General features: G+C 46.4%; 2 protein-coding genes and 2 pseudogenes across 9 annotated transcripts; 1 reads left to right on the forward strand and 3 right to left on the reverse strand.

Moving 5' to 3' along the window:
• Window positions 1-13,557: 13,557 nt before the first annotated feature.
• Window positions 13,558-18,309, reverse strand: Nxnl2 (nucleoredoxin-like 2). Its single transcript, NM_001170429.1, has 2 exons — window positions 18,008-18,309; window positions 13,558-14,146 (listed from the first exon to the last, which is right to left on the reverse strand). The coding sequence occupies exons 1-2, from the start codon at window positions 18,307-18,309 to the stop codon at window positions 13,978-13,980; spliced, it is 471 nt and encodes a 156-aa protein (NP_001163900.1). The 3' UTR covers window positions 13,558-13,977.
• Window positions 18,310-38,174: 19,865 nt separating this feature from the next.
• Spin1 (spindlin 1) lies at window positions 38,175-87,819 on the reverse strand. 7 transcript variants are annotated; one of them, NM_001419143.1, is given in 6 exon segments: window positions 38,175-41,845; window positions 46,503-46,736; window positions 50,871-51,124; window positions 61,771-61,819; window positions 66,158-66,363; window positions 87,686-87,819. In NM_001419143.1, coding segments are annotated over 5 exon segments (789 nt in total). In that variant the 5' UTR covers window positions 66,210-66,363; window positions 87,686-87,819; the 3' UTR covers window positions 38,175-41,645.
• Window positions 87,820-97,360: 9,541 nt separating this feature from the next.
• Window positions 97,361-105,094, reverse strand: LOC102556474 (uncharacterized; annotated as a pseudogene).
• A 3,731-nt stretch (window positions 105,095-108,825) lies between these two features.
• Window positions 108,826-118,562, forward strand: LOC120097800 (thymosin beta-10-like; annotated as a pseudogene). The gene is made up of 2 exons (XR_015641493.1): window positions 108,826-108,902; window positions 118,092-118,562. The product of XR_015641493.1 is annotated as a thymosin beta-10-like, transcript variant X2 (transcript).
• The last annotated feature ends 25,617 nt before the right edge of the window (window positions 118,563-144,179 follow it).

The following is a 144,179-nucleotide window of genomic DNA, read 5'->3' on the forward strand; positions in this document are numbered from 1 at the left end:
CTGTGTTAACTGCTGTCTTCATTGAGTCACCCCACTCAGTTATGCTGAGCAGGACCCAGAAAGGTAATCCATCTCAGGGCAGATTAACATGCAGTTTCAAATCTCCTTGTCCCAGCTCAGATCTAAAGATAGAATGTGTGGATAAGTGGATGTTCCGTAAGGTTCACGGAATGATCTGTGAGAGCTACGCTTTCCATTTTGAATGAGTGAGTTTATGTATATAAGAAGTCAATGTGAAAGAATAAATACCAAGTGATGGATAGAAAGAAACTAAAGAAGGAAAGCAAGAAAAGAGGGAAGGAAGTACCAAATCAGGCACTTAAAACATCCAGCAGACCCAGTGAACTAGTCTATGGGGGGAGGGCGGCAATGGGGGGAGGGTTGGGAGGGGAACACCCATAAGGAAGGGGAGGGGGGAGGGGGATGTTTGCCCGGAAAGCGGGAAAGGGAATAACACTCAAAATGTATATAAGAAATACTCAAGTTAATAAAAAAATAAATAAATAAATAAAAAAAACATCCAGCAGAGATAGATTGAAGAAGTTACTTTAGCAGTCAGCTGGAGTTCTCGGTAGAGTTCCCAGGCAGAACAGAGAGCCCTTGGGTGAGGCTTCTAGGGAAAGGGATAAATGACAGCAACTAGAGATAATATGAAACAGGCTTTTATGACATCCAGCAGGACTCAACAGGGAGGTTGAGGCAGTCCTCTCCCAGGGAGCTTCCTCTCCACAGCTGAGGTTCCCAGAGCCGAGTTTCCAGCTTCCCTTCCCCACTTCAGGCACTTCTCTATCACGGGATCAACGTAGTAATGAGTCACTTTTCAGCTGCTCTCAAGGACGGTGTTGGGCAGTTTTGCTATTCTTTCCTTCCTGGCATGGAATTGGGGGTAGGGGGAGAAGGCCATCCCTAGACAAGGGACCTTAGAGGTTACTTTGAGACAAACATGCTTGGGTCTGAAATAGAATCAAGGGCCAACCCTACTTGAAGAGCCAGGTTCTCAGTGAGCTCAAACAGCGCACAGAAATTTACCAATAGATTCTACACTACAGGGCATTGGGTACAAGCAAAAGAAACTTACTTATCTAAGTACTACCATTCTGTTTTCAGACTCCATTTAATCATTGGGAGAAACTAAATTTAAGGTCCCAGGCCCTAGGGGGCACTGGGGACCTTTCTATAGCTGAACAGCTCCTGTCGTATATAGTGGTCTGAGTCCAGACATCTCAAGGACAACTTCTCCATCTTGCTGGCAGGGTCAAACAAGTTTATTCCCAGGCCTGGGAACCAACACCTTTCCCACTGCTCCAAACATTTTTTTAATTGTCTGTTAATCGGTAAAGAAGATAGAAATTGCTGTTATCTAAACCAAGGTGCATATGTCGTAAAAATATGTAACAATATAACTGGCCCTCTCCTTTGTCCCCTTGCCACTCGGAGCTCCAGAACTAATATCTAGGAGAACCTGGCATAAGGACCTCGAAGCCAGGTGCCCTCGCTTTGCGTTCCCACCCTTTAAAAATGTTGTCCAGGGGCCGCAGAGATGGCTCGGTGGTTAAGAGCATTGACTGCTCTTCCAGAGGTCCTGAGTTCAATTCCCAGCAACCACATGGTGGCTCACAACCATCTGTAATGGGATCCAATGTCCTCTTCTGGTGTTTCGGAAGACAGTGTACTCATATACATAATTTTAAAAAAGAAAGAAAGCATCCAGTCTCCCTTTGAAGACACAGTTCAGACCCTAAGCCTGCTGCCTTGCTGAGCACTTGAGAGAAAGTAGAGCTCTCATTTTAAGCCTCCAAGTCTGGTGAACGTTCTAGGCTTCCACCCTGAACCCAACTTGGGGAATGAAGGGGATTTTCTCTGGCGCTTTGGTAGTTGCTCCAAGAAAATGATATGCCAGGCGTTCAGGCAGTTACTCCAAAACAAGGAACCCAATTGAAACGATCCAATTTCGCCACTGACAGCGATCCTAATCTTTCCATCTGATTATTTCCCCTCCCCTCCTAATTGGTGCCAGAGAAATGAGGCGAATCAAAAAGTAAGACAGCCACGCTGAAGAAACACTGGCTTCCCTGATTGGCAGGTGGGTTATTTGGGAAAGGAAAGCACCCTAGGGCACAAAAGCTGGTGTCCCCTCTGCCGTGGAGCCTGGTGGGCGTCCCAGATGCCGGAGCACAGAGCAGTTGCCGGGCATCTTCACGGCCACAGACAACCGTGCAAGCTCAGCTTCCTTAAAGGTCAGGGAGGGACGGCCCAACATTCACAGGAGTCCTGGCAGCTACAAGCTCTTCCTAGAAGGCTAACGCAAGCCTGAAGGTCCCCAGAGCCAAGGGAACATTGCCACTGTTAATACCAAAGGTGGTTATCATCTCCTGAGGGTCACTGTGAGCCAGGCGCTCTCTGGGGTATTTACAACTACTGCAGACTACGGCAGGACTGTAGGGAGACAGTATTTGTGCGTTCCTAGATTCATATGTTGACACTCCAGAGTGAGATCGAGGCACCGAAGAGTTGCCTGTTGGGCTGAGTACACGGCCCCGTAGGGAGAGTGCTTACCTAGCACACAAAAAGCTCAGGGAGAGTGCTTACCCGGCACACAAAAAAAAGCCAGTTTTGATCTCAGCCCTGCACAAACAGATCACAGAGGCACATGCTTGTAACCCCAGTATTTGGTAGGTGGAAGCAGAAGAAGCAGAGGGTCAAAGTCATCCTTGGATATTCAGCAAGGCTGGAATTAGCCTGGGATATGTAAAACCCTGTCTCAAAAAGTTATTTAAAAAAAAATCAGGGGGCTGATTTTGGTTAAGAGCACTGACTGCTCTTCCGGTGGTCCCAAGTTCAAATCCCAGCAACCACATGGTGGCTCACAACTTCTGTAATGGGATCTGATGCCCTCTTCTAGTGTGTCTGAAGACAACTACAGTGTACTCATATAGAATAAATAAATAAATAAATAAATATTTATATATATAAATCCTATCAGGTTGAGACATACGGCTAGGTGGATAAAACATTTGTACAAGGATGAGGATCAGAGTCCAGGTCCTCCTAACCTACAGAAAAATTGGGTAGATGTGGCAGCCTAGTGCTGTGATCCCAGCACTAGGGAGACACAGGAACCCTGTGTAAGCTGGCTAGCTAGTACCCTAATTGTTGAGCTCTGGATTAAACTTTAAGGCCCTGCCTCAATAGATTAAGTAGAAAACAATCAAGGAAGACACCTGACACCCACTTCCAGCATCACAAGCACGCACACTCACACACACGCACACACACACACACACAAATATGCACACACACATATATACACATACACACCTGTGTGCCCATATGCGATATGTGCCTATACACACAACAATCGGTATTTCCCCTGGTTCTCCATCCATAATACAAGTGATCAACCCAAAAGCAAGCCGAGAAAAGGTCAGGTTAGTCACCTGTCCCTCGAGCTCCACTTCCAAAAAGGACTGACTGGCCAGGTCAGCTATGGAATGTGAGCCAAAGTGGCACAGAGGGGGAGGCAAGACAAGGCTCCATCTGCTTGGGATTCTGAAGCAACCATGAGAATTAACCCAATCAAGCCTGCCAGACACAGAGGAGGGACCAAGATTCCCACCTGCCTGCCTGCCCACTGGCCATAGACACATGGATCCATCTAGCAGACACCATCCAGATAGCCCAACCTGGAAGAAACGCCCATCCCAGCCACATCCAGAAGGGAAGTCTGCAAGCAGTGATGGAAGACTGCAGTGTGAGTCACAGCTCCGTGTCCTCAGTATTTTAGTAGGAGATTAGTGTCTCACTGTGTGAGTGTCAGACTGTATTAGTGGAAGGAGGATTACCCCATAAGTAGACAGACACAGCTGATCCGCCACCCAGAAAGGCAAACACGGGAAGCGCAGGTCCCTGTTAATACCTGTGTGTGTGTGTGTGTGTGTGTGTGTGTGTGTGTGTGTGTTCACATGCGTGCAGAAGCACATGTACATGGATTATTGTGGAGGTTCTGCTCTGACCTGCATAGCAGAAGTTGCCACATCAACTGTTTTTGCCATCACAGGTGGAATTTCCCCTCCTGAGTTGGGAGCGCCGCTTTTGGCCTGATAAGAGAAGCCTGTGATGGGAAATGGAAACCCATGCCATTGGCTACCAGCATGAGGTGATTTATAACATCCCTCGTGTCCAGGGGTTGGGCTTATGGTTTTTTTTCCCTTTATAAGCCTGCTGCTTTACAATAAAGTTGAGCCTTGATCAGAACTTCGTCTTGGCTCCATTCTTCTCTCACCCCTGTCCTTTAATTCCCAGACTCCCATTAATACCTATGTTGACTGGGGGTTGTGGGTCAAACAAATTATAATTCGGAGACTGGAGAACAACTCCAGCTGTTCTTTTGCAAGTACCATCCACCTTGCTATTTATAAAACAGAGTTTCTCACTTTGGCTAAGTTGGCTGGCCATTAAATATTGGGGACTGCCATCTTGGTGTCTCTAGTGCTGAGATTAAAAGCACGCGTCACCACGCCCAGTTCTTTTTTTATTTTTAATTGGTTCCGAGAGATCAAACTCGGGTCTCGATGCTTGCAAAATGCACTTTACAGACAGAGCTATCATCCTAAGTCCTGTTGTAATTCGTGAATCAAATTATCTGTATTCCAACAGACGCATGTCTACACGGACATTTGATGCACTCATAAAGATGGGCATCAGAGCGACTGACACGGGACTTAGTCACATGGATCGAAATGTCCATAGACTAACAGGTTGTACAGACTTGGAAAAGAGTTCAGTCAAGTCAGCGACATTAGAGTTTCTACCATGCATGAGTCGTACGAACCAGGCAGATGCAATTTCTTTTTTTTTTTTTTTTGAGGTTTATTTATTTTATGTATACACTGTAGCTGTCTTCATGCACACCAGAAGAGGGTGTACAATCCTATGACAGATGGTTGTGAGCCACCATGTGGTTGCTGGGAATTGAACTCAGGACCTCTAGAAGAGCAGTCAGTGCTCTTAACCACTGAGCCATCTCTCCAGCCCCAGATGCAATTTCTGATCTAGAAGAGAGTTCGCTCTGATGAATCAAAGGGGGAGATAAAACACAGGAAGATATAAAGGTTGACTGGAGTGGGGAGATGACCCAGGAATCAAGAGCACTTACTGCTCTTGCAGAGGACCCCTGTTTGGCACCCAGTCATTTGTAGCTCACCCTATAATTGCCTACAGTGCTAATTCCAGAAGATCTGATGTCCTCTTCAGACCCCTGCAGGCACAGCACACACGTGGTTCATATAAAACTCATGCAGGGACACACATACCCATAAACAAGAAATGATTGACAGTATAGCACTTACAATGGCATCGAAAGTTAACAAAGAAATGGAAGACTCGCGAGGAAGAAACAAGGCATGTCCTGTGCATCCATGGCAAATGCTCACCTACAAGTCATGAAGCCTTAATTCCCAGAATTTATACTTAGAGTAATAAAGGATCTATGTGTTTGTATCCATGCGGTGTGTGGGTGTGTGTACATGACCTCATGCGTCTTCCTCAACCACTATCCTTCTTGGTTTTTTGAGACAAGGTTTCTCATTGAACCTGGAGCTCACCAGTTGAACTTGGCTGGCTATCCAGTGAGCTCTAGGGTTTCTCCCATCTCCATGTTCTCAGCACTGGGACTATAGGGAAAAAAACAGGCTTTTCACAAGCATTCTGGTGATCCGACTCTGGTTCTCATGTGTTCTGGCTGGTTTTCTGTGTGGACTAGACACAAGCTAGAGTCATCAGAAAGCAAGGAGCCTTGGTTGAGAAAATATGCCTCCATGAAATCCAGCTGTAAGGCGTTTTCTCAATGTGGGCCATCCCTGGGCTGGTGGTCCTGGGTTCTATAAGAAAGTAGGCTGAGCAAGCCAGGGGAAGCAAGCCAGTAAGTAACATCCCTCCATGGCCTCTGCTTCATTTCCTGCCTCCAGGGTCCAGTCCTGCTTGAGTTTCTGTCTTGACTTCCTTCAGTAATAAATAGCAATATGGAAATGTAAGCCAAATAAACCCTTTTCTCCCCAACTTGCTTTTTTGGACATAGTGATTCATCACAGCAACAGAAACCCTAAGACATCGTGCCTCCATGGCAAGCCCGGTATAAACAAAGCCATCTCCCCAGCACACCGAGAGGGTCTTTGTTACACAGCCTTGGGTTTCTCTCCCCGATACCTTACAGCACATGAGAATGAATTCCAACAAGACTTAGGCACTCAATGAAGACGGGAAGTATGCGAGAGTCTCTGGATAATTCTAACAGGCCAAGTTGACCAAAGGGAATAAGACATAGCGTTTACCTGATTATAGAGTGCCTGGAAGCTTCCTCGAGGAAGTAGAACACGTAAGCCACCTGAGACATGCACATGTCTCAGGAGGAGGTGGAAACGGGAGAAGCCTCGGATGACCTGTACAGGATTCAGGTAGGATTGTTTGTAGGTACAGTCTTAGACCACTGTCTTAGTCAGGGTTTCTGTTCCTGCACAAACATCATGACCAAGGAGCAAGTTGGGGAGGAAAGGGTTTATTCAGCTTACACTTCCACATTGCTGTTCATCACTAAAGGAACTCAACCAGGTCAGGAAGCAGGAGCTGATGCAGAGGCCACGGAGGGATGCTGCTTACTGACTTGCTTGCTCTGGCTTGCTCAGCTTGCTTTCTTATAGAACCCAAGACCACCAGCCCAGGGATGGCACCACCCACAATGGGCTGGGTCCTCCCCCCTTGATCACTAATTGAGAAAATGCCTTTCAGCTGGATCTCATGGAGGCATTTCCTCAAGGGAGGCTCCTTTCTCTGTGATAACTCCAGCTTGTGTCAAGTTGACACACAGAACCAACCAGCACAACCACCCAGAGTGCTATAACAAAATACCGAAGCCTGAGTGGTTAAAAACAGGAATTTATTGCTCCTAGTTTTGGAGACAGAAATCTAAGACTCAGACAGTAGCACATGCATACAGGGCTGGGCATAGTATGGGCTCGTGAAACTTCAAAGCCCACCCCCAATGACCTACCTCCTCTAACAAGGCCACACCTCCTAATCCTTCCTAAGCAGTTCAACAACTGGGGACGAAGCATTCAGATATACAAACCTACGGGGTGCATTCTCTCTCAAACAACAATCCCCATGTGCCTACAGGATAGAAGGGACTCCTGAGGTCATAGTCTCTTATATAAGGGCACTCTAATTCTATTATTCACAGTGTTTCATCTTCAGGCCCTCATTAACCGCCTTGGGTGTAGGAGTCAATATATAAATTATGGGGAGATGCAAACATTTGGACCGTAGCAGGAATTAAGGAAGCATGTGAGTGGTTGGGGAAGTGGTTAGTCAATAAACTGTTTGCTACAGGACTCTAAAAGCCTGAGTTCAATCCCCAGCATCCACCTAAGGTTCGGTGGCACCTGCCCCCTCTGGGCTAGAGAGGCAGAGACAAGAGACAAGAGGCCAGCGAAGAGCAAGCCACAACACTGACCAGTCAGTCCAGCCTTCTTGGTAAGCTCTGTATTTAGAGTTCTGTCTCAAAGCAGAAACAAAACCCATAAAGTATATGACGCACAAGGAGCTATTCCCGAAGCTGGCCTCTGACCCCAACAAGCATGCTCATATGTGCACATACACATTAATGATGATGATGATGATGATGTTGATGATGATGATGATAAATTATTAGCCAATTAAGCTTACTGATTAGCAGATCAAAGGTAGTTTAACACTGATAGTCTTTCAACTAAAATTGACAAAGGGCATTACCTTAGAAGGATGAAGGCTTAAAACTGTAAGTGCATGCAGGATGTCGAGTGAGTGATGGGCACCTACTTGGCAAGCCTCTGTGCTTTTAAATTCAGCCCAAGTGTGTGCAGCCCAGAGGAGCCGCCTTCCTCCTGACTGGCAAGCCTGTGTCTTCCATCCTCTTCCTCCCGCCGGAGACATGTGTTTGTGTTTGTGTGAGTATGTGGTTTGCGGGCAGGCGTTATGGTGTGTTGTGTAGTGTGTGTCCATGCAACACGGTGTGAGATGGGGGGAGGGTGTGACTGTTGTATAGCAACTTCCTACAAGTTAAAATCTCCCAATCTATGGGGAAGTTTTGTTCAGATGCAATAAATTCTACAGACTCAGAAGTTCCGAGGGAAGGCTGTTAAGGACCCGGGAAATTCTAAACAGAGCTCTGTTAAGATTCAGGAACCAAACAACTGAAAGAGCTCAGAAAGTCCCTGAAACTTGGCAGAGGCACAAGGCACCCCCTTCCCTAAAGTCATATGGGCAATGAAGGATTGCAGGATATTTGATCATCCTGTTAACCCTGAGATTGTGTTATTTACGAGAAAAACCTGGTTCTAGCTTTGGTGTGGCTCAGCCTTAGCACACATTTTAATCCGAGAGCTTTCTGCTCGAATATTGTAAACAGGATTAAATAAAGTCAACCACAGGTGACTCCAACCAGAGGTGGAGCAAGCAACCAGTTGGCAGGAAGTGAGCATAGGAGTATTTAAAAAAAAAAAAAAAAAAGAGTAAGAGGAAGTCAGGAGGATGGAGAGAGACACACAGGAAGTAGAAGGGAGGGACATTCAGTCTAAAGGATGTTTTGTGAGATGGTGTGACAGAGAGGCATTCCTTGTGAGACACTGGCTGAGGATGAAGGTCAGCTGGGTGATTTCTCTGCCTCTTTGAGCTATCAGCCTTTCACCCCAGCATCTGGCTCCTGAGTTTCCGTTAGTAAAATTGAATGACTGAGATTTTGTTTTAAAAAAAAAAAAAACAATAATAGAGAGACTACTGAGTGATAAGACACTCCTGTGAAGAACTTCCTGAGAACATAGCTTCCAGGAACTTGTAGGGGTTTAGAGGTAATCTGAAGGAAGAAATCCCTGGTAGAGGGAAAGAAACCCAATCCACCCCAGTGACCAGAGCAGCCTCACTTGTCATTAAACATGAGACACTGATGGTCCCATGGGTTGACTTCCAAAAACGTAGTTAGGCATGTCACTTGATGGGACCATAACGCCCAGATTCAAACGTGCATGACTCACCAGGAACTCTGCCTAGGTGAGGGTCTGTGTTTGTCTCAGCTTGTCCCCTGCCCCATACTCCCACATGATGCTGCTAGTCTTGGACACACTGAGGGGAGCAAGGCGATGAATGTGGAAAGTGATGTTCAGAGGAAAGAGAGGCATGGCTGTCATGAGACGAAATTGTTGTAGAACATGTCCCTCTTAGGGAGCACCTATTGCTTTTGTAATAGAAGTCAGGATGCAGATGTAATAGTTCTCTACAAGGAAGTGGACATTCAGACAACTAGTTGTTAGAGACACTATAATATTAAAGAATGTGTCTCAGCGAACTAGGATTCTACTTCTTGGAAATGCTTGAAATGGAACCCAGGCTATGCTAGGCTACGGCTCTACACTAAAAGCTACCCCAAGCCCATCAACATGGTAAATGATCCATTACTCTACCAGTCCAAGCCACTCCTGGGGGTGAAGGGAGGTCACCTTCTCTGCCCTGGAACCTTCTTTGTATGCACAGTCATGTGTAAGTGTGTCTCTGTGTGTGTGTGTTTCTGTCTGTCTGTCTATGTTTCTCTCTCTCTCTCTCTCTCTCTCTCTCTCTCTCTCTCTCTCTCTGTGTGTGTGTGTGTGTGTGTGTGTGTGTGTGTGTGTGTGTTAACCTCAGACATTCCCCAGGAGCTGTCCACATTACCCTTTTGAGTTTACGCATTGCTGAAGGACCCACTGAGCTAAAGCTCGTTCAATCTTCTTTTTAAGAGTGTCTCTCATTGGCCTGAAACTCACCAGGTAGGTTTCCAACAGAGCCAGTGAGCTCCAGAGATTCAGCTGTCTCTACTTCCCCAGTGCTGGAATCATAAGTTTGTGTCACCATAACCCTGTTGCTTACATGGGTGCTAGGACTGAACTTAGGTGCATGCACGGGAAACACTCATCCACTGAGCCCTCTCTACCCTTTAGGAGAAATCTATGGTATGGCTCACATATAAATGGACATCTTGAAAACCTATGAGGAATGCTTACCTTTCAGGAATACGTGTTCAAAAATGTTGGGAGCACAGCATGACAATCCTTGCACCCCTGCATCAATGAAAGACTGTTAGAGGGAGCTCCCCTTATCACTATATTTGCCTCAAAATAAATCACATAGGAACACAGTTTTCTCCCAAAACCCAAGAGACAGCATAACATAATGACAGTATTTTTGCACCTCGCTCCAAATTTTCAGCTGAGGGACCCAGCAGGCTGACAAGATCCAAAAACGAAAGCCAGGCTTATGATGGATCATGCTTGTATCAGATTATACAAGAATGGCATTGCAGGTGCATGAGAATCACAGTCCTGAGGGCAGCCAGTAAGTGTCCATGGCAGAAGGCTGGATGCTTGAACTGTAGGCAGCCTTCTCCTACTGTTGGCAAAGAGAATGTGCTGGCACTCAGCCCGCCTTCTCCTTCTCTGTTTTAAACTTCATGTATACATCTGTTTGTATATGTGCACGTTCATGTGAGTGCATGAAGAAGTCAGAGAACAACCCTGGGTTCTGGTTCTCACCTTCTACCTGGACAGAGGACTTGTTTGACTGCCACTACCCTATGTTAATTGGCTGCAAGCTTCTAGGGACTCCCCTGTCTCTGCCATCCATCTCATTACAGGAACGCCGGGATTAAAGATGCTCACTACCGCACCCAGCTTTTTTTTTTTTTCGGAGCTGGGGACCGAACCCAGGGCCTTGCACTTCCTAGGCAAGCGCTCTACCACTGAGCTAAATCCCCAGCCCCCGAACCCAGCTTTCTGTGAGTCCCGGGGCTCTGAACTCAGGTCATTCCGGAGGACTCCTTACAATGAACTTGTGATGTCCGAGTTGAACCTCTTCCAGGACCTCTTGAATGAGACTCATGGAGGCAGTGATCGATGCAAAAGCAAGAGGAGTTTAATTCCAACATGCCAGGGTCCTCCCACTTCAAGGGGAGACGACCCTGAGCAGAGTCTAACAGGGAGTTATATACCTTGCAAACAATTGGGACAGAATCCAAACAATTAGGGCAGAACTTGCACAATGGTAACTAGGCAGGGTACTATGCACATTTGGTGGAGCGAAACAACTTTCAGATTGGACTCAGTGTACCATTCAGGACTTTCCCAAGGTGGGGGGTTTGTCGGTTGGAAGTCACGGGTAGCTTTGTGTTACAGTTTGGCTTGTAGCTGTTCCAGGAACTAAACCAGTTTTTTTCTTCCTGGAAGGGAGAGGTCCTTGTGCTCAGAGGTTTGTGATAGGAATTTTCCCACTGGCCCCAGATTGACCCCAACTCTGGTTCTTTCAATCTGACTCCCCAGTTCTCATTTTTCCCCTCCTGATTCAGTCTGAGATCCTGTGGTAGCTTGAATAAGAATGACCCCTATCTTAGTTTGGGTCACTATTGCTGTGATGAAACACAATGACCAAAAAGCGAGTTGGGGAGGAAAGGGTTTATTGGGTGAACACTGCCACATTGCAGCCCATCAATAAAGGAAGTCAGGACAGAAACCGGGACAGGGCAAGGAACCTGGAGGCAGGAGCTGATGCAGAGGCCATGGAGGGGTTCTGCTTACTGGCTTGCTCCTCAAGACTTGCTCAGCCTGCTTTCATATAGAACCCAGGACCACCAGTCCAAGGGATAGCACCACGCACAGTGGGCTGGGCCCTCTCCATCAACCACTAATTAAGAAAATGTCCTACAGGTTTGCCTACAGCCTGACCTTATGGAGGTATTTTCTTAATCGAGTTTCCTTCTCAAATGACTTTACCTTACGTCAGATTAACATAAAACTATCCATCCCAGCTCCTATAGGCTCATATATTTGAATGCTTAGTTACTGGGGAGTGACACTATTTGAAAGGATTAAAAGGATTAGAAGGTGTGATGTTATTGGAGGAAAAGCATCACCAGAGGTGATTTCTTAGGTTTCCAAAGCCTATTGATAGCCCAGAGCCCCTCTCTCTGCCTATAGATAAAGATGTATCTCTCAGCTCCAGCATCCGCCTGTGTGCCAGCATGCTACCTGCCGTGACAATAATGGGCTGAACCTCTGAAGCCAGCCTCCAGTTAATTGGCTTCTTTCATAAGGGTTGCCTTGGCCATGACATCTCTTCACAACAACAGAACAGCAGAACGGTGACTAAGGCAGACCCCATCCCACAGAACAGTGACACCCGACATTCAGGGTGAGTCTTCATGCCTCAATTTATCTAACCTAGGAACTGCCACACAGACATGCCCAGAGGTTTGTCATTCGTGTGCTTCTGGGTCCTGCCCTCCTGCCAGCATTAACCACATTGGAAAGCATTATGTAAGTTTAGAATAGTGCAAATATCATAGAACTAACCAAGCAACAGAATTGTTTGGTGCCACTATAATCTTATGGGGCCACTGTTGGAAACATAGACTGTCACCAAGGGACATGCCAGAATGCACAGCGTGACTTTATACCTTTGAAATACTAATTAATTTCTTTCTGGGCTATTGTTATACTATCAAAAATAAAAGGGGCTAGTTGGGTAAAGGGCTGGGGGGGTGGGGACTCCGACAGTCTTGTGCCTGCCACACAAGGGTGAGGACTTGTGTTCAGATCCCTGGGACCATGTAAAAGCCAGGCATGACATGTCCTCTGAAGCTCTGTCCCTGGGAGGTAGAGTCAAGGGGACATCTGGAGCTTATTGGCAGGTCACCCTGGCTGAACGAATCAATGAGCTCTAAGTGAGGGGGCCTCTCAAAATACAAAACAAAATTATAAAAGGATTTGGGGTATAGCTCAGAAATACTGTGCGTGTCCTGCATGAACAGAGCCATGGATTCAATCCTCAGCATTATGCAAACGTAAAAAGCCAAGGAGGATAGAGAAATGGCTCAGTGGTGAGGAGTGCTTGGTGCTCTTTCCGAAGACAAGAGTTCCGTTCTGAGCACACATCTGTCAGCTCGCAGTTGCCACTAACTCCAGCTCCAGAGGACCTGATGCCCTCTCTTAGCCTCCACAGGCACCTGCACACACAGACACACACACACACTGAAAAAGAAAAATCATAAAAATGGCAAAGAACCATCAGGGAAGACACTGGATATCAACCTTTGCACACACGCCCGCATGTGCACATGTATGTGTCCCCCATACAACCGTGTACACCTATAAAATGCATGCATACACAGAGGGGCAGATAGAGGGCTTGCCTAACAAGCAAGGCTATGGACTCAATCCCCAATTCCAAAAGAAAAGAGGGGAGGAGGGAGGAGGGAAGGTAATGGGAGAAAGAGAAAAAAAATGGTATTCGAAGAAGCAAAAAGGAAAAATGAGGAAAAGAAGGAGAAGGAGGGAAGGAAGGAGAGAAGAAAGAAAAGCACGAGAAAAGACAAAGGTTAGAAAAGTCTTCCAAGATGAGGCGCACAGGTATGGAACCTCCTCAGGTAAAAGAACAGCTCAAGCACGGTATTTACTGATTTGTCCTTCTGTTGGTACTTGGTTTGAAAGGAGGAAGAAAAACATCAGATCTGCTCAAACTGTGAATGTTGGTTTATTAAATTACACAGTGGACAAACTTGAGTAACAGAGATGTTTACCAAAGCATCACTAAAGTGTGATAGGTCGTCAGAAAACACATCACCTCATAGGTCAATTTTCCAGAGAAACCTGCAGGAAAGAGTATCTCGCATAGGTCTCTGGTAGCTCACTGCCCATGTGTCCTGGAGCCTAGGCACGGGTGGAGAAAGCTATAAGTAATAAAAGTTCACCCCGAAGGAGCTCTAGGACCCACAGAGGGTGGGTGTAGTTCTTCCCTGAGCTGTTTCCGCTCTCTGCCACAGCTTGGTGACTCGGCTATGACATCCCCAAACAGAGAAGAGAACCAGTTAAGCCCTCCTTGAAGGCAGGTCGCCCTGCACTTCCAGCACCTACTCTGATCCCTGCAGATTCACCCTGAGAAGTTTTGGAAAACATCAGCTGCTTCCACCCAGTTCTGAAAGCAAGCTAGTCCGCGCTCCCGGATCTGTTTCCGCCCTTTGTTGGTGATGACGGCTCCATTCTGCTTGATGACCACGACCTTGGGGATGACGGTGATGTCATACCTCTTCTTCAGCTCACTGAGGACAGAAGGGCAGAGGTTAGCATTGAGCAGGTCTGAAAGGAAAGGGAGCTGTTGGTAGGTTCTGTGCAAACGCTGCCATTTTATATAGGGATGTGAATGCAACCGCAGGGAATCCAGGATCCAGATACCAAGAGACAGCCATACTATAGAAATCTCAAGCTGAAGATACAATCAAACTCCCACGGAACTAAAAATACAGTTATCCAAAACTCAAGTAGCCTGTGGTTCCAGCCTCTCAAGAGGCTGAGGCAGAGGGATTAGTTTAACTCATATGTTTGAGACCAGCTTGAATAGCATAGGGAGACTGTAAGACATCATCTAGAAAAGACTTGGAACAAGGCAGGGCCAAAACACATCAGCTAAAAGGAGAGGTGCTCCAACACCAAGCAATGTTCCAGAAGGCAGATCAGAGGCTGGGCTGGCCTGAGGAGGGGAAAATGCCTGCTTGGCACCATGGACTCTGCCCACATCCCAGCCTATGAGGACTGGCATTGCAGTGAGGTCACTGTAAGTTCTTCAAGGGTTCTCATGGGAGTGGCAACCTGTAGCATGAACATGTATCTGCAGCTGCTTGGAGATCTGGTTCCGCCACGTATGGTAACACACGTCTATAAAGTTAGTGCTCAGGAAGGCTGAGGCAGGAGGCTTTCTTTCTAGACAGATAAATTCAGTCACAGAGAAGGGGATAAAATGGAACCCTCAACCTGAGAAAACACCTACAGAGAGCATTGGCACCCGTTCTGCAGTCATCCTCAGGCTAAGGCAGAGCCTTCTTCAAGGCCACCGCAATGGGACACCTGGGCAGAGGGGACAATACCAGCCAGACACCTGAGCCTTGTTTCAGAGACATTGGTAATAAACAACTGCCTCTCTGGGCTATGTGACACAGTATCTGTTGCTGGGTGGGAGGACAGGGCTTCACTGTAATGCACCTGCATAATTCTGAGGGCAAGGCGAGAACTCTGGGCATTCCTTCCTACAGGTGCAGACATGCCACAGCCATCTAAGGGAGCCACAAGTGATTTTCTTGGTAGTAGGAAATTTCTTCCTCTTCCTTCCTTGGAACTGAGGAACAGTAGTAAGTAGTAGAGGCCTCTGAGGGAAAGTTACATACACAACGGTCCCTTCCTGGTTCACTTCCCAGTCAGGGCCTATACGACCTTCCTGTCCTGCCTTACCCACTACAGCAGACAGCAACTTCCGGAGCACCCCCTGGATGGTTTCTGCAGTTTTTACCTGTCCCCAGTTGTGGCTCTTTTTCCTTTGGCCCATGGTCTGATTCTACAAATTTGAGCTGAGACAATGGAATCGAGGGCACAGCTCCAGCAATCCCCTCAGAATATTCTACTTCCTGGTTCGCAGGAAGGAAGTACTGGGAAGGGACAAAGATGAATAGCTAAGTTTACAACCGGAAACTCCCTTTGGGAAATGCAGAACAGACGAGTTGGGCTATCCTGTGCTCAAAGGCCCAGCTGGGCCATCCTGTGCTCAGAGGACCATTCATTCACACCTGGAGCAGAAAGGTTCTGGAATAGAAGTGAGGAGAAGGAAGGGGGAAAGATCTACATGGTCCCCAAAGTAACACCCTTCTCAAGGGAGTCAATGTACATTTGCGGTCGGTTGCTAATCACCCTGGGAAAAGACATCAGCCAGGGTACACAGGCAGACCCCAGGAGAACGGACTGTGTGCCTACACCAGCAATACACCAACAAGCTGACCTCTCACGGCCGACATCACTAGGAGCCTGGCGTGGTTAATGTTGATTGTCTGTTCGGCAGGGTCTACAATCATCTAGGAGGCAAACCCTGGAAAAGGCTGAGGAGTAGAAAGTTCGGTACCAGCTTTCCTTCATCCAGGAATGCTCCAGCTCCAGGCTGTAGACACAGAGACCCGCCTCCTCATGCTTCTGCCCTAAGGGCCAGCCTTCGAACTGTAACCAAAATAAACCCTCCCCACTTTAAGTTTCTTAAATTTTGTGCGTGCGAGAGGTGGTGTGCCCATGCGTTTCATTCGGAGACCAGAGGGATGGGACAGATGTCATAGTTATTCTCTTGAGACAGGTTCTCTTACTGAAACTAAAGCTGTCCTGTTTCAGCTAGACTGGCTGCCTGGCCGGTGAGCTCCCAGGATCGAGCTGACCCCGCCCCTTCTGGCTGACTCCGCCCCTCCATTGCTAGGGTTACATGCAGCCCTGTCTGGTTTGGGTTTTGTTTTTGTTAACTGAAGGCTGGGGATTTGAACTTAGGTCGCCATACCTGCATGCTTACTCGCTGAGCCAGCTCCCCATTCTCTCTTACGTTGCTTTTGTCAAATATTTTGTCACAGCAATAAGAAAAGCAATACATAACAGAGCCCTTTCACGGACTAGGTCTACTGCATTCTCTGTGCATCTTTTTACTTAGCCATTAACCTTCTTTCCTACCATCCTCTTGGGCAACCCAGAGCCCTAGTCTCCAGAGGGGCAGAATTCTCTGCCTAATTAGCGCCGACTGCAAAAACAAGTGTGTCTTTTAAAGCTACGTGTAATTGAGTGTGCCACGAGTCGTCACATTTTAAAGCACAGCCCTTGGAGCTGTTCTCCAGGGAGTCCTTAGGCAAAGGCTATCAGCTGTCACTTAGACTTACTATCAGTGGGATTTTCACGGTACCAGCATAAGTGAGGCCTCATACCTGCCCCAAGGCTAAGCAGCTTCCCCACCAAAGAGAATGAGTTTAGGAAAATGGGGGGAGGTGGCTCGGTCAGTAAAGACCCAAAGCACGGGGTGGGGGGGGACGGGGGACACATAAATTCAGTCCTGAAAACCACATAAAAAGCACTTGTAATCCCAGAGCTGAGGGGGCAGAGACTGATGCCCTAGGGCTCACTGGCCAGCCAGGTTAGTGAATTTACAGGACAGTGTGAGGCTCTGCCTCGAAAATACATGGTGGATGACAGCTGAGAAATAACAGCAGAGACTGTGCTCAGGTTGTCCTCTGATCTCTATTGGCATGTGCCCGCAAGTGCACACTTGTGAACATGCACATATGGACAGAGAGAGAGAGAGAGAGAGAGAGAGAGAGAGAGAGAGAGAGAGAGAGAAAGAAACTAAGTGGGCTTCTAGTGATTATGAGTCTATGGGACGTCTCAAAGTTGGCTTTGCTTCGTTTTCCAGAAAGGATTCACAGGTAGCATCGCAAATGGGTAACAAACCCAGGACCCAGAGTCAGAGGATACCCAGAAACTGGCATCTGTTGTAGAAGCGGGCAGGGCTGGGGGTGTGTGCAATGAGACCTCCATCTGGACTCTTCCATACCCTCCTCCCCCTCTTTCTAGGTTCTTCTCCTGAAACTCTTCAGCCCTGCCTGCTCTAACATCTGCCTACTCCTGTTTCCTTTACATGTATTGTGAAAGCGTCCATGTTAATGAAACGTTATAGTTAGGGAACTCCTTCGCTGTAGGTAAAAATGAAATCTCAGAGATGGCTAGCACCTGGCTCCTCCCGCTATGAGGCCCTCCCCACTTCTCTCGGGGTACCCCCAACACAGCTCTGTGGACAAGGGAGATATCCGTAGCCCCCACTTCGAATCAAGGAGCCTACAAGCTAAGGGATACCAGCCAGCACCAGGATCAGTTCCGGGGCTCCTGAGATATACGGATCCCTAATCATAAAAGGCAGAAAATGCTGGCCGACCGGAGCACCACGGGTGCTGAAACCCAGAGTCAGTGGAATTGACCTGCGTTGAGACCTGAACAGCAAAAAAGGCGGGATAGGAAGTGAAGGATCCGCGCATGAAACAGCAGCTCGGTGCAGGAGAGGTGTCCCGGAGGAGCCAGAGCGCCAACCCCGTGCTGATGACCCCCGGGTCCCCACTCACTGCCGGTAGGGGTCGTGGAAGGGCAATGCCAGCCAGGAGCCGTGCAGCTCGCGCATGAAGTCCAGCATCTCTTCGGCGCTGCGGTCCGCCGACACGAAAACCACCTCGAAGGGTGCGGGCCGCCGCGCCTCGCTCACCAGCTCCGTGTAGAAGTCGCAGAGCAGCGGCGTGAAGTCGCGGCTGGGCGCGCACCGGCCTGCGGCAAAGTACAGAGCTACCACCTTGTTCTGCAGCGCCGCCTCGGCCTCCACCAGCGTGCCCTCGCGGGTCATCAGGCGCCGCCCGCCCAGCACGTCCACCATAGCCCCGGAGCCCGGCGTGAGCAGGACGCAGTGGAGAGACGAGCCCCGGGCCGCACGGCCACCTGTCAGCAGGAAGGGAATGCGGAGCCTGGCGCTGCCCTCGGCGCCTCTCAGCCCCGCCTTCCTCTAGAGCAGCGCGCCGTGAGCCCTAGGGAGGAGGGAGCGCAGTGGCCACTCCAGCCGCAGCGATGACAGCTGGGTGCCCAACTCCAAAAGCAGAGCCACACCATCAACCTCTCCCAGCCTCTATTTTATCCTGCCTTGCCTACTCGAGACCCACTCTACCCTCCGGAGCCCCACATCTTCCACCAGAACCCTGCTCCGTTCCACCTGCGTCCCGCCCACCCGCGCCCCGGCCACCAGCATCCTGTCTCCCTCACCCGCGACCACACCCAAGATTTGTTCGGATCCACCCCCCATCACACCCCACGCGCCCAGTTCCACCCCACTTAATCCACCCCTGCCCTGTTCAGCTGACCCGAGTTCTGTTCCGCCCACCAGCCCGCTCCCCAACCCACCCAAAAGAGCCTGGTCTTGCCAAGGCTCTGCCTAGCCCACTGACCCCACTCCTCCAACCACGCCGCGCCCCTCATCCTTCCCAGGAGAATTTTCCTGCCCCAGATAAGCCTTTAAATAGCTTTCCTGGCTCCAGGTGGCCATCTCCAGCCCTCCCTCCCAACCCCAAGAAAATCACTACTTCATTGAGCCTTTACGGTGGATTCCCCTCGGAAGCTGTTGTATCCCCTTAGAGCCTCTGAAAAGGGGCGAGGAAAGTAAAGGGCAGTTCTGCCTTTAGTCAGAATAGGCCGGCCGGCTGTGGGGAGCCAGGGCTCTTGTGTTCCGGATGTATACCTCCACCGCCCAGATCCTGGAATTCTGGAAGAAAATTGAGGGCAGGTCTCAAGGTTGCATGAGGAGAGCCAGAGTGTTAAAGATGCGCAGGCGCTGTGAAGGTCCAGAAGTTTTTACAGTAAAAAAGGTTCAGCTCCCTGCCACGTTGGAGCTTGTGGGTCAGCGTGTACCGGCACACCCCAAACCTTAAAGATCTAGATAAATAACTCTCAAGAGCAGCGTTTTAAAAATTAAAGAGTGGGAGCTGGAAAGATGGCTCAGGGTCATTAAGAGCGCTGGCTGGTGGCTTTTGCCGAGGACCTGTGTTTTGTCAGCATCCTCAGGGTGGCTTACAAAACTTGCACAACTCCAGTTTTAAGGGATCACACGGGCACCAGGCATACATGTAGTGCAACGTGGGCAGAGTATTCATACACACAAGGTAAAAATAAATAAAAATATTGCAAAGAGGTTTTAGGAAATTATTAAAAAATTAGAGGCGGTGGAGAAAACCAGCATGTGGGATCCCAGATCCTGCCACTTTGGTGCGCTGGTTGTTTGGAATTGAAAGCACTTGGCCATCAGCAAAAGGGGGAGAGGTTTTTCTCTGTGCTTCCTCGTTGTGGCCTCAGGGTAGGTTTGCGGAGAGAACTAAACTACCGTCAATAAAGATTCTAGAGTTTCGTCCACCAGGGGAAATGGACTTTCAGGAGTCCCAGACAAACTGCTGGAGCCTTCATCTCGTGTATCCCTCCAAGGACCTGTTCATCTCCAGTAATCGGGCTACACCCGCCTTTCCCCTGTGGGGGTGGACTAAGCCCTCGGCTCTGTCACATTCACCATAGTTAGTCATTCTTCTATCCCCGCATCAAGTTAGAGTGTGTTTTCCCCCTATGCACCTGCCAAATGTTAGCTTATTCAACAGACACTATGGAATGTCGGTCCGGTCTAATTTTAGAAGCCTTCAGCTGCCATCCGGTCCTGCAGAGTCAACCTATCATCTGCAGGGGTGTTGGGATTCCACATTGCCTGGGTGCCCCAACTTGACTGGTTCCCCTCTCAGAGCTTCAGTGGACTCTGTAGAGACATGGGGGGATCATGGCTTTCAATGTAGAACTTCAGGGGCCAGCAGGCTGACTCTGTGGTTTAAGACATTGGTGGTTAAGTTCTAAGCCTGACCACCCGAGTTCCGTCCCCTGATCTCAGTGGAAGGTGCAATCTAAAGGCTACCCTCCTGCCTCGATATGTGAACCACAGCACTTAAAACGGTCAGAGCTTCAAGCAAAGCTTCAATTTTATTGATGAAGAAGGACAAACACACTTGAACAAAGCCAAGTGCAGGCACGAGAACAGGAGCCAACAGTTGTTGATGTGATGTAACATTCGGTGTTACAATGTGACAATGTTCTCCACTTACCAAGGCTGGGGGAACGTGTGAAAAGCGTTGTTGGCCTTATTTCCTTGTTGTAAGATGTTGGGTTTTTTCAACAACAGGATTATTCTGAAAGGATTATTTCAGAATTATTTGTTGTACAGGTGCCGTAGAAGCTAGAAGAGGAGCACTGGCTTCCCTGAAGCTGGAGTTAGAGGCAGTTGTGAGCCTCGTGATGTGTGACGTGGGCTCTTCGAAAGGAACTCAAATCCATTGCAAGAGCAGGAAGGCCTCTTCACACAGGCTGAGCCCACACGCTTTGGTTTTTTGTTTTTTGTTTTGTTTGTTTGTTTGTTTTGTTGTTGTTGTTCCGCTTGTTTTTGTTTTTTTTCCTATAGGTAAAATTATAAGGTGATTCACAGACAGGCTCATATCTGAGGAGAAGGTTCGGTTAACTATAAACCTTGAACCAAAACAACTTTTAAAAATCAAAGTAACTTTGCTCTTCAAGGTCGCAGAAAGACCCAGGCATGTTTTGATGGTGAGCATGGTTCACTGGATGGATTAATGCTGTGATATTTTCAGTGAGGGAGTGTCCTTTCTGTGTGGGTGAGTCTCCAGAGAGCTGGGTCAAAACTCTTGACTCAGCCAGACACAGGTGGTGAGGGTATGGGATTTGTCCTTTTCCACACCGGCTTAGCTGTTTCCTGTCTTTCTATCTGGACTAATCTCCAGATTGCTTTCTGATCCAGAGCAGGACAATGGAGTGGGGCTAGGAACATTGCTCAGTTGATTGAGTGCCTGCCTAATATGCACAAGGTCCCGGTTCATCCCAGCTCCTTACAAACCAGGTGCAGTGGCATGTACCTTGTGTTCCCAGCACTTGGGAGGGAGAATCAGTTCAAAGCCATTCTCCACTTTGTATGAGGCCAGCCTGGGCTACTTAAGATCACTTTTTCTTTTTCTTTTTTTTCTTTTTTTTAGATTGATTTATTTATTATATATAAGTACAATGTAGCTATCTTCAGATACCAGAAGAGGGCATCAGATCCCATTACAGATGGTTGTGAGCCACCATGTGGTTGCTGGGAATTGAACTCAGGACCTCTGGAAGAGCAGTCAGTGCTCTTAACTACTGAGCCATCTCTCCAGCCCTTAAGATCACTTTTTAAAAAATGAAGGACAGGGTGGGGGAGGTATTTTGAACATTGTGTGAAAGAGTCAGAGGGAGGAGGAAAGCAACTTAATATTCAGTGGCCAGAGGGGTCCAGTTGTGAGGTGAGAGACTCCTTGGTAATGGAGTCTTCACATCTCAGCACCGAATAAGACGGAAAGAGCTGGAGGCTTTCTCCTGCTGGCTCAGCCTGTCTGGTGTGTTGGTCAAGTGGGTTTAGCCAGGGAAGACAATGGGATGGAGGCACCGTACTGTGATGGCTCACGACCATTTTGGGAAGAGGAAAGGCATAGACAACTGGAAGGGGCTGAGAGGAGTCACAAGCAGCTTATATTGCGTGTGCAGAGGCCTGACTTGAGATAAAGCTCCAGCATGAGAGGGTGGGCCGGAGAGCGGAGTAGACATGAACCAAAGCAGAAGCTTCCCTTGTTTTACAGTTCAGATTTTTTTTTTTTTTTTTTTTTTGGTTCTTTTTTTTCGGAGCTGGGGACTGAACCCAGGGCCTTGCGCTTCCTAGGTAAGCGCTCTACCACTGAGCTAAATCCCCAGCCCCAGAAGCTTCCCTCATGTGCAGTGGAGAGGCAGGTACTGCAAGCAAAGGAGTCCTCTGGAGTATTGGGGTCCTAAAGAGACAGACTCACCCCATTCCCCCACTCCAGGACATCTGCCTTGGCCTGGGCCAGTGTGAGTTTGTGTGTGGGGAGCTATAAGCAGCGCCTTCGAGTGTGCCCAGAGAGCTGGACAGTTGAGATAGAGTCCCAACTTCTCAAGGTCATTGCTGACCACCCCAAGGCAGCCAGTCTTCAAAGGAACCTCCCCGGGTGCCTCCCAACCTCCACCCCCGCCCCGACTACACACTGGTAGCACCTGCCCCCTATCCTACCCTCGCAACTAAGGTGGGAGCAAGAATGAGGACAAATCAGTTCACTCTAGACTTCAGCTAATCTTAGCGTGCCCTGCAGGATCACAGGCATGGGCTTTAATGATGGCCCGAGCAGCCTCCCTCTCTAGGATCCTCTCCGCTCATCCTGCCACCTACCATGGCCATGGGAGGCTCAGTTCCACAAGCAGCTGGTGACAGCGTAGCCAGCAATCGAGGAGCTCCCCCCCCCATCCCACCCCGGCGGCGGCAGGTTTGGAGGAGAAGAGATTAACTCAAGTTCCACTTGCTCGTGGGCAGATACAAGTTACCGGGGAGTCTTGGTTTTGGTCTTCCCAGGTAGACGCCATTCTCGCAGCAACAAGGACTCTGTTTGGATGCAGCTGGAAGGTCGCTGGGTGTTCGGCAAAAACGTCTCAGATTTCTGACCGGAAACCACAGGGCTCGTGGGGCGCTCTGCTCTTCCCCCATCATTTTCATCTTCATCCGGCGCGTTTGGGGAGTGAGGTGAAACAGAAGCAGTGAAAACAGACCGGAGTTTAAGGAGTGACTTAGTGTATCCACTGTGTTTATAAACCGATCCCACTGAGACTCGGCGACGCGCGCAGCTAGAGTGTTTGCTTAGCTCGGGCAGTGCTCCGGGTTCCATCCCCAGAACTGTGATAAATATTGCTCTGAGCTTTAGAAGCCCTTTCTAATTTTCTTTTCAAGTTGTATACAGGGCCTGCCTAAACCGGACTCAGAGAAGAATCCTGCTAAGCGTCACCCATCTCCCATTGCTATCTGATTCCTTTGACCTGCCTTCAGCAAAAATGCCATTAAGTGGGCTCAGCAAGAAACCCCTCCCCCCAGAAAATGTGTGTGCACACAGTAGTGACCCACTTATCTCTGGAGGGCTACTTATGAATATACAAATATAATTATTGAATTTTTATCTGATTAGCAAACAAATTAGACACCAGGGTACAGACAGCACACTGGATTTCCTGGCTTTAAATATTCACTTTTGAGTTATTTCCCTGTATGGATAGGGTGTGTGTGCCCAGGAGTTGACAACGTGAGGCCTTCGTGACTGGGATACACACACGAATAATCACATACTGTGCTGAGAAGCTAATGCCGATGGTGAGCCATTAAGAGGGCAGAAACTTAATCAGATCAGGGCTGGGGAGGGGACAGAGGGGTGACTTAAGATGGAGAATGCCATTAGAATGTAGCCTCGTGATGAATCCAAGTGGCTGCTTAAGAAAGGGAGAGAGGGTGGATATGGCCAAAGACCAGAAGGCACATAAAATGAAAAAGGTCACGAGAGCCATTATTGTGGACAAGAAACATTCCATCACAGATTTACCCAGAGGCTTGTCCCAGAGAAGAATCCTGGTACAATGTGCGCACGCGCACGCACACACACACACACACACACACACACACACACACACACACACACATGAGCACACACACACACACATACGAGCACACACACACACACACACACACACACACACACACACACACCCATAGCCCTTGGTGCCCCTAGCTAGCAGCCTTGGTCAGAAGTCCCGTCTGTCCTTGTATTCTGACTTAGCCCTTCTCCTTCACTGCTGCTGGTCATTGAAGAGTTTGTCAGTGCCACCTTCAGATTCCAGCTCTATTCCTCTTTATCACTTATCAAAGGCCATGGCACCTTGGCGTCTCTCTAGCTGCCACACAGACTCTTTTCTTTGAGGGCTGGGGTGTAGCTCAGTTAGCTGACTAGTGGGGTGCTTGCCAAGTAGTACCCATGAGGCCCTGGGTTCAACCTCCAGCACCATGCAAACCAGGAGTACTAGTACAATTCTGTATTCCTAGCATGTGGGAGGTGGGGGAGAGGATCAGAACTTCAAGACTTTTGGCTACATAGAGAGTTCGAAGTCAGCCCATGACACATGGAACTCTGTCTTAAAACCATGAGGAAGGAGTTTCATTAAAAACGTGTGTAAGGTCTTCATGGCTATCAAGTCAGTTCCTCATTTGTCATTAGAGCCTACTTTTTTAGGATTCCAGCATACAGTGAAGACCAGCTGAGACGTCCAGGCTGTATACTGAGCCTCTATTGGATTCTTGGATCTTTTGTTCACAGCCAGGCATTATTTGATTAACTGGACTGTAAATAATTCTAGTAAATACTTTTATATAGATAGAAAAATTCATTCTGAGTTCTGTTACTCTAGAAAACCATGACTAATACAGACATGCTACCATATATTGTTTTTTTCTTTATTATTATATATGAGTACACTGTAGCCGTCTTCAGACACCAGAAGAGGACATCAGATCTCATTACAGATGGTTGTGAGCCACCATGTGGTTGCTGGGATTTGAACTCAGGACCTCTGGAAGAGCAGTCAGTGCTCCTAACCACTGAGCCATCTCTCCAGCCCGTTTCTCCATGTTCTTAAAGACAACCTGTATAATTTAAGTGCGTCTTGGATTACTCAGATCTGGGCTCTAGCTACTTTACATTGAGCTACATTTTGCTATAGATTACAAAGCTCCCGCTGTCTGACTTCTTCAGACTCACCAAAAAGAAATCTCTCTAGATATAATAGAGTAGCACACACATGCACACACACACCCCTCTACATAATTAAAGATGCATCTTTAAAAAAAAAAGTCACAGGAGAACATTGAAACCGCAAAGCACTTTACTGGATAAGGGCTTGTGTTTTCCACTAATACTGTGATCCAAGTCAGCCATGTGCATGGGCAGAACAGCACACACAGGCCTTTCTGTGGCTCCCTCAGGTGTGGTCAGCAGGGTATCCATTCTTTCAGAATGGTGCCTCAGTCCCCCATATAAGAGTAACAATGCCCTGGGGACTGTCGGGAAGGAAAGGAGTGGGGAGTGGACAAGAAAACTGCAAGAGGAAGACTAGGGTTGAAATGTTCTGTGTACAGGTATGGAAATGCCATAATAAACCCATTATTATGTATAACTGATGTATGCTAATAAAGACATTAGGGGTTGGGGATTTAGCTCAGTGGTAGAGCGCTTGCCTAGGAAGCACAAGGCCCTGGGTTCAGTCCCCAGCTCCGAAAAAAAGAACCAAAAAAAAAAAAAAAAGGACATTAAAAAGGAGGACCCTTTACCTGGTGCAGTCCTCTTGACTTTCTTTTTATTCTGATTTTCTGTTTATTTATTTGGGAGGAGGTGAACGTCAAAGGACAATTGGCCGGAGTCAGTTGCCTCCTACTATGTGGGTCCCAGGATTAACTCGGGTCATAGGCTTGGCAACAGGGCCCCCACTCGCTGAACCACCTTCTCCTTCCTGACTTTAACTGCTGCTGCCATCATTAGTATAGGAAAAAGTCAAAAAAAGCTTTTCAGAGACAGCTGCCTGAATCTGACATTTCTAAGCCTCAAAATCCAAGTAAGTCGTGACCTATCCTCTAATGATCACCTCAGACAGTTTTCCAATGTGTGTGTGATTAAGTCCTTGTAGAAGGAATCTCTTATGTCTGTTCAGAAGCTTCACCTGTCAAATAAAGCTGATTGGCCAATGACAGGAAATAGAAGGCGGGACAGCTGGTAGGGAGACTGGAGTCTAGGAGAGCCAAGCAAGGAGAAGGAACCAGGGAGAACAGAAGATGGGAGCTGAGCCGAGGTAACCAGCCACGTGGTAGAAAATAGATTAGAATAAATGGGATATTAAGTTATGATCTAATCGGGGAACCAAACAAAGCTTATAGCCAAGGTGTTTGTATTTATTTTGAGTCGTTATTACGGGAGCCTGGGGCCGGGAGGAAAAACTGGATTTTTATAAGTCTTTGCTGATAGACTATGACCCCATAGAGGTGGCAGACAGATTTTGTAAATACTACTAACATATTTTCCTCCTTTCTCCTGCTTAGGCTCACCTTGCTAAAATAGAAGCCATGCTGGAGAAAGAGCTGGTAGGACCTAAATCAAGTCAGTGGCACCGAACTCCTGTTAACTAATCACTGGATGACTCTCGGACAAACGCCACAGCACAGGCAGATGCACTGTGCCATGACGTTACCGTGGCCACGATACCACAAACACGTCACTGACACATGAATACTTTGTGCGCTGCAGTATGACTGAGTAGCCAGTGACTGTCCAACACGCAACTGAGTTGCCAGCTAAACTAGCCACTGTTTTGAAGTGAGTCTTTTCTTGAATTGCAACTGGTATGTGAAGTACGCAGTTAGTTAGCCTTAGGTATTTAGTAGACATTATCTCAGGGATGAATACACTGGGCCCATCAATCCAAGAAAAACAAATGATGTTACTTGTTGTCTGTGATCCCATGGCACCCCTCAAACAAAACGCAGTCTGGATACATTTTCACACAGATCCAAGATCTCAACATCTTCCCAGTGGGTCCTGCTTAACCCAGGGGACATATCCTCCCTGAACAACCCCTTTTCTTCTGGTCCCAACTGTACTGATATCTTCCAGGCTCATCAGAGTCACTGTTTTTATTCCCCAACCCAGGGTGACAGATTGCCACTCTGGAAGTGGCCAAATAAATACGAGAACACGTACGGGGTGTGGGGTGTGTGTGTGGGGTGCACGCCCTCAGTCACCAGCCAGTCAACCACTGAGCTCTGCCTGGGGACTTCTCTCTAGCCACATCACACATGAAGCTTGCAGGTCTGAAAACAGTCTCTAAGCATAGATGGCAGTCTTTTGGGAGAGACTCAGCCAACAGCTATGGAGCAGCCTAAGGAGGCAAGCACAGTGTGAAAGCAGGACCACCAGCCTGATACCATAAACTACACTGTCATCTCCCTCTACACCAGAAACCATGACAGGAAGCTTTTGCCTCGCTCCACTGCCCTCTTTTCCCCCTTTCCCACCTGCTATCCCCACACCCACACCCACTAACACAAACACATGAAATAGTTCTGCTCTGCGGAACACACCAGCTTGCCAGTAATTGACTCTCTAAGGAGATGCTTTTCCCTAGTGGGGAGAAAGTAAAAATATCATCAAGCAATCAGATGGGAATGCTATGGAAGGGGAGCTGGGTCCCTTCGTGACCTGAGAAGCTGGAGACATGTTGCTTTTGTTTTTGTGGTGTTGGGGGGCTCAGGTTGTTTGGAGTCCTTCTGGGGCTCTGAGGTCATTGGGACATTCAGGCTGAAAATATCTCCCTAACTGCCTCACAAGCTTATAGGCCTTGACCTGAAGGGTATTCTCTGGGTTTCTGGGAACTTCTAAGGTCCCAACCCCTGCCCTTCGGTGCCTCCCAGGCATGCCAGAGACCAGGGATCAGGATAGAATTAGGAAGTCAAGGTTAGCTTCAACAGCCAAGTTCCTGAAAAAGAGGGAATACCACTCCACTCTCTTAAGACTCTCTTGATATATACACACAAATTTTATAAAAAACATGGGCTACGGAATGGATGTGCATCTGTTGGTGGAGTTCTTACTCAGCACTCTGTAAACCTGGTGTGGTGACAGTGAAGGCAAGAGGACCAGAAATTTAAGATATCCTTGGTTACACATTGAGTCTGAGGCTATCCTGGGTTACATCCAGTCTTTTTTTTTAAGTGCTGCTTACTGCCACTGAGCTATCATTATTTCTAAGCAATCTTATAGCCAAGGCTTAAAGGTAATACAAAGAGAAAAACAATTCTTTTCATTTATTCTGATACTTGTAACTTCAAAACCTAAAGTATCTAAAATTCCTTCAGATCTAAAATGTCAGGGTCATCAAAGTTTTAAAAGGTTGGTCTTCTGTGTGACTTCTGAACCTTTTGTGTTCTTCCCTGTGGAAAAGTCTGCCTTGCTTTTTCCAAGGTACGCTCCCGGAGTCTCAGTACTAAAACTACTAATGTAATGAAGTGCGAACTGAGATCTGTGGCTTTGTTTTTGTTATTAGTCTCCATCTTGCTGGGGCTCCAAACACTGTTTATGAGAGGAGCTCCGTAGTCCACACCTCTCCTGGCCCTTTGAGTTCTTTCTCTATGGACAGGTTTTCTTCTGTTGTTTTGTTTTTCCTGATTTAATTTAACAGCTACAGGCCTGTGTGAGGGTTTTTAAAATTATATTTTAACTGTGAGTTTTCATTACCACATTTTCTAGAGAGCTGCCTATTTTGTTCAAAAGCATAAAACTGTTGATAACGTTCTCATAACTGTTAGAATACGTTATCCACAATTGGACCTTCCTGAAATGGTTTCTATATTTCTTTTTAGAATTATGTACGTGTGAGGGCATGACTGCAGGTGCCAGGGAAGGCCGTGCTCTCAGGGCCCCCCTTGGAACTGGATTACAGGTACTGTAGACACCTGATGCAGGGGGCTGGGGGCTGAGCAGTTACTCTGCTATAGTATGAAGGCCTCCTTATCAGACACTTCAGTCCCTCCCTCATTCCCCACTGCAGGAGCTAGGCACCCATCTGCTGCCTTCTTGTGGAGGTCAGAGGACGACTTGTAGTGGACAGACCTGCTATCAGGATTACATGACAAGAGCCTCAGCTATTGGCCTGCTTTTTAAGCCTGTGGCTAGCGAGAGAAAACTCCTTCTAACTTGGCTTTTTCCAGGGCTTAGCGCAGATGCTAGACATCACCAAATGTGCTTTCTCCCTCTCCAGATGAGCTGGGCCTTCTATTCCCTGATATATTTAGTATGCAGTACCTGATTTTCTAAACATTTTTAAAAGATTTATTTATTATATGTAAGTACACTGTAGGTGTGTCTGAAGAGGGCATCGGGTCTCATTACAGATGCTTGTGAGCCACCATGTGGTTGCTGGGAATTGAACTCAGGACCTCAGGAAGAACAGTCAGTGTTCTTAACCTCTGAGCCATCTCTCCAGCCCATCTGCAGATCAATGTTCATGACTGTACCTCCACTATTCCTGGGGATTATTGACCTGTGGTTTTCTTGTAATATTTTGTCTGGATATGGCATAACTGGGTTAACACTGGCTTCATACTGTTTCCTTATTAATGAAATATCTGAGGTAATTAACTTGTAACCCTTTGTTCTGCCTGTCAGTCCGAAGGCTCCAGGACCAAGAGTCCCTATTTACTTGTCTCCCCTGAGGCAGAAGCGCACCTTCCTTTTCTGTTTTCTCCAAGTATCTACAACTCATCAGAAACGCTATCACAAACTACGTCCACATTCTATTACAGGAATCCCCCTCCCCCCCACTTTTAAATTGTGTGCATGGGTGTTCTGTCTGCATGTACAGTGTGTGCAGTGCCTACAGAGGCCAGAAGCTCTCTCCCAGTCTGAGTTACAGATGGTTTTGAGTCACCATGTGAAGGCTGGGAATCGAACCAGAGTCCTCTAAGAGCCAGAGCTCTATAGTCACTAAGTCTTCTCTGCAGGCTCATAGTTACAGGAATCATAAGACCTAAGCGGGACCAGGAGGTAGCTGGTAGTGTTCGCCTAGGGAACACAGGGCCCTGGAAGCCTATGGGCCAGCATGGGGGCTCACACCTGCCACCCTAGTACCCTGTGGTAGCAGCAGCAGGGTGCTCAAGATTATCTTCTGCCCCACAGTGAGCCTGAGGGCAGCGTGAGGGAGTCATGTGAGATCCTAACATGTAAGTTAGAGCCCAGATGAAGCTCCGTGCCTCAGGCTGTTTAGAACGAGTAAGCTGGTATGTACCTCAGAAACACACTCCAGATGCCTGAAAAGTGGTTCAGCAGATAAAACTGTGTGCAAGAACCCAAGATGTCCTCAGAATCGCAAGAAGAGTGTTCGTAACACAGGGCTGAGACAGGCTAACTCCATGACAGGCTTCAGAGAGCCTCAAAGGCTGTCCCACCGTCTGGCCTGAGGCAAGGACAATGGGTCAGCAACAGTTCCACACTTCCCAGGCAATAGTTTCCAGCACCCCTCGCCCCAGCAATGGTCTTGGGATGTCCCTAGAGATAGAGCCAACAGATTAAGACAGAGGTTACTTACTCCTTTCCTGGAATTCCCGTAATGTGCTTTAAATCAGAGCTGTGAGCTCACTGTGGTGCCTCCACCTTGGAAGATGGTAGACTCCAGCATGCTGGACTTCTGTAGAATAAACACTCTTAGCTTTTACATACTATTTGAGTCAAGGTCCAAATTATGGACCCTCACTGTATTGCCTTTAAAGACCATTAAAGGGGCTTCTGATAGCTCAGCCTTTATGAATGCCTGCTGCTCTTGTAGAGGACCTGAGTTCTGCTGCAAGCACTCATATCAGGCAGTTCACAACCCCTACGACTCTACCTCCAAGGAAGCTGATGACCCACTGGCTTCCTTGAATACTTGTGAGCACACAAGTGCACTCTCTCTTGCACACTCACTCACAAACACCCCTTTAAAAAAGGCACAAAATTACACATAAATGACTCTTAACTAAGAATTCTTAGTGTTATGGTTCACTGAAGTCCCACCTTAACAATTTCCTTCCTCAAGATATATTAACCTTTTCACGATGAGCTGGATGAGATCTCACAGTATTCCCCATCAAAAAACATCAAGCTAGCTTTTCCTCACAGTTGGGAGATAGAGGAACAAGGATTAGGCTGAGCACAGTAGTAATCCCAGTACACAGAGGCTGAGGCAGAGGGACAGAGTTTCAGATCAGATTGGGATACAGTGAGAACGTGTATCCAAAAAGGGTAGTTTGTCCGGTCACCTTGAATATGGCACCCAGGGGTGGGTTTGGGGGGGGGGGGACCCAACACCTCATTCTTTGGCCCGACTTGGACATTATAAAACCAGAGTGGTTTAAAGGATAAGGAACTGTGGGCCAGCCAGCTGATGTGGTTGCTCCCCACACAAGCATGGACATGAGCTTAGACTTCTAGAACCAATGAATGAATGAAGAATGAACAAATGCATGCCTGGGTACGGGGCACTGTAACTCCTGTGCTGGGGGATGCAGACAGGTACGTCCCAGAAGCCTGCTGCCAACCAGTGTAAGCAAGAGTAAAATCCCATCCAGCAAGTTAACGTATCAAAACACAGAGGGACAGGAAGGTGTGCCAAGATTCCCCCGTGGACTCTAGCATCTGCATGCGTGCTCTCTAGTTAGTGGCACTGTGGGTATGTGGGTAGGTTTAGGAGGTGTGGCCTTGCTGGAAGTATGTCACTGATGATAGGCTAAGCTGGGAACCACACCCTATTCCCAGTTACCTTTCGATTGTGTTTTGAGACAAGAGCTCTTAGCTGGCTGCACCAACTACCGCACTGCGACCCTGCCATGGTGTGCTGGGCTCTTGACCCCCTGGAACCCAAACCCCAAATAAACCCCTTCCTCCTAGAATCTGCCTTGACAAAGGTGCTTTGTCACAGCAACAGTTAAGTAACTAAGGCAGAAACAGACACCAGGATCAGAGGTCTCGTGGGAAAAGCCTCACTGTGCCAGCTTCTGGGTGAATGTGGAAGACTGCACTGTGAGGTGGGCGGTGAGCAGAGAATAATGGGGCATCCTAACAAGAACTTAGAAAGACATCAGGACTGAGGATCCTGAGCTTTGGGGGGTTGGGGGTGGGGTATAAGCAATGAGGCTGACACTGTTCTTGTGTGGTTGGTATTTTGACAAATATGGCTTCTCTCTACCCATGTCCTAAGAGCTTGCATGAGGCGAAACGTAGTGATGGAGTAATTTCTTTGGTGGAGGAAGTGTTCAGGACAGTCTAATATCCTGTCACACTCATGGATTTTAGTAGTCATTCTTATGCAGGCCTACAGTGACTTTCAAATGGGGCAGAAAAACATACAACATGAAGTTTGAGGAGAAAAAGATGACTGGAGACCTAATGCTGCAGCCATTAGATCAGATGAGGGAACCCGGAATAAAAGGCAGAACCCCCCTACACTCCCTACTACAGCAGGACTCCCCATGGCAGGACCTCACTAGCCAAGCATCTAACTTGTGAAGGATTAAGGCCTAAAGATTCTTTGTTCCCATGAAGGTCAGCAGCTAAATTTGGTGTTGGCTTTAGTCATGAAGGGCACACAAGTAAAGGGGTTGTGACTCTTCCTCCCTGGTATCACAGAGCCAGAGGCCAATAATATGGGTACCTGCCAGCACACACACATACTTGAAAAAAGAAACTGAAGAAACTTCCACATCATACAGACATGAGAATTTGGGGATTTTTCTGTACGTCATGGGAAGGACTGGAAGCTTCCGTGCTCCATGCATGACGAAAGTGAAGGCTAGTGCCGATGGGGACCAGAGGAGTCACGGCTGGTACTGCCTAGTCAGCAAACTGTTCCCAGGAACTGGTGGAACGCTGCGACCCCTAGTCAGCCCCTAAGCTTTCTCGGTGTCTGCAGAGCCAGCTGCTGCAAACCATTTGTTTTACTTTGCCCTTCTCAAGTCACACTCCAGAGCTGCTCTCTCACAAACACAGGGACGCCTGCTGGGCTAACTTTGGTACTGGCTCCTCAGTGCAACATGGGGAAGAACCCTGAAGTCACAAGTGTCTGTTCAGCTACTACACATCACCATCCACTCCAGCAGGGACAGTCCCCGCAGAGCAGCCTGGCGACAGCAAGTCTGCTCACGCAGCAGGCACCATGACGTACTGACAGGAGTTTCCTAGGCCTCTGATCACCTAACTCCCGTTTCTGATTCTGAAATTGAGCAAAAATAAATTATTCTCTCCAAAACAGACACTATTCTTCTTACACATAAAGGAACTAAGTGTTCAGAGATGATCAAGAAAAGCCTCTAAGAGACTGAGAAACAAACATTTTAAAGATCGGAGCCCAGAGTGCCAAATCCCTGCCAAAGGCCAGTCCTTATAAAACCCTGTTCACTGCATTTCTGAAGTCCAGCAGCTGCCCCATCACGGCTTCCAAATTGCTCAGCATAACCTCAGAGAACTCCACTGACAACTTCTAAACATGTCGCCGAGGCCGTGGCTCAGTGCGAACAGTGCTTGCCTAGCAAGCATAACATCCTGGGTATGAGTCTTAACATGACGTAACCCTGGCATGTTGGTGCACATTTGCAACCTTAGCATTCAGGAGGCAGAATCAGGAGGGATCAAGGTTGTCTTTACCCACACAGTGTGCTCAAGGCCAGCTTGGAACACACCACACAGTCTCAAAAGACAAACTCATAAAGTCCTCCCAAAACATGTAACAGGAACAAATCTTAGAAGCCATTTCTGCTGTCTCTGAGGTTAGCCGGTGTCATACTTGATCAAGTCACATTATCTGGGGGGGTGGGGATGGGAATCTTCAACATGACAAGTTAATAATTCACAATTAATGGAGAAATAGCAAGAATAGCCATATACCCATTTATTTTATACCATTAAGGTATTTTAAGTGAAAACAATTATGTGTATATTTGCGACTGTGGAAAATAACACAAGTGAGGTACAGTGTAGCTCGGTTAGGAGAGTCCTTGAATGTGGTGGTGCACACTGTAATTGGACCATGGGGAGGCAGAGGCAGAACAACAAGTTGGAGGTCATCAGAGACTTAGAGGTGAGGGATGGGGATGTGCAACAGGAAAAGGAAGAAGACCTAGTAAGTCAGAGGAAGCACACAGTTGTGTCAGTATCTGAAGAGCAGTAAAGCCACACCAGGAAGGCCATCAAGATGGCTCAGTGTGTGAAGGTGACTGCTAACAAATCTGAAGACTCAAGTTTAACACCTGGGCAGGAGGAGAGAACGGACTCCTTCCCACAAGCTGTCCTCTGACACCACATGGTTGCTGCTGAACAAATGCAATTAAAAAGACTTCTAAAGTCGACCTAGATTAGAAACGACTTAGAATGAAATCTTGGAGGACATTAACATCTGAAACGCTACCCTAAACAAGTTTGAACACTTGCAGCTGTGTTTTCTAAAGCGCAGAACTGCTGCTAATCCTTTCGAAAGGCAACCTTCTCACTGTCCTCTCTTGCAAGAACCAACCATTGACAACTGCTGGTACCCATACAGCGCACAGCACCAAGAACATGGCAGTTCTACAATTTCAAGATTTAAAAAAAAAAAAAAAAAAAAAAAAGCACCCCAAGCACCCGTAAAGAGAATGAGACTCGGGGACAAAGCAGCTAGCTTTCTTCAGTCGGGGGATGAGGGACAATCACATGAGAGCCACGCCATGAATGTTTTAGCAGTCAGCATCCAAATCTGAGTTTTGACTCAGGGATTCTTCTGGAAGCACGAACCCATCAAACCTCTACAAAGATGAGCCACTCATTTGGAATCTACTGGGGGTGGGGGGCTGCTTCCCACACACACCCAGCGGCACCTTGCTCTAGGACGTGGCTTTCCTTTGGAGCCAGGATTCCATGTGGAATGCCTTTGCCATCTAGATGGTCAGCTTCACTACACATTACGTGGAGGTGGCACCTTCTTCCACAAAGCTAGGATCCCAGGTCTCCTTGGCCTCACTGAGCAGACAATGAGTTTACTGTCCTTGCAAGCTTGCTTACTTACTGCAGCTCTCTCACGTATGTCATGAACACGGATAGCCTGGTCAGGCACTGTCAAGACGACACTCTCTCCTATACCCCAGGCTGCTCGGACTAAGGACCGCAGTACCGCAGTCCTGGTGTGGTGCCGACTGGACGTCTCAGACACTTTTGAGCAATTCATGTATAGTTACAGTCCTCCTTTACAGGTGGAGGCTCACTGTGGAAAATCTTGTCCTTCCTAGTGTGAAGAGTCAAATTTAGAGACAGGGTTAGAGAGCCGGCTCGGTGGTTAAGCACATCCGGGGCTCTTCCAGAGGACTCAGGTTCAGTTTCCAGCACACACACCAGCTTGCTTACAAGCCCCTGTAATTCCAGGAGAAGCAGCACTCTTCCAGCCTTTGAGGGCAGCCACTTCCACACGCACATACTCCAACCCAGATACACCCACACTCGTTACTACAAATAAAATGTCCTTAAACACTAGACTGAGAAATAAGAATGGTGGAAACCACTTCTTCACAGAAATCAGAGAAACTCTGAACAACATTTCGCTAAAATCAGGTCTCCAGAGATGGCAAGATAGACCAGAGGGCAAAGGTGCTCGCTACCAAGCCCAACAACTTGAGTTTAATTCTTGGAACCCAAAAATCAGGAACGAACCCTCAAACATTCAGACTACCTGTGGCACATACATACGCCCATTAAAGAACAAAAAACAGGTAAAGTAAATAAACAACTTAGTAAGAAAAAAACAGACACCCCAAAATAACAACAAACCAACCAGCCCCCAGGTCCCCAGTAAATAGCACATATCCAGAGTTTACAGAGCACCGAGACACAGGGCAACTTTATCAACAAGCTACGGGTACTGTCCCTCTTCCTGGCTGTCCTATGTCAAATCTTTGAAGTCCAAGGAGACAAGTTCAGGACAATAAGTCTCAAAACTATTTTGGGTACTTCAACCTGTACATAAGAACAATCAGGAGGTGCGCCCCAGTCCTGGGTCACCAGCAACAGCCGTCTATGTGAGCGTCAAGGTTTGAGAAGAGCCTCCAACCCTTTCTCTTCAGTCAGCTTCCAGCTCCAATACAGAAACAGGACTTGGAAGTCATGCATCATTGGCCACTCTGATCATGGACTTGGGGTGGTTCAGACACACCTAAAACCTAGTTCTCTGAAGAGAACAAAGTGAATGGAACCATGACACTTCAAGAACCAGGATGAGCCTATTCAAGCACTGTGACAGCAAATGCAAGGGAGGCCATGCAGGGAGAGGGGACCCTCCGTGCTGGGCAGGCAGGAAGCACACACAAAGAACGTCATTCTTAGGTTATCTTATGTGCCAAGGTCAGACCCACCTGCTGTGCCTTACTGTCTGCAGTCTTCACCAGTCTAAAGGCAGCTGTCGATCCGGAATGGCTGGTTCTCTTGAGACACTGTAGGCAGGAAACTGGTGTGGGAACAGGACAAACCACTCAGCATAAACATTAGTGGAAGGTGGCATTTGCTAGGCCCAAGAAGTTCCCTTCCCAGCGTAATTTTAAAAATAACACAGGACTAGGCACGCCTGTAATTGTAGCACTCAAGAAGTAGAGGCAGGAGGATTAGGAGTTTGAAATCAGCCTGGGCTATGAGCTCCTGTGTCCAAAATCCAAAATGTGACAGGGAGGGAATGTCTAGAAAGTGTCTTCTACAAGAGAGGGGCCCGACTCTGGATTTCCAGAAGTTATGTAAAAAGCCAGAGGCACACATCTGTCATCCCAATAGTGAGGGGGATGACGAAGGCAGGCGGGGATCCCCGATGTTCACCGGCCGGCCTAGCTGAACTGGGGACTTTGGGCTTCAGTATGAGACCCACTGCCTTCTACTCCCAGACATTACTGGAGTTACCGCACCGACAGTACATACAACACACACAAAGCCACCGAAGGAGTAAATGAATCAAAAGCAGCTCTAGACCAGTTCTTCAGTTACGGAGAAACAGAGGCCTGAATTCTAGAGACCGTGGCATTCAGGAAGATCAGGGATTTGAGGCCAGTCTTGGCTAATGTGAATCTTTACTTCAAAGTACAGGCATGTAAACAAACATAGATGATCTTGCTTGCTATTAACTCCCAAGTCTAACAACAACAACAACAACAATTCACAAGGTATTAAAGGACTGACTATTGAAGTGATTAATGATTAAGCCCAAGGCCTCAAGAGACCTAGACAACACAGGGTAAAGTCCACACTCCCCTAAAATCCTGGACAGTCTCCATGCCTTGCCCTGCCCTTCTCTTCTGAGGAGGGAGAAAAGGATTAATTGTAACAAAATGACAAAACAAAACACTCCAAGCCAGCTGTCAGCAAGGCCCTTACTAAGTAAACATCTACTCAAGCCCCATTAAGTATTAAATGTTTTTATCATCAGAGTTTGGCTTCCGAGTCTCCCAGAGAGCCACAGCTTATTTAAATACATACTCCATTCACTGGCTAGGAGCGTCCAACCCTCCGACTAAACTTTCTTACTTTTTCCAGAAAATAGTTACTGAGCTGTACCTTCAGTACATAGCACAGTGACTCATGTGCCAGACTGAGTCGTGGGTCCACTCCCTCCACCACCCCAGATTCTGACAGGCCTGGCTGCAGACACTCACTGTGACCCCAGCAGCACCAAGCCCTGAAGCCACCAAACACACCATTCTAACAGCAGAGGAATGCAGGAATTTCCCTATCTGACCCTTAAACACAGTAACAATAGTCAGGATAAATACAGAGACACTAAAAAGGAGTCTATTTAGAACATTATTAATTTTCTACTTACCGTGTGGACTCAGGTTCCCACGGGACAGAGCACAGGAGCTAGCGGCATCCTACACTACCAAGTTCACTGACTGGTATGTAAGTAAGAGCAAAACCACTGTGGGCAGCATTCAAAGGATGGGGAGGTGTGAGAACACTGCACACCCGTTACTGAGTCCTTTGTACAATGATCGTTTTGAGATTAAAAGTCACGGTTAACTAATACTTCTCATTAATGTCAAATCAAAACATCAACAGTTAGATCCATGGAATGACAGCTACACCTGCCCAGATCTGATGGCACTACTGTCACCAAACCTTCATTTCCTTCTTGTTCCATCAACCCTGACACTTCCATGGGGTGGAAACATTGCCTGACTTCAGAACCCCTTTCAGAAGCAGATTCAACACAGCAGCACAAAGTTCACAGCCAGAAGTTGCACATAAAGGGTTTATTTTGAATGTTTTAAGGAAGGATAGAGTTACATCATAATTATAAAAATTACTTACAGAATTAACAGAGTTGTACTGTGTATACTTCTAAATGCAGAGAACAGGGAACTGTCTACACGTTGTATAAAATAAAATTAAAATCAAAAATGAATTCAAGCTCAAAAAATGAGGTCGTTTTTCTAGTTTTAAATGTGAACACGAAGACCTCTGAACTCTACTCGTTCGTTCGTTCGTTCGAACTGCACCAATGGTGGAGAATACAGAGAGCGCAGCATTCCCAAGGAACACAGACATTTCGGCCATGATTATTTTGAGTATTTTCCCTGTGTCATCTTTGGAGGACCTCCATCTCTCAGACAATCAGTGTTAAGTGTTTTCAGGCACTACAGTTTGTGTTGCTCAGAACAGTCTTCTTTCTAATGGGTCTACAGAGTTCAGAGATTCAGGCCCAATGCACTTTGGGGTTTGGCACATAAAACAAGAATAGAAATGAAATCTGGCTTAGAAGCAACTGTGATTTTTAGAGCGTGCACAGTCCCTTCGAATGCTGCGTGACATATACAACTGGAATCACCTTCTGTCGGCGCTACGACTGCTTCACCAGTGCGTCTTTACCCTACAACCACTAGAACAGCACAGTAAGCAAATATACAGGAAACCAAAAGCAAATTGAAAGAAAGAAAGCAAGAAAGAAAGAACCTAGGTCTCTTTAACATGCAGGTTTAGTTAGTTACATTGAACATTCTACTTAGAAGAGAGCATGCAAAAATGGATGGTCTGCTTTAAGGTTCTTCTCTGAAGTTTACGTGGCAGCCTGACGTCACACACGCACGCACACACGATACGATACTAGAGCAGGTAAGTGAGGAAGGCCAGTAAATTTTATACACAGATTCACTGCTTGTGTTGCCACAAGCCCCATGAAAATTTTGGAAATTCATGTTCAACTCCTAAATGAGGAGTCAACATTCAGATACCAGGACAATGCAAGCAAGGCATGCAGATCTGAACTGTGAGCCTAAGGGGAGCCCAAGGCGGCAGGCTCAGGAGTCCGTCACCATTCAGGGTGGTGGAAGCCACCAAAAGAAAAGAGTGGGAGGAGGGGTGAAACAATTAAAATACAAACAAACAAATAAAAACCTTCCCCTTCCCTCTGCCTTACATAAAGGCAGTATTTGGAATAGTGAGCAAAGTCATCCCCGTCTTCTGTTGCAACCCCAGACCGGGAGGTCACGGGTAACCAAAGCCAACCTAGGTTGCTTGCAGAAAACCACAATGCAAGGCATCAGATAATGGCAGACATGTTGGAACTGATCCAGTCCTCGGGACATTTCGAAAGGAGTTTGACTTTCCAGTCACCGTGCATGTTCTGCACCATTGGTGCATGCAGGACACTCTCATCCACTTGTGCCACAGATTACCAGTATGGGCTGGAAGAGACAGACTCTGCTCGGAGATTTACATGCAGGACAACACCTGGTCACGTATACTAGAGGCACCCAAGACTAGGGTAGATCACACGGCTTTGAGAAGCTTGTCCCTGGTGCCTAGGAGAAAACACTGAGCACACGGTGACTGCAGCCAGGGACGGAACTGAGGTACTGTGTTCACATGGTGAGCAGTTGTGACCACCCTGCCTGCAGCACAGGGCGGTCAGCCTCTGTGAAGACTAAATGGATATCCAATAGCCATGCGCCTTGAACCGTGACTGACTTCTTGCATCAGGAAGAACCCCAACTAGTTAAGCATACCTACACTTGGTCATCAAGAAGAACCCCGACTAGTTAAGCATACCTACACTTGGTCATCAGGAAGAACCCCAACTAGTTAAGCATGCCTACACTTGGCCACGCCTCTGCTGTTTGCTTGACAGCATCAATACTGTGCAGCCACAGATAGATTTCCAACCACCACGAGACTGATTCTACAAACCGTCTTTCTCCAGCTGACAAGCTACCAGGCTTCCTACAAGACAAAGTGAGAGCGAGCAGAGGTTTGGCTAGTCAACCAACTGCATGTCAGTTCTATTTCAGCTTCAAACCACCTCACAGGAGCAAATCATGAATGCACTTGATGGTGAAGAGCTGCGATCCACCCATAACCAGCAAGGATGACCGTCCAGTGACACATCATAGACATGCAGAGCCCGGAGGCCACGGAGGGGATAAACCTGCATGAATAACACACTTGGAGCAAGAACAAACACTGCCACAACAGGGTCAAGGCAAAAAGCCATATTGGTCTAGCATTCTCTGTGGGGGAAAGCCAGGAAGAGTGGGAGAGAGTAAGGAAGGGGAGAAGAGGCCTTCTGACCATAATCATATATCAACAATAGTAGTAATAAAAATTAAAAAGTCCCAGAGAACTTGAGAGAAGGCAACAATGCCATACTTAAAACTTACATCTCTAATACAAATGCACTGTTCTTGCGGGGATCTACGGCACATACAAACCCTGGATTTATTGTTGCCTTTTAAGTCCATGTAGTAAAACCCCGCTGACAGGTGTGAACAAATGGACTAATGCGCCGTCTAGAAGCACATCTATATTATTCCATGTGAACCAAGGACCCGGGCTCTATTGTCAAAGAAGTTATGATTAAAGAGTAAACAACAACGATAACAGAAACAAACAATAACAACAAAAACCACAAAAAAAAAAAAATAAAGCTTAGAATTGAAGGCAGCCTTTTACCCAGATTTCTCAACAGTTTACCAGAATTCTACTGTGGGTCATTGACTGTTTATGGCTAATTTATACCTGGACTCAGCCAAAAGCCTCCGGATTGAAATGGTACTCAGAAATTGACTTTTGAAACAACCTAAATGTCTCTGTGTGCTTCCTGTGCCCAAATTTAATTTCAAACAAAGAGCAGGCATATTATAAATATGACTGACTTGGATCGAGCACTCCTGTTGAACTGGAGAAAACATTTTCACCCCCACCCCAATCCGCAAGGAAAGGCGTGTCAGTGGTGAGTGCCTCTGTGTGTGTATAATATATACATAGGCACACAGATGCAGATCTAGACAGGTAGCTATATAGATACATAATCTCTCAAAAAAGGCAGTAACAAAAATAACAAACTATGCTTGCATTGTGGCAGCAGAATAAGACAGTGTCAGAGTGAAGGGGAAATGGGTACAACCTATCCAGGTTTAAATGACTATGATGCTAGCTTAACTTTACCACCTTGCTTGTAACCCCCAACAGACAGCCTTCCTGTGAGGGAGGACCCCTCACACAGACACTCTGAAGAGGGAGGACCCCTCACAGATGCCTTGTGTTTGAATCAGTCTGCACTATTCAGAACAACACCAGCTCTGCTGGTGGAGATTGTGGGTTCGCAGGGACATCTAAGCTTTCATTAAACTGGAAAGCAATCGAGTCTTTATGTCTACAAATTATACATTTAATAGTTCCACAAATTTGGCAGAGTTTGTGATGACATCTAGGATGTTTTCACCAAATCGTAGACGTAAATATGGAAGTCGTCATCAAACTTGATGAAATAGACAGAGGGCTTGGCCTCTACTTGATGGATGACCATGCCAGTCCTTTTCGAGCCGTCTTCTTTGGCATATTCCACTTGCTTGCCTACCAGGCTGTCCACAACTTCTCCTGGCTCCCTTTCTGCTGGAGGCGAATCATCTGTATTTAAAAGAAAAAGAAAAAAAAAAATCACGTCAATATTCAGATATATCACTACCACATTTTGCAGCAAATATAAACACTTTTAAGACAGCCTGAGTTCATCATGATCTGGTCAGGTTAACACTTTCTTAAAGGGCTATCCTGTAAATATTTCAGATACATGGTCCATGTCCCCAAACTCTCATCTATGAAAATGCAGCACCAAAGTGATCAAGGGCAATCCGGATATTAACTGCCAAGATGTGCTTTAGCAAAATACTTCTCACGTGTTTGCTGAGCTCTATCCAGACAGATATGAGTGATTTAAATATTATACCCCAAACTCCTTGGGATCACATTAAATTATAACTGCAATCATCTTATATTAATTTTAAATGGCTCTGAAACTGACTTTCCTACAGGGCTTTCTGAGAATGTGCCGCTCATTCCCGGTGTGGGAGCATCACTAGGGTCTACCTGTATGTCTTAAAGCTTCCCTTCCTCAGGTTCAATGCAGCCAACCATCTTCCACCCAGTTTAAGAATAAAGGAGATAAATTCTCCATGCTTTACAAGTAAGCACTAGGTGAACTCCATCCAGGCAGGAAAATGGAAAAATCAGATCCCGGGAGGATGGCCTAGTTATCAGCACCATCCCCAAGAGTCCAGGCTGTAGTTATAGTTAGCCCTGGGAAAACACAAAATGACAACAAGCCACTACTGCCCACAACAAGACAAAGTGGGATGGGGGCAAGACTATATTAAAGCTCTTATAGGCAGACGGGCTTGAGGGTGGCCAGATGTCTCAGGCACACAAAGCTACTTGCATATTTGGAAACACAGGAGTTTACCACAAAGCTTCCTGTTATAGCTCATGTAATGTGTCTACACTAACAATCTTTGCTTCTAATCTCTCACTAAATGACAATGACAACCCACTACAACAGTGATCACTGGTACAAACACACACGCTACAAACTGCACAGGATCACATACACGGTCAGTTCTTTTAAACCGGAAAGTGAAAATAGAAATACCTTTTCTCAAACACTCTCTTCTCTCTGGTGGCATTATCCTATTACCACACACTTGCACAGAAAGCTTCTGAGTTTACCAAGGAACTGCAAATGCATGGTCCCAACTGACTGACAGAAACTCTAAAATTAAAGAGTCTAGACCTCCTACTACTGGGGCTTACTTAGACAGCAAAAGGACTGGATTCAACCACAACTACCAGAATGCCAGCACAATTCTAATGGGAGACAAACTTCCACACAACTGACAGGAAATCCGGAAGCTTAGAAAGGCACAAGAAGTAGTTGGAGGGGTTGGGGATTTAGCTCAGTGGTAGAGCGCTTGCCTAGGAAGCGCAAGGCCCTGGGTTCGGTCCCCAGCTCCGAAAAAAAGAACCAAAAAAAAAAAAAAAAAAAAGAAGTAGTTGGAGAAGAGGCAGCAGCGTTAGTGTGATGTGCACATCTATTCTTAAGAGCACTAGCACTTGTTGTGATGGACATCTATCTCTCTCTCTATAGGCTGCAGAATGCTTTTAAAGAACACAGTTCTGAATATAAATCCTAGTACATAAATATTTCCTTTGTAAACATGAACAAAAACTTTTTAAAAAACAAAGCAGTCATTCCAGACCAGACATGTTCATTAGTAAGTCCTCTTAACTGGCTTCCTCATAGGAAGAACTTTTTAAAAAGGTTTTTAAAGAAAAATAGAAATGACTGTCACACTGCTAAGAGTGTGTGCCTGCCAGCCACAAGGTCTCAGGTCAAGAGTCCATGTGCCTAAGGAGATGATCCTTATAGAACAGGTTTAGCCTGATGTGCCTCAGTTCCAGCCCTCAGGAGGCTGGGCTAGGGAATTCTGAGTTTGAGGTCCTGATAACATAGCAAGACACTCTTTCAAAACAAAACAAATCAAATACTAATTATTGAATAAACAGGCTTATCTAAAAATCACATAAGAAAACAATTCGATTTCTAATAAGTTTAAAAAATTTCTTAGGGGCAAAAGAAAGGAATGTTTACTCTAAAAACTATAAAACATTGCTGAAAAACATCACAGATCTCAAAGCTTTAAAAGGCATTCCGTCATAGACTGAAGACTTGCTTGTACTTGCTAACAGAGGGCAGCACATTCTGCCCACAGACATGACCAACACGGTCAGAATCCCAGCAGACTTCATACACATTGCAAGAGACCCAGACTAAACAGCCAAGGCAGCCCTGGGATGAACGAGGGCAGAAATATCACACTTCTGATTTCAATATTTACTACACGACAATGTCAATGTCGTGTGGGAGCTGCAACGAGAGACACAGAAACAGTGAACAGAACTGGGGGTCCAGACACATTCACATATCCACAGCCAATGATTTCCAACAAGATGTCAAAACCATTCTATGGAGGAAAGAACAGTCCTCTCAATACATGGTGCTTAGGCACCCGGGGAGCTACATGAAAAAGAATGAGCTGGCCTCTTCTATCCTGACCTCACACTATGCTAGTTAAAAAACACGTCTAACCACAAGCCATTTAAAAGAAAACAAAAGGCCTAAAGTTACAATCGTAGATTGGGCGATTCTGAAAACAGCAAAAGCACAAGTAACAAAAGACAAAGGAACTGGACTAGGTGTCCTTCCCCAACCATCAAAGTCATCATAAGAAAAGACAGATGAAAAAGCAGTGTACCTGCTCTCCCAGCACAGGGACATGACACAGTTCAGGAGGATGGAGACTCTGAGGCCAGCCTAAGCAACGCAGCAAGGATCTGCTGCAGCCTACCCCACCAAGAGAAAAGACAGCCCCAGAAGGAGACTATCGGTCAACCTGTTTCTAATGAAGGACATGGATCTAGAATACCAACTCTAAGCAGTCACTTTCAGAGACACACAAATGCCCACTAAGCACACAAAAAGATCCCTGTGACATCACTGGTCACCAGGGAAACACAAAGTAAACCACAATGAGAAACCCCTTCACCCCAGTAGAAGAACCATTAGAATGAAAACCAGCACATGCCGGTGAGGCCGGCGCTCAGAGCAGACCCTCACCCACAGCAGAAGGCTATGTACAGAGGCACAGATGAACACTGCAACCTGGAGATGCCACCAAGACCAAGGAATTCCATTTCAAAGTACATACTAAGGAAAAAATGCGAACACAGACCCACAGAGGACCTCACATTCAGTGTTTATAGAACACAAATACTCATAGTAACCAAAACCCAGGAACAACCCAAATATGAATCAACAGCTAGACAAATGAAATATGGTATAATCCATATAATAAATTATACTTGATCATCATCTACAGAGAATAAATCCTAAAGCATGTTCCAACAGGGGAGCCCTGAAAGCATGCTAAATAAAAACAAGTTACAAAAGACCACACAAGACCCATTCACACGAGTAAAGGACAGAAAGATCAGAAATAAAAACACTGGGCACGGTGGAGGCAGGGGGATGTGGAATTCAAAGTCAGCTTCAACTAAGTAGAAAGGTCAAGATCATCCAAACTACCATCTCAAAACAGGTGGTAGGCAGCATGGCCTTTCTGAGGCAGCGGTGCACAGAAGCTAACTGCTCCCATAGCACACACTGCTGTGAGCGAACTGAAATGCACTGGGTTGACTTTACAGTACAAAAACCAAACCAACCAACCAACCAACCAACCAACCAACCAACCAACCAACCAACCAACCAACCAGCAAAATGAAGCTGCCCTGTGTTTGAAGCAAAACACAGGGTAGACTCATGTTAACCCCAGCACTCTGGAGCCTGAGGCGGCAACCTCTCTCTGCTACCGTCTCAGAGGACAAAGCCTGAGCTCATAAAACCATGCCACCACTCACTTCCACTCTTCTCTAAGTCAGCGTGACTCAAAATTCTCTCCAGTGCAGTTGTGTTTTTGTGGTGCTGGAGATGTAACACAGGGCCTCATGGAAAGCCCCCTCTCTAGCCCTGAGGTTTATCTCAAGGTCCCAATTAAGCATTCTTCTGAAACCAGTATTCTTGCAAGTTCAATGTTCACAATCAAATTACCCATGCCGATGACCTGCTTCAAAATAAATCATCGGGGGGAAGGAGGTAAGACTGGGCTTACAATGAGAGTAGCTACTAAAAACAACAGAATGGATTTACTGGGGTTGGGGATTTAGCTCAGTGGTAGAGCGCTTGCCTAGCAAGCGCAAGGCCCTGGGTTCGGTCCTCAGCTCCGGAAAAAAAAAAAAAAAAAAAAAAAAAGACAAAATAACAAAAAGACCAAAAAAAAAAAAAAAAAACAAGGTAACAGAATGGATTTACTTTATTCCCTACATACTTTCCATTAATAAAAAAAAATTCACAAAAATGTTTCTAATAATTTAAAGTAACTTTTCCAAGTGATTACTTTATCATTTAAGATTCACAAGGAAAAAATTTTACTATGTACACACAAAAAAAGCCCAAAAACCCCAAAACACACCTGCAAACCTGTTACTCAAATATTTTAGTTAAAATACAAATTCCTGGGGCTGGGGATTTAGCTCAGTGGTAGAGCGCTTACCTAGGAAGCGCAAGGTCCTGGGTTCGGTCCCCAGCTCCGAAAAAAAGAACCAAAAAAAAAAAAAAAAAAAAATACAAATTCCTTTCAAACCACCAAAGCCAAGTCGCCAATGTGTCACTTACTGGAATCGGGCATAATGCGGAGGTCGCCTTCTTTGTAATCATCTAGGAGCTGGTACATGTACAAGACAGGGTCTTTCTCATAGGTGATGTAAAACCATGTGTTCATGACAGGTGCCCGTGCCAAGACCATCCCCCTCCACTCATCTTTAGAGCCATCCTCTGTTTCAAACATGTGCTCCACCGCTTTGCCAATCATTGTGTCCGCTAAGTGTGCATCGCTAATCCGAGATGTTGCTGGAATTAAAAGAGCAAACAAAGTACTTCAGCAAGTGTTACCAACAAGAGTCAGTTTACCAAAGGACACCGAGCTGTGCCCGTGCAATGCATTAATGAACAAGTGGCCAACGGACCTCAGATGAGCAACCAACTACCAAACCAAACGCCAGGGTCTAGTCCAGCACAGACATGGGCTAAACAGGAAGAAATCTGCCCCAAGGGGGGAAACGATCTGTTTTCTTCCCTTCTGAACTCAGTTGCTCAGTATGAAATATCCAAACCACAGGTTGTAAGTGGTTTCGTGGTTTCATTATTGGTTGGTTAGCAGTTACTTTGAGCTAAGAGTTAGCATGAGACTCACTGGTAGGCAAGAAGAGCAGTCCTTATACCCAGCACACATGTTGCCTCTTCCTAGTGCCCGTGCCCACCCAGCCTTACATATATAATACAAAGAATAAACCTAACATGCATTTATTATTGTTTTTAAAGAAACAGGTTCACTTCTCATCACCGCTCTGGGAAGTTATTCTTATGCCTACAATCTATTCTCTATAGCAACTAGAGTGATCACTATGGTCCCTGAAGAAAACTGTAATTTAAAATGCCCCCGTCCTTCAGCCCCTCAGTCTTTCTCCTCAACTTGAGGTATTCTCAGCCTACCCAGACCAAGTTCTTTCTCTCTTCAGGGGACAGGCTATTTCCACAGCAAGGTCCTTAGAGCTCTCCAGGACAACTAGAGACCAGTGGTACTACCACAGCCGCCATGTGCTGCTCTGTTCCTGGTTAGCAGCTCCATTACCTAAAGCTGTTGTTTTATGGAGCTGCTGACCTGAGCAGTGTCTAGATATACCCATGGAGCAGGGCCATCTCTGTTCCTAGCACTTAGAGCAGTTTCAGGCTCTCTGTGAGGTACTAGGAGACAGCCCAGGAACAGCCCCAGGTCTACTCTGCCATTCATACAAAAAGCAGGTGAAGAATTACCAGTCTGTTTGCATGTTGCTTTTAATACAGGACAGGTTATAAGGGGTGTCTCTCTAGTCCTCACATTCTGGACAACTGTCTTTCAAAACTAGTCAGTTCCCCTTTCTAGTCACTCACCCAGTTTCTCTATTAAAAATCAAGAAGAAAGGAAATTCAGACTTTCTTGGCAGGTATACTGCTACTCAATGTACTCAGGACATACAACTTGTTCATGGTGTTACATATGCAACTGCAATCACAAATAACATGAAATCTGCTCTACAGAATATTAAAACATACATGGGAAGAAGCCTGCACACACGCACTCACAGACACACACAGATACACACACACACACACCCAATGGCTTCTTCAAACCAGCAATCACTAAAAATTAAGTAAAAGTAAAACAATTTCACATTTTTTTGCAAATCTTAAAGCCTGATTAAAAATGTTTAAGATATTGCTAGTGTGCATATATGTTTATACAGTCGTGTAAAGGCCAGAGAAGTACCCTCGGATCCCTTGGAGCGGCTGTGATAGGTATTTCCTGTTCAGTGGGTGCTGAATGGCTGAGATCTTGCTGAATGCTCAGCAAATATTAAGTGCTAAGCCATCTCTCTGGCTCCCTTAAGGTGTAGTTTTCATTCAACTACCATGTTCATGTTGAACTTTAAACTATCATGTTTTCAGTTATATGAGATCCAGCCCCACAGTGATCTGACGTTGAAATATTCTTCTGATTAAAAATCAGAATTTGAAGGAACACTTCTGCAAAGATGATACACAGCTGGCAATTAAGCATCAGGTACACTCAACCTTGTTATCTACACACCTCACACCTACAGATGGTCACTATCAAAACAGAGCACAGTAATGTTGGCAGAGACGGAGAACTGAACCCCTGTGCGCTGCTGGTGGGGCTGTAAAATGGTCAGCAACGTAGGAAACACTGTGGTGGTTCCCTTGAGAAAATACAAACTAGAAGATGCCATGATCAAGCAAAACCACTTCTGGGCAGGTGGTTTGCTCTTCACCCAGAAGAACAGGAAGGTTTCAGAGCAGCCAGACATTCACAGCAGCTTCCAACACGGAAGGGCTCACAGATAAACAAAATGGGGTACAAATGTATATACACTAGAGTGTGACTTTCAGTCCTGAAAGGGAAGGCACTCCTGCCACCTGCTACTCTGTGAATGAGCCCTGAATACATGACACTAGATGAGATAAATCAGTCAGAGAAAACCCAATTCTCCTGACACCATTCACAGGGTGTGTATACAGAGTAGCCAAATTCCTAAGGACAAGAATGGTGGGCACTGGGGGCTGGGGGCTGGGCAGGGAGAAAGGGAAAAGGATGCTTAACAATTACAGAGCTTCACACCTGCAAGATGAAGCGGCTCTGGAGATGCTCCACGACTTAACATGCTAGCGTTAAACGCTACACACGTAAAAACAGTTCTAAAAAATAAACTCTGCACTGCTTTTGATGTTACACTGCACACTGGCCATCTTTATCTTGATATGCTTGGAGTGTGTGTGCGTGGGGAGGTCTGACTTATGCTGACCTTTCCAACAGACAGAGGGAACTCACACTGTGCAACTCATTTGAGGGTGAAGGGACAAATGCTTATCTTAACGTTAGGAAAGTAACAGGCTTGGGCACCTTATGGGCCTCGCCTGAACTACTGTGTCTTCACACGCTTGCAGCTAGCTCTTTCCCCGGCCCTAGCATCACTACACAGCTCAATATACACACTCGAGTGAGCTAGAAGACTGTTTCCTCAAGAAAGCAAGTAACTTTCTACATCCTACTCTCAGAGTGAGCATTAAAGTTAAAACTTTTAAGTATCTAGCCAAGTATGGTTGTTCCTACCTATAATCCTAGCCAGCCCTCCATAGGTCAAGGCAGGAAGATGGCAGTGAGCTGGAGGCCAGCCAGCCAGGAGAGCCCTGAACTCCTTACTGACTGCATCAGACACAGAGTAACTTGCTGACATGAACCATCCTTTTGACTTCTCTCTTCAAATTGCTTTAGTTTACAACCATGATCCACGCCATCTGACCAGCACCAGACAAGAGAAAACCATAGAGACCACGTGCTGCCCTTGGTAACACACAGCCAGGTGAGAAGTCTTTCCCTAGAAAGCAGACACAGACTGAAATCCTGGGTCAGAAGATTCATCTTCACACCTCTTAGGCACCACTTAACACATCCAAAACACGGGGGTTAAGGAAGTTACAGCTTTCTAAGGTGCCAATAAGCAATTTAACGTCCACGTTTACAGTGGGAGGCCTGACCTCAGGGGCACTCGAGCTGCCACACTAGAGGAGTCACCGCCAGCTGTGTGGCACATGGCCATCACCCCAGCTAGTCAGTCAGGAGGCTGAGACAGGAGGAGGCTTGAGACCATCCTGAGTAAGAGTCAAGTGAGCTATAGATCTGCCCTAGATGGGGCTAAACCATTTGTAGATCTTTCCTCAAAAAAAAAAAAAAAAAAAAAAAAAAAAAGTTGAAAATGTAAACATAAAACTCTGAAAATGGAATTGTGTTTTACTGGAATGAGAAGACGTTCTAGCTCTGTGGGGCTTAATTTTCAAAAGTTACAAAGCCTTAAAGACAATTCTGAAAGAAAATAAATCAGTATTTTAAGTAGCAGTTAACAGCAGTAAATGCTCTGAAACATATACTTTTAAGTGACATTCGTTGTGCATATCCTACTTAAACTGCCATCAATAAGCAGTAGTTTTAGCTCAGACGTTTTATAAGGCAGGCCTGAGGCCACCTGACATCACCTCAAGCTTTCCACTTTCACCCCTTCCTGAAGGAAGGACAGAGCTTACGTCCTAGACGCTTCTGCTGCAGTTTCAGGTACAGGCATGAAAGGTGCCGGGTGAAACAAGCTGAGACCAAGCTGAGACCGACTGAGTCCTCATGAGCCAATGCTAACCCGACCACACCCAATGGCTGCAGACTGGAAACTGCCAGGTCAAGGATGTATCCTTATACCCTTCCCCTGCATCAGACCTGAACTACGGCTTCAGAACAGCAGCTCTGGGTCAGTTCTGCTTTAAGTGATGTTTATCAGAGGTGCTTGAGGTCTAATACACATTAAAACATTGATAATGAGAATCAAAAGCATTCAATTATCACGTTTAGAAACATTGTTTTTAAATAACTTTAAAACTTACCAACTCTGTCAGGGAGGACTTCAAGTGCAGAGACTCTGTCATCCTTGTTCAGCTCTAGTCCATAGACACAGTCAAATCCATCGTACTTTATGAGATACAGGGAAGGGTTCACAGGCACCTGGTCCAGGACAGTCCCCTTCCACTGGGTGACAGGGCCGTTGCCCTCTCTCCACCCATGCTGGATCCTGCAGCCTACGATGTTCCGCCGGGGCTGGGACACAGGTTTGCTTGGTCCCACACTGGTCCGATGTTTTCTGTATTCACACATACAATGTATTATTCTCACAAGAATGCATATCTAGACCCAATATAGCCACCAGCTTGCATGTTCATTATACATGATCCTAAGGCACAGACGAAATCCTACTGACGAGCCAGGACTGCCAAGTGTGAGGCCAGCCCAGGCTGCATAGCAAAATGTGCTTCAAAAACAACAGACTAAAGAAATGCCTCGGTAGGTGACAACACTTGCTGACCCTGCAAATGACCCAAATTCGTTTTCCAATAGCCGTATGGTATTCTCTAACTGCCTGTCCTCAGCTCCAATGCCCTTTTCTGGTCTCCTCAGACACCAGGTACATATGTAGTGTACATATATGTATGATGGAAACACTCACAAGCACATTAAAAAAACAGTATTTCACTCCTCCCTTAAACTCTAAGTAACCTTAAAACTGATTATAAATGATTGGACTGTGCGTGCATGCAATACAGTTCCTTCAGAAGCACAGTTTATCTCCTCATGTACTAGAATGTCTCACAAGCACATTTTAATAGTTTATGACAAATACTAACATACGAAAAATATTGCAGTAACATCAAACTATATGGTGTTTCTCTACTACTAGTGGTTGAAATATTTATATAAAATGCTATTGGTGTGTGTGCCCACATGCACATGCGAGAATGTGTGTGTCAGAGGTCAGAGGTGCTATCAGGTGTCCTCCTCTACTGCTCTCCACCTCATTTTTCAAAGCAGGGTCTCTCACATAACCTGCAACTTCCTATTTAGGCTAGACTGGCTAACAACGAGTTCCCAGGATCCACCCATCTCTGCAATGCCCACAAATAACTGAAGTTAGAAACAAATGGCCCATCTGGGGACCCAAACTCCTGTCCTTATGCTAATTCAGAAAGCACTTTACCCACTCACTTTGAAATAAAAGGACAAAGGACAAGACTTGGCTTGGATGCAATCGAGGCCCAATAGAGGACAAAACAACTTGACAGACACTGCTATATGACAAGAGCAAAGCACGGCTGAAGAGGCTTCCTTTCCATTTTACAAACATGTATGACAATCACAATTTCTTAAAATAACAACAACACACAGTTACAATAGCTAAAGATATATAAAAAATATATTGTTTACATGCTCTTAGCCTTGTAGAGGCCCTGGAAACAATAGTCTCTTGAAAATATGAGGAAGAACTTCAGAGCCAAAAGGCATTGAGAGGGAGGGAGAGAGGGAGGGAGAGAGGGAGGGAGAGAGGGAGGAAAAAGCTGGGGCACAGTGGGGCTGGAAAAAGGAGTGAGGAAAGTGCAGCTCCTAGAAGCCAGACACCTCTACACCTCCTCCCCCCATCTCCTGCCCTCAAAACCTCTTGGAAAAGCAGCACACCTTCTTCCTAGGGAGAGCCATGTCCCCAGGCCACCCCACTGGAGTGTAAAACCCTGACTAAGCAGGGTGTGAATAGAGCCAGGAATTAAGTAAAGTCCAGAGGCAGATCCAGAAAAACAAACAAAAAAACCAAACAAACAAAGCAGTAGACTCAGGTGGCTGAGGAAGAGCCGGTTTGAAATAAGCCAGCTCTAGCTAAGCTTGGGAAGTCTGAGGCCAAGGGGGCAACTACTTATCTCCTCCCTTCCCTTCCAGCCTTGGAATCCTGCTGGACAATATGCGAAAGTACCTTAACGAGGAAAGAAACGTTCTTGATTGAGTTGTGATTGGCAGCAGAGGCTGGCCAGGAAAATATATTCATGTCATAGATAAAACTGTTACTGGCACTAAGCAAAGGAAAGAGAAGCTGTCCAGTTGACTGTGCCAAGAGGTGCCCAGATTAAATATTTGTTTCTGGGTGTTGTCTGAGAATGTACTGGAAAGAGGTCTGGGCTGAGGAAAAAGAATGTGACCTCAGCAGTGCAAATGGGCTTCACTCAGCTGAGGGCCTAGACCCAAGGGCAGGACAATGGTTTTCTCACTCCTGGTTCTCCAGCTTTGCACTAGGACTGAACTCCACCATCAGCTCGCCTGGGTCTCGAGCTCACACACTGGTGACTGAGAGGATTTCCTTGCCTCCATATTGCATGACTCAACTCCTCATAATCTCCTAATTCTCTTCCATCTCCTATTGACTGTCTTGCTCCAGAGAACTCTTACATACAAGCATGTACCACAGAACAGAGAAGCTCAGAATGAGATAGTTAGGTAAGACACAGCAGGAAAAAGATAAGCAAGGGCACAAACAGACAACTGAGAGAATTCGCCCATGTAGACAGCCTAGAGGGACCAGAGGAAAGTGCATAGGTTTCTGTTTATGCAGACATGAGTGGTGAAGGAAGGCTTGGAGCAAACCTGAGGTGGCGGCCTGCTGTCAAAGGCCAACATAAACAGCGTATAAGCACACAAGCATGTGAACACTACAGTGCACTTGAGGAGGTGAGAGTTGAGGCTCTTCTTACACATTACATGTGTTTAGGGAATTGAACTCAAGTCACCAGGCTTGTGAGGCAAGCACTTTTTCTCTCTGAGCTATCTCACTAGTTCCCACAAGATTGCTTATTACTGAGATTGCTAATTCAGTGGAGACAACTGCTCCCTCAGGGGTGAGCAGCAATGGATGGTGGTGATCCTGTAGAACTCACAAGACTCAAGCTCACCTAACAGGAAGAGGAAGCAGCTGAGAGACTGAAGTGGCAGACCAGCCGACAGCTGCTTCTAACAATACTACAATATGGTGTAGTACCTTTACATGATTTTATGTCTCTGAAAACAGTGCTTTTGTGCAGTTCTGACATATTTTGTCCACTTAAAAATAAACTATATTTTATGGCAATAAATGATGAAATAATATTGTCTGCAAACTACTTAATACATGACATACTTTATTTACCCCTCAAATAGTCACAAATCCTCCCGGGTCAATTTCAGGTGTAAGGGACTCGCATGTCAGTCTCATACTATTTGAGAATCAATTAAAATATGTAACATTCGTAAACATAGATTTAACACAATTCTCAATCTCTCTCACACACAATCAGTATAAGGGAAGAAAAGCTTCAATAAACCCATCAAAAGCTTCTAACTACCAAAAAACACTCAGACTCAAAGGAGAACTTCTAGATACATGTCATTTCCAGGAACAACCTTCTGGGGGAGGGAGGGATCTCAGAGGGTCTTAGAACACCCCATCTTCTCAGTGATACTTTTACCTTTGTCTTCAGGCAATTAGTCATCGCCTTTCACTTCTTACACCGTGACCCAGTGAACTCCCCTGTAAGGGAGCAGGCTTACAACAAAGCCTAAGGCAGGTGCCTCACCTGACCAAGGAAAAGACTTGGTCACATATCCCAGTTTCTAACTCCAACATGGCCACTGTAGCACCCCAAATCCTAAACAAGAGACACTGTCATTTCTTCTCAGGATTGCTTTGTCTACTCTAAATCTCCACCACTGCTCTCTGAACCAGGGGCTATTTTCCTAGTTCTGCACAAGAAATATCACTGGGATTGTGATGGAGATTGTACTGAATGATGGCTTTCATCTCCACAGTATGAATTCTGTCTTAAGTAAATCATGAAGTCAGCCATAAGTCAGTATGTAAAGTAGGCTTTTCCTACCTTATCCTACTTTACTTCAAATGTTGATTCTGATGCAAATCCTGCATTTTCTTTTTATTCTTATTTACTTTGTGTGCACGTCTGTGTGTGTATCAGTACCATGGTGTGTATGTGGATCAGAGGACAACTTGCAGGAATCAGTTCTTTCCTGCCATGTGGACCTTGAGATAAAACTCAAATCACCAGGTTTAGCACCAAGTATCTCTCTCTTCTGGCTGTGGCACCTCACCAGCCCTTTTCAGTTTTTGAAGGCAGGGTCACACTCGATGGCCCAGACCGCCCTTGACCTCACAGTGAGTACCCCTGCTTCAGAACCCTGAGTGCTGGAAGCAAGGTGCACATACAAGGTATCTGAATGAGAATGGCCTCAAACTCATAGATCTGAACATCTGCTTCCCAGTGGATTATTTAGAAGGCTCAGAGGAAAGGTGTCATTAGGGAGTGGGTTTTGAGGTTTCAAAAGCCCACACACACCCAGTCTTACTGTTTCTCTGCCCTACATTTGTGGGTAAGATGTAAGCTCTAGGCTACTGCTGTGCATGCCCGCCTGCCTGCCGTAACACTCCACTATGGACTCACGCTCTGAAACTGCATGCAAGTCCTCAGGTAAGTGTTTTCTTTTTAAGTTGCCTTCTTGTGGTGTCTCTTTACAGCAACAGAACAGAACTATGACATATGCCCAATTCAGGGTACCATTTTCTATCTGTTTATAAAATAGAGAGAATCCTTCTCATGAATCAGCAAGGTACCACACATGTCAAAGCCTCTCCATGCAGAACAGCAATATCCTAAGGCAGTGCATGTTTAGGGCTTTACTGAAAGAAAATAATGAATATTCACTGACACAATTAATGAGGAAACAGAGGATGTTAGTAAGACACCTTACTGACCAACTAATTAAACTCTGTCACTACCCCAAAGTAACAATGCAGCTATTACAGTTAAGGGCAAGGAGGGAGCTCATTGGTGGAGTGCTCACCTACCAGATCCAAGCAACGGGTTTGATAGTCAACTCCATGAAAGAAATCTTAAATTATAAATAAGAGCTTAAAGATGTTTTAAAAACATGAATGCAAGCCACATTTTGCTGCTAACTCCGGGGTCTTTCCAATGAAGTTGGGGATGGATGTAGTTTGCTTGAAGGCCTTGTTAAGGGCCACTGGCCTGCTCCAGCAATTCCATGCATCTCTGTGCTGTCAAACACATACTGAATCCCAGGCAGGGTAGAAACAAGGGATCCAAGACAATTCAAAGTCTTGTCTCAAGACCTGAGCAAGACTTTGCCAGACAGTGGCTCACTCAAACGCAAACACCGGAAAAGAGGCTCTCAATTTGCGAGGGGTTGGGAAATGATAGGATGGAAGGAAAGAAAATGAGACAGCTCGAAGAAGAAAAGGAAGGAATGATGGAAGTATATTTTAATTAAAACTACACTGTATAAAATCCTCAAAGAAAAATACTGTTTTAAAAAGGAAAAAACAAAAGAACTCAAAGTTTGATGTGTAGGGAAGTGAGGGTGGAGAGGGAGATCTGGGAGGAGTTCAGGAGGAGTGAATATGATCAAATTACATTGCACAAAATTCTCAAAGAATAAAAATTAATTTTTAAAACAACAAACACTAGAATGACAAGTTACCACTGGGACTTTCAGTTCTACAACTGTTTCAGAATCTTGTGAAATTGAAAATGCTTGAGAGGTTGAGATGACTCAGTGGGCAATGGGCCTCCTGAACAAGCAGGAGGAAAACCTATGTGATGAGTTTGATCTCCAGCACTCACACGACTGCCCTTTGGTAAAAGATGAGATCCCTGGGGCAAGCTGGCTAGATTGAACTGAGCTCTGAGTTCAGGTGAGAAATCTGTCAATCACTGGCCTCTAAATGCACATATATGCTTCCCCACCCCCAGCCTACCAATGTAAACACACACAGGATGCTGAAAGGGCAATCCAAAAAATATTTGCTCTTGTGATTAAAGAAAACTCATTTCTCTCACTATTGGGGGAAAGTGAAAGAGAAACAGAGGAAAAGATCTTTGTGAAGCTCTCAAAGAAATGGGAAAATTTTGGAGTGGAGAGTATATTTCAAGAGTGAAGAAAATGTAGTGATATAAAGAAGAAAAGGGAATAATAGAAAAAGGAAAATTAAATGGGGCAAGGTAGAGGGAAGAACATGGAAGGGATAATTAACATCAGAAGCCTTAAAAACTACTTATGGGTGTGTGTGTGTGTGTGTGTGTGTGTGTGTGTGTATGTGAGAGATGGGGGGCAATCAGAAGAGAGAGGTGGTCAGACTCCCCAGGGACTGGAGTTTTAAGTGGATCCAAGTTGCCATGTGGATGCTGGGAGCTAAGCCCTGTTTTCCTAAAGGGCACTAAGTGCTCTTAATTACTCAGACCTCTCCTTAGCCCCCAAATCAAAACAACAAAGGCCACCTGGGAAAAATAACTTGGCATATGGAAGGCCTCTACAGTGGAAAATTCATAGACCAAAAAAAGAAGATACTAGAAGGTAGAAAGATCTTTGTGCTCATGAACTGACAGAAATCACACTGAAAGCTAAAGCCACCTATAGATTCTGTGCACTCCTCATCACAACCCCAAGGACATTCCTTAGAAAACTAAAAAGAAAAAACAATCACCAAACTGGTGTTGACATCAGCAACAGACAGACGGACAGAGCAATCCCACCTAAGCAAACCAGCAAAGGGTGGAAGACCATGTGCTCTCTCACACATGGTCCCTGGATTTTAAAAGGCTCAAGAAAGAGTTAGGTACAAGAAAGAAAGAAAAAAAGAAGAAGAAAAAGAGGGTGTCAGAATACAGAATGCAGGACATGAAAGCTAAGGTGGTCCACAGGGAGGGGCAGACAGAGATCAACAAACTGGGCATGCATGAACACTCCACAGTGAGATTCATTACTAATTTTAAAAGGAAAAAAAAAAAAAAAGAAGCCCTATTCTGGTAGCCATACTTAATCTATCATATATGTATGTGATGATTTATATATGCTGTGCCCAGGGAGAGGCATTATTAGAAGGTGTAGCCCTGTTGGAGTAGATGTGGCCTTGTTGGAGTGGGTGTGTCACTATGGGGGTGGGCTTTAAGACCTCATCCTAGCTGCTTCCAGTATTCTCCTAGCAGCCTTCAGGTGATGATGTAGACCTCTCAGCTCCTCCTGCACCAGGCCTGACTGGATGCTGCCATGTTCCCACCTTGATGATAATGGACTGAACCTCTGAACCTGTGAGCCAGCCCCAATTAAATGTCCTTATAAAGAGTCGCCTTGGTCATGGTGTCTGTTCACAGCAGTAAAACCCTAACTAAAACAATGTACAATAAACAACCTTGTCAAGTACCACTGGTGAGTCTTTCCACCATAGCTGGTACTGTTAGGTCAAAGCAACTCTTTCTTTGGATTCTATAAAATTTAGAAATAAACAAAAATCTTTGGGTTTTTTTGCAAGATCCAAACAATTAGAAAGAGAAAAACATAGCAGTTGTTATGTTGTAAAATTCCCAGGTGGTGCTGTCATTTTCTGATTTAAAATGACAACACAAAAACAAGATGAGATACAATAGTCTCTTCATTCGAGACACCCTGGTTTCATGTAAACCCTATGAGAATACCAGCAATGCCTGAGGAAACTCCACATTACTTAACTGAGCCAACCAAGACGACGAAAGTGGTCCACGTTCTGACAGACTTAACACCACCTGTTAACACTGTGCTTCACTTGGACGCCTGCACCAAGTGCTGTCTAACCTGAGTGTGACTCAGTCCCCAAGAAGCTCGATGGATGTGATGTGGTATTTAACCCACTTCTAGACCTAGCTCAATTACCGGGTACTAGTCAAGCCTCAGACATGTTCCCTAATCTCTTTGAGCATCAGTTCTTTTTTTTTTTTTTTTTTTGGAGCTGGGGACCGAACCGAGGGCCTTGCGCTTGCTAGGCAAGTGCTCTACCACTGAGCTAAATCCCCAACCCCTGAGCATCAGTTCTTGAATCTGCAGTTAAGAGTTCATGACTCCAACTTGACAAGGGTACCGTGAAAATAAGATCCCACCACAAACCAACAAAGGGGTAGTGATTGACACCCCCATTAGTGGTGTGCTCGCATCTTATTCACAGTGGACACTCCTGTAGTCCGTCTGCCTGTGCATGTACACGCACCTACGTATGAACGTTGGATGCTAACACCTCAGACTCTCCACCTTATTTCCTGAGACAGAATCCCTCGTTAAACACAGAAATCAGAAGACTGGGAAAGGGAGCTCCAGCAGACCGCCTGTCTCCGCACCCCCACCACTACCCTAGCACTGGGCCACAAATGTGCACTACTGCAGCTGCCTTTCATCAAGGGTTGGACGTTAAACTAGGGTCCGATGCTTGCCAGGGAAACTGTAGACTGTCTACCTCCAGCATTTACTCTCTAAAAGCAAATTAGTGGTTTGGGTGTGGTGATGTTTACATGTAATCCTAGCACTTGGGAGGCAGAAGCAGGATCTTTTTGAGTTAGGCTAGCCTGATCTACATGAATTCGGGGCTAGCTAGAGGTACAGACATAGTGGGAATTTATAACTTAAAAAAAACAGTCAAACGAAACTAGTGAAACACGTGGCACCTTGTTTATTCAGGACAGTACCCTAAAATGAAGACCTATCCACCATTCAAATGGAGGAGAGTTAACAGGACATCTAAAAATAACAAGAGTGCCCACTGCACGTGAGTTCATGTGGATGCTTCCCCAAGTGAATTCTCACTCATGGCAACAGCATCCCAAATAACTTCATGGGGAAAAAAAGGCAGAAAGGCTGGTCTTGAAGCTAGTCTCCCAAACCTGGCAGATAGCCAAGATGATCCCCACTGAAAACAAAATTAAAAGCTGGCTATAGCACTTGCCTAGCTCGTTGGGGCCCTCCCTGGATTGGACCCCAACCGAGACAGCAGTCAAATTTTACAACATTTCCACCATTTCTGCTGAGGTGGAGTTGAACCTTGAATCCTCCTAGAACCTCCTAGGGACAACTGGGAGCTCTGACTGCAGCTCTGCTGATTTCCCTCAGCATCTAACTCTAAGGTCTCCCTGAGCCTTCCCACTACTGGAGGAAACAACAAGGCAGCCCTGTCAAGGCTGGAGTGGTGAGAGAAACTGAGGTTCTGTTTTGCATTTACTTTTCATTTTTTAAGAAATGTAGAAAGAAACCTATGCCAAGCTCCAGACACTCAGTGATCTGGTCCAACCATCAAACAGGAAGAACCCGCAAAGCACATTCTCTTTTCTCTCATTCAAGACACAGCCAGCACCCAACAAAGGAACCTTTGCTTTTCCTCAGCCTCGTCCACCTCAACTCTCCAGTGAGAACTACTTTCATTTCACTCCCTGGGGCGCAGCAATGCCTATGAAAGAACAGATGGAGCTCCCCAGACGTGAGATACACGTGAGCTCTTTGGTTGGTATGCCTGTGAACCCTGAAGTGTTTTGTTTTTAATTTATTCTTTGACAATTTTATACATGTATATCATATATCTCAATCAGTTATACTGACAGCGTTGAGACGCAGGTGTTTATTTCTTGTGCCTGAAGGAGTCAAACCCATGAGATAATGAATGTGTAGCATTACTCAGGAAAGGGAACGAGAAATCCCTTGTACCAAATGCATGCACACACTATGGAGTCAAACAAATGTCTGACCGCTTAAGTCAACGACATTTTAACCAATAGTAATTATTTCAAAATAGAGGTTTTAAGAAGGGATGGGGGTGTTTGGGGATTTAGCTCAGTGGTAGAGCGCTTGCCTAGCAAGTGCAAGGCCCTGGGTTCGGTCCCCAGCTAAAAAACAAGAAGGGATGGGGGAGTGGAGGAGCTAAAACACTATACCTTTGTATTCTTCTTTTAGGTGGCAAAATCTAATCTGAGTGAACGGCTCTGATCTTACAAAGGTGGTCTCTCACTTGTCTCCCACCCACTGCACAGTATGTGAGGTTTGTATTTCTGCTGTCTGAGGCAAGAGTCAGCTTAGCATTTACACCATGCCAATGAGGAGAGCCCCACATAAACGATCACATCACTGGATGGATACAGCAAAACCAGGAAGACAGTAAGGTAAGGTAAGGGTTTTTTCATCTCAGGGAAAGGCACACCACTTACCTTACAATTTCTTGCTTTCTAGGTCATTTCTTTAGGTGAGTATTATATTTATACTATGTACTCGACTGAATGTGAGACAAGACTGGTTAAATCATCAGCCATTACTGAAGGCACCCCATGACCAAGAAACCTATTCCCTTCAGCTCCACTGATGCAACTAAAGGACTCAAACACACTCTGTGACTGCCTGGGAGTAACTGTACCGACCACTCACATGGCAGGAGGAGTTAACTTACATTCCCTAAGTTCTCAAGTCACTGTTAAGTGGGATCTCCATGAAGCGGGAATGCAGAGCAACTACAGGACTCGGATACACTTGTCATTTTAAATACACCCCAAATGCCAGGTCTGGTGACATGTAGGCACACATGGGACCCCAGCAGGTTGGAGGTTGAGTCAGAATTACATGTCTTAGGTCACCTCAGATCACATAGTGAGACAATGTTTCAGAAAAAAAGGGTGTTTAATTCTATTTTAAATGGGATTTAAATTATACTTTATATAAACTATATTACATATAAATAAAAATACTAAATTATAAATTACAGGTACAAGACAGAACATAGCAGCTGGCTAGGCGACCCTAGAATCAGATACCTCTGTTCAGCTCCTTGGTCTACAGCAGATCAACACCTAAAGGTTTACCTTTCACATGGGCTTTTCCCCACTGTTGTTTCCCACCATGCAGCTGGCTCCCATTAAGATAGAAGAGGACAGCGACTCAGAGACTTAACAGGTGAAGTGCACACCTAGCACACCATCCAGCCCAGGGAAAGAGAAGGGACAGGGAGGGTGAGCATGAACAGTTCCTGGGCTTTAAGTGGAGAGAGGATAAAAGCCCTGGCTCTGTATGTAAGAGGTGGGTAGTGCGGGTGCTAGGTATGGAGAAACAGCCTTAAGCATTGCTTACTTGTGAGATGTCCTCTTCTTCATCATGTTTGCAGAGACTCCAGCATGGCCTACAAGAGAGTCGAGTTAGAGTCAGCAAATAGTGGGTTAAAAACGAAACCCTACTTCATAAAGCTTGAAATTGATCAATAACCACCAATGTATTAGAACATGTTTATCGACTTCTGAAAAGGAGATACTTCTGAGCAGACAAAATGACCAGTGATTCTTCACTCCCAGATTAGCCATAAAAACAAAGCCAGTTACATGTATAAAATTAATGCTTACTCCATTACAAAAATAAATGGTACAGAACGAAACTTGTCTTCCCCTCCATAATCCAGAAAACATAGGAACCATCTGGTTTGAGACACCAGGCAGAAAAGGCCTACAGGAGTGGACAGCAAACCCTCAAACAAGGCAACCACCAATGACCCTGAATCCATTTCTGAAAGCCTTTTCTGGATAGTGGCATTTGAAGTGAGCAGGACCTTGCCAAGCAGAGTGCCACCCTGGAGTTAAGGAGGACCGTTTGCTATTAGCATGTAGCAGTATAGTATACATAAGGAGAGAAACTCAGAAGAGAGCTCCAAAGCTAAGTGGGCTGGGGTCCAGCAGGGGTCCACACTCTGGCTGAACAGGAATCCGAACAGGAATACATTCTGAGAAATCACAGACCCTAACCACTGTTTAAATCCCATCCAGCCACCTCTTAAGACTAGTGGAGTCATCAGAAACAAAACAAAATAAAAAGCAGGACTCAGCAAGACGTCCTTAACAACCTACAGAAAACAGAGTACCAAGTCCACCCTCAGCACCTGCTTGACAAAATGTCCTACTACCTTTCTTCAAAATCACTTGACAAGAAAGGTCAGGTCTGGGTGTCTAACTTACTGCTAAACCATTTGCAGTAAGACCCTTGGTTTGACCTTCTACACACACACATACACACATACACACACACACACACACACACACACACACACACACACGCACGCACGTGAGAATGAAACCATTCCTACCTAGAGACCCAGAGAGCAACAGGCCCTTGTCTAACACATGGGAAGCTAGGACTCAATGAAGAAAAGAGGAGCAGGGAAAAGCAACGGCCAAAGTAAGCTTTGCTGAAACTCCTGAGCACAGACTGACGAACAAGCAGGGAGGGAGCTGTGCAGAGGACCCCTAAACTAACTTCCAACACCACGGACAGTATCTTCTTCACAAGAGCTAAACAGGAAGCACTTCTGAACACAGCAGATACAGGGAAATGGAAATCTGCTGTCAAACAGCAAATCCATCCTCAATCCACCCACTGACAGCCCAAGTACCTTCCAACCACAACAATGGGCCCTGCACATAAACAGTCCAGCTGCACCAAAAACAAAACAAACAAACAAACAAATAAACAAACCAACAAACAAACCCCACAGATATAAATTCGGGACAAATGTCTCTATGGATTCCAAAAGAACTTCAATACAGTATGATTAATCAAAAAACCACAATAACCTTAAGTACACATAAGCCTAATTAGAGAGTCCTGAAATCCAAAACAAACAAACAACCCCCCCAGGGGGGGCATCTGTATCACATATATTTAGTTATATAAACTGTCCTCTTGGCAACTGGTCTGAACAGGACAGCGGAAAACCAGAAGGGCCACAGATACCTGAGAAGCCCTACAGACAGCTTGAAAGCCATGTCACATGCATTTCCTCTAGAGTCCAGGCTAACACTCCCCCACATATACTAGCTATATGCTGACTCATACCACGAGTCTAGTAATATCCTTAAAACATCCTGAAATCATATAAAATATATTTGCTTGCCTAGGTCAGCATTAAACTGGGAAAAGTTCTCTGAGCATTTAAACCAGGTCCTGAACTCGCAGTATAAGACACAGTCACAACGAAAATGGAAAGAATAAAGTCTCAGCACTTGGACACTGCAAAACAAGCAGCACCGTTTTCCATCAGGTGTGCACATTAGAGTATGAAGAAGGCTTTAACACCGGGCAGAAAATAGCTCCGTGGGAGGTCAGAGGACTGAGGCAGGAAGGCTTCCTCATTCACTATTTGCCAGCTCCTGGGCCTTCGATGGAGTGGCACACACAACTTCAATAGCTGAGGTGCTATGCAGTCACAGACAAAGACCCACTGAGGGAAGAAAGGGTGAGGGGAAAGGGGGGTTAGTGTGTGGCAGCCACAGGTAGAGCAGGAGTGAGAGCAACCATCCCTGAAGTGTCCTCAAACACCACTGACAAGGTTCAGAGAAAGGAATCATTCAAGGCACGCTAGAACTGTAGATACCGTACCAGGTGTGCCCTCCCTCTCTCCCATCCCATGATATCCTAATCCTCACAACCCAGCCCTGCACGCATGATTCTACTGTGGGCACCTCAAATGCCAGGTCACTGTCTCTGTCCCTCAAAGCAAAGCCCTTCACGATGCTCGACAGGTCATGTCCTGTGCTGACTTTCTTACTAAGAACCTAGTTTACTGAGTAAAAAGCAGTAAGTAAGCACTACGCCAAAATCACCTAATCCTAGGTCTGAACGTACAGCTGCCCGCAGTCAGATGACTGAGAACAATGGTGCAGTCCAGGGACTGAGCACACACAGGCCATGCAAGGAGGCCAAAGCTCCGAGAAATAAACCGTAACCAAGACAACCTCCAGCTTCTGGCCCAACTCGTATAGAGTTTAAGATGTTTTTACGATGTTCCTGCTCATCCCGTCCTTATCACAAGGAAAACACCAAAAATCTCCACCATGCTTCTTAGATATCAGAGAATGGAGTCACAGGACCGGCAACTGTTCTAGGTTAGGGAGGACAGGATGGCAACCCGGATAGTCAGACCCTGCACAGGAAGCTGTGCAGGAAGCCCTTCGACTGGTACTGCTGGAGTTAATAGAGCCCAGTCGGCCAGTAGGACTGAGCACACACTTTAGTTTTCTCTGTACAGGCTGACTAAGCTGTCCTGTGCCCTAAGGCTGGGTGGCTGAGACTGGCACACGCCACTCACACCCTAATAACGTACAGGTTTACCAAGAGGTTGAGCTAATCACAGAACCAGAGAATGAGGTAATGGAAAGAGTGAGCAACACACAAAAGCAGGGCCGAGGAGGAGACAAGACGAAATCATTTAGAACAAAGAAAGAAACCAGGCATAGCTGTACAGCTACAATCCCAGAAGTGAGGAGCAGGAGGCCAGCGTGTGGCATATCTGAGGCTCCCCATGGTGTTATACAAAAGTGGACTTCTTTAAATTGGAAATACTCTGCATGCAGGCTGTGGGGCTGATGGGCAAGAGAACAAGGACATGGGCCAGCTTGGGCAACAAGTTCTAAACACTAACAACCTCACTTAAACCCTATCATAGACTTTTTCAGTTTTCAAATGCCACAAAAAGGACTCAAGAGCATTCTTTGTCAGCATAGCATGTGGAACATGCCTGTGATCTCAAGGCAGGAGGATGAACATGTGCAAGATCCTGGGGTGGGAAAGAAAAGAAAAGAGGAGGAAGTGGAGGGGAGGGGAGGGGAGGGGAGGGGAGGGGAGGGAAGGGGTAAAAGGAAAGGAAGGCAGGCTAGCTGGCACATCTGCTAATTTTATAAAACATCCCATATGATCATTTTTTGTTTGTGGAAAGAGGGTTTGAAAAACCTACACTTTTAAACCAGGTGGTGGTGGGCAAACGTGCCTGTAACAATCCCAGACCTGGAGAGGCAGAGTTCAAGCCCACCCTGATTTACAGAGTGAGTTGTAGGACAGCCAGGGAGAGAAATACTATCTCAAAAACCTACCTACCCCTTATTCCTGTTGCTTTTAGTCATGTGCCACAAAGATCAGAGTGGATTCTTGTTGCAGGGGAGGTATACACGCTTGGCTTTTATTTTGTTTGAGACAAGACTTCATGTAGCCCAGGCTGGCCTGGAACTTGCTATGTAATGGAGGATGGCCTAGAACTCCTGGTCTTCCTGACTCCACACTTCAGAGTGCTGGAATTACAGGCTCCTGAGGCCTCGTTCATTTCAGATCCAAAGCAGCAAAGCTGCTTTAAATAAGTGAACAAAAACTGAGTAAAAAAAAAAACCTCCCTCTACCCTAAAGGATCCAGTCTCCTAAGTCTCACCGAATCCAACAAGCGAACGTGAACACCTCACCTTCTCGTAAAAAGAAAGCCTTTGATTCCATTCCATTCTGCTACTTCAAATTCCTTTATCACTTACTAGGTTGTATAGAAAACAATAGTGGTATTAAGGGTTCCCTTACTCAAGAGATCGGAGCTCTTCTTTCACATGCAGCAAGCTATAAAACATGGAGAAGGGCACACCCTGCGCAGGCGCTATGTGAAACCCCTGCTCTAAAGGGTACAGCGCGCTGACACACACAGCACTCAAGTGCTTACCTGCATCAGCTCTGGACCGCTGGCCAGGTGTCTTCCCGAATGGGGTCTTCATTCATCTGCATCTATGTGAGCAGCAGAGCTGCTGGACTAGGGTGAAAAATCCAATGTTCTCAGCTGAGGCTGCCCACAGGTCAGTGTTCTTGTTAATCCACCATCCAGGTGTCGCCTTTACAAGTTCAGCAAAAACACATGGAATCCCAAGCACTCTGTAAAATGAGCGTCGAGACAGCAAAATGCCTAGTGAGCCTCTAGACATAACAGGAAATGTAAGCATAATTCTCAACTGAAGGCACCGATCCCTGGAGCAATGACAGCTCCCAGGTCAGAGCCAGTGTGGAGAAGAGGCTGTGCAGAGACCAGAGAGCACTCACTGTCCTGTTATGGCCTAAATAAAGTTCCTTGCTGCTGGGCACCAGGATTTAATAGGGCTCCCTTTTTCAGGGAGAGATGATGGTGGTGCAGGTCCCTCAGGGAGGTAAGATGAATCTGGCAGACCAGAGCTTGGGAAAAAGACAACATAACTTCATTTTTCCCTCTCTGCTCCCAAACTCTCATAAAGATCCACTAAACCCAGGAGAACTCCTAAAAAAAGTTCTTACACACGCAGATACTAAATTGTTTTAGAAACGCAGTACCATTTACATCAAATTCAGTTCCAGGGAATGAAACATTTCCACACATACATTTCCCAATCAGACATTTTTTTCCAACTGCTGCAGGGTGGGTCCTGGTGCTGCTGCTCCTGTGTTAGGTCTTGTATGTTACTTACAACGGCTAAATGAACAATTTCAGAGCTCTGTGCACCACTCCATGGTTTTACCGTCTTTCCCTATTCAGTCTCTTGCTGAGATTACAGGGAGAGTCCATCACAACCCACATGGTGCTCCTCCAAGTGCTCAGTTTCCCCCAGTCTTCCGGTCCCTGGCCCAGCTCCCCTTCTGCTGTGCTTAGATAAAGCACTAAATATGAAGGGAAAACATGCAGGCTCTTATGTCATGTTCAACTCTCTCGTAATATGAGCAGCATTCAGCACTGCTAGCCACAACCCAGCACAATGGCTTGACCACTGCACTATAAAGGACTTCCCACCACCCCAACTGACAGCCACCCAGGGCCCCTTGCTACTCTAAAACTGAGACCCTGTCCTGAGCCCTCCAGGCTCAGTCCTGTCATTGGTTCAGCCAATTGCAACTCTCCTCTACATGAATTTCCCCACTAGAGCATCCACAGCATATAATAAACACAACACAGTGTATCACAATTTTAAAAGCCAACTCCTAGGGCTGAAAAGATGGCAGAAGAGCCAGGCTTAGCTCCCAGAACCAACTCAAGGACAATGCAGAAGCCACAATTCCAGGGAATCTGACTCTCTTCTGACCTCGGGACCAGGTAGACAGATGGCACACACAGGAAGGTAAAGCATTCTCTACATATAAAAATAAAAGCAAATCTTTTTTGTTTGATAGGGCCTTACTGCACAACCAGCCCTTGCTGTCCTAAACTCAGAAACATACCAGCCTCTGCCTCGCAAGGGATGGAATTAAAGATGTGTACCACTATACATGGCTAAAAGTACACCTTAAATTTGCTTAAAAAAACAAATAAATAATAAAGTAGCCATAATTCCACTTCTCTTTTCTGCATTTATAAAACTAATGCAAAAAATTAAGAAAAACTTTAACTTGTATAAATAATAATGCACTGAAGTTTCAGTCACGAATGTTCTGAAGACTGTGTGTCCTTCTCGTTAGGTTTCAACTATCATGGCAACATTTTCTGTTGCTATTTGAAGCTGAATTTAACAAACCTTTAAGAGAAACTAAGGACTTGCAAACATGAGTCTCCTGTGCTCTGTTGTCATGTGTACATACATCGGAGCATGTGGAACAGGGGTGCAGAAATCTGAGGGCAGCCAGGGTGTCCATCAATCTTCACCCTGCCCTGTCTGGGTCCCCCCACCCCCAGCTGTGCCTGACCCGATGAGCTGCCAGGGATTCTCCTGTCCCTGTCTTTCCACAGCTGGCATTAGTACTTTTACCACCGAGCCATCTCCCCAGCTCTACAAGGGAACTCTTGGATAATAATGTGCAGTAAAGTTCCTAGAAAAAAGCCCACCTACTGCTGACTAATTAGAACTTCATGATTGTGGAGTGAGCCAAACAGTTCCTTTACAGAGCACTCATTGTCCACCTCAGTGTGTGACCTAGCGTCCTCATGACTATCGGGAATGAACAAAATGTCTTCATATAGTATCTGAACTTATAACACATTACCCATTTTTGCTGTAGCTTGCCTACCTGATATTTCCACCAATATACTTGAAAATGCCTTTCCTTATGACTTTTTTTTGTTCCCAAACCATAAAAAGTCCATGAAACGGCTTCACAATGATGGCATTCAGAGCTGCTGGGCCCTGTCACGTCTCAATAGATGCCACAGGGTGCTTTGAAAAGTCAGATAAAGAGCAGCATTCTGAAAATAGAATTGCTCTTTTGACTGAACTAATTTAATTCATTCAGTTTTCTAGAGACACAGATCATCTTCAAGTTATTTTATTATGTGGCTGGTTTAGTAAGGAAAGAATTAAACAAATGTAGTGGTTTCTAGGATAGCAGATGTTATACCTATTTCCTCTCCTACCCCAGTGCTATAAGAAAGTCACCAAGTGGACCTTACTGGCAAGTTGCTAAAAAGGATCAGGGGACTGGAGAGATGATCAGTGATCAAGAGCATGACCTGCTCTTCCTGGGTTAAATTCACAGGACCCACATCACATAGAGCTCACAGTTGTCTGTAACTCCAGTTCCAAGGTCTATCTGACATGCTCTTATTGCTTCTCCATCTATGGTGAAAATACATAGAGGAAAGCAAAACAACCATACATATATTTAAGAAAAAAAAAACAGGTAAAAAAGGGGGAACAGACAATGGAAAGGTTCTTAGGTTACCTACTAAATCTCTTTCCCCTTATGCATGCAACCAGGGCCCTCGCTCTGGTGAGAACAGACTGAGGAAGCCATGGTAAGTACTCACAGCTGACCCTTGACTCTACAAGCTGGGGTCATGTTTTGACTTGAAACTCAAAACATGTACAAGGGCACAGTGAATGGGGAAAATTAACATCATCAACACTTAAAATTTCCCACAGTAATACAGAGTTGCGGGAGATTTTATCCTTCCTCAAGTCCATCTTTGTTGACTGAAGCTAATTACCCAGGCTGGTTATTGATCTTTAATCTCTCTCTCAGGAGGTTAATTTTCAAACAAGATTATCCTTCAGTAATGATCCCAAAGACCATTTGTAAAATGTTGAGGTGACTTATAAAAATGCACTGTATGAAGTGGGCACAGAATGGCAAAAATGACTAGCTGTGTTTTCCCTGGGCTCTTTCCTGCCTTCCACACAACATGCTGCAGAAACCACACCTGTATCACCCTGGAAACAGAGAAGAGATCAGCAGAATACAATAACCTGATGAAGGTCACGGAACTTGCTGGAATAAATGCTCTACTGTAAACACACACAAGCAGGCGTGGTAGAGCACGTCCGTGACCCAGCACTGAAGGTGTGGACTGAGGCAGGACAAAGAGCCCTCAAGGCAAATCTGAGCTACAGTGACACTGTGGGTGGGGTGGACACACACACACACACACACACACACACACACACACACATATCAGTGACATACACTGTACCATGGAAGTTAAGAAATGAGTATTTCAATTTTTTGGACATCAAGCATGATGGTTTGGGCCACCTGTAATCTGAGTGCTCAAGAGGGTAAGGCAGGAAGGTTACCTCAGGCCATCCTGAGTCTAAAGCCAGCTGCTATCACCAACACTGTTTTATAAGAAATTTGGTTAATTGCTAACACCAGGTCCTCATGTGAATAATGTGTGCACAACACCAAATGCCAATGGTAACTTCCAGGGCGAGAAGTTTAGAACTTTCAACCTGTAACCCAAACTTCCAGAGAGGAAAAAGGGGCTGCAGCCTCAGTCAGCAATGGCCAACAGTGTACCCAATCCTGCCAAGGTATGAGGATTCATGAAAACTCAACCATCGTTTCAGAGAGTTCCCATGTCAATGAGAAGAGAGGTAGGTACCCCAGGGGGCCTGTGGAGTAAACCAAAAAGATAGCAAATACACACCTTTCCCGAGGCAAAGCTGTTCTAACAAATGGTACAGCCTATGGGCTAGAAAGAAAGATGACCAACCAGACGCACAGCAGGGCTGGCATGAAGTATTGGGGTGTCTCCAGGGTCTGATGCCACAACTCCCATGTAGACAGTGTTGTCAGAACTAAGTAAAACTGTAAAACCAACCAACAGTCAGTGCCCACAGAGAACGTGTAGGTTTGAAGGAAAAGCCCCGACTCAGTGACAGAGAAAAGTAGCACATGGTGGGAAGAACATACATTATCAAGCGCATTTACACGAGAAGGGGCCCCTGGCTGAAATCTGAGCATGAGATCGGCTCCGACAAGAAGTCAGAGTCATTTTCTTATGGCAGCCATTTACAAAGAATACCAAGTCTGTCTTAAAAGGGCCATGACACCTGCCATCGAAGGCAACTTTCAAAATCTGTGATGATGGAAGGTAAACCTACACAGCCAACAGAACCTTAATGAGGAGAGAACCTATCCACTCGGACACACGGATGGTAATTTCAACCCTTCCCTGTACAGAGTGCAGAGCCAGTCAAGGATACAGACCCTACCTTAAAAACAAAACCAACACAGACACTAGTAGGGAAACACCTGCTATTAGTGCTGTGCAAAGATGCAAAACCCTGATAACCTAATGACCTCACAGTGATGGTGTCAGTGTCAGTGTCAGCTCTGGTCAGTTACTTCTCGAAGTGGACGACAGTTAACTGTCAAAGTCCTGGGAACACACCCTAAAAAGACCTTTTCTTTTCCAGACAGAATTTCTGGACAGTCCTGGATGTCCTGGGCTCTGTAGACCAGGCTAACCAAGTCAGAGGTCACTCACTGCCTCTGCCTCCCAAGTGCTGGGAGTTAAGGTGCACATCACCACGCCCAGACTTAAATAGGACATCTTTATGACGCCCTCTGCAGCTCAAGGATATGCTGTAGAGACAAGGGGAGGAAAGTGCAAGCTGGTAGAAGGGGCACGCTACAGAACACTTTTAGTATAACAAGGGTGTTTCACTCTTGAATTTTAGCAGCTGTCTGCCTAAAATCTCCACAAGACTGGGCCAGTCAGTTATGCCATGATGGGGAGGAGCTCATGAGGCCTTCAGACTTAAGGAATCTGAGCAACTATAGGCACTTAATGTTGGAGAGGGGTGTTCTTCAGTGATGCAGCCATTGATAAGGTAGCCATCACACTCCTTTGGCTAACCTAGCCCTAAGCAAACTCAGCAAGTTATAAAATAAGTAAACAAATGACACGAAAAGTCGATAAGGCTGGAAATCAGTCTGGAGGTTCCTCAGAAAATTGGACATTGCACTACCTGAGAACCTAGCTATACCTCTCTTGAGCATATACCCAAAAGATGCTCCAACATATAACAAAGACACGTGCTCCACTATGTTCATCGCAGCCTTATTTATAATAGCCAGAAGCTGGAAAGAACCCAGATGTCCTTCAACAGAGGAATGGATACAGAAAATGTGGTACATCTACACAATGGAATATTACTCAGCTATCAAAAACAATGACTTTATGAAATTCATAGAAAAATGGATGGAACTGGAAAATATCCTGAGTGAGGTAACCCAATCACAGAAAAACACACATGGTATGCACTCATTGATAAGTGGATATTAGCCCAAATGCTCGAATTACCCTAGATGCACAGAACACATGAAACTCAAAAAGGATGACCAAAATTCGAATGCTTCACTCCTTTAAAAGGGGAACAAGAGGGGTTGGGGATTTAGCTCAGTGGTAGAGCGCTTGCCTAGGAAGCGCAAGGCCCTGGGTTTGGTCCCCAGCTCCGAAAAAAAAAAAAAGGGGGGGGGGGACAAGAATACCCTTGGGAGGGAATAGAGAGGCAAAGTTTAGAACAGAGGCAGAAGGAACACCCATTCAGAGCCTGCCCCACATGTGGCTCATACATATACAACCACCAAACTAGATAAGATGGATGAAGCAAAGAAGTGCAGGCCAACAGGAACCGGATGTAGATCTCTCCTGAGAGACACAGCCAGAATATGGCAAATATATAGGCGAATGCCAGCAGCAAACCACTGAACTGAGAACGGGACCCCCCACTGAAGGATTCAAAAGACTGAAAGAGCTCGAAGGGGCTTGAGACCCCATATGAACAACAATGCCAACCATCCAGAGCTTCCAGGGACTAAGCCACTACCCAAAGACTATACATGGACTGACCCTGGGCTCTGACCTCATAGGTAGCAATGAATAGCCTAGTAAGAGTACCAGTGGAGGGTTGGGGATTTAGCTCAGTGGTAGAGTGCTTGCCTAGCAAGCGCAAGGCCCTGGGTTCGGTCCCCAGCTCCAAAAAAAAAAAAAAAAAAAAAGAGCACCAGTGGAAGGGGAAGCCCTTAGTCCTGCCAAGACTGAACCCCCAGTGAACGTGATTGTTGGGGGGAGGGTGGGGAGGGGAACACCCATACAGAAGAGGAAGGGGAGGAGATGGGGGGATGTTGGCCTGGAAACCCGGAAAAGGAGTAACAATTGAAATGTAAATAAGAAACACCCAAATTAATAAAGATGGAGAAAAAGAAAGAAAAGTTGACAAGGAGCTGGCTGGGAAAAGGGAGGAACAGGAGCAGGAGGGAAAAGAGGTAATGGAGAGGAACTTGATCAATACATACCTCACTCAGGTGTAAAAGTGTCAGAATGAAGCCCCACTGTGTGTAATTCATTCCGTCAAGAGGCCAGCAAGATGCCTCAGTGAAAAAGCCTGTCGTGCCTTACGAGCTGAAGAGGAAAGTCAGGGGAAGGCTGAGGTCAGAACTGGCTTCTGCAGCACAGATGCTGTGTTTAAAGGATGGAATTTACTGGAAGATTTTCTTGAGAAAGGGTCTCACGTAGTCCAGGGTGCACTGGAACCTCTGATCCTCCTGCCTCCTGTGCTGTGTATCACCACATCTGGTTTTATAGTGAGACAGAAAGGAGGAGGCCAGGGCCTCATGCAAGCTAAGTGTGCGCTCTGGCGAGTGAGCTCCATCTCCACGCCATCGTTCCTAGTACAGTATTTCTTTCTAAATGAAGCCTGCGCAGGGGCTCAGTGGGTGAAGGCATGAGCTGCACAAGCCTGAGCAGCTGACCTGGATCCCCAGAACCAACATAAGGATGGAAGGAGAGCCAACTCCACACTTCTCCTCTGACCTCCAAGTGTACACTGTGACACGTGCCCACACAGAAGCTGGAGGGAGCCATCCACAGACAGACATTTACCTGCTCATTGCAGTTTCCTCAGCATTCTCGAAACCTCCCACCATAGAAGGACAATCACTCTGAGACAAAGTCACCTAAATCCAGGCACCAGGTGGGGGAGAGCCCACTTTGAAGAACAGAAGTCAAGAGCAAAAGGTGTCAACTGGGCAATGGCTTTAGATTCTGTATTTCTGAGAAATGCAATTCAGAACCTTCTTGGGGGTAAAATAAGTCTCACTAGAGATCCCAAATAACACTGTTCATACACTACCTAAGCCTAAATGAAGGCCTCTGGACATCAAAGTTAATGTGAAGATAAAGGATGAGTCCCCTGCGATAGATCATTTGTATGTGAGAAGCCCTAGGTTTCATCCACAGCACCACCAAAAAATAAAAATTATAAAAGGGACTCAATTACTTCAAGTTGCTGAACACCTTGGTTGTCATAAACTTTTAAGAAGTATCTAAGTTCTTCAAAGGTCAAAACACTCTTTTAACAATTTAAGCAAAACCATCCATCCCTCTGACTAAACCCACAGATACCAACTTTTTTTTTAAGCATTTTTTTTAAGATTTATTAATTTTTTTATATATAAGTACACTGTAGCTGTCTTCAGATACACCAGAAGAGGGCATCGGATCTCTTTACAGATGGTTGTGAGCCACCATGTGGTTGCTGGGAATTGAACTCAGGACCTCTGGAAGAGTAGTCAGTGCTCTTAACCACTGAGCCATCTCTCGAGCCCCAGATACCAACTTTTAAAAAGGACCACAAATCCAGATGGTGGAAACCAATACTCTCATTTTTTAACCTTCCTTCTGAAATACAGCACCCCTGTCCCAGGAAGACACAATACACTGCACCTGACTCTCAAGAGAAGCCACAGATCTTACCAACCTTCTCTGCACATATTGTAGACCTCAAACAGGTAAACTCAATTGTGGCAGCCACTGACCTGCTACTCCAGCAAAGACTAGCCCTGTGCCAAAGGCACCAGGCGCTCAAGCACCAATGACCACAGTGCAGCTCAGGGTGGAGTCCTCAGCTACCCTGGAGAAGCAGAATTATGGATGGCACACCAAAGCTCGCAGTCTTAATGTAGATCCTCAAACAGTTCTCTATATCCCAAAACTTCCAAGGTCAAGACTGTCTCAAAGTCAACCTGAGCTCTCAGCTAATTAACACTATAAATACTGGGAAAGGGACTAACCACACAGAAAGAGCAATCGAGGGATTGGAGGCTGCAGCTTTGAGCCCCAGACAACAGCCAGACATCTAGGGAAAGGAGATGCCAATTACTCAACCAATGAAGATGACACATGAACCATCAGTAGTCTGTGACACACATGCTCATGTGAGCTCTACTGACTGACAGCACTCCGTATGCTGGTGTACAGCTGTGCCAGGGGTCATCTGACCTGACTGCACAGGAGGATCCCCTCACAGCCTCACTCTGAGGACCTCCTCTGGCTGGTCCTTCGCATCCTTTTCTGACACAAAGTTGTAATCACAAAAGACTGTACTCTCTGTGCCTACTTAGTGAATTATCAAACCACACTGACACGAGGAGCAGAGAAGCTGAGGTTTTTCAGGGCTTCCTCAACTTTGCAAGAGAAATTTTACATAACTCTGGAGATAAAAACATGATAAATACACAAATCACATTTATTGAAGAGTCACAGTGAAATTTACTTCAAAACAATTATTTGGTAGACTCTAATCTTATTATTGAAAAATGAAAACAAATTTTCTCACTAATAAAAATGCACTTTATTTTTACACAAAGACTTAAACCTTAGCTGAAATGTTTGAGACTGCAAGATGAAGAATGTCACCATGTTTTCACAGTTGGCAGGTATTTCTGATTCTATGATCATCACTGCTAAGAATGCACCATCACAGAAAAGAACAGTACAAAGAATTGGGCCGTTTCAGAAATGTTCAAAGTTCTGTCCTAATTCTAAATCAAAGTTTGCTCAATGATTCACTTATAAAACCATTCAAACAGCAACTTTATAAGGGTCAAACACTAATACAATATAATCCAAAGCTACACTGATTTGATACTTACAAGCTAGGAAATAATAGGAAAATTATGTGTGTTTTCTGAGGATCAGAAATTTTTGTATACACAGTGAAAACACTATGACTACAGCAGCTCTAAGCTGAGCACAGGCAGTGTTTGGACACTGGGGGAACGGCTCAACCCCAAGAGTAAAGGTACAGAACAAGTCCACACATGGGGAAGTCGTCACAGACAACACAGGCAAGTACTGCCCAATGCCTCAGATTCATTCACTGTTTCTCCCCGAGTATTTTTGGTCACAACACACTCAGAAACCTTCTGATGTTATTAACCTACCCACCCCCACCCCCATGTTCAGTTCTATGTCTCAATATAAGGAGTCATACTCTCGAACAGATGCTTCACAACTAAGGGAAGTGTCTACTAGCTACTTTTCTCACATCTGGATGGGGTGGGGGAGGGAGGCGGCAGTCGGTTTAGAGGAAGGAAAGACTACATAGCCTTTACTTCATTCTCTAACAATAAAATGAATTCTTAAAAGTACCACCTGTGGGGTTGGGGATTTAGCTCAGTGGTAGAGCGCTTGCCTAGCAAGCGCAAGGCCCTGGGTTCGGTCCCCAGCTCCGGGAAAAAAAAAAAAGGAAAAAGGAAAAAGAAAAAAGAAAAAAAAAAAAGTACCACCTGTGATGGCTTGGATATGCTCAGCCCAGGGAGCAGCACTATTAGGAGGTGTGGCCCTGTTGGAGTAGGTGTGTCACTGTCCGCGAGGGCTTTAAGACCCTCATCCTAGCTGCCTAGAAGCCAGTATTCTGCTTGCAGTTTCAGACAGATGTAGAGCTCTCAGCTCCTCCTGCACCATGCCTGCCTGGATACTGCCATGATCCCGCTTTGATAATACTGGACTCTGAACCTGTAAGCCAGCCCCAGTGAAATGTTGTCCTTATACAAGTTGCTTTGGTCATGGTGTCTGTTCACAGCAGTAAAACCCTGCCTAAAAACTTAAACCTTAGATTTGGTTTGAGAAAATGATGTTGAAAAGGTGGCAGCAGTTTGAAAGCAGAAGCAGGAGGATCAGGGGGTCAAGGTCAGCCTGGTCTACACCACACCAAGTATCAAAGTCTAGAAGGAATAAGACGAAACTGATCCTCACTGATGTTCCCCAGTAGGGACAGAGTGGACAGCTGCACACTAAAGAGTCTGAAGATCTCCATTCACTTGGAGTTTATAGACTGATTTCTGCATACAGCTACTGGTCAAAATATTTCAGGTATAACTAATTAATTTCATCACCGCTACAGTGAAGAATTTTTTCAGAAGAAAGCCAGATAAATCCAAAATGAAGTAATACTGAATCAATATTATAGACAGAGAGAAAGTGAGAGTTCCCACTAAGGAAAAACAAGATGCCTTTCAGGAAGAACATGGATGACCACAATGGGGCACTGGGGAGAGCAGACTTCCAGTGTGTCTGGCACCTTACTTGGCCCTGCTCAATACGGCAAGGTCCCTTCTCCCATAAGTGACCGGTCTGGACTGAGAGGCATGCAGACAGTCACTGTTGAGCGCAGGAATACACAGCGCTTTTACATCGGTCTCACCTTTTCTACTCTGCCCTGAAATTGTGCTCAAATTCCCATACCCCTCAGATAAAGGGGGTCCCTCCCTGTACTAGTCCACCAAATTCTACTTGAAATGTCACAACAATGCCTTTCCCACAAAGAGCCCTGGGACTTCACCAGCCACCACTGGAGTTTTACTCTTGCAACTTAGATGCTGTTTTTAATTCTACTTTTCATATCTCCTAGCCTCTCTTCCTCTTGTTACTGGTAATTCCCCAAATGCCATTTGAACAGTTTTCCTAACTTAGTCTCAAAGTAACCAGGAACCACACTAGTCACTTGACACAGTATACAGCACAGAGAATGTAAAGTATAACGTAGGCCTGTAATTCTAGCATTTTGGAAGCTGAGGTAGGAGGACTGCTACTTTCAGGCTAACCTGGACTACACAGCAAGGCCCACACAGCAGCCTGAGCTACACAGCAAGAATCTGTCAAAGAAATAAACGCTATCATCAGTGTATTAGCTCTACACCTGAGATGTACAAAATCTTGGGCTTGGGTTATCTGTGAAGCGCCTTGTGTAATATACAAACCTATATGCAACTGTTGCGGGTCTATGTTCTGACCATAATTACTCCACACTTAAAATCTCGTCCCACATAGTCTCACTTTTGTTTGCACAGTGGCAAGACTGTACACTTTTCTGGTAAGTCACTTCATTACATGTCTAGAAGATTGGTGGGGCAGGTTGTGAGAAAAATGCCAGAGGAGGGAGCAGAGGTAGGTGGGTCTCTGTGGCTTGGACCAGAAAGGCCACTCCCACTGGCACAGCTCCCAAGGTGTCTGGCTCAGTTGACTCTGAGCACACACTGGACCTGACTTGGGTTGGCGCTGTCACATCAATGCCCTCCCCACTGTTGTGCAGCTCGTTAGGGTTAGACTCACTACTGCAGTACTTGCAGAGCGGCTGGGGAAGACCCCTCAGGAGATCCAAAATGGGGCCAGTAACATTTTCTCCCAGAGGGCTGGGCACAGGACTCAGGAGATACCTTTCCCTTCCAACAAGCAGAAACCACTAAACAGCTCAGCAGGTTGGGATTGCTTGGTGGAGGAGCTGCAGAAGTAAATCAAGCTCTGGTAAAGTAACCCAAATATAAACTCATTGATTCACAAACATCCTTTGTCTGGTCTGCTGGTGCCCTTTCTTGGCTGGGATGAATACCTGTCAGGAAAAGCTGATTAACATCCATCAGCACTCTGGTTGCACTATGGCTGTCAGCCACTGACAGGACACCTGGTTTAAGCCTGAGCCCCTCCCTCACTAAGGTGTGTAGTGCATTAACTCTGCAGGAGCTGAACTGCACTCCCAGATCTCCTTCCCAGTGGCTGGCTCGGCCAGGAGGTGGCGCTGCACAGGTACAGGGCTGTGCAGAGCAGCTTCAAGGCTGAGCAGGCTGCCCTCTAGCTTCTCCACCGTGAGAACTGAGTGTAGGTGAAGGTTGGTGACTGACTTGGAGGCCCTTAGAGTCAATCACCAACATGGGAAAGAAGAATAAAAGCTGTGAGTGCTTACTTAACCATCACCATAAGCTGGGTGAGTACCTGCAGAGCAGACCACAAACTTTAAACTCACAGCCTTGAGTTCCTTCCATTCAAATCAAAACCTAGAGAATGAACGAAGTACTAGGAAAGTAATTAAGAGCAAAACAAAAACAATCTCTGCTTTTATAGAGCTCAATTTTTTTGAGAAAACTACTCAATTTTATCAAGCAAAACGACACTCCCTTACTTTGAGAAGGACTAGGAGTATGAACTCCAGTGAGGCCAAGACCTGCAGAAACCTGTTTGAGACTGTAGCACGTACCGGACACATTAGCATCTCCAGTCCAATTCATACCCAACAAAGTAAATCGTGACCAAAAACATCCAAAGGAAGATAAGGAATTGTAAAGAGAAAAATCAACAAATACCAAGATGCCTGAACTTCCCTAGGGAGGCTTCAATCACCACTGCAAACGGAGGCTGAAAGCACGCTCTGAGTAGCAGCATGAAATTCTGCCCCTTCCGCCCACCCACCTATGCAGTACACGAGCTACCCACCCAGGAATCACCTGGTAGGCACAGGGGCTGGCTCTCAGATCCACACCACTGCAGAACCTGCAGGCTCATGCTCAAATCTCAGTTTACACAGTAAGAGTACAAATACAGTAATACTGTCAGTTTGGATATGCCAAAGAAAATCATAGCATACCTATAGGGAAAAAACCGTGGAAATTCTAGACTTAAAGGGAAGAACAAAACAGAAAAAAAAAAAAGTTTGCCAAAGTCGTCAGACTCTATGGTAAGGGTGAGCCCAGGCCTGCAGAGATGCCTCAGTACCTAAGAGCCTGCTCTTACAGGGGGCCGGAATTCAGTTCCCAGAACCTCCATAGGGTAGCTAACAACTTCTGATGGCTTCAGGGGATGTGATGCCCTCTTCTGGCTTCCACCAGGAACCACAGACACATGATATACAATACACTACTGCACAAGCACATTCATTTGGAAATGAAAATAAAAATAAATACTAAAAGAAACTTCATTATTTTAAATGTTTTAATTTTCTTAAAAAAAAAAAAAAAACACTAGACTCATGCTAATTTTGCTACTGAACCTCAAACTTCAAAAGTTAAGTAAAAGTGAAGAGGCACTGAACCTGGACAGAAGGCAAGCAAAACCAGCATTTCCTCCTGATAACAATTCATGGTTCCACAGAGCACGGAAGCAGTATGAAGACTCCACCATGACGCCCTAGAATCGTTGACATCAAGCAACCCATGGCACAAAAGAAGGAAATTAAAATACAGGTGTTTCTATTTTCAAAAATCAAACAGCAAGAAGGAAGAGAAACATCACTGGGGAGTCAGGTCGGATGACGGGCCAACAGAGATGTCACTATGACTCCTGAAAACTGTTCGGATTTCTGAATTATATTAATGTTTGCTCACAGGGATACGTGCCATGGGCAGAAAGAAAAAAAAAGCAAACAAAAACATAGTAAGAAAATTAAAGCAGATAACATGCAGTGGCTGGGTCTGCAATCCCAGAACATGAGCTGAGCCAAGAGGTTGCAAGACCCTGTCTCAAAATACCAAACTTTAAAAGCATTATATTGACCCATAAAAACTAAGAAAGGATTTAATGCAAACAAACCAAACTTACACCACAATTGAATATTTTTTTCAAGGGAGCTTCTGTGTGTGTGTGTGTGTTCTCATGACATTACACATGTGGAGGTTGATTTTTCCTTCTACTGTGAAATATAAGGATGGTGGTCAAGTTTGCCTGAACAAGTGCTTTTATACTACCAAGTCAGCTAACATTTTTAGATGGCTTTCTGGTTCAGAATACCAACAATACAACAGATGTAGGTACGTTTCTAAAGACAGAAAGAACTGTTGGTCAAACAGATCCTAGAGCTGCTCTACTAATTATTTTCAAACGACTACCTATGCAATGTGGGGGAATGCAATTGCATTGATGTTGCTAAGACTACACATTTCAAGATCAAAGGAAAAACAGATGAACTGAATGTAAAACCTTCGAGTACTTATCTTGATTGCACACAGCATCAAAATGTATGTCCATCCCAAGTCAGTGCAATGGAAGTGGGACAGTAGCAGTAGCAAGGACATAACAGAGCTGACAGGCCCTAAACTCCACTCCCAACCACAGGAGCTAAAACAACATAAGCATTTGGCAGAAAACTAAAACTTGAACCCCAGACATCTCACAATAGGAAGCAAACCCCCCATGTCTAACATTAACACAGTATGTCAAGTTAAGGCCCACTATGCTCTCAAGTTGGAACAAGCTGAGGAAAAGGAGTGAGTGCATGATAAAAACACTACATACAAATAAATAAGTAAACATCTCAGGAGTCTACAATGATCCAGGTGAAAGGGAAGTAACCCCCGCGTACCCCAAAACAAAAAGACTACTGCATAGTATCAGCACTTCCTTTCTGCTGCTGTGATAAAATACCCTGACAAAAGCAACCTAAGGGGAAAGGCTTATTCTGACTCAGAGCTCAAGAGAGCACTCGCAAATCAAGGTAGCAGGAGGCTGAAGCTGCTGCTCACAGGCACCATGACCTACAATCAGGAAACAGAGAAGAATGCCTCTGTTCCCTTCCTTCAGTTCTCCAGTCCAAGATCTCAGTCAGGGACCCATGCCGGCCTCAGTGGGTGGTTCTCTTCACAGCAAGTAACTTCATTAAGATAATCTTGCATAAAGCTCAGGGCCTTTCCATCATGGTGACAATCCCCAGGAACCATCACAAGTAGGAAAAAGAATACTCTTTCCCTATCACCTGTGTCAGGATACAACTCAAGTTAGCTGTAGCAAAGTCAGTCAGTCTACAGTTAGACGGACAAACCCAGCATAAAACCTAAAGCCTGGATTTTACAATGAAGTGACTGCAGGCAAAAAGCCTACAGACGTGGGAGTGTAAACCTAGAATCCCAACACTGCACACTCGGGACGTTGACACAGGAGGAACACAAGTTTGAGTCCAGCCTGGACTACAAGAGATCCTGACTTAAAGGGGGGGGAGGGGGGGGAGATGGATGCCTGGAGGGATGGCTCAGTGGTTAAGAGCACTGGCTGCTCTTCTAGAGGTCCTGAGTTCAATTCCCAGCACCCACAATTATAATGGGGTCTGATGCCCTCTTCTGGCATGCAGGTGTACGTGCAGATAGAGAAATACATAAAATGAATAAATCATTTTTTAAGATTTATTATATATAAGTACACCGTAGCTATCTTCAGACAGATGACCAGAAGAGGACATCAGATCTCCTTACAGATGATTGTGAGCACCATGTGGTTGCTGGAATTTGAACTCAAGACCTCTGGAAGAGCAGTCAGTGCTCTTAACCACTGAGCTGTCTCTTCCCCCACCCACCACACCCATGGTTTTTGAATAAATAAATCTTTTAAAAAAAAGTATTTTGTTTAAATTACTAGTCTCAAGTCTCAAGGCCTTGTTCTGCACAAAGCCTGATCCTCAATACTTAGAAAAATAACAACCTTTGTTTTTCACTTACTCTGCCAAAATGTGACTAATGCCCACAATGAATAGATCTACTTCAACATGACATGAACATGCTGGTAAGTCCAGACCAGCTTCCCAGCCTCAGCTGGCTTCCATCACGTCTCTAAGATGTCCACCCACCTTCCACGATGCTCTGGAACAGAAGTCTAGTCCTGGTCCTACGTTGATATAGTTTCCTGTCCTAAAAAATAAGCACCTGGAAACGTGGAGGCTTGTTCCTTTAGCCACAGCACTTGGAAGGCAGAGGCAAGCAGATCTCTGGGTTCAAGGCCAGCCCAAGGGCTGCACAGTTGCCGGTCCATGTTCTACTCCTGCTGGGGTGTGGGACACACAGCCAGGGAGACAAAATGCAGGGAGCACTTGAATGCCTGCCTCTCCCTGTACCTCCACCATCTGGTGCTGGGCTTTAGGGTAGCATTGAGACACCACTCAGGGGGTCGGAGAACACAATCTAAGATGGGAAGGCCCAAGTTGAGGTTCCCTGACCACCGGCACCCAGTTGCTGCTGGGGTGCCCTAGAGAAGAGTCAGGAAATGAAGGATTGGGGATCCACAGGCTGTAAGGGCCCAAGGGCTAAGGACAACAACAAACTCCGGCCACTCCAGCTCAGCTCATCAGTGAAGGAAGGCGGTTGTCTGGAAGCATGGTGGAGCCTTCTATGGGAGACTTAGGCTGTGCTCTCTAGGCGAAGGCCTTCTCCATTCTCCCCATGGCGGTCTTGATAGAAGAGACAGTCTGTGTTAGTCAGAGTTTCTATTCCTCCACAAAACATCAAGTTGGGGAGGAAAGGGTTTATTCAGCTTACACTTTCATATTGCTGTTCATCACCAAAGGAACTCAAACAGGTCAGGAAGCAGGAGTTGATGCCGAGGCCATGGAGGGATGCTGCTTACTGACTTGCTTGCTCTGGCTTGCTCAGCTTGCTTTCTTATAGAACCCAAGACCACCACCCAGGGACGGCACCACCCACAATGGGCTGGGTCCTCCCTGCCTTGATACTAGTTGAGAAAAGCCTTACCATTGGGTCTATGAAGTCATTTCCTCAACAGAGGTTCCTTTCTCTGTGATAACTTCAGTTAGTGTCAAGCTGACACACAAAACCAGTCAGTACACAGTCTATGTTTATCCATAGTGTTAACTGACTGTTTATCATGAAAAACAGATGCATACCAACTTCTCAGGGTGGATCGGAAATTTTGCAGGAAGGAGTGTCCAGGAAGGGAAGCTTATTGGCTAAACCCTCAGGGCCTCAAGGTACCTCATTAGCATGGAGAAATCACTTTTGACCTACCAGGAGAAAGTGGTCTTGTGTTCTAGGCCAGGAATCTAGCAGGGAGCAGGGAGGCACCTACCGTCTCAGACAGGCTCTACCTTACCAAGTTTCCTGGCATGGTGCATGGTCCACTGTCCCACACACAGTGAGACCTTGCCTCAAGTAATACCAACTACAACATTCTACTATAAATACCTACTACATTCATGTAAAATACAGTATTTAAAATCTGGCCCCAAATTTGTTGTCATACAAGTATCAGGCACATAAAACCACAGGTGTTAACACATTTCAGTGACTGTGTGCCAAGAATGAAGTATAGTGAACTTTGGCCTATTTCTGATACGGTACTTAGGCCTCCTGGGAGTAAAGGTAACGTCTACTAACTTTTAGCTGGAATTCAAAGCGTGAGTGGACGGATAACTTCCTCTCCCTGAAGGCTATTAGCTGTTACCAACATCAGCTCTGTTCCTACTGTTCCCACCCACCATTTGAACTTTTCTCTCCTATTGTACATCTTCTTCTCAGATATTCTTGGGCACATAAATCCCTCACTGTGAGCATAACTATAGTTTCCTGCAAACTATTAGACTGCAAAGGCAAACTTCTTACGATGTACCTTAGTCCTGCGGGACTCACGGGAAGGGCAATACTATTTATTTTTAAGGGTTTATTTCTATCTTACATTCATGGATGCTTTGCCTGTACGTATGTATATGTGCACCATGTGCAAGCAATGTCTATGGAGGCCAGAAGAGGGCAATGGAGTCCCTAGAACTGGAACCACAAACCTTTCCGAGCTGTCGCGTGGGTGCAAGGAACCAGACAGGAGTCCTCTGCCAGAGCAGCGAGTGCTCCTAACAGCTGAGCAATCTCTCCAGCTTTGACTCAGGAATATTTTACAGTAGACACCCAGTAAAAACAACTTAAACTAGACTCAATATGAAGGCTCTTCCAAGCAAGCTGTTTACTTCATCTCACAGACAAAGCAGACATTAGTAACTGTGGCAGAGCTGGGAAGGAAGGGGAAGGGATCAACCCTGACTTGTCCAGCTGTGTTTTTGGAACTACACTGAGGAACTCTACAAGGCTGCCGCTCAGAGGCGGAAGGCTTTAAAGCCTCCCCTCCAGGTGTATGCCCAGGACTGCACAGAGGTGAGTTCCACCCAGAGGGGAAAGCCATTTTTTTTCACAACTCCAGGCTTCCAAACCGAATAAAGCAGATAGAAGGAAAAAAAATGCAGCTTCTCATTTAGGAAGAGAGAAAGAATAGACTTTTAGGTGAAAATACTTGTTTTTCGATGTTCTCCATCAAACCGAGGTTCTGCTAATGGGCAGGTATCATTCCCAACCCCGAAACGCTCCACAGCAATGGGTCTGTGATGCATGCACCTTCATCCGCCTGCCTCCTCCATCCCTTAGCACTGGGATTGCAGGTATAAGCCATGTCTGGCTCCCTTCATGTTATTTCTAACACAGTAGAAAAAAAATGCTGCAAACAATTAACAATACAGTCAGTCCAGATGTAACTGTGTTGGCCAACCCAAAGATCAAACTCTACAAAAACGTTTTCCCAGGAGACTAACTCTTACAAATGGTTTGAGGGTGAAATTTGGACCACCCACAAAACAAAGAGGCACACACAAATCGCATCAATCTCACATCACCGTTCTCTAATGGGAGGACTACTACCTGAGACACGACATAGGACAGTCAAATAAAAGTCCTGAGGCCATGGTCTTCAAGCCCAGTCTTGCACCAGACTCCCAGAGATCAAAACAGTCACTCCTATGGAAGCTACCCAAACTGAAACTAAGTTATCTGACCTTCAGAAAAACCAAAGACAACCTGATTTCCCCAGCAGGCCATTTCAATCCACGAAACAAATTCTCTCCCCTCTGTGAGTTGCTAACCCCATCCTGAAGTGATATGATGTGGAACTAGCTGTTTTTCTATTGACTTCTCCCAGTTTCCACTTTGCAAGGGAAGTAACTTTTAGTCCACCAATCCCTTTCACCCTTTGTTTTCAGCCCTCTTCTGCCCCATAAAAGGAAGTTCCAAGCCCACTAATAGCAGTATTTTTCAGAGTCCCAAAATGAAAACTGAGACTTGTGATCCTAAGGAGAGAAGAGCAGGGCACCTCATCCTTCAGAACGACAGAGAATGGCAGGGCCTCAGGCTCAGGGCTTCTGGATCATACAGCTGTCTTGTTCTGGAGCTGGCAATTAAAGACACTACCTAAGCAGCCAGCTCTGCCTCTATCCAGACTGGGGGCATGTGGTGGGAGTTTATCAACAACATGAAAGGAATGCCTTCATTCCCTGCAACAGCCTACTCTATTTAAGGAATGTTTACATTGTAGTTACTTTGTGGTACTGGGAGGCAAAACCTGAGTCCAGCATCTGAAGAGGAACTGCTCTACCACAACGTCTGACTTTTTTGAGACAAGCTGCCCTTGAACTTCCAAACCTCCCCAACAGTTGGAGTTACAGTTCTGTTACTAGGCCTGGTGAGGCTGACCAAGGGCAAAGACTGGATGTGGAACCTCACACTATCCTATGTAACAGGTTACATCAGAGCTTAGCTAGCCCAGAAAGTCTTAGAAAATGTCCTTTGAACACTAAAAGTGGGCTTGACTAGAGAAATTCAACAGTGAAAAATCTATTTTTAAAAGATCTTAAGCATGGCTCAGCGGTTAACAGTACTCACTGGCTGTTCTTCCAAAGGACCCATGTTTGATTCCCAGCACTCACATTTGTCTGACTCCAGTCCCGGGAGTTCAGAGCCCTCTCCTGGACCCCTTGGGCACCAGGCACAGATGTGGTAACCAGGCAAATACGCAGACAAAACATCCATACACATACACTTCAAAAACCCTAAGTGTATAAAAAGATGGCCCCTCACTGGCTTGTACTCCAGGCTGAAGGATACTGAGTTCAAGGCCAGTCTAGAGTACAGGAGACTTGATACAAATTTAGACTAAAAGCCCTTTTGCTTGATTCATTTCTTAGGCATTTCGGTAGGATTTTAAGCTAATTTCGTTTTACTTATTGGAAGAAACACTACGTTTTAATAAATATAGCAGGCAACGTTAATACACAATTATGAAATCTGATCATGGACATCCTGTAAATCATGATCGCCTATTAACAAATGCTGAGATGGTGAAAAGGAAGGCTAAAGATACACCTCCTCTCTTCTATCTTTCCAAAATTTCACCACCTCAGAAGTGTGCTCAGGATGTGTAGGTAAGAAAACGTCTAAGATCAGGTTTCATTTTCTCTCCCTAACAAAAGCTATGCAGAAGGCAATTACTCTCCATCAATCCTTCCAGGCTGCAGCTTCTTCCAGAAAATTCCAAGGAAAGTTAGTGAGGCATTCGCATTTCGATACGGATACCATCTTCCTCGCTAGTCACACTGAAATCCTTTACAACACTTAAACGTTTCTCTTGTATGGCTTTACGATGTACACGAGAAATAAACAAGCCTTTAAACCAGAAGACTACACACACACACACACACACACACAGAGAAAAACCCCAATCCACAGATCATCGAAACCAAATCAATATAAAAACAATTGCGTAAACAAACTTTGAGATGCGCATGCAACGACGTGGATGACTGAAGCCATTTCTCAACCCGACACCCCCTCCTCCCGGAAAGGCCCAGAACGCACCATCCGTGCAGGAAGCCGCTAGGGACCGCGACCCCCGGCGCTACGCAGTATCCGCACCGCACATCTATCCGGCGCATTCAGGGAGGCAAACCCAAGGTCACACAGGCCCGCGCCCGAGCCCCCCAGGCAGGGCGTCACCGCGGTGACCCGCCGCGGGGGTCCCGCCACGCCCCTCCCCCGCCGGGTTACGCAATGCCCCCGCCCCCGCCCCCCGCCCGGCACGGAACAAAGCGCGCGGGAAGCGGCCGCGGGGCTGGGGCAGGGACCCCGCAAGCGCCATGTTGGCGGGGGCGGCGGGGACCGGGCGGGGGCGACGAACAAAGGAACTCGCGCACGCCCGGGCCCCAGCCCGCCGCGCCCCGGCCCCACCGAGCCCGGCCGGCAGGGGGCGCTGAGGGGCGCCGCCCGCGGACAATGCGCCCGGGGCCCCGCGGGCTGTGCTCACCTGGGTACGCGCGCCGCGAGGCCCACTCGCTTTCCCCTCACAGCCCAGCACCCGGCCCCACACGCGTCTCACCTGTCGGCCACCGAGGCTGCCAACGGGGCCGCCGTGGCTCGCTCGTGCTCCCCGCCGGCCCAGCCCGAGCCAGACGGCGCCTCCCCACCCCCGCTCCTCGCCGCGGCCGCCGCCCGCCCCCTAGCCGCCACGGCGCACGCGCACTGCGCCCGCCGAACTGCGACGGCCGCGCCGCCCCGGCGCCCGGCGCCGCCGGACGCACTGCGCAGGCGCGAGTGGGAGGAGGGGCCTTGGGGCGAGGGCGGGGCCTGGCGCTGCTCACCTGGAGGGTGGGGCGCGCGCCCGTAGCTGCCAGGTACGCGCTGGGGAGCCACGGGCGGTACGCGCACCCGGGCCCTCTTAGAAGCGGAACAGGGTCGGGAAGACAAACACGAACGGAGAGTAACGGGCGTTGGCATTTACTCTTCAACGGGAGGACGGTTTCCAGGAACCGTCCTGCCTCTTTGTCCTGGGACCTTACGTCTGTCTCGGGCCTGGCTAGCTGCGGAGATGCATGAGGCTCGGTCACATGACCTTGCGCAGCGCAGGTGCGTTCTCGTCACTGCGGAGCAGCAGCTTTGGGCTGCAGGACGCGAGCCCTTTAAAAATATGGATAGACTCCCCATGCTCCCTTGAAGACACACCGCCTTACTGCACGCCGCACTGCGCAGAGGCCGAGGAACTAGGCTCAGCTTGCAAAGCTCAGGGCCTCCTGCGAACACCTGCCGCAAACACCCGGCCTTGGCCTAGCTGCAGCCGCTATTCTAGATCTCACCCCGGGCTCCTCGCGAGGCTGCAAGCCAGGACTTCCCACGATCGCACGTCAATCCGTGCGACTCTGGTTCCAGTTAAGATGCCTTTTGAGGACGTGTTTGGCTGTGGGCAAGGAGAGAGAGGAAACGTCCGGGATGGTTTGGATTGAGGGGAAGTCAAATGCGGGACCTGAAGGTTCGTCTTGGTCTGCATTCAGCCTGGCGCGCTCTGGTCTCCTACCCTCCTCTAGCCCAGTGTCTGGATCCAGGCGGTCACCGACCTGGTTCCTCGAGTGCCGTAGCACTGCCGCATTGTAATAAGCCTCCTGCCAGTGTGTTGCCAGGTCTAATTACGAGACGTTATTGGAAAGCCCTTTGCGCACTCCAAACCTGCAGCACGGTTGTTAGTTCGCTGAGCTCTTTGAGAGATTTCTCTGGCACCTTTTTTCTTTCAAAGTAAGATTGATATGTGCCTGCTCATATTAAAATGCTTGTCTCAGATGACATTCTTGGCAGGAGCAACATAGTCACAGACCGAAGAGAGGGCGAATTTCAGTAGAGACGCAGCCATCCTAGAGAGAATTGAGAGATGATTAGCTTTTGTTGTTGTGTTTAATGTTTGGTAGTGGAGGCTGACAGGAACAAGGAAGGGCGCGATGGGAAGGAGGCTGGAGTGACAGTACAGAACACTTCTGTTTCCTTGGTGATCCTCCTGGGCTTTTCTGTTCTCTAGAGGAACAGAACTTACAGAATGAATATATATGTACGGAAAGGGTATGTGTTAGAATACCTCACAGGCTGTGGTTCAGTTAATCGAACAATGACTGTCTAACAACAGAAGGTCCAGGGATTCAGTAGTTGTTCAGTCCCCAAAGCCGAATGTCTCGGCTGGTCTTCAGTATACGCTGGAATCTCAAGCAGGTTATAATGATAGTGAAGGAATGGACTTGCTAGTGAGACAGAGAATAAACAGGCAAAGAGCAAAAGCTCCCTTATCCCATGTCATTTAAATAGGCTGCAAGCAAGCTTGCCCCAGATTAAAGGTATGTCTTCCCACTTCAAAAGAGCCACATTACAGGTGACTCTTTCCATCTCAAAAGGTCTGGGTTAAAGGCATTATCTTTTTGCCTCAAAGACCCCAATCAAATGATTTAATTAAGCAGAAATCTATCACTCGTGGGCCCAGTCATTGGGGTTTTAATTCCTGATGTAGGAAAGTTGACACCCAAAAGTAGCCTTCACATCCGCCTAGCTCTTACTGACATGGACCTGGTAACTTGAGCAAGAGAGTGTTGGGTTGTTTTGCTTGAAACAGGGTCTCGCTGTCTAGCCTGCCTAGAATGTGATAGGTTAGCCCAGGCAGGTAAGGTCTTCTGGGTAAGCCTCCTCAATGCCTGGCCACATGATAGGGTTTTAAGGATGACTGCCCTGGGCGCTGTAGGACATTTGGTGTCTTCCGTGGCTTCCACCCACCTGAGGCCACTTGCAGACCCTGCTGACCCATCAGACCCTTCAAACATTACCACACCCCCACCCTAACCCCACTCCTGGTTTAAATTTGCCTCTACTGATGGTTTCCAGCAACCTGTCAAAAATACATGGGCCACATTCTAGAGCTAAGAATGCCTAAACTGGATTCAGGGAGAGTTGGTTGTTTGGTTTTTGTTTTTAGGACAAGGTTTCATCTAGCCCAGGCTGGTCAGAATTTTATATAGCCAAAGACCATCTTGAACACCTTTCTCATCCCCCTGCTTTCCTCCTCCCAAGAGCTGGGATAACCAGCACATCCAAATCGAATGGGACACTGCTGGGCGGTGGTGGGACATGCTATGGATCTCAGTACTCAGAGGTGAAGGCAGGCAGATTTCTGAGTTTGAGGCCAGTCTGGTCTACATTGAGAGACCCTGTCTTAAAAGACAAAACAGGAAAAAAAGTTGGCAGCCAGGGCTTTTTCCACTATCTGCTGGCTTCAAAGACATTTAAAACAAATGTAACAACTAGTGAATCCAAGTGACAGGTTTGTTAATTGTCCCTTCAGGCCTTTCTAACTTTTGTGAATAACTGAAAATCTCGTAATATGACATTACACAAATAGGTTCGTGGTTATTTTGTGAACATTTAGCATCCTTAGCCAGAGGGCCTACATATAATTTCCCTTCCACCACAAACTGATTATGCTGGCTAGTTTTATGTCAGCTCGACACAAGCTAAAGTCTGTCGGCGCCAGCACCGACACAGTACCGAGAATCGGGCGAAAGCCTACGGGATGAAAGAAACACACATACACACACACAGGTTATCGTGTCAAGCCAGGAGAGGAAGAGAGGAAAAGAGAGAGGGAAAGAGAGAGAGAGAGAGAGAGAGGGAGGGAAGAAGGAGAGAGAGTGAGAGAGCGGAAGAGAGAGTGAGAGTCTCCTGTAGCTTTATTCACCACTTATATACCCAAGTCTCCAGGTAGAAAATATCTGGGAAGCACAGTGGGAAACCCTGGCTCCTGACTACCTGGCTCTTGACTTAGGTAACAAAAGACCGACTACTACGAGACCTGAATTAATTAGGGAGAAATCCGAGAAGACCAGCCTAAATCTCAAGGATAAAGGCTGAGGAAGCAAAAGGCAGAAGTAAATTGACCACCGACCACCGCCCAGGTGTGGCCCAGGTGTGGCCCAGGTGTGTCGGTTCTACTTGCATCAGCCGGGCTCAGCAGAGGTCATGCAGTGGAGACACCGGGTGTTTACTACTTGGTCTTTTCTTCCTGTGCCGTAAATACATGGGAGAGGCCTCTGTCCAACAATCCCATGACTTTTACTGTGGCCATGCAGTTACAAAGCTGCCAGGCCCAAATCCAATATGGCTCACTACAAAAGTCGTCTGAGAGGAAAGCTCAATTAAGAAGATGACTTCATAAGGATCAAGTTCTAAGCATGAATTTCTGTAGGGCATTTTCTTAATTAGTGATTGATGGGTAAGGGTCCAGTCCTTCCTCCCTTGGGCTGATGGTCTTGGGTTCTATAAGAAAGCAGGCTGAGCAAGCCAGGGTAAGTAAGCCAGTAAGCAGCATCCCTCCATGGCCTCTGCATCAGCTCCTGCCTCCAGGTTCCTGCCCTGCTTGAGTTCCAGTCCTGACTTCCTTGATGATGGACTAGGATATGGAAGTGTAGGCCAAATAAACCCTTTCTTCCCAAAGTTGCTTTTGGTTTTGCTTCATCACAGCAATAGGGACACTGACTAAGACACTGACTAAATACAAATGCCAACATGAAAAGTCTCAGTCCTCAGTCGGTGCTAGAACAAGATCTGCTTTGTCTCCATGTTCCTCGACTCCTTGGGGTGTTTTCCTGCTCAAGGAGGAATACACTTGTGATACAGAAATAAAGAGATAGCTATCAAAGGCATGAGGGGCGGTTAGCCCTAAGTTAGACTACAGTTAATGTGATGTTTGAAACATAACTTTGTATCTTTATCAAATCAGTCCTTGTTATTGTACAATTATTCAGCACAGCCAAAGTGTTCAAGATCCAGTATATTTGCCAAACACACGAGTAACTTGACTTAAGCTCTGTGTTGGTGTTGTAGTTAAGTGTGGCCCAAAGGTTCATTCGTTGGAAGCCTGGTCCGTCTTTGGGTGCTGTTAAATGGTGGGAATCTCAAGGCCCCACCGGATGTTACTGGGCTACTGGGGCCTATGAGATTGCTCAAGGGGTAAGGATGCTTGGAGCCAACCTTGACAACCTGAGTGTGATCTGGGATCCCTGTGGTGAAAAGAAAACCAATTTCTGAGGATCGTCATCTGACCACCACACATGCACTGTGCCACTCACCAACACGAATAAAAAAAAATTAAACGTTATATTGAATATCTTAATAAACTCTAGCTTTGCTTCCTCCTGGCTCCTGTTAATTTTTTTTTTTTTCTGCAGTCAAGGATCCTCCCTTATATTCCTGAGGGCCTCTTAAGGATAGTTGAATCTGTGGGCCGCTGGCAGAAGTTGTGGGCTGTGTGGCCTCTGGACAAATACTCTCACAGTAAAATGTTGACCTCAAGTAAAGCTGCAGGCTCTCCCACTGGCACCAGCAACTGTAGATTTACCCATCTGCTTGTCAGCCCCTCTCACCGAAGGATCGTAATATGACATTGGTCTCCCAGGGACAGGGGCAGTGCTGTTGGGCCTGCATATGTACTAGAGACAGAATTCTTACAGCTACAATCAGTATACTATTGTTAAACTAGGCTTGCCCTACATCCACCTCTGTACTAAGGATAGGTCGAGTTTAACCTATAGCAGCCTCAAAATGGCCAAGTGAACCCTAGCCTGATGTGTGAACAGGCACAGCCCAGTACACTGCTTAAAGTGACTCTCAGCCACTCCCAGCTGCGCTTCCTCAAGTACAGACTGGTGAGCGCACCAGGCTCTGTATAAAAGGCAAATGTGGGGGTTGGGGATTTAGCTCCGTGGTAGAGCGCTTGCCTAGGAAGCGCAAGGCCCTGGGTTCGGTCCCCAGCTCCGAAAAAAAGAACCAAAAAAAAAAAAAAAAAAAAAAAGGCAAATGTGGGCTCTTAAGTCACCAGAGGTACTTTCTGTATGACGTCTTTTTTTTCTCTAGCCACAAGCATAAAGAGCCCAGAACAATTCCAGGCACTGGCCTGCTGACCCCCATCTTACTGTGTGTCCTCAGGCCTGCAGTCATCTCACAGTGAAACCACCTGGCCTTCGTGAGCCCCAAATAGGTTAGATAAGATTACTGTTGCCAACATTCTGCGGTCCACCACACCATGGGCCTGAGAACTAACCCTCAGTTTACAAATTCCTTCTTTATTATCCCCCAAACATCTGCTCCTGGGATTGCCCTTCAAAAGGAGACAACTCACCTCCCTTTCAAGGTCATGTCCGCTCCCGAGACTGACCGAGATCCTAACGGTTAGAAGGGTCCTCCTCTACCCCAGGTGAACAAGTTGCTTTTGGTTTATTTCTGAATTCAGTGGTCCTTTCCTCATTATTTGCATACCCTGTGCCCCACCCCCCAACAATCTGGATATATGGACGGGCCAAGCATGCTAAACCCACTTTGATTCAGAATGGTGCTTGGTTATAGAACATGTGTCTTACTCAGACTGCTTGTCCTTTGATGGCTTTCTCTGACGTAGAATCTCATAGACCAAGGCTGTGCCTCCAACGCATTGTACGTAACCAATGAGGACCTTGAACTTCTGATATCATTGCCTCCGCCCACAGACCGTTGGGATTACAGGCATACAATACCACACCCTGTTTATTCTGTTGGGGATGGAAGCCAGGACTTCAGAATGCTAGGTAATCTGTCAACAGAGCCGCTTCACCAGCCCCCAAGACTTTCAACCTAACAACTGGGTTTCTCTAACACTCGTTACAAAAGCAGCACGGGGTGTGTGGAGGTAATTAGGTCTCAGGCCATCACGGCCTGTCTAGATGGTGTGGAAAGGGTCAGAAGGTCACAGCAGAGAAAAGGTGGGACCAGACACAACTGAGCATAACCAACGAGCTCTCTAGCAGGATCCTCTCCAAGTGCCTGTCGTACTTGGTTTCAGAGTGGAGAGGAGTTTTAAATCTAGCAACATGGCTGTTCTGGCAAGGAGTCCCATCCAAAGGTATGGCCTGGATGGACTGCCGACACGCTCTTAAGTACAGATCTTTAATCCCTAACAAGGAAGGTAAGGTCAGTTTGTAAGAAGGAAGCAGCCATATTTAAAAGTGACATCTACTTGAGGGGCAAACAGAGTGACCAGTCAGAGATTTGATGTGGTGAGTCAGAGCTAGGATACACCCAACTCACACAAGAATGGCACAGGAGAGCCTACTAAAGAGGAGCAAGAGCGGAAAAAAGGTGGTGGTGGTGTGTGTGTATAACAGTTTTACAGGGCTGGGAAGATGGCTCAGTGGTTAAGAACACTGACTGTTCTTCCAGAGGTCCTGAGTTCAAATCCCAGCAACCACATGGTGGCTCACAACCATCTGTAATGGAATTCGATGCCTTCTTCTGGTGTGTCTGAAGAACAGCTACGGTGTACGCATATATAATAAATAAATCTTAAAAAAAAAAAACAGTTTTACAGAGACAGGTTTTAGAGAGAACAAGCTAGAATGAGTCAGAGAATGAGAAGAAGTGAGGCTTAACTACCTGAAGACACAAACAAACACACACACATACACACACACACTGCCCCAAGTGAGACACAAGTTCAATGCAAACGCAAGAGGTTCATTTTCAGGCACATCGGGTCGACCCTCAATCAGCCTCTCGTGGCAAGTGACTTGAAGGCGACCCTGAATGGCTATAGCAAACAGTTTCTGTACTTTTTAGGGGTACAGGTTACATCAGCAAGATTACAGTTTAAACTTATTGGCTAAGCAGGTTGACCTTTGAATCTACTGGCTAGCAAGAACAGGCAGGTTATGACAGGCATTCGAACTCTATCTGGGACCAGAGCGTCAGGTGACTAGCAGTCAGTACATTCTTCAGTTTTTCAAGTATGTCCCTGCTCCTCCGGAGAACTGGGTAGAGAATGGAACTTGGCCTAGCCTTGACCCAAGGCGGGTGGGTGTAAGGTTGGCGAAAGCCCCTGGGGTCCTTCAGAGCCATTAGACGATTAGAACATGTTACCAAAGTTAGTTTGAGGCCAAGCCTAGCAATTCAGGCAGACATAGAGAGAAGCCAGATTGAATCTGTCAATTTGGAAGATTAGATTATATAGAGGCTAGAAGCTTCCAGACCTAGGCCCAGAGTTAGTTAGAATAGAGAAAGAAATGCTCTCGGCTCAGCCCAAATCATGAATTTGCACACCTTGAATGCAGCTCTCATCCCTTCATCAGAGGAGATAAAAAGAGACATTTACATCATAGGAGGCTGGAGGACGTTAGAGTGTATATACCCTAGGCCTCATGATGCCTAAAGTTGTGTTTCAAGTTTAAACCATTGTGCTTAAGAGATCTATAAGACAAAAATGCCTCTAACTTGTAAGCCCACTTGCTCAAAATGTAAGTTCTGAGAGGGCCAAGCCAGGGACTAAGCCAGGCAGACTCCAAACTTGTAGTTTAAGGACTAGGCCTCCTAATATTGGACAAGTCCAAAGCAAGACAAATTCCAGGCAAAACTCCCCTTGTGGGCAGCCAATCAGGAGCTGCCCTGCCACTTGGCCCGAGCCAAGTCTGAGTCTAGCCTGAGTTGTTAATCAGCAGAAGTATGTGACTTGTTACTTACACTAACAGGAAGTAGGAGGGTCCGAGATTCAGCAAAGAACTTCCATTCCGTAGAAATTACCAGCATGCAGGGATCTCCATCTACCAAAATGGAGATGCTGAGTGATTACAGGCTCACCTTTAAAGCCTTTTAGGGGAATTCCAGGGTGGGGTATGGGTGTGTTTGGGATAGGTTAAGTTCTGGAGGAATTCTTGGAACTTTCCTCAACTCCACAGAATGTACTTAAGCAGGAAGCACATCAGGATGTGTGCTTACCCCCAACTGGACAAAGGTGAGGAATAGAGAGTCTTGTGGGGTTTGCCTTTATAAACCTCTGACTATTGTAATTTGGTACCATTCTCTGGGAAGACTGGGTATGGACCTAGCCAGTGTTTATTAAAGCTTGCTTCACATTTGGCTCGGAAATTGTGGTCATGGTCTTATTGTCACCCAGTGGCATTAACAGCCTCTGCTACCTCAGTTTCCCAGGTCTTTTCCTATAAGTGATAAGATTCAGCAACTCTGACCCAACCCTGAGGTGGCTCCAGGAAAGGGCGTTAGGCCCCAAGGGAGAGTTTCACGCTCCCCGCCCCAGGACGATTTCCCAGAAATGACTGACGAGACACTTCTCAGAAAAACCATAAAAGGTACTGGCTGAAGGACACCTGGGCCCTCTGGGCAACGGAAGTACTCTCCCAGGCTGAGCCATATTGGCCCAGCCAATCAGTCAAAAGGTCATCCTAACTACCCATAACCAATTCCCTAGTTGCTGTTCCTGTAATGTGCCCTCTAAAAAAAAATGTATAAAAGGTGCTTGCGAGTTTCGGATCGCCTCCAGCCTCCTGCTCAAGAGACTGCTGAAGGTGGATCCCCGAGCGCCACAAAAATAAACCTCTTAGTCTCATTGTCTCACTCAGGGGTCTCCTGGCAGGTAAAGACCCTCTGAGGCTTTATGTAAGCCTCCTGTTTCTGTCCTCTGAGGTGTCTCCACTATCCAGATGAAAGCTTTGCTGAGAAAAGGGATTAACCCTGTGTGGTGGTTTGAATATGCTTGACCCATGGGAAGTGGCACTACTAGCAAATGTGGCCTTGTTGGAATAGGTGTGGCCTTGTTGGAGGAAGTTTGTCATCATGGGGAAAGGCTTTGAGAGCCTATGCTCATGTTCTGCCCAGTGCAAAAGAGAGGCTCTTTGTGGCTTCCCGCAGAAGAGCAGTCTCCTTCTGGCAGCCTTTGCATCAAGATGAAGAACTCTCAGCTCCTCCAGCACCGTGTCTGCCTGGACACTGCTGTGCTTCCTACCATGATGATGACGGGCTGACCCTCTGCAACTGTAAGCCAGCCCCAATTAATAATTTTTTTTTTTATAAAATGGTTTTTTTTATAAGAGGTAATGGTCATGGTATCTCTTCGCAGCCATAAAACCCTAATTAAGACACCTTGGATCTCCTGCAGGAATGTCTTACTGTTCTGTTGCTGCGATAAAATACCCCAACAAAGGCAACTTAAGAAAGGATTTGTTTTGTCTCACAGTTTGTGATACAGTGTACGGGGAAATCAGAGTAGAAGGAACACCTCAAAGCTCCTAGTCAGTCAGGAATAAAGGGTGATGAATCTCTGTTGCTCTTTGGGATCTTTTCTCCAGGTATTGAAAGACCCCTGAAGGGAGCCCCCCACTCAAGTCTCGGGAAAGACACGCACCCAGTAGGACACAGACACCGACCTGCTGTAACCACACGAGGAAGATTTATTGTAAGCGAGATGAAACGAGAGCTCAGGCCAGCATGCTGGGGTCGAGACTCGTACACCACACAGGGAGTAGAGGAGTTCGACCCCGACCTGAATTTTCACAGAGCTTATAAAGGAAAAAACCACAAACCAGGGGGATCAAGAGGGAGGGAGGAGGGGAATTCCAAAACCATAAACTGCCCATACAGTTAGGTCATATACTAGTCATGTGTAACACTAGGCAACACACCCAGGACTTTGTGACATTGTGATTAGGGGTAGTGACATTTTACAGGGCCATTGGACCATTGTGGCCGGAGGCTATGGGTCATTGTGGCTGTTCCAGGAAACTTTTCATGCAAGAATGTTCCGGGAACCATTGTACAGCAAGGGAGGGGTGAAAAGTTCATGTTCTCACAGACCCTACTTCTTCTTTTTGGGTAGCTAGGCCCCTACTTCTTCTTTTTGGGTAGCTAGGCGGCTTATTATTAATTTTTAATCCTTCATTCCCCACTTCTTCTTTTTCATCAGCTCTAATCTTAGAGCCATTGTTCATCCCATTGTAACTCTTGGTACTGTTGTCGCAGGACCAGTACCTGAACAGCACTCACTCTTTCTTTTATAAATGCCACCAGCCTATTGAGTATACATGGCCCGAAAGTAAGTAGAAGCATGAGAATTATAATGGGCCCAACTAAAGTAGAGAGGAGAGTGGTTAACCATGGGGACTTATTAAACCAACTTTCAAACCATCCCTGTCTGTCTTCTCTTTCTTTTTTCCGTATATCTAAGCGCTCTCTAAGTTTAGCCATCGAATCCTTGATCACTCCAGAATGATCAACATAAAAACAACATTCTTCTTTTAGAGCAGCACAGAGTCCTCCTTCCTTGAGGAATAATAAATCTAGTCCTCTTCTGTTCTGTAGTACCACTTCAGACAGGGAGGTTAAAGACTCTTCTAGTTTAGTTATAGATTGTTCTATGGATCTAAGGTCAGTATCCACAGTAATTCCTCATAATATTGGGGGGTCTGAATTAATGCAGCGGTACCCGTACCAACTCCAGCCGCTATCCCCAGTCCCATGAGTACTGCAAAGGTCAAGGTGATAGGCTCTCTCTTCCAGCGACCTCGGTGATCAAACTCATCTACAAAAGAGCTATCATCATGATATAGGAGTCTAGGAACGAGTTGAACCAAAATACAGTAATCTTTGGAAGTATTGAAAACAGAAGTTGATACACAAGGAGTGAGACCAGTGTTGCAGGCCCATACTGTGTCTAGGGGGGGTACTAGATACTGATTACCTTCCGTAGGCTGGACGGTTTGTGTTTGATTACAAAGGTGCTGTTTATCATGAGGTACCTGGCCTGAACAAAGTCCACTTCCTGAGACTGCTGTTAGAGTTAACTTTCTGTTTTCCCCCCAAGGGCATTGAGAGGAGTCTGTTGTTTTGTTGTAACCCCTGGTCTGAGCAATACCTTCATAATATGGGGGGCTAGAGGCATAGCACAACCAACAAGACTGAGTAACGTTAGGATTGGTACGATTCAGGACCAGGAATGCCCCTTGTATTAAGCTAAACAGACGATTTTCAGTGTCCGGGGGTATGGGAGTATTTGAAGTGGAGGGAGGTTCTTTAGCTAGGACATTAGGACCTACAGGTTGGGCTGGGGGGCTACTGAGGCTTAAGCGAACCATGACTGATGATCCAGGCTTGTTATTATAGTCATTAAAAACTACCCCCCATCTCATGCCCCTTATCCATGTTTGGGTATCATAATTTTTACCAGTGTCTGTAAATTTGATCCGAATTCTATCTAAATCAGCAGGGCGACAGTCAAACCTTTTATATGGTTCTATTATGACATACCTCCCTGGCCCAGAGTTTTCAAAAGAAAAGGTAGCCTTGTCATGAGTGTATTCGCTGTCCCATTTCCAATCACCGTCATTGGAAGAAACACAACTCCATTTAGCACAATAATGTGAGGCTGGTCCCCCACATATAGTCTGCTTATTATGCTCTGGGCAGCAGTAAAACCCATAGCTTCTTACTTGATTAGGGGGAATGGAAGTGGGGATAATCTGTTTGAGGCAGAAAGCTAGGTCAGGCCACCATGTCCCTGGCGGTGCTATTTTGGAAGTGGTGAATAAAACCTGATCCAGAGCAGGACCAAGAACCTGCCAGGTTAGAATTAAAGGCTGATGTGGGTTGTAATTTGGTAGGTAAACCTGACCTGAGTGAGGAGCAGTCTTAACTGAATCATCTGGTGGGTGCTCACGGTCAGGTCTGGTGGTTTTGGCGTTGGGAACATGAGTAGTAGTGGGGCCTCGGTTTGCATCAGCAGCAGCAGCGACGGCAGCAGTGGCGGCTTTGGCGGCATTGGCGGCGGCAGCGGTCTGGATGATTTCCGGTTTCGATGGCGTGGGTTTCGGAGGCGTGGGTTTCGGAGGCGTGGGTTTTTTAGCTGGCAGCGGAGGATTCGCAGCTCCTATGTGTCCTGGCCATATTCCTGTATCTTGGCTCTTTACCTCTGCGGCACAGGCGAAGCTTAAGAGGATTATTAGTAGTTGCCACCATCCAGTTGTTGTCTTCATTTTGGTTGGGTGTCTTCTTGACGTGGGAGGCGTGTATCCAAGCAGCGATCCCATCCACCTTTACTGCCGTGGGGGTGGTCAGCAACACCAGATATGGTCCTTTCCACCGAGGCTCCAAGGTGCCAGCTCGATGTCGTCTGACTAAGACCGAATCTCCAACTTGGAACCTGTGGGGCACCTCTGAAGTTCCCGGTGCGTAGGCTTCTTTTATCTGGTCCCAGATCTGTGTTCTGATGACTTCCAGAGCCTTTAGATGAGTAAACAAAGCAGAGGATGAGGAGGAGTCAGCACTGGGATCCAATATCCCACTGGACTCAGTCAAGGGGGGCAGTCCCCCATGGAGAATCTCATAAGGAGTGAGGCCGAAACGTCCGGGTGTGTTTCGGACCCTAAGAAGCGCAAAGGGAAGGAGAGTCACCCAGTCTTTACCACCGGTCTCAATGGCTAATTTAGTTAGGGTCTCTTTTAGAGTTCTATTCATTCTTTCTACCTGTCCTGAACTCTGGGGTCTATATGCACAATGTAATTTCCAATCTGTCCCCAGTTGCGAGGCCAATCCCTGACTTACCTGGGCAACAAAAGCTGGCCCATTATCCGAGCCGATTACCTTGGGCACCCCAAACCGGGGTAAGATTTCTTCAAGAATCTTCTTGGCCACCACCTGAGCAGTTTCGGATTTTGTGGGGAAAGCCTCCACCCATCCTGAAAAGGTATCAACAAAGACTAATAGATATTTATTACCATATTTTCCTGGCTTTATTTCAGTAAAATCCACTTCCCAATGGACTCCTGGTCGGTCTCCTCGTCTTCTTTTTCCAGGTTCTTGATAGGGCTTAGCGGCGTTAGTAAGTGTACAAGCCTGGCAAGAGTCAACCACCTGCCTAATTGTTGAATTTAAATTTAACACATGGTATTTAGAAGCTTTGACAAGTTGTTTTAGTTTATCTGCCCCTAAATGAGTCAACTGGTGCAGTCTCTGAACATAACTTATTCCTTCTTTTGTTGGCAGGATCACTCGCCCATCCATAGTCCGCGCTACCCCATCAAAGCTGAATTCTTGAGCTTGTTTTCTGCAAACCATATTTTCTAATATTTTAAAATCATTGGCTGAATAAATGTGGTTAGAGTCATCAGTAACTGGAGTTTTTACTGGAGTCTGACTCTTTTCTGCTAATATTGTTACCTGCTGGGCCACCTGTTTTGCCACGAGGTCCGCCATTTGGTTCCCTTTTGTTATAGGATCTTCTCCTTTTTGGTGACCTGGACAGTGAATAATGGCCACCTTCTTTGGCAAATGTACTGCCTCTAAAAGGGCTAAAATCTCTTCTTTGTTTTTGATGTCTCTTCCCGCCGAAGTGAGTAGCCCCCTTTGCTTGTAGATGGCTCCATGTATATGGGCTGTAGCAAAGGCATACCGGCTGTCGGTATAAATGTTAATGGCCTTACCTTCTGCCAATCGCAAGGCCTGAGTCAAAGCCACGAGTTCAGCTTTTTGAGCTGAAGTTCCTTCTGGAAGACTACTTGCCCAGATTACCTGTTTTCCATCTACCACTGCCGCTCCCGCTCTCCTTTTTCCTTCCACCACAAAACTGCTACCATCTGTATACCAAGCAGGCACACCTGGCCATGGTCGATCAGTCAGGTCCTTTCTTGTTCCGGTTTCTTCCGCCAAGATATCGACACATTGATGTATTGGGGTGGAGTTATGTATCTCAGGGAGAAGAGTAGCAGGATTAAGAATGGCAGGTGGGGCGAAAGTCACTCGTTCATTCAGTAACAGGCTCTGATAGTGAGTCATCCGGGCGTTAGTCATCCACCGGTCCGGGGGCTGCCGCACAATACTCTCCAGAGCATGGGGAGCAATGACAGTCACATGCTGACCTAGGGTAAGCTTGTCAGCATCTTTAACAAGTAAGGCCACGGCAGCAATGGCTTTTAGGCAGGAGGGCCATCGCTGGCGACCGGGTCTAACTTTTTTGACAAGTAGGCTACCGGGCGTTTCCAGGGCCCCAGAGCCTGAGTTAAGACCCCGCGGGCTACTCCAGCCCGTTCATCAACATATAAAGTGAAAGGCTTAGTCAAATCTGGCAAGGCCAGAGCAGGGGCTGCCAGTAGTGCAGCTTTTATGTCCTCAAAGGCTCTTTGGTGCTCCTCGGTCCAGGTGAATGGGACCTTTTCTTTTGTAAGAGGGTACAAAGGGGCTGCCAGTGTTGCGAACCCCGGTATCCAGAGTCTACAAAAGCCCGCCGTCCCCAGAAACTCACGTACTTGTCGCGGAGTGGTGGGGGTCGGGATCTGCATCACAGTTTTCTTTCGAGCTTCGGTGAGCCACCGCTTTCCTTCTCGGAGAGTGTATCCTAGGTAGGTCACCTCGGTGCGACACAGCTGAGCTTTTTTAGCAGACACCCGGTACCCCAACTCACCCAATTCATTTAGGAGCCTTTTGGTCCCCTCACGACACAGTTCCTGGGTTGAAGCAGCAAGCAGTAGGTCGTCTACATACTGCAAGAGAGAAATCTGGGGATTTTGTGCCCTAAAAGGCGCAAGGTCTCGATGGAGCGCCTCATCAAAGAGAGTAGGGGAATTTTTGAACCCTTGGGGCAGCCGTGTCCAGGTCAGCTGGCCAGTGTGTCCTCCTTCTGGATCTCTCCACTCAAAAGCAAATAGTGGCTGGCTGTTGGGATGCAACCGAAGGCAAAAAAAGGCATCCTTTAAGTCTAAGACAGTGTACCAAGTCCGCTCTGGTGGTAGGGAACTTAGTAAATTGTAAGGATTTGGAACCGTAGGGTGGATGTCCTGCACCCTTTTGTTAACTTCTCTTAAATCTTGTACTGGTCGATAATCATTAGTCCCAGGCTTGCGCACAGGCAGGAGAGGAGTGTTCCAAGGGGATTGGCAAGGCACTAGAATCCCTAGTTGTAACAGTCTCTGAATATGTGGCCGGATGCCTTCTTTAGCTTCCCTACTCATAGGGTATTGTTTGACTGAGACTGGAGAGGCATCGGCTTTTAATTCTACTACTACTGGCGGTACTTGCTTGGCTAACCCCATCCCTGTCTGCTCCGCCCAGACTTCGGAAAAAGCAGACAGCCACTCGGGGGCTAGTAACTGTTTGGGATTCTGCTCATGGAGGCGGTATTCTTCTTCTAAACTTAAAACCAAACATGCAACAGGGGCCTCTTCCCAGGTTACTTTCGGCCCTTTTGAGGTGAACTGTACTTGAGCCTTAAGTTTGGTTAATAAGTCTCTTCCCAGTAGGGGCGTGGGGCATTCAGGAATCACAAGAAAAGAATGAGTCACTTGGCTTTTCCCTATATCTAAAACTCGTTTAGTGGTCCAGGGGTAAAGTTTACTACCAGTGGCTCCCATCACCATAGTCTTCTTTTGCCCCAATTGTCCCAGTGGCTTGGTCAAAACTGAATGTTCTGCTCCTGTGTCTACTAAGAAATCAACAGGAGTCCCCTCCACAGAAAGAGTTACCCTAGGCTCGGGGAGGGGAGTCGAGCCCCGACTTCCCTAGTTCTCTTCAAAGGCCAGTACCTTGGGTCCTCTTTGTTTCTTTTTAGGACAGTTTCTGGCCCAATGTCCTTTTTCTTTGCAGTATGCACATTGATCATTTTCGAGCTGCAGTCTTTTTCCTCCCGGAGGTCTTCTTGCTCCGTTGCCCAGGTACCCTGACTGTCCCTTCTCTATCCTTTTGTCACCTACTACTGCGGCCAAAATCTTAGTTAAGTTCCTCTCCTGCCGGCGATCACGCCGGTTCTCTCTCTCTTCTGCCTCTTTCTTTTCTCTCTCTTGTTTCTCTTCCTCTGTTTCCCTCTTATGATACACCTTCTCTGCTTCTTTTACTAGATCTCGCAAAGTGTAGTCCTGGAGCCCCTCTAACCTCTGCAGCTTTCTTTTAATGTCCGAGGCGGACTGCCCAATGAAAGCCATGGCTACAGCCGCTTGCTGTCCCTCCGAGGAGGGGTCAAACGGTGTATATCTCCTATAGGCCTCCATCAGTCGCTCTAAGAAAACAGAGGGCGGCTCTGCTGGTCCCTGAAGAACTTCTCTTACCTTAGCCAAATTAGTGGGTCGCCGAGCGGCCCCTTTGAGCCCCGCCACTAGAGTCCGGCGGTATACTGTGAGACGCTCCCTACCTTCCGCAGTGTTGAAGTCCCAGGCTGGGCGGGTCAAGGGGAAGGTTTCATCTATAAGATTGGGGAGATTAGTGGGGGTCCCGTCTGGTCCGGGGACATTCTTTCTGGCTTCCAACAGGATCCTCTCCTTCTCCTCTGTGGTGAAGAGGGCCTGCAGGAGTTGCTGGCAATCATCCCAAGTGGGCTGATGGGAAAACATAAGGGACTCAAGAAGCCCAGTCAAGCCCGAGGGATTTTCTGAAAAAGAAGGGTGATTAGTTTTCCAGTTGTATAGATCAGCTGAAGAGAAAGGCCAGTACTGCAAAGGGACAAGTTCATCGGGGCCTGGCGGGGGGCCACCAACATAGGCACGGAGGGGCAGGGCAACAGTGAAATCTCCTTCTGGGCTGCGGCCTCTCCGGCTCCGTGTCCCCGCCGCAGGCGCCCCCACCCCGTCCTTCTCGACAGGTGCCGGGACCGGGGGTGCAGATGGTCGCGGCAGAGGATAAGGGGGAGGCCGTGGCTCTGTCCACAAAGGGTCCTCGATCTAGGGGTAGATCTTCGGAGGTGCCGAAGGGCCTGCCGACGGTTGGGTCTGCTTAGGTTTAGCTGCCGCAACCGCCACCGTCACTCCGGACCCCATGGTCCAGGGCTTAACCCAAGGTGGGGGATTCTGGACCAGGTCCTGCCAGACGATGATATAGGGGATCTGGTCGGGATGTCCTCCTATTTCCTGAAAGATAATGCGCTTAACAGCGAAAACAAGAGACAGGTTAAAGGTTCCCTCTGGTGGCCATCCTACCTTAAAGTCCGGCCATTCGGATGAACAAAAAGTCTGCCAGGGTCCCTTCTTAACGTCTACCGAAAAATTGTGAGCTCTAGTCCTTACTTCAGTCCAGTGATCCAGAGTCAAAGTCAAAGGAGTCGTTACTTTCTGTCCCATGTCGAGCTCGACAACACACACCACACACACGAGCACAAACAAAAGAGAAAAAAGAAAACAAAACCGACGTCGACTTCATGTCGACCAGAGGCACTGAAACTGATCGGCAGGTCGCAGACCTTGCCTAACAAACCGGTCGTCAAGGAGTAAAGTCCCCTCTGGACCTATCAGATGGGGTTCACCAGGCGTCCCTGGTCCCCCCTTGTGTCCTCCTGGGATGTCTCCCAGGGCGAACGGACGGTGGATACCTGGACACGTCTATCCCTTTCCACCCCGCTCTCCTTCCTGGAGCGCGGTCTCACTGAGCGTCCGCAAAACCGAAACAGCGATCGCACCAGATTCCCAGACAGAACATAGACACAGACCCAGACACAGCGCTGAGATAAAACAGAGAATCTTACCTCCAAGTGGGTCTAGGACCCCTGGGTGGTCGCGCCGATCCCGGACGAGCCCCCAAATGAAAGACCCCTGAAGGGAGCCCCCCACTCAAGTCTCGGGAAAGACGCGCACCCAGTAGGACACAGACACCGACCTGCTGTAACCACACGAGGAAGATTTATTGTAAGCGAGATGAAACGAGAGCTCAGGCCAGCATGCTGGGGTCGAGACTCGTACACCACACAGGGAGTAGAGGAGTTCGACCCCGACCTGAATTTTCACAGAGCTTATAAAGGAAAAAACCACAAACCAGGGGGATCAAGAGGGAGGGAGGAGGGGAATTCCAAAACCATAAACTGCCCATACAGTTAGGTCATATACTAGTCATGTGTAACACTAGGCAACACACCCAGGACTTTGTGACATTGTGATTAGGGGTAGTGACATTTTACAGGGCCATTGGACCATTGTGGCCGGAGGCTATGGGTCATTGTGGCTGTTCCAGGAAACTTTTCATGCAAGAATGTTCCGGGAACCATTGTACAGCAAGGGAGGGGTGAAAAGTTCATGTTCTCACAGACCCTACTTCTTCTTTTTGGGTAGCTAGGCCCCTACTTCTTCTTTTTGGGTAGCTAGGCGGCTTATTATTAATTTTTAATCCTTCAGTATAAAGTCTAAGATCCAACCAAGAAATGGCATCATCATCATCAGAAGACAGATCTGATCTCTCCACCTCACTAAGGCAATGCCTCCATAGGCATGCTCAGAGACCCATCCCTCAGAAGACTCTAGAGTCCGCCGGTTGACAACACTAACCAGCCCTGATCTTGCATAACGTGGAGTCCAGGCTGCACAGGAGACAGAAGTCCCTCCTTCTTCAAGTAGATTGGCTGAAACTGGTTTTGGTCTAAGATCACTGGCAGGGTGATCTTATACAACTTCTAATATTCATTGTGTGTATGTGTGTGTGTGAGTGTGTGTGTGTGTGTGAGAGAGAGAGAGAGAGAGAGAGAGAGAGAGAGAGAGAAACCAACATCTCTTTTTTTAATTTATTTTTTAAGATTTTATTTTATTGTATGAGTACACTGTAGCTGCCTTCAGACATACCAGAAGAGGGCATCAGATCTCATTACAGATGGTTGTGAGCCACCATGTGGTTGCTGGGATTTTGAACTCAGGACCTCAGGAAGAGCAGTCGGTGCTCTTAACCACTGAGCCATCTCTCCAGCCCCCAACATCTCTTTAAAGCCACAATAGTCAACAATTTCTGTAGTGAGCCATATTGGATTTGGGCCTGGCCGATTTGTAACTGCATGGCCACAGTAAAAGTCATGGGATTGTTGGACAGAGGCCTCTCCCATGTATTTACGGCACAGGAAGAAAAGACCAAGTAGTAAACACCCGGTGTCTCCACTGCATGACCTCTGCTGAGCCCGGCTGATGCATGTGGAACTGACACACCTGGGCCACACCTGGGTGGTGGTCAACTTACTTCTGCCTTTTGCTTCCTCAGCCTTTATCCTTGAGATTTAGGCTGGTCTTCTGGGATTTCTCCCTAATTAATTCAGGTCTCCTAGTCTTTTGTTACCTAAGTCACCAGCCAGGTAGTCAGGAGCCAGGGTTTCCCACTGTGCTTCCCAGTTATTTTCTACCTGGAGACTTGGGTATATAAGTGGTGAATAAAGCTACAGGAGACTCTCACTCTCTCTTCCGCTCTCTCTCCTTCTTCCCTCTCTCTCTCTCTCTCTCTCTCTCTCTCTCTCTCTCTCTCTCCCTCCCTCCCTCCCTCCCTCTCCCTCTCTCTTTTCCTCTCTTCCTCTCCTGGCTTGACACGATAACCTGTGTGTGTGTGCATGTTTCTTTCATCCCGTAGGCTTTTGCCCTATTCTCGGTACCAAGTCGGTGCTGGCACCGACAAATTTCCATGACAACAAGGAAGGAACTATAAGGAAAGAAAGGAGTCTCTGAATGCCAGGAAAATCTCCACCCCTTTCCAGAAAGATGCAGACACCCCTCCCTTTACTAGCCAATCATCCTAAGGGTTGAAAAGTTGGTTCAGGAGTTTATCTCCCAACAATAAAGCCTCTTTGTTACTCAGTTGGTTTGGATCCACATTTCCAATCAAAGGAGGAAAAGACTGCATACTTAACAAGGCTTCGACTCTACAGAAGAATGTTTAGGGCCTGTAGCCACCTAGACTTTTAATTTGATCCCTGGCCATATCCCACAGTTGAGGTGAGATGGAAAATAAGGGACTGTTTAAAAAAAAAAGACATGGAAAGGAAATGGAGCCCCTTGCCCCTGCTGGCTGAGAATTTAGGGAGGGCCAATATTCTATAAATCTCTCCCACCTTGTTTTAGGCCTGCTGTATTCCCGGGATTTAATGGCCTTCCCATTTCCTTCTGATCCTTAGTGCTAATTCTTTTATAGCTAGCCAATCATGAAAGACTGTGAGACCAGCTCCTACGTAGATAGGGAAAGACACAACCTCCACTTGCATTAGAATAAAAACCAAGGGAGCCTCTAGCCCCAGTATGCTCTCTAAGGTGCTTTGGGCTGTGGAGGGAATTGGCTTATAGGCATGTTTCCCCACACCTGGTGTCTGCGGTACTGGAATGAACCCAGGGATTCATGCATGCAGGGCAAGCACCCCACACCCAGCCAAACCCAGCCATTTTCTACCGTAGCTCAATGTCTGGCAACTGGAGAGTATCTGACTCCTCCAGGCTTCCCTCCCAACACCAGTGCTGAAGGAAGAGAGCCACAGCCCTTCCACATCCTGGCCAAACATATATCAAATGAACCCCCAAGAGATCTGGAGGTACCCTCCCCCAGGACTATATGCTTAAGCATGTTTCTGCCGTGTGTAGGAAACTCCACATGGTGCTGGGGAATGTTCATGTAGTGCAAAATTCTAAAGACGCACAGCAATAGCACGGTCAGCCCCTCGCACTCCCTGCCTGGCTTTCTTCCCAGGTCCCCTAGTGCACTGTCACCCCTCCTGAATTACTTTCTGCCCAGCCCATGAATAACTGCTTTTCAGAGTTACCTTCTTCGAGAGGCTTCCCCTGACAGCACGTGATCAGAGCATCCTCGTGACTCGCTCTCCCCTGTATTGGATGGCCCTGATCCCATCTGTCATGTCAGCCATGCTTTGTTTGCTTGTCTATGTCCGGGGCCTTCGCCCACGGTAAAGGTCAAAGGGCGGGGATGACTTCCACATTTATCATCAGCCTACTCCCTAGACAGCAGTCGGGAATCCACAATCCCTACTTCTCTTGTAGGAATTGTCCTGAGGGTGCTGGGTCACGTGGGCGTGTTAGGTCAGAGAACCTGTGAAAGCCTTTGAAGATGACAATATTGTGGGATGGGTTAAGCTCTTCTTATTCACTTGTAAGGAGTTGTGTCAAATATCGAAAGTTCAGAGAGCCAGTGAGATGGGTCAGTGGCTACAGCCTCACAAGGGAGAACCAGAGGTGGGATCCTCAGCACTGATGGACAAGAAGGTAAGCCTGGTCATTGTAATGTGCTGTTGGAACTCACTAAGACGCTCACCGGTCAAGACTTTTGTTTGTTTGTTTGTTCGTTTTTGTTTGTTTTGAGACAGAATTTCTCTGGCTGTCCTGGAACTCCCTCTGTAAACCAGGCTGGTTTCAGACTCGCAGAGATCCATCTGCCTCTCCCCCACCAGTGCTGAGATAAAAGACATGAACCACCACCGCCCAGCTCCATTCCAGGCCTTCAAGCAAGTCTGACTAAAGTGTCCTCCAAGGCCACTTGTCTGAGAATGGGCTGGCCAACCCCAGAAAGAGCAAAACAGCCCCAAACGAAAAACACTGTGTCCTTGAGAACAGATAAAGAGTAAATGATTTCCAAAAGAGAGGTTACTATTGTTCATCCCACGATACAAAAGTGCCTGCAAGAGGGTGAGGCAGAAGTTGTCTGGTAGGAGACTCAGCTGTGGAGGGGAGGGCTCAATTAGAAACTCCAGCTAACTGCCTCGACTTCCCCAGTCAGCTTCTTCTGTGTGTTTTGGGCACACCCTTTGATATTATCTCTGTCTAGTGCTGTTTGTTCTTTCCCTTGGAAGGGAAGCTTCCCTGAGGGGACACTCTGCTCTGCTTGGGGATTCTCTGTTGTGAAATCCAGCTGGCTGTCTCAATGGTACCTCTTCCCGTTGACTTCTGTTTCATGTTTTTTTAACGCCACAGTGGATGTTCTTCTCCTTACCTGCCTCTCTCCCTAGCTCTTGTGATTTACTCTCACGTTGCCTTATCACAGACCTAGTAAACTCATTCAAAAATGACAGTGTGACTACTGGAGACCATGGTACACACTGCACAGAACAAACAGCCTTTGTGCTTCTATTCACAGCACCTACTGTGGGGTGTGTGTGTGTGTGTGTGTGTGTGTGCGCGCGCGCGCGCATATGTGTGTCAGGTCTAAAGGAAACTCCATTTCCCCAAATCCAAAAGGCAGAAGGGACAAATGGCTGTCTGAGGTGCCTGTCACCAAAGCGCATGCTGGCCTCCAGGCTCCCTCAGTGTCACAAATACCTGTCACACATTTCAAAATCCTCCTCCCCCGGCCCTAAAGTCTGCACAGTTTGACCATACTCTATAATGGGAATTTTGGTTTCTTGAAAAAAAAAACAGAAATCTTATAAAAATATGCTTTTCTTTTATTCCTAAGTACGGGACATGGGGCTGCTGCTTCCGACCGTCCACAGCAGCTGACTATGATTTGCCTCATGCTCTAGCAGGGGCATGGTTTCACCAGCTGCAAACAGTTCCTATGATTGTGTGATATTTGGAATTCTGGGGACTTTTCAGAGGATATATAAATGTTAGAGCCCTGATTCGGAGGTGGGGTGGGGTGGGGTGGGGTGGGGTGGGGTGGGGTGGGGTGGGGGTTGTTGGTTGAAGTTTGTGAAGTGGTTGCATGCACAGAAGAAACAACAAGAAATCGGCTATCCTGATGGTGAGGATCAAACTTGTCCCAAGGAACCTAGTGCCCCTAGTCAGCAAGAAGTAGTCTAATGAGTCATCTAATGATAACATCGGCTCCCTACACCTCCTTTTTCTTTCTTATCTAGTGTTAGGGGGTTGAGGAAGAAAAAAAAGTGAAGAAGAGGAAGAAAGAAAAAACCCACAAAGTAGCAAAGACAAGCTACAGTACTCTCTAGTCCCTCTCTCTCTCTCTCTCTCTCTCTCTCTCTCGTTCAGTCTACTTCTTCCTCTCTCTCTGAACTCTTCCAGATGCCTCTGGCTGTCCTCTCTCTCTTGTCCACTATTAAAAACGTTCCCTTAACTACACCACGGAGTGCTCATGTCGTCAGTTTATACAATATGTATGCATTTCTGTGTGTATGTGGAGGCCAGAGGTCGATAGGTGTTGTTCTTCAGGAAATATCTACTTTGTATTTTGAGATCTAGTCTCTTATTGGAGTTTGGAGCTCATAGGTTTGACTGGACTTGCTGGCCAGCAAGTCCTAGATACCCCTGTCATTGAATTATAAGCATGTAGCACCACCACTGGCCTTTAATGAGAGTTCTGGGGGCTGAAATCAAATCCTCCTGCTTGCACAGTAAACATGCTCGCACAGTTTATGGACTGACTGAGCTATCTAGTCTGGTAAATATTTTTACCCCAACATCTCGGGCTTGTTGCTCCCAGCATGACAGCTTTTACATCTCTAAGGACACCGTGCCTGCTGTTAGGAACCTAAGCGAAACCAGTTTGTGTGACTTGGGATAATATAACGCCTGAGAGAAAGGAGCTTCAGACCAACCTGCTCTGATAAGAACTAAACCTCAGAAGTAGGCTCGGATGTGTTCAGAGACCAGGCACATTGCAGCCCAGATAAGAGCCAAACCCAAGACAGGTTCTGTCTTAGTCAGAGTTTCTATTTCTGCACAAACATCAGGACCAAGAAGCAAGTTGCAGAGGAAAGGGTTTATTCAGCTTACACTTTTTTTTTTAATCTTTATTAACTTGAGTATTTCTTATTTACATTTTGATTGTTATTTCCCCTTCCCGGTTTCCGGGCCTACATCCCCCAACCCCTCCTCCTCCCCTTCTATGGGCTTCCCCTCCCCATCCTCCCCCCAACAATCACATTCACTGGGGGTTCAGTCTTGGCAGGACCAAGGGCTTCCCGGTAGGATGATGTCACAGGTGAGGCAGGTACAGGATGGAAGGAGGCCTGTCATTGGAGGAGAAGGAAGGATGGATGGGCGGGAGAGAAGTTTGAAGGAAGAGGAGGAGACTAGGGGAGAGAGGAAGAGATAGGGCGGAGGAGAGGGGCTGAGAAGCCGTGGCAGGACAAGATGTTAAGATTCTGCTCTGTGTATTTACAGGTTGTTATTAATGTTCTCAAGGGATGGAGTACCGGGATTTGTATGTTTAAGTGGGCAATTATATCTTACCAATTGGATCTAAGATTATTGTGTTGTGTGTTCTTTTATGTGAGGGTTTGAGTGTAGGAAAGTGTGTGGCTGGGATGTGTTTCCGCCAAGATAATCTAGCAGATATCTGGGCACCGCGGTACAGAGCTAGCGGGGTAAAAGACACCGTTACTCTTTATTATTTTCATATTTTTACAACAACACTTCCCCTTCCACTGGTGCTCTTACTAGGCTATTCATTGCTACCTATGAGGTTGGAGCCCAGGGTCAGTCCATGTATAGTCTTTGGGTAGTGGCTTAGTCCCTGGAAGCTCTGGTTGGTTGGCATTGTTGTTCATATGGGGTCTCAAGCCCCTTCATCAGCTTACACTTCTAATTGCTGTTCATCCCCACAGGAAGTCAGGACTGGAACTCAAGCAGGAGCTGATGCAGAGGTCATGGAGGGATGTTACTTAGTGGCTTGCTTCCCCTGACTTACTCAGCTTGCTTTCTTATAAAACCGAGGACCACCAGCCCAGGGATGGCACCACCCACAAAGGGCTGGGCCCTCCCCGCTTGATCACTAGTTGAGAAAATGCCTTACAGCTGTATCTCATGGAGGCATTTCCTCAACTGAGACACCTTTCTCCATGATAACTCCAGCTTGTGTCAAGTTAACACACAAAACCAGCAGTACAGGCCCAGATGTGCTATGAAAAGGTGCCATTGATGTGTTAATTAACCGATCCAAAGTTGTGAACCTTTGTAGCACAAAGCTACCACCCAATGAAATGATACAAAACTTGGAATTTTGGAAATGGTCTCTAGGATCACACTGCCATGCTCCTAAAACAAGGCTTCTCTAGCCTGTGTTCATACCCATAGGCAAGAGATTGGCCTCTTTAAATGGCCACGGCCTCAGTGACCGTAGAACGTCATGCACCTTCACTGGGTTCACACATGCCAGCCTGTCAGACTAGGCACTGGCCAATGCACTGAAGGATGTTCTGGAACTCCTTCAGTGCCATCTTCCTATCTTACCACAGCTCAAGGCCAAGCCCGAAAGCTTCTGACACCTCCTCACTGGAGAAGATTTGTTTGTTAATCCCAACAGGTGAGAATAAGACCACAACCACAATCTTGGAGCCAAATTTGAAATAAGTTTTATTAAATACTGACCAGGAAGGCACTGATCAGAAACACATCCAGGGTTTCCAGACTATGTCACTGAATTATGTTAGATAGGATCTTATAAAAGCAAAGCCCACAAGTGTGTACTTCCCACCTTTGTTCCGTCGGGAGTAAGCAAACATCCTGACATACTTCCGCCTAAAATACTTCAACTACCTATGACCAAGCACATCCTCTGTAGTTGGAGTGACCAAGCTTCTTTACAGAAACCCAGGGCATGTTATCTTACATGAACTACAGTTCCCAGCATTATAGGAAGTTATCTGTCCTTGGGCAAGTTTAAAGATTAGAGGCATTCTTGTTTTATAGATATCCTAAGCACAGAAATTTAAGGGTAAACCATGACATCATCCCTCATATCTCTCCTGTGAGTTGTATCCTGGATCAAATCCTTGACTCTGTGGTGGGAATCTGTTTATAGTGGGAGCTAATCACCACTGGTACCCAGATGGAAATGTGTGAATCTTGTTAAGGCATCAAGGATGCAAGGGACAATAGTAATTTAGCAAAAACAGAAGGGTGAAGGGCCCTGCAGTGGCTGACCTCAGAGTCACTATCCAGGACAAGCCTGAAAACAAGAATGGGACCAGTCCTTTATTTCATCTGAGTCCCCTGTTTTGCAATGTGGTTTTGTTGTTTTGCTTTGAGTACAGCCTGATTATCTTTATTGGTTCCCAAGCGATTTGCATAGAAACAACTTTTTTTTTTCTTAAAAACATTGTCTTGGGGGTTGGGGATTTAGCTCAGTGGTAGAGCGCTTGCCTAGCAAGCGCAAGGCCCTGGGTTCGGTCCCCAGCTCTGGAAAAAAAAAAAAGATGAAAAAAAAAAACATTGTCTTAGTTGGGGTTTTATTGCAGTGAAGAGGCACCATGACTACAACTCTTATCAAGGAAATCATCAAATTGGGGCTGGCCTAAAGTTTCATTATCATACTGGAGGGAAACATGGCCACAGGCAGGCAGACATGGTGCTGGAGAAGATGCTGAGAGCTGAGAGTCCTACCTACATCTTGAGGGGAAGGCCACAGAAGTGAAGACTGAGACACACTGGCCAGACCTGGGCTTATGAGACCTCAAAGCCTCCCCACAGTGACCCATTTCCTCCAACAAGGCCACACCTACTCCAGGTGAAAGACTAGCAAAGACTCAGACCCCCTAGCAACAGAGTAGAGCCAAAAATGTAGGTCAGCCAGTTCAGTGACTCTGTTCCAGGAACTTGACTGACCACAGAACTGATGACTACACTAGCCGGTCCAGCAACTCTGTTCACTGACCATAAAAGTTAGATTAAAATCTTGAGAACAATCTTGAGAACCAGGGAGTTTCCCCTTGTGATTTTTCACTGGTATTCTCAACATTTTCCAATGACACCCTCCCTACCCCCTTGGGTTGTGGTTTCCTCCTTTAAATACCCCTTCTCCCAGCTACTTGGGGTCGCATTCCTCTACCCCTGCTTGGGATATGAGTCTCGACCCCAGTGCACTGGTTCCTATCAATAAACTTCGTGGGATTACAGCAAGGACGGTCTCTCGTGAGTTCTTGGGGGGTTGCGTCATCCCGAGACTTGAGTGAGGGTCTCCCCGCTCCAGGGGTCTTTCACAGCAAGGCCATGCCTCCTAAATGTGCCCCTGTGAATGGGTCAAGCATTTACACATGAGCCATTCCCATTAACAGCACCACAGCCAAACGATAACCTTGTTCCGCATAGGGCTGGTCGAGTATCATGTAGACAGCTACTTCGGCTAATGAGTCTACCTGTTGATACACCTGGTTCTGTATGATTTTAACAGATCCCTTTCTGATAAGGAACCTGGTGGTCAGCATGACTCCCCAGTTATATAGGCAGACATTATAGGCAGCCATTTTGTCCCCCTTTCCAGGGAGTTTCCTTTGAACTTAACATTCTAACTTTTTGTTGCGGATACAGGACAACATATACTCTCTTCTGTAACTACTTCCTGCTGAAATTAGGGCTTTGTTGTCAGGGCCCGGAAGGCTGGGATGTTAGTCAATGGCCAGGAGGGGACTCAGGCAATGGGTCATTCATTAGAATCATATTTCATGGACCTAGCTGAAGAGACAGGGGGCGAGGACATCATCTGGATGGATGGATCCCCATCAGCCTTCAGAAAGTCCAGGGTTCCCAGCCATTTGGTTTTAGTCTGCAGCTGATTCCTGCTTGGTTCCTGTCGTGCCTCCAAGTGAAATTCTTTTGGGATAGATACAGACTAGAGACAGAAGTTAAAGTTTAGGAACTTAAAGGGAAATCTTACTTTTGGAGCATCCAGGCCTATAATCCTGGTAGATGGGGAAGAAGAAGAGTCCCAAGACCAGAGGGAGAAAGAGATCCTCAGGAATAGGCAGGCTGGGGATTTTATGACTCCCTGATGCTTACATAAAACGTGTCAGTTTACAAAAGAAAGATAGGAGATTTAGTTATATTTCATTACCAGTGCTTGGTACTCTGTACTGAAATCCACATGGTCTGTAAAAGAGCTGGAGTAGACTCACACCTTTTTTTTTTCTTTAGATATTTATTTATTTACTATATACATGAGTACACTGTAGCTGTCTTCAGACACACCAGAAGAGGGCATCAGATCTCATTACAGGTGGTTGTGAGCCACCATGTGACTGCTGGGATTGAACTCAGGACCTCTGGAAGAGCAGTCAGTGCTCTTAACCGCTGAGCCGTCTCTCCAGCCCAGACTCATACCTTCGAGTCACAACAAAAGTTATGGCTTTGGGGTAAAAAGCATGAACTTTTTTTTTCTGTCCAGAAGGCTGGATATATAGATCGGGCAGGCATATTTTTAGCCCAGTGAGACGTGCCTTTAAGTTTACACTTAAATCCAAAGAAATCCAAAATTTTGTGCTCGTGACTGTGGTGTAGTCAGTTCTTCACCAGGGCTAAATTAATAGCTTATCAGAACTCCATTAATGTTAAGACTCTAAGCCTCTGAAATCTTAGGATAACGAGAACATCGAAGGGAGAAAGAAATCTGAAACATTTTTTTATTACCTTCAACGACTTTCTTGCACCTTTACAACTTGTCTTTACACCCTTGAAGCACTTTACTAGACCCTCGGAACTTACATAAGCTTAGAATCTTTTCACCCGTTTGTTAATTGTGAGACTCCAAGCTTGATTATCTAGAGCAGTCTCTGCAACTAGGATACCTGTTTATCCTTTCATGTGAGGCCGATTAGCAGGGCAAGCCTGCCCGTCTTTCTCAGCAGGAGAACGCTCTAGAATAGGCAAGGCCTGACTTTTACATATGAGGTGAACTAATAAGGTTGCTCCAGCCTTCAGGGAAGCAGCTGGTTTGTCCTCTGCTGCCAAACTTACAAAGCCACCTAGCTCTCAACACCACCGGAGATCTAAAAGGAACAAATTACAGCTAGAAAAAAATAAACCAAACGGCCTCTGTATCAATTAAAATGATGGAGACTTACCAGCTACCTGCAGAGTCACCTAATAGACTTCCACGGTCTCCATGCCTTCATGGTGGGGCAGAGGTCTTCATTTGTGACACAGAACAGCATAGGCTTGGCTGCCAGACCCAGAAGGTGTGAGAAATGTTCCCGTGTATGAGGCACCTGAGAAAATTGGCCTACGTTGACTCAGGCAGAGTTGGGCAGTCAATCCGACAGTAGCCACAGTTTGCAGTCAAGGCACGGGGCAGTTTACCCCAGTGGTTAGTGTCATCCCAATCCAGGTCTGCGGTTCGTCTTCTTAGGGTCGTGGTTTGCAGCTGGCATTTTGTCTTCTACAGGACGCATTTCCCACAAAACTGTCTATGCCCACACCGACAGGGCACCGAGAACCGGGCGTAAACCTGCGGGATTAAAAAACACACACATGACGGTTATTCGTGTTAAGAAAGATTGTCCACTCTGTGGTTTTATTTTTCGAATATCTACCCCAAGTTGACCTGGTGGAAAAATCTGGGAAGCACAGGGGAAACCCAGCTTAAGGCTTCGGTAACAAAAGACCGAATACTGTCCCCAACTTACTGGGGAGAAATCCAGGAAGTCCAGCCTAAATCTCAAAGACAAAAGACAGGAATGAATTGACCATCGCCCAGGTGTGTCAGACTGCTCCTTTGTTAGGAACAAAAGGCTTCCACGTGCATCAGCAGGGCTCAGCAGGGGTCAAACCCTGCAAGGGATCCAGAAGGGTCTGACAAGGGGGGTGAAACACTGCAGGGGACCCAGGAGGCTCTGACTCAAAACGTTGTAAACACCGTAGTGACCAGATCTCCTAGATTTGATTAGAGGGCCATCTATTGAGGATACCCAATTTTTAAACAAACTTCCTCTGTTGGAAGTTTCAACTTTTGTCTTTGTTTTATTTGCTTTAGGCTGGCCCTTGAAAACATGCAGGGAGGCTAAATAAAACCTATTCGTGTAATTAAGTGCACTAATCCTTAGCACAATCCAGCGCAAGGCCCTGGGTTCGGTCCCCAGCTCCGAAAAAAAAAAAAAAAAAAAAGAATTTGACGCCTTACGAGGCGACTGACCATAATCTTGTGTGTGTGTGTGTGTGTGTGTGTGTGTGTGTGTGTTGGTTTTTTTTTTTGAGCTGGGGACCGAACCCAGGGCCTTGCACTTCCTAGGCAAGCGCTCTACCACTGAGCTAAATCCCCAACCCCATCTTGTGTGTTTTAATCATCTTCTCAGTTGACAGTAAGTTAGAAGCTTTAAAAAATATATTAACAGTTTTTTCTTTTTTTTTTTTTTCGGAGCTGGAGACCGAACCCAGGGCCTTGCGCTCGCTAGGCGAGCGCTCTACGGCTGAGCTAAATCCCCAACCCCAACAGTTTTTTAATTGAAGCTCTTTTAGCACCAAAATAAAACTTTAGATCATGAATACAGTCCACAGGGAGACTGGTAACTTTACTTTTCTCGTCCTGACCTAACACACCATTACAGAGTATTCCAGTTTCCGGTGTTTAGTGTTTGGTGCTCATAGCTGCGGCCCTAACTCCTTTTCCTTCTATTTACTTTTCTAAGATTAAATATTACTAAAGGTATCATAAAGTATTTTAAACCTTAAAATGTCTCCTAGCCTTCTAGATTTAAACTTTTAAAGAAAATACCCCGTCTCTTGCTGCAGCAACGCGAGTGGGAGCACCTGGAGCGCGAGCTTGGAACGAGAATCCACGAGTTGTAAGAAAATGGCAGATAAGCGGGACATGAGGGAAATCGCCAGCTTCGATAAGGCCAAGCTGAAGAAAACCGAGACGCAGGAGAAGAACACCCTGCCGACCAAAAAGACCATTGAACAGGAAAAGAGGAGTGAAATCTCCTAAAAGCCTAGGAAGATTTCCCCACCCCACCCCTTCATCTCCAAGACCCCCTCATGATGTGGAGGAAGAGCCCCCTCCAAGATGGACGCGAGCCACAAGCTGCACTGTGAACCCGGGCACTCCGCGCCGATGCCACTGGACCGTGGGTCTCTGAAGGGGACCCCCAGCCCCCACTAATCGGACTCCCAAATTTCACCAGTTTGCCCTGGGATATTATAGAAAATTATTTGTATGATTGATGAAAATAAAACACACCTCGTGGCAAAAAAAAAAAAAAAGTCTCTTAATTCTGGGCTCCTACAATAACAAGAAAATCAATTATCCTTTTTTATTTCAAGAGGAGAGAGAGAATAATCAGGGAAAAATTACATTCTGGACAAGACAAAACCAAACTCCAACGGGACAAACGCCTCAGTGCTCAATATCTGGGATTCACTCACAACCCTCTGGGCTTCCCCAGGCAGTTTGGATCACCTCTCTGACTCCACTTTTGGAAGCGCGAACCACCCACCCTCTAGGCCCCAACCTGCTCCATTTCCTTGTGACTTTTGCTCCTCATGGCCATCCCAAGGCACTGGCATTTCCACACATGCTAGGTCCCTCTTCGGGGCTATCTCTAAAAGCCCCAGCCCTGCCACACAGAGCCCAGCCTCAGCCACTCTCCATGACCCCTTCATGTCTGTGAATTCAATAGGGCATGGGTGACGATTCCGTTACAATGTTCAGCTGCCAGCACGAAGTACACTCTTGAGTATGAATTCGAGGAGGCGAAGCTTTAATACATTAGACGATCGTTGGTTTTGAATCCTATCTTTTATAAATCTTGTCTTTATGACTGTTCTCAGGACAAGAATTATCATACAAAAATTCACCCTAATTCAAAATATCTCAGAGGCCTGTTGAGGCCTCCTTGCTTGGTTTACACCATGGGGTCCCCTTTAATCAAGATGGTGGTTAAAGTCACATGGCACTAACCTTAGTAAAGATGGCTGCCAGCCATGTGTTTGCTTCTGGATGGGGGGAGGGGTCATCACCTAAGATGGCAGCCAGCCACTTGTTTCTTATATCTCAAGATGGCGTCGTGCTACTTGGTTCCTTTTAAGATTACCTATGCATATATTTTTAACTATCAAACTCTTGTGTTACGAATTTTTTTAAAGATTTGTTTATGTATTTATTAATTATATATTAAGTACACTGTAGCTGTCTTCAGACACACCAGAAGAGTTCATCAGATCCCATCTCAGATGATTGTGAGCCACCATGTGGTTGCTAGGATTTGAACTCAGGACCTCTGGAAGAGCAGTCAGTGCTCTTAACCATTGAGCCGCCTCCCCAGTCCATGTTATGAATTTTAAGTTAATTTTTGTTACAAATTTTTAGCCGTACCCAATAAACCCTTGAGAAAGTCCACATAGTCCCACACATCTAGAGATAAAGTTTATATCTTAGCAAAAGTTTTAGGCAGTCCAATGAAGCTGATAGTCTTTTTTTTTTAAACACCTGTTTTGTGTTGCTCTCTTTTCCGTGCCTCCGAGTCAGGTGGCTGCTCTGACACAGGATAGAGAGGAAACGTTTAAATGAGGGTGGATCTAGAGAAGGGGGAGGCATGAACCAGCTCCAGGGCCAGCTTTTCAATAAAGTAGACCAGCATAAAAGAACTTTAATATTATCCACACCCAAAAGACATTGAATCCCCGATAAACTGAATCCAAAGACCAGAAAGCTGAGGGATAAATTTTGAGCTTTGGCCATCTAGGTGGCCATGACAGTGCTAGTGGCAGTTGTTGGTGGTAGAGACTGCAGAAACAAAACCAATAAACACAGGACACAGAAAACTCAAGCATTCAAAGAAGACCAGTCAGAAACAAGCGTGCAGTGGCCAGGCCACTGTCATCCATACAGTCAACTGAGCCTGACCCATTTCTGTATTGGCTCCCAGGTTTAAAACAAAATGTCCGCAAAGACAAAACAGACAAGACACAAAAGCAGACGAAGAACCTCAGGTGGGTCATGAGACATCTCCCTTTTTGCCCTGGATTGGAGACTCTTGGGTCCTGTTGGACCACTCCTCATCCCAGATTGGGATCCCAACAGAACGAGATGCCACAGAATATTATTATCATGACTTGACAGGTGTTTGCTGCTTTTCTCAGCACAGTGGTTCACTCTGATGTCTGTAAAACTGAAAGGACACCTCAGAGCATTGGAATGCCTCAAGGTACACATCTCCTGAGGTGGTCCTGGATCCCTGGAGTCCCAGAGTGAAAGTCCAGCTTTAGAATTTGGGTGGGGCAGGCTGATCTCGCTGGGGCCTACAGAAAATGTTAATTCTGGGTGAGAATAATTCCACTATCACGATTTCTGAGCCAAATTAGAAGCAAGCTTCATTATATACTAACCAGGTCCATTCGCAGGATTCCCAGAGAATGGCACCAGATTACACTAGACAGGGGCTTATTATATAGGCTGAGGCAATGTACCTTGGTCTAATCAGAGTCAAGCAGCATGTATCCTGATGTACCTCTGAAAGACCCCCAGAGTGGGGAGACCCTCACTCAAGTCTCAGGATGACGCGACCCCCCAAGAACTCACGTAAGACCATCCTTGCTGTAATTTACACGAAGTTTATTGATAGGAACCAGTGCACTGGGGTCGAGACTCGTATCCCACACAGGGGCAGTGGAGTTTGACCACCAGTAGTTAAGAGAAGGGGAATTTAAAGGAAGAAACCACAACCCAAGGGGGTAGGGAGGGCGTCATTGGAAAATGTCAAGAATACCAGTGAAAAATCACAAGGAGGAGCTTCCTGTTTCTCAAGATTGTTTAACTTTATGGTCTGCTAGTTCCTGGGAGAAGCTTCCTGCTTCTCAAGGTTGTTCTCTAAGATTTTAATTTAACTTTATGTTCAGCTAGTTCCTGGGAGAGAGTTGTCAAACCGACTGGTGTAATTGCAGTTCCAGGGCCCGACCAGTTTCTTTCTTCTGCTCTAAATTTTTGTCTAGGGGGGCAACCTTAAAACCTCTACCTTTCACCTCCTGCCTACATGGGATCAAGCATACTCTGTGCATTTGGGGCAACCAAGCTCCGTTACACAAGTGTACTGGCTGCATTTGTGTCAACTTGACACAAGCTGGAGTTATCACAGAGAAAGCAGCCTCTCTCAAGGAAATGCCTCCTTGAGATCCAGCTGTAAGGCATTTTCTCAATTAATGATCAAGGGGAGAGGACATTGTGGGTGGTGCCTTCCCTGGGCTGGTGGTCTTGGGTTCTATAAGAAAGCAAGCTGAGCAAGCCAGGGGGAGCAAGCCAGTAAGTAACATCCCTCCATGGCCTCTGCATCAGCTCCTGCTTCCTGACCTGCTTGAGTTCCAGTCCTGACTTCCTTTGGTGATGAACAGCAATGTGGAAGTGTAAGCTGAATAAACCCTTTCCTCCCCAACCTGCTTCTTGGTCATGATGTTTTGTGCAGGAATAGAAACCCTGACTAAGACAACAAGTGAAGACACAGGGCTTGTTACCTTACATGAGCAATAGTCCCCAGCATTTCAAGAAGTTATCAGTGCCTGGGCAAGTGAGGCCTACAGGTTACTGACATTTTTGTTTTATAAATCTCTCAAGCACAGTAATTTAAACTTAAAACATAAGGCTACCGCTCAAATATTCCCCAGTGGGAACTCGTAGCAGCATTTTCTGCCCAATCAACTGTCACCCATTTGATGAGATATCTGCTTAACTTTTTTATTACCGTTGCATAGTAAGGGACGTCTGCATGAATAAACTGAACACATTAAGAAGACAAATCCTGGGTAGGCATCATAAAAGCTCACACACAGCCTGTGCTCTCTACTGATGCCGGAAGACAGCTTCTTTCGAAAGTGTTGGAGAAGTGGAGTTTCTCAGGTCATTTGTTTTAATAGACACCTGTACAATGCTATCAAAATGTCAGTTCTTTGACGGTGTCAAGGCGGGCTTTTCATATCCCACGATAATTTGGATTTGCATTTCTCGTATTAAAAAAAAAAAACCTGGAGAGCAGAGTGTGATGGTTGCTCCAATTTCAGGACTTACGAGGTTGAGACAGGGAGATCAAAAGGTCAGGGTTATTCTGGGCTACATCGTTTATTAGAGGTCAGTAGGAAAGTCTACCAGATCCTGCCCCATCCATCCCCAAAACGGGGAGAGAGAAGAAGTGGGAATTGTGGCTGGTGCTAAGGCACTGACCTCGTACATGTAAAGCCCCAGCTACAATCCTCATCACACACCAGCACCAACGGAATCTGTTAAAAAACGTGGTGGTGTATGACTAGTCACAGCCATTGGGAGGTGGAGGTGAAGGATCTGGAACTCATGGCTGGTCTCTTGCTACACAGTGAGTTTGAGGTCAGCCTGAACTACATGAGGTGCTGTCTTAAAAAACAAACAAACAAACAAACAAACACAATTACAATAAAAACACACGTTCTTTTCATGTTCAAAGGTGGAAGTTAGCCAGCATGGTGGTGTGCTTGCCTTTAATGACAGTACTCAAGAATCAGTCTCTGTGGTCTGAGACCAGCCTGGTGTATGTAGCAAGACCCAAGACAACCAGGGTTACATAGTGAGACCTAGTCTCAAACAAATAAACAAACGATAAACGTGCAAGTCATTTGACCCTAAGCAATCAAATAAAAGCCTTAGAACTACTAAATGAGTTCTGCAAAGTTGAGCTGTGTAAAATCAATATACAACTGTCAATTGCAACACACCCCTTCCCCCCAAAAAAGCAGGCCACAGTGCTTCAAGCACTTATAATCCTAGTACTCAGGACAGAGGGGCTGAGGGGCAGAGGGCAGAGGGGCAGAGGGGCAGAGGGGCAGAGGGGCAGAGGGGCAGAGGGGCAGAGGGGCAGTAGGATTATTTACCACTTTGAGGCCAGTTTGGTTTTCACCCATAGACCCTGTGTTGTTCTTTTGAGTTTTTGTTTTGTTTTGTTTTGTTTTAGGAAAAAAGAAGAAAAAAGTTAGTTGCATTTCTATACGGGAGCAATGAGCAAGCTGAAAATGAGATTATAAGACAGCTTCATTTAATAATAAATTCCAAAGTAATAAAATATGCAATGATGAATTAAACAGATGAAAGACAAGCATGGAAATTCACGTCTGTAACCCCAGTATTTAGGAAATGAAGGCAGGAGACTTGCCCTTGCTCTCAGAAACCGACAGACAGGCAGACAAGACACGCACATACACACCAAATAATGAACAAAGGAAGTGCAAAACTTATGAAAGGGATGAAGCATTGCAAGGAATTAAAAACCCGAATGCATTTGGAGATCGTCCCAGTGCCTAGGGCAGTCAAGCAGGCTAGGACACACGTCTGTTGTGTGCAAACCTTAGATTCTATTCACAAAACTCAAAAAAGAAAAGGACGGAGAGAAACAGCATGTCCCCGAGTCAGAAACGAGACGGAAAGCGGACTTTCAGGTTGTTGACCCTGGAGTAGCATTGGGGAGGGAGAAAGCCTTCTCTGCAGAGGAAGAACTCAGAGTCAAACAGCTTTTTTGCTATTGCACTCGGTTTTGAAGGCAGCTGTGGGCTGGAGAGATGGCCCAGCGGTTAAGAGCACTAATTGCTCTTCCAGAGGTTTAAGTTCAAATCCCAGCAACCACGTGGTGACTCGCAACCATCTGTAATGGGATCAGATGTCCTCTTCTGGTTCGTCTGAAGACGACGGCGGACTCACCATATATAAAAGAAAGAAACGTTTTTTTTTTTTTTTTTTTTTAAAAGAGAAGTCAGCTGTGATCTCGGCCACTCTGGGTGAATTGTAACGGAGACGTTTCTAAATGCGCTTGCATTAGTAGGTCTGCACTGTGTGAAGCTGGGCCTGGTGGTGCAGGCCTGTAATTCTAGCTTCTAATCGGGTGGGTCAAAAGTTCAAGGTCAGTCTAAGCCACTTAGTAAGGCTCTGTCTCATAATTAGAAGCTAAAAGTGTAGACAGAGCTCCGTGGTGGTTCGCTTGCTTGGTACTTGAGAGATCCTAAATGCAATCTGTCAGAACAATCATATAGGTAAGCTAACAATCACAGTGCACTTTGTTCGTACTGGCTAAGCTGTGCAGATTTTTGACCCTGTCTCCGGCGGTGTCTAGAAGCCTGTGGAAGGAATGAATGCGATTTATCACTGTCCTCTATAGATGTTGTTAGGTGATTTTTTTTTCCATTAGTATTCTTATCCGTGGGGCTGGGGAGACCTTGTGCCCACTAGGCTGAGCTGCGGCTGAGCCCTCTGAATTTCAATGGCTGATTCGGAGACCAGAAGTCTTTCAAGTTTATTGTTTTGATAAGTAAATAACCCTCTGATTTTTTTTCCCCAGAACTCTTCTTTCTCCTTTGTACTTTTCCTTTGAAAAGTTGGTATGATTTCTTTTCCACTCTTTGTTTTCTGTCTAGGGTTTAAACAAAGAGTGTTTATCTTATCTTTACAAAAAAGATTGAAGTTTCTTTAACCCTGTCTACTTCTGTAACTTAAATTATCATTAAATTCTGCTCGTGGCTAAATAGCAAGATGGAGTATTGGGGTTGGGGATTTAGCTCAGTGGTAGAGCACTTGCCTAGGAAGCGCAAGGCCCTGGGTTCGGTCCCCAGCTCCAAAAAAAAAAAAAAAAAAAGCAAGATGGAGTATTAACGGAGCTGCTATGCTCCGACATGACGACTTTGTGTCATGTATGTTGGTCGTCTTTCTGTCTGGGTGACAGAATTCCTGAGGTTATCGGCTCTAGTCCATGGTAAGAGGCAGGGTCCTCGGCACAACCTCCCGGCATTAGTATTTTCTTGGACATTTTACTCTAAGGCCTACAGGAAGGAATGTGTGGAGTGATCTTAGATGTGGGAATTTCAGGGACGAAACTTCTCACCTCCTGGCTGCTTGAGTGGCAAGGGAGACCCCAATCATGTAACTTCTTTCCTCAAGGTCCCACCTTCAAATGTCCCTCCCACTTCCCAGTACCGTCAAGCTCAGCCTTTACCATACAGGCTAAACTCTAGTATGTGCTAATTCGCCTTTAAAATATGCTACTTAGGGACTGGTGAGATGGCTCAGCGGTTAAGAGCACTGGCCCCGCTCTTCCAGAGGTCCTGAGTTCAATTCCCAGCAACCACGTGGTGGCTCACAACCATCTGTAATGGGATCTGATGCCCTTTACTGGCCTGCAGGTGTACGTGCAGATAGAGTACTCCTACATTAAATAAATAAATCTTTAAAAATAATATCCTACGAAAATAATATCTATTGTGTGCATTTATAAATAATTGGGGGGTGTGGTCCAGCCATCCATGCGGAAGTCATGACAACTTTGTGGGGCCCGTTCTCCCTTTTACATTTATATGGGTTCTAAGAATGGAACACAGGTCACCAAGTTCTCATCACTGTGTGGCAGGAGCCTCTCCCCATGGAGCCATCCCACCGGCCCTCGTTTGATTTTTACAGAAGCTGTATGAGGTGTGTGCACTTGTCGTGGCCACTTAGCCATGAGTCAATAGTCCTGGGAGGATTCTAGAACTTACCCGGGCTCTATGCCTGAGTGCAGCAGATCTGGGCTCTCAGGTCCTGTAGTGCTGTGATTGCCTTTAAATCTGGACAACCTTTTTTTTTCTTTTTTTTTTAAGCTATGATCAGAACCTGGGATTATTAATGCTTATGCTATTGCTATGTTCTGAATATCCCTTCCTCAAAATCTATATGCTGAAAGCTTTCCTTTGAAGACGATATTAGGAGGTGGGCCTTTGGGGAGGTGGGGCTGAGGTAACAGGTACTTGTATGGACTAATTTTTCCTATCTTCTGAGGTTTTTTTAATATTTATTTATTTACTTGGTTATTTATTTATTTATTTATTTTGAGACTGTTGTCTTTTGTAGTCTAGGCTGGCCTTAATCACTATGTATCTAAGGATAACCCTGAGGTCCTAATCCACCTGCCTCTGCTTTCTAAATGCTAGGAGTATGCTGCCAGGCCCGGGTAGTTCTTTTTCCATAAGTACAATGGAACACCTGAAGCTGGATAACTTATAAAGAAAATAAGTTTCCTTAGACCATAGTTCTGGAGGTTCAAGGGTGTATGTAGTGTAGGCGCTGGCTCAGCTATGGTGGGATCTCGTGGTGGGATCTTTCTGGATGCTCAGAGGAGTGTGTGTGGTGGGGGGAGAACGCAGGGTGAAGCTAGAGGTCAGGGAGAACAGGGAGGAGCCAGTCTTGCTCTTCTGTTAAAGCTTTCTCCAGGACTGAGCAGGGTCTTAAGGGGTTTCCATCAATTCCTTCTGAGAACACACCTTCAGTAGGGCTCACCTTTTGACAGGCTCATAGTAACTGTCATACCTCACAGGAGTCTGTATCCAGCATAGCTGTCCAGAACATACCAATGTCCCTATGAAATGGGCCCAAGGCACTGGGATGGGAGGTACAATCCAAGTTCCAGCTTCTCTGGACAATTACTGGAGACTGAGGGTTCTAGGCCAGCCTGACCAATAAAGAGAGACCCTGTTTCAAAAATGAGAGAGAGAGAGAGAGAGAGAGAGAGAGAGAGAGAGAGAGAGAGAGAGAGCCCAGAAAATCAGTTTAGTAAGAATCCTTCCACTTTGACATCTGATCAGATTCACCCTTGGTGAAGTGATGTTTTTAGGTCTAAGTTCTTGGCCTGACTTGGGCAAGACTTCTTTCAGGCCAGTGTTATTATGTGAGTCTTGAACAAACACCTGAGATAGCTAGTCATGGGGGTATATGCCTGTGACCTGGGAGTCAGAGGCAGAAGGATTGTAACTTCAAGGCCAGCCTGAAGTATATAGGAAGACCTTGTATCAAAACCCAGAGTGGGGCCCATGAGATGGCTCATTTGGTCAAGGTGCTGGTTGTACAAACCTGGGGAGCTGAGTTCAGTCCCCCAAAACCCATATAAAGGTAGAAGTGGAGAATCCAATCCAGAAAGTTGTACACACACACACACACACACACACACACACACACACACAAATAACATGCTACATTTTTAAAAAAGGTATAAAGGGGGCTGGAGAGATGGCTCAGCGGTTAAGAGCATTGACTGCTCTTCCAGAGGTCATGAGTTCAAATCCCAGCAACCACATGGTGGCTCACAACCATCTGTAACAAGATCTGATGCCCTCTTCTGGTGTGTCTGAAGACAGTGACAGTGTACTCATCATATATAAAATGAATAAATAAAATCTTTAAAAAAAAAAAAAAGGTATAAAGGTGTAGCAAGGACCTTCCCCTAATGAATAAAGATTTCGAGGGACCAATTGCTGGGTAAGGAGTAGGCGGGACCTCCAGGTTAGAGTGGGGAAGAGAGGAGGAAAGGGACTTGCGGCTTTTTGGACTGGGAGAGAGCCTGTGGTAGAGGATGTAAGGACTGAGAGTCCCCCCTCCCCCCCCTTAGATGGCAGATTCGTCCCAGGAGTATTTAACTTAGTGTGGCTTAATAATCAGGATGTGAGTAGCTGCGCTGTTGATTCTAAACTAAGTTTCTGTGCTGTTTTCCTCCACGCGGCGACTCAACTGAGTTCCAGAGAAAGGTACAGGGCACCCCAGCCAGTCACAGAATTTGTATGTGTGGGGCTGGCGTGGGAGCCACCGGACATGGGAACTTAGCGCTGGCCCTTGTGGCCGGACGGTGCCCAGCGTAGCGTGGGATAGTGCCCCCCTTTTTTTTTATTATTTAACGCAACATAAAGGGGTAAGAGAGATGGCTCAGTGGCCAGAGCACAGGCTGTTCTTTCACTGGACTCAGGTTTGACTCCCAACATCCATATGGAGGCTCACAGCCACATGTTACTCCAGTTCTGGGGTTCTGATGCTCACTTCTTGACCTCTACAAATACGAGTCACATGTGTGTCACACACGCAGACACGCATACTACAAGTGAAGGCGCACTGAAATCACTGACCTAGACCATGGTAGAAAGAGAGATTGGTTGAGGATCAAACTGCCAAGGATATTCCTTGGGTGGGGAGAAGCAAAATTTTGGGGGTCTACCTTGGACTGAACACAGGCAACACACGAACAGACATGAAATAAAAAAATATAATAAATGCATAAATTAACAAACATAAAATCTTGTTTTGGGCTGGCAAGATGGTTCAGTGGGTAGAGATTAGGAACTTCCTACACAATCTTGAGGGCCTGGGTTGCATCCCTGGGACCCACAAGGTAGAAGGAGAGAAGCAACCTCCAGACGCTGTCTTTTTTTTTTTTTCCGGAGCTGAGGACCGAACCCAGGGCCTTGTGCTTGCTAGCAGAAGCTGTCTTTTGATCTCCACGTTTTCCCTGTGGGATGTGTGTCTCACACACATTGTTATCTCTAATAATAAATAAAATGTAATAAAAATATAATAGAAGTCTTAAATGAAGCCCTCATAAAATATGGAAAACAATATGCATTAATATGAAAAATTTTAAAAAGATATAAACAAGAGCGGATGGAGTCGAATGCTTGCCTAACATTCACAAAGCCCTGGGTTTAGCCCCCATGAACTACAAACAAGCCCCTCCAATAAAACAGATAGAATCAACTTACAGAGGCGAAAGGGTTATTTTGACTCTTGGGGTCAGAGGCACAGCTCTTGCTCTCCTGGCTTCTTATCTTTAGACCCCGTGACATTGCCACACATGGGAAAAGACGAGCCCCTCATGGCAGCTGGGAAGCAAAGGAAGGCAGAGTCCTGGGTCCCCAGTCCCCTCAGGGCTCAGCTCCAGTGACCTAGCTTTCTCTAACCTGGCCCTGTACCCTGAGGGGTTCCCTGGCTCCAGCAGCGTCAGGGACTGAGGAACAAACCCGTTAACTTCAACCTTGGGAGCATCCAAATCGTAGCAGCGCAGTTGAGCAAGCGCCTCCCACACTGGATGACTCTTCTTGGTAATTTTCCACCTTCCTCCCACTCCCCTGAGCTTTGGCTATAAATCCCCGGAGGTCTCCGTTTCACTGGGAGTTGAGCCCATTCTCCAGTCCTTGTTGCGCGATCATCTTCAGTAAGGATTCCTTATTTGGAACTGGGGAGATGGCTCAGCAGTTAAAGCACTTGCGACAGTGTGGGGACCGATCCCCCCAAGTCCACGTAAACGTCTGGGGGGCCTGGCTGTCTGCCAGGACAGAAGAGCAAGCCGGCAAGCCAAAACTCTATGTTTGGTGGGGAGAGCCTACCTCAGTGAATCATGTGAAGGGTTATGGAGGATGATGCCAGGTGTCAACCATGCCCCCACACATGCAACCGCATGCTTACATACATGCACCCCGCACATAAGCACATGAAAAAAAAAAAGAAAAAGAAAAACGTTTTCCTTATTCACCTGAAATTCAAATACCCAAGAGGCTGAGGCAGGACTCTGAATGTGAAATCAGCCTGGGTTGCAGAGAGAGACCCTGTCATGAGCTCTCTCTCTCTCTCTCTCTCTCTCTCTCTCTCTCTCTCTGTCTTTCTCCCCTTCTCTGTCAAATGTATGTACCATGTATGTATGTATATATATATATATATGTACGTACATATGTATATATACATACATACATACATACATACATACATACATATGTATACACACACATGTCACACGTCAGAATACTGTTCCTTACACATGGCTGAAGAAGAGGAAGTGGCTGCTTGTGTCTCTGGTTCTGTTCATTCCAGTGACTGGCCACCAGCAATGTGACTTTTGGGGAAGTTGCCTGTTTCTTTATTAAGCGAGCACAGGCCTCATGTTCTTACATCTTTTTGCTCCCTGACCGCAGGAGAACAGTGTGTGGGAAAGAGGGTGTTTAGGAGAGCAGAGGTGTGGTTTTTCCCAGGGGACTTGATAGGAAATCAGGAGGTTCAAATTTAAGTGTTTGCTTTCCATTCTGAGTCAGAGGTGAAACACAGGGGTGGCAGCCTAGGGTGCTGGAGGGAGACTTAGGGCTGGGGAAAGCTGTGTGTGTGTGTGTGTGTGTGTGTGTGTTTGTGTATGTATGTGTGTGTATGTATGTTGTATGTGTGTGTATGCGTGTATATGTGTATATGTATGTATTCAGTGTGTGTGTGCGTGTTCAGTGTGTGTGTATGTGTATGTGCATATGTGTATATGTGTGTGCATGTGTGTATTGTATTTGTGTATATATGTGTATGTATGTGTGTGCATGTGTGTGTATTTGTATATGTGTGTATAAGTATTTGTGAGTATGTGTGTGCACGCATATGTGTATATGTGTATGTTTGTGTGTATGTATTTGTGTATGTGTATGTATTTTTGTGTGTGTGTGTGTGTGAGTGTGTGAGTGTATGTGTGTGTGTGTACATGTACACTGCACATCATGCACTGGAGCTCAGGCTGCCAGCATGTGGACATGGAAATATTATTTCATCCAATTCAGCTAATTTCCATGTTTGAGACTTATTACATGGGGAAGAGTTTTCCAACTGTTCCCCCTTGGGGCAGGGGGAATCAACAAGTCTTTTGCAAAGAGAAAGACAAGAAAGAAATAAAAATTTGGATTGATTCCCACACAAGCACAAGTCAGATATAGGTTTGTCAATGTCGCTTTCGTAATCCGCCACCCAAGTGCTGCCCAGTAATGCAGATCAGTCAATTAAGCAAAGCAGTGCGCGTTAGAGCGACGGGTATAAATATTGACACTGATTTCAGTCTCGGCGGAGTCCGGGCACTCAGTGCTCAGCACTAAGGAAGATCGATCGCTGTGCAAGCAAATTATACTGTGTCCTGCTCATGAATGTTCTCCTCTGGGAGGCTTCCCAGCCTGTGTTTGACTAACAGGATCTCCACTACCAGTGAAAAGGCATTCTGGTTGCCCTCTCTGAAGCAGGGTCTCAGGTAGTCCAGGCTGGCCTTGAACTTGACATGTAGCTGAGGATAGCCTTGGACTCTTAATCCTCCGGCCTCTTGAATGTACCACCATGCCTGGTTTTATGCAGTGCTAAGATTGAAATCCAGGCTCTCAATCATGTTAGATAAGCACTGCACCAACTGAGCTGCACAGACAGTCTCCAGAGAGCTTCGACCGACACTGTCGGTGCTGCTGAGAAGGGAAGCTATGGTGGTAGGACAAAAGACCTCTGAGCCGTCTCCATTAGCAAGACCATAAACTGCACAGGTCATGGGACACATGATCTCCACAGCTAAACAAATGAAATGGGGTTCTGTGGAAAATAGCTTCCGAATGTGAAAGACTATGTATCGGAGAAAGTGAATGACAGTGTTCACACATCCATATATATATGGATGATTTAATGTAATGCTAAGGTGGAACCCATGAACTTGTACATGCTGGTCAAGGGCTCTCTGGTGAACTCCCATGCTCATATATCATCCTAGACAAGGGCTCTCTCTGGTGAGGCTAACTCACACATTCACATTTTGGTGAGTGTCACTTCCTCTTGACCCAAAGATGGGGACAGAGAGCCCAACTGTCAAGGAAAAGGAAGAAAGGGGGAAGGAGAAGAGGCAGCTGTGGAGGAGACACAGCTTTCATTTTAAAATCAAAGTCTTTGGTGTGTGTTGGGCGGGGGACAGAGCTACATATGCCAGATTGGTTGAAATGGAACAAAGTGCGGTCAAGCATCCAGATGTTTCTTTTTGGATAAAACCCATCTCGCAGTTACTCACTCAGAAACGATTTCTAGGTGACTGGGCTTCCTTCCAAGCATTTGCCAAGCATGGATGTGAGCTCCGAAAGCCTTGATAAATATTTAACTTTTCTGGCCCCAGGTTGTTTAGGGCTGTTGGGACTCAAAACCAGGCTTTTGCGCATGCTCAGCACATATCCTGTCCCTGAGCTGTAACCCCGGCTTCTCTCCATCTCCCAGATCCTAATGTTAGAAATGTGGAAACTACTAGACTGTATGGCACCTACTTTCACAGCTGGTGCAGCTTATGGCTTAACAGTTTTCTTTTTATTAAATTTCTCTCTGTCTCTCTCTGTCTCTCTGTCTCTCTCTGTCTCTCTGTCTCTGTCTGTCTGTCTGTCTGTCTGTCTCTCTCTCTCTCTCTCTCTCTCTCTCTCTCTTTCTCTTATTCTCTCGTGTGTGTGTATATGTGTGTCTGTCCAGAGTGTGGGCATGCACATGGTAGAGGTTAGAGGAGCACAAAGTAGCTGGTTATGCGTGTCAGCGGTCAGAAAGCAGAGGACAGACAGGAAGCAGGCCTAGGCTAGCAAATCTCAAAGCTGAAATCACTAAACTACTTCTTCCAGTGAGAGTCCCCCTTCTAAAGGTTCTACAACTTTTCACCCTGGGGACTAAGTATCCAAATTTATGAGCCTGTGGGGGACATTTTACTTTCGAACCACAATAGAAAGTTCTGGAAGGGCCAGCTGTTTAGGTGTTTGGGATCCTCCTTGGAAGAAGGCCTGTTTTCCTTTGCTAGTCTTCCAAGAGCAACCATGTCTTTATAGTGGCTGTTCTCAGTTGGGCATAAGTTCTAACCATCCCCAGACTGGAGAGACGGCTCTGGAGGACCCCAGTTCCGTTCTCAGCAGCCAGGTTACGTACCTCACGGTAGCCTCAAATTGCAGTTCAGGGATTCTATACCCTCTTCTGGCCTCTGAGGGTACCTGCACTCCCACGTGTGCACACACATGCACACATACACACACAGACACACACACAAAGAAACACACAGTTAAAGGTAACTAGGTAACTAGCTACTCTAATATACATGCATTTATCTATCATCCATCTATCGATAAAAATAGACACATGCATACACACATACACACATGCACATATACATGCATACACACATGCATGCATGCATACATACATGCACACATGCATACATACATGCATGCATACATACACACATGCATACATACACACATGCATACATACATACACGCACACCTATATTATAAGCATCCTGAGTCTAGTGTGATTGAGAACAGTGAGTGCTACAGAGAAAACTCAAGGTACAGATGTGGGATAACAGGAATGCATCTAGATGCAGACACCAGCACGCTCAACTGTGACAGAGACTTCCAGAAGAAGTTAGAAAAAGCTGAGCATGGTGCTACATGCCTTTAACATACCCAGAACTTGAGAGGCAAGGGCAGACAGGTCTCTGTGAGTTTGGGGCTGGCCGAGTGAGTTCCAGGAGAGCCAAGGCTACACAGTAAGACTCTATCTAAAAACCAAAAGCTCACCACTATGGTTATGGTCCCCCTATTTACTCTTTCTTCCTGGTCCCTGGTCACTGTGGAAGACACAGCTGTCTAGCCACCTGCAGAAGAAACTGGGGGTGGGGGTGGGGGGGTGGAGCTGTTTGGGGTTAGTTAGTTGGCTTTTGTTTTCAGACAGGGTCTTATATGACCCAGGCTAGCTTCAAACTTGCAAGGTAGCCCAGGAGGACCTTGAACTTCTGATGCTCCTGTCTCCAGTCCTAGAATGCTGGGATTGCAGGAGGGCACACGTCTTGTTTATGCCACAAGCACCGTACCGACTGTACATCCCCGTGACTCTGTTTTAAAGTAGATAGCTGTCTTTCTGCAGTGTTGGGGACAGAGCTGGGGCCTTGTGCATGCTAGGCAAGTCCTCTTCCACTGAGCCACAGTCACCAGGACCACGACCCGTTTTGTTTTAAATTAAATTATTATAAACCGCATGTAATATAAATGGATCCACTGTTAACCATTGTTCACACCCCCCCCACACACATATATGTATACCCCCTCCCTCCCACCAAAGGCCTGAAGCTGCTGTCACCAAGGTGGGCCACAGGACTGCCACTACCTTGCAGTGTAAAGGAAGGAGAAAAAAAGCCTTTGTAGGCTTTTCACTTGGGGGCCTTGCTAATTAACCTGACAAAAGACAGATTAACAGTAGAAAAACAAGTATATTAACACGTGCTGTGTGCATACCCATTGGGAATGTGCCAGAACTCAGAGGGTGATTTGAAATCAGGTCTACATGTTATCTTATCAAAGATAAATTTGTAGAGAGGTGAGAAGAAGGTGCAGGGGGTGGTGCTGGGGAGGGGGTGTCCTGGTGTCATAGGTGTTATGGGGGAGGGGGTGTCCTGGTGTCACAGGTGTTATGGGGGGAGGGGGTGTCCTGGTGTCACAGGTGTTATGGGGAGGGGGTGTCCTGGTGTCACAGGTGTTATGGGGGGAGGGGGTGTCCTGGTGTTACAGGTGTTATGGGGGAGGGGAAGGGGGTGTCTCACTGTCACAGGTGTTATGGGGGGAGGGGGTGTCCTGGTGTTACAGGTGTTACAGGGGAGGGGAAGGGGGTGTCCCACTGTCACAGGTGTTATGGGGGGAGGGAGTGTCCTGCTGTCACAGTGTTACAGGACGGCAGATATGAAGCAGAAACTAGCAGCACCCAAAGGTTGTTTTCATGAGATCTGATGCCCACATTGTGCACAGTGCTGCCTCCGTGCCGAGGTCCCAGGAGAGGTTTCAGGCAAATAAAGAACTGTTTGGCACGTGCTGTCCCCAATGTTTTCAGCTCAAAATAAGAATTATGGCAGAGACATATTTTGGGGTGTCATAGTCTAATCCCTCCAAAATAAAATGCTATCCTTATTAAATAGTAACTGCTCATTTATCCTGGCTTTATCTTATGATGAAAAATCTCACGCACATGTTGGAGATTTTTGCCCGTGTGTATGTCTATGTGAGTGTGAGATCTTGGAGCTACAGATCAATGTGAGTTGCCATGGGGGTGCTGGGAATTGAACGGAACCCTGGTCCTCTGGAAGAACATTCAGAGGTCTTAACCACTGAGCAGTCTCTCCAGCCCCCAATGTCAGAAATCCCTTTTTGTTTCCCATTTTATTTTATGTATGTGGGTACACTGTCACTGTCTTCAGACACATCAGAAGGGGGCATCAGATCCCATTACAGTTGGTTGTGAGCTCCCATGTGATTGCTGGGAATTGAACTCAGGACCTTTGGAAGAGCAGTCAGTGCTCTTAACCACTGAGCCATCGCTTCAGCCCAGTATCAGAGATCTTTAAACTCATCTGTTCCCTAAGTTCTCTTGTGTTCTCTTTTCCTCCCTGCCCCCACTTCCTGGTACGCTCTCTCTGTGTGTCTCGATCTCCAGTGCATAGTGATCCTTGGATGTTTGGAAGTGGGCTCAGAAGTTTATGTAATTGTAAGAAGTTCACGCCCCCCCCCCTCCGCCCCCAGGGATCTAAGCTGAGTAGGTTTTGATTGGGGCCTCAGGGAACTAACTACACACTAACAGGCAAACACCACTATAGGTTATGTTCCCGGGGATCCCCTCTAAAAACTTTGGTGTTTTTGTGAGTGTGCGTACGTGCGTGCGTGCGTGCGTGTGTGTGTGTGTGTGTGTGTGTCTAGGTACACATGCATGAAGGTCAGAGGACAATGTGTGGGAGTTGGTTCTCTCCTTTTACTCTGGATTCCAGGCATTAAACTCCAGTCATCAGGCTTGGGGGAAAATTAATGGCTTAGCATCTTGCCACATTCGTGGCCTCAGACGAGAACCGTGTGGCCAAGAGTGATGGCAAACACCTGTTATCCAGGACTCAGGAGGCTGAAACAAGAAGATGGTGAGTTCAAAGCCAGACTGGGTTGAAGAGCAACTGCCAGGCAACCGGGGCAGCATGCCGATGCCCCAGTGCCAACTTCTCCTTTCCGGTTCTTGCGGAAAGAGCCAGCATCCATCACGCACCGCCCATCATCCGCCATGTTCCTCATCGTGGGGATAATGCTAGAATAGTTAGGAAGTAAGACTAGCAGTTGATTCAGCCAAGGCGCCCTGCACCCTGCACCCTGTCTCTCACTCTGAGATCGCCTCACTAAAACGCCAGTCATGAACCCCTCCCTGGTTTAGTCAACCACAGACCCATCTATGAAGGTGGTTCCCATGAGACTACATTACAGCTGAAAATCCCCACTGTCCAAAGATTCGGAGTCACCCGAATCTCATAAGCGGGCTGCAGGATCCCAGAACAATGTATCAACCGAGGATGCTTCTCAGCCCGCATCCCCACCACCAGCAGGTGCTCAGCTGTTAGGCAATCCTAACATTTTGTCCGAGGAGGGCACTCCTTAACACTAATTCTCAGCTTCCCAACCTCGGTGTCCCAACACCTCATTCTAGCTTCCGTATTGTAGAGACAAAGAGCCTAAAAGCAAAATTCCTTACCGCCTAGTGCCAACCCCTCACTGCTCAGAGCCTGACCCTGTGACTGGAAAGCCTGACTCCTAATGGCCCCCCTGATGCCTCACCCTTAATGGCCACAGACAAAGGGGACAAGTGGCCATTATAAAGATTTACTTCCTTAAGCTATTGAGTGGCCTTCTTGAACTCTTCCAATATACAGCCTGACTCAAATGGTCCTGAAGGCAAGGCTGGGTCACCTCCCTGTCTCTTTGTCTCTCTGTCTTTCCCTCTATCTAGTCATTCACTGCGTTTCTTTCACGATGTACATTTTATATTAATTAATTTTTATATTGAATATAAATACAAGTAAATTTAATTTTTATATCAACTCTGCTTTAGTAAGCATGTGTACACACACACTCTCCATCCCCCATACCTTAGGCTTGTCTGTCATGACTTAGAACCTTCAGTTTTGTGTGAAGCCTCAGGAAGACAGGAGGTGAGGACATGGTGTTTTCTGTCCTCCATTAGAATTCCTTTAAAAATGAATCTGTGTGTGAGTGTGTGTGTGTGTGTGTGTGTGTGTGTCAGAAAGAGAGATGAAGAGATGAGAGAGAGAGAGAGAGAGAGAGATATCAGAGGACAATCTTGGGTGTCAATCCCTACCTTTTGCACAGCTTGAGACAGCCTCTCTTTATTACTTCCTGCTGTGAATGAAATGCGAGCTGGTCTGTCAAAGTCTGGGGAATCTCCTGTCTTCCTTCTCCTCTCACCCAGGAGTCTGAGTCACAGACATGTACCACGGTGGCTGCTTTCTGTAGGTTCTGTGCTTTGAGCTTGACTGGCAAATGCTTTACCCATTGAGCCTTTGTACCAGCCCATGCATCAAAAATTCTTCAGAGTCTTTTAAACCACCCCACAGTTTGCCAAACTGTCAAAGTGCTATGGTTTATTTAAAGGTTCACTGTACATTCTTGTATGTATGTATGTGTCTATGTATGAATGTGTGTGTGTGAATATATAGTAGACGTGTGCATGTGTAAGCCAGAGTTCACATGTATGTCCATGTATGTGTGTATGTGAATGTACAGGATGTGCATGTGGAGGACAGAGGTTCACACGTATATATGTGTGAGTGTGGTATGTGTGTGTGTGTGTGTGTGTGTGTATGCACGTGTGCTTATGTGTATGAATGTACAGGCATGTTTATGTGTAAGCCAGAGGTTCACATCAGATATTTTCCTTGGTTGCTTTGAAACACGGTCTCAGTAAATTTGGAGCTCGATGGCTGGGATCGCTGAGCAAACTCCAGGCATTTACTAGTCTCTGCCTGGGATTGTGGCCACTATGCCTGGCCTTTTACATAGGTGCTGTGACTCTGAACTCAGGTCCTCACACTTGTGCAGCAGGCACTGTGGCAACCAAGCCATTTCCCCAGCTCTTTAGCCTCCTTTTTAATCAGCACAGAGGTTTCATCCACATGGACAGTGGTACTGGGGCTGGAATTCGGGGTCTTATAAATGCTCGCATGCTGTTAACTGAAACAGGCATTACAGGCTGCTTTTGCTAACACCATTTGCTCCTCCCCCTCTCCCCCTCCTCCTCCTTTTCCTCCTCCTCCTCCCCCTCCTCCTCCTCCTCCCCCTCCCCCTCCCCTCCCCCTCCCCCTCCCCCCCTCCCCTCCCCCTCCCCCTCCCCCTCCCCCTCCCCCCTCCCCCCCTCCTCCTCCTCCTCCTCCTCCTCCTTTTCCTCCCTGAGTCAGTCAACAAGGCACTGAAAGCAGACGAAAGCTCTGCATCTCGATTCATTTCATGTCGGTGCTTTTGCCAAGGACACAGAGACAAAGGATGTAGCTTCAGTCGTTAACACAGTAACAACTTAACCTTCTGACCACCTGGCAGGATGAACCAGAGCTGAGAAGGTGGTGGATCAGTGATGGGCAGGACAGCCCACCACACACATACCATACACACACACACACACACACACACACACACACACACACAACACACACACCACACACAAACCATACATACACCACACATACACACACACCACACACACACACATACACATACCACACACACACACATACCACACACACACCACACACATCACACACATATCACACACACACACCATACCACACACACATCACATACACACACACATCACATACACACACACACACATACACACACCACACACACATCACACACACACACACCACACCACACACACACATCACATATACACACATATCACACACATATACACACACCACACACACATCACACACACACACCACACACACACATCACATATACACACATATCACACACACATACACACACACATACACACACACACCACAACACACACATCACATACACACACACACCATACACACACACACACACCACACACACACACACACACACACACACACACACACCAGGGCTGGTCTGTTGTACACACTTCATGCTCTCTATTTAAACCCAAACCTCCTCTAGGCTTGTGGCTCAGAATTAGAGTGCTAGTCTGGGTTTGATCTGTAGCATCACAAAAGTGTTTGGTTAAACCTGCCAGTACCCTGAATATGAACTCCTCTTTGCAATGAGGTCACGTTGAGTAAATCTCTCTCTGCTTTCTCTTATTGGCTTTTTAAATTCAAGCAGTGGGGAGGACAAGTCACTGACTATAGCTTGTTGGGGGCTTTCAGAGAGCCCTGGCTTTTAGCCTAACATTTCTGGGAACTCTATCATAGAGCAGCCTCTACCCATGGCTTCCATTGTTTTGTGTGATTAATGCTCTTTCTTTAGTCGCCTGTGAATACATGGCGAGTTTCTACGTGATAAGGGAGGGAACCTCGGAGGTTGGCTCATGGCACCCAAGACAAAGTTCTCAGCACAGAGCAGATTTATTTGCCCCAGAGGGGCAAACTTCGGGGAATAAGAGACAAAGACAGGAGATAGAGGATGAGGGAGAAGGGGAAGGGGACAAGGGAGAGTGGGGAGGAGTATTTGCCTAGAGGACAAAGGACTGCCTCTGGATGGAGAGGAGAGAGACATGGCTCACAGGCAAATGGCGGTTTATAAAGGGAAAGGGGGACCCCCCCCCCAGTGAGTCGGTTTTGATTGGACAGGTTAATTGGGTGAGCCAAAGGTGGCTTTGATTGCTGGACTTTGAGAGCTGGACCTTGGTGGTCAGCCTCAGGAGCAGGAAGTGGCTAAATTAAGGAAATGGACCTTGGTGGCTAGCTTCAGAATGTAATGGCTTTTAGCAAGGCAGAGGGAATCAGGGAGAAGGACAAGGCCTGCTAGAGCCCCATGTTCCAGTGCGCTAGTATCCGTCTTCACTAACATTTAAGAAATGGAATCTCTCTCAGCGTATATATTCATATAAAGCTAATATCTCCAGATAATTTTGCTAACAAATCTACATCTGATCCTTATCAGAACCATGTGAAGAGATGCTCTCCCCACCGCCCCATGCTGTAAACTGAAGAAGAAAGCCACCCCTGAGAGGACGAATCTAGAAGATTCGCTGACTGATTAGGGTGAGCGCTTGTGGATCGTTGGAATGTTGCTGATCCAGTCTTGGGCTATTCTTAGCACAGCATTCATCGACTATCTCTGTGTATGACCCAGTTAATATCCTTGTGATGGACGGATCAAACCTTTCCTGAATGTGGGGTTCTAACAGACAACCAATAGCAAACTAAGGCCACGAGATAGCACCTGAGGCCCCTAGTAAGAGATATCCCTACTTGGCTTTAGTCTGCAGACCTGTTATCTCCACCAATACATTTGGAAAACGCCTTCCTAGTGATTGAGGCACTGCCTTCATTATGATCCTTCCAGCACAGTTGTGCTGTGTTTGTAAATGGCTCACTGACCAGTTTCTTCACTGGATCGCAGTGTTTGAATCTCTGTTCCTGGGCTCAGGAATAGTTGTGTCTTGCTCTCTTTGAGGGGAGAGCCGTGCTAGCCCGCACGTGTCAATGCTGCGTTTGCTATAGTTTTTTGGTGTTTAGCCCATTTAATTTTTTAAATGGTGTTCGATGTTTTAATACACGCCTCTCTCGAGACAGCTAAGGTGGAGAACTCTTTCCTAATTTGTCTTTTTCGGTCCTCGATGTCTGAGCTGTTTTCTCACATCCTGGGAACATCCCCGGCAGGCTGTGTACGTCTGCTGTAAAGTTTTATCTTATTTTTAATTACGTGCATGGGATGGGATACGTGCTTGTGAGTGCAGTGCCTGTGGAGGACGGAGAGAGCTTCTGAGTCCCTGGAGCTGGGGTTACAGAGGGCTGTGAACACCCATGTGCATGTTGAGACTTGAACCTGTGTCCTCTGGAAGAGCAATCAGTGCTCCTAACCACTGAGCCCTCTCTCCAGTCCCTGTAATTTACTTGATCAATACAATTTTTTAAAAGATTTATTTATTTATTATATGTGAGTACACTGTCGTTGTCTTCAGCTACACCAAAAGAGGTCATCAGATGCCATTACAGATGGTTGTGAGCCACCATGTGGTTGCTGGGATTTGAACTCAGGACCTCTGGAAGAGCAGTCAGTGCTACTTAACCACTGAGCCATCTCTCCAGCCTAATACGATTTTTTAAAAGATTTGTTTTTTTTTATTTTTTATGTATATATGTGCTTATGTGCATGAATGCCACGTGCATAGATGCCCAAGAAGACAGAAGGAAGGTCCTGTGGATGTGCAATTACAGGTAGTTGTGAGCCACCCAATATGAGTGTTTGGAACTGAACTCGTGTCTCTGGATGAGCAGCCAATGCTCTTAGCCACTGGGCCACCTCTCCAGGTCGTCAATAAAGATTTTGAGGGAACTAGATATGTAGCTCAGGGGAAGCATGTGCTTAACACATATCAGGTCCTGGGTTTAATGCCCAGCATCAGCAAAAACCACTATGGTGGTTTGAATAAAAATGGCCCCCATAGGCCCATAAGGAGTGGCACTATTAGGAGGCGTGGCCTTGTTGAAGGAAGTGTGTCTCTTTGGGGGATGGGCTTTGGGGTCTCAGAAGTTCAAGCCAGGACCAGTGGCTCACAGTGTCTTCCTGCTGCCTGTTGATGAAGAACTCCCAGCTACCTCTGCAGCACCATATTTGACTGCACGCTGCCATGCTTCCTGCCATGGTGATAATGGACTAAACCTCTGAACTATAAGCTAGCCCCAGCTAAATGCTTTCTTTTATAATCATTGCTGTGGTCATGGTGTCTCTTCACAGCAATATTGCCCAAATTAAGACGCCAACCAAATAAACAAAATTTTATGAGGGTTTTTGTTTTTGTTTCACTATATACAGATCATTGTTTCCATATAGTTTGACTGATTCAGTTTCCTGTTTTTTTTTTTTTTGTTTTTTTTTTTTTTTTGGTTCTTTTTTTCGGAGCTGGGGACCGAACCCAGGGCCTTGCGCTTCCTAGGTAAGCGCTCTATCACTGAGCTAAATCCCCAGCCCCCAGTTTCCTGTTTTTTAATATGTATTTATTAGGGTTCTGTTGGTTCCGTTTTTCTAGAGAACCCTGGCAAACACAGGTGTGAATATAGACAGAGGCCAGCTTGCGGTGGTTCGGTGGTTTAAGGTATAATTCTTCAACTTTAAAACGGTCAGAAGTGATGTGCTCTAAGTCAGAAGTGGAGTCCTGGCTTGGGGTTTTGTTGGGGCCACAAAGGTCCTTGCTCCCTCTAATCACTAGGGAAACCAGGAATGTTAAACACACAGGGCCTCTTCTCAAAGGAGGAGATTAAATACCTGTTTTTCTGACCTGAAGGCTGGGAGTTGGTCTGGTTAATGACCTGGTGACCTTTCTGCTGTCTGTGAACACCTTTCCTCAAATCCTACTGTGTTTGAATGTGCTGTCAATGAACTACCTGACATTAGATCCCCCAACATCTGGTCCAGGTTCATGACAGCGATCTGAACCTTTGTTCTTATCTCTTCATGTGGCTCACTTACTCATCTGACACCTGTAGGGACCCATCAGGGTTATGATCTATCTAGGGGAATGATAGGCTTATGGTTCTCTTCATGTGCTGGACAGTGAGACAATGTTCCCAGGCAGCTACATGACCACAGAGGTTACCAGTGACCAGGAATCTGCTGCTCCTTGCTGTTACCCGAGGACGAATGTTAGGTCAGGTAGACTTGATGCATCTTCAAAGAAAGGTATTTACAACTCAAAAAGGATTTACTGGGATGCAACTCTTTCATAAATGAAGGAATATATGTACTTACGGGAAAACTAAAAGAGAATAAGGTTACTGTTCTGTGTGATGCAGAGAACGGTCTAGGCTAGCCATATTTTTGGTTTCAAATGAGTTTATTAAGTACACACAGCAAGCCAAAGTAAAAGAAGAGACAGCAGATTAGTAGACAGACAGACAGATGGATGGATAGGTAGGTGGGTAGTTATGTAGGTAGTAGATAGATAGATAATAGATGGATGGATGGATGGATGGATGGATGATAGACGAATAGACAGACAGCAAAACATCAATTCAGATACTCAAACGTTTAGCAGAAACTGACTATGGAAGCCTCTGTAAGGCACCAGCTTAAGTCCTCTACTTGGAGTCCCAGCAGAGCAAAGTGTAAAGCTTCGAAGCTCAGGCAAAGCTTCGAAGTAAAAGAACAAATTACAGCAGAAAGATGACGCCATCCACTCCCATTCATCAGACACTCACTGGGGAAGTTGAGGCAGTCAGCCAGAGTGCACTGTTGAGCCTCCCTTGGCTGAGCTTTCGGCTCCATTCTCCCACAGCAGACACTTTCACTCAAGAGATACACAATAGTGAACTGCTGGGAATGGCTCAACTTCCCAATTGTTCTCAAGGGTGTGCTGTTTTTACTTTTTTGGAAGGGGGGTTTTGTTGTTCTCTCCTCCCTGTCACAGAGTTGGAGGTGGGGGAGACCAGCTCATCCCAGATAATCTGGAGGATTCCTTGAGACAAACATGCTTAGGTCTGAAGTATCAGCAGGAGATGGATGGGGACCTTTGCTTCCAGAGCCAGCTTCTCACTAAACTCAAACAGCTCATGACAATTTATGACACAATGTATCCCACAGCTGGCCAAGAAGAGTTACTGTGCATGTCCTTCTCCAAGTGTGGGAGGGGTTCCTCCTTCACAGAGAGGGGAGAGGAAACTTGTACAAGTTTATGTCCTTGCTTACAGGTGACCAGGAAGCAGACAGAGAGCCTCCCCACCCGGACCGCCTCTCAGTTGCCTTCAGTTCATCAAAGCAGCACATTCTAGGGCGACTTTCTTTGAGCTTGCCCTCCAGAAAGACCTGCAAAATCCAGAGAAGACCATCTTGTAGTCCAAGTGTGTCCTCATCTGTCCTTCAATGATGTCAAGTCATGGGACCTCCTGAGGGAGCAAATATCAATTCCTCTTCTGTCACAGGTCAGCCCTGTCTGAACTCCCAGGGGGTTCACGGCGGATCAAGGGGATGAGATTCAGCAGCTAAGAGTAATGTTCTCAGGCAGCAAAATGTCTCTTGTTTTCTAGGTATTCCTCCTCAGAGAACTTTCATAGAGGCATATGAAGTTCCTCCTCTTTCTCTTCCTCCTCCTCTTCCTCCTCCTCTTCCACCTCCCTCCTCCTTCTGTTTGCCTTCACCATCCTCCTCCTCTTCTGCTTCTCACATTCCTCCTTTCTTCCTCTCTTTTCCTTCCTTCTCCCTCTTTCTCCTACTCCTCCTGTTGTGTTTTATAAAAAGGAAAAAAAGGAAAGAATATGGCCCGGTAAGGTG

This window comes from Rattus norvegicus, chromosome 17 (assembly GCF_021556685.1).
Source record: "Rattus norvegicus strain SHRSP/BbbUtx chromosome 17, alternate assembly SHRSP_T2T, whole genome shotgun sequence".
Lineage (NCBI taxonomy): Eukaryota > Metazoa > Chordata > Mammalia > Rodentia > Muridae > Rattus > Rattus norvegicus.

Coding starts and splice junctions, on each gene's coding strand:
- Nxnl2 (NM_001170429.1), bottom strand. CDS start 18,309: ATGGTGGACGTGCTGGGCGGGCGGCGCCTGATGACCCGCGAGGGCACG. Junction 14,147..18,007: donor TTCCACGACCCCTACCGGCA/GTGAGTGGGGAC, acceptor TTCTGTCCTCAG/TGAGCTGAAGAAGAGGTATG.
- Spin1 (XM_087590985.1), bottom strand. CDS start 66,209: ATGAAGACCCCATTCGGGAAGACACCTGGCCAGCGGTCCAGAGCTGAT. Junction 61,820..66,157: donor GCGGTCCAGAGCTGATGCAG/GTAAGCACTTGA, acceptor ACTCTCTTGTAG/GCCATGCTGGAGTCTCTGCA. Junction 51,125..61,770: donor AAGAAGAGGACATCTCACAA/GTAAGCAATGCT, acceptor GTGTGAATACAG/AAAACATCGGACCAGTGTGG.